We start from the raw sequence: 104,022 nt of genomic DNA on the forward strand, positions 1-104,022 counted from the left end.
AAAACCAGCAAAATCCTTTGCAACCTAAGTAATCATTTGCAAAACCAAAAGGAGAAAAGCATGACCTGACTCACTGAATAAAAAAAAAAGAGGCCTTCACATTGCTGCCTGAAGTTAACAGAGCACATCAAAGCATGCCCCAAAATAGAAAAGCTATCTCAACGTAATTCAGCTGAATTCCTCTCAGTGGTCTCTGAGATAAGGCGAAAAACGCAATCTTTACAGTTTTCACCATTATGACCATGTTTTGTTTAACATGCTACCTATATATTAAGCTTTTCATTTTCCCAGTATATTAAGGTATTAACGTCAGTGGAAAAGCATGAGGTTAATTAAAAACACAGGAATTCTGACAGATGATAAAGGGTAAATTCTTCTGGTTTATCTGTACGGGTTTTGTTAATTGGGTGATAGGACAATAACTTTTATGATATGCTAATTTGTTAGATCAGAATGTGCTTGGGCTCAGTAATAAAACTGTCTGATAGCTCTAAGACGACAATTTATGAGATCAGGCTCAGCATCTGATACATCCTTATGTAACCATACAAGCAACATGAGGATTTTGTGGTATCTTATAAATGTACATGAACTGACATTTAACCAATGGAATAAGATGCTCCAAATTCACTATGGGCAAGTGCTTATGTGTAGTTTGCCAACTAATATGTTACTTACCTGGCTTGCAGTAGAAGGGCATGCAGGGAAGGTACTCTGTTGCTCGAATTGGTGATGAGAGCTCTGCCAGCTGCCACTGAGCCACAGCTGCAAGCCTGAAAAGAACCATTTGTGCACTAGTTAGGGTGATTATTTTTGTCATGAAGAAAGTTTACCATTATGCAAATGCAAATATACAAAGCTGGGCAATAACTCTTCACATGGCTGTTTGGAGAGACAAACCTAGGAGAAGGAAAGAAGCTGCACCTTCTTGCTGTCAGCTCCATGTATGCAGCCATTTGGCAGGTCCTGTTCCTCTATCATGCTCAGCTCAAGGGCAGATGAGCTAGAAATCGGGGAGCATGGGGGAACGTTCTACTTCTTTGAATCCTTTACGTCCTTGCTAGTCCCATTGTTTTTAGTGGACACTGCCATTCTACCAATGAAGGCAAGTGAAGATCTACCGGATCTGCTTGCACATGCACAAAGCAGCACAGTTCTCAGTGCTGTGTCCTGCAAAGATCTCACCAATGCTAATGGGGAGTCAATTCCCTTTTCCAGCTGTCCTTCCAGGCCTACTAAGTCATAAGCATTGGGTACACATATGTGTAGTAGCAGAGGACACGAGACTGCAAAGTTACAGCTTCCTTTGAACTACAGACTTCCAACACACTCATAATATCACTGGAGAGTGAAGGCTGGTATGGTTCAGGAAGGCTATGGAAAGGCTGCCGTGCATGGAAGAAGAAGGAAGAGGTCCTGGTCTTCACTTGTATACAAAAAAAAAAAAAAAAAAAGAAAAAGAAAAAGAAAAAAAATCACTGTAACTACTGTGTAATAAAGAAACTGAGATCTTGGGATATGGACCTGAAGAAAAGCTGCAGATGTGTTTGCTCTGCTTTTGCTTCACTGCCTACCTCTCAGACCTGAGCATGACTTCCCTGCTTGCTGAGATGTGTGTGGAAGTGGTGCCAGGGCCTCAGCACTGCTGAGAAAGTGGAGACATAGGCACTGTCACCCCAAAGCCACCGCCACCTTTCAGCTGCCTAGCACGTCACTTCACGACACCCAGCTGCACACCAGATTTGTATTGCTCGCTGAAGCACTGGGGGGCTGGAAGTCAGCTTGCACCCACTGCTAATCATGGCACTGTACCTGCAGGGAGGAAAGCCAAAGCATGGCTTTGGACATCTGGAGCATGATGAGAGGACTGGGGGTACGGGGAGAAGAACTGTGACAATGCACAGAAATTACCAGATAATATCAAAGGAATATGCTGTCTGAAAGCAATTCAGATGAAGGAACAGAAGACCTACACATATGAGGAGAAAACCGCATATGAACTGTCTTATACAACAAACTTCTCTCAAGTTTCTGTTTTTCATGTCCTGGCTTTATTTTTTTTAATCCACACACTCAATTGCATATTTGAGTGTCACGGGGTCTTCTTCTCTACAAGCCCCAGTTCCAGTTATGCCATTGCAGTGAAAGGTGTGCAGACAATACATAAATTTATGTTAAAAGGCATTTGGGCAATAGGAGACACATACTGCCAGATCCTACCTAGGAGTACTACAATCTGAAATATCATCTTTGCATATATTATATACAAGCCATGAACTTGTAGATATGTGTGGCACATTTATCCCTTCAGCTAGAATCATTAAAAAACCCCCCAAAACTATGCTTTTACATACAGCCAATGTATTTAACGTAATATACTGCCTTTCATAAAGCTGCATAAAGCTGATTTTTTAAACTATCATAGTTCTCTATTGGTGAACAATATTTAGAAAAAGCTGGTTTGAGAGTACATAAAGACTCCTTTCATTCTGTCCTGAACTACAAATCTTTCAGACTTTCAACATCAAAAATAAACTAGGATATTGTTTCAGCAAGGTACTGACAGGCACTTCTAAGCACTGGATCATGCTTATGCCTCTCTGAACTATAGACGCTCCCAGACCTTACTGAAGTCAACGACTCTGCTAAGGACTGTCCTTCCAGTCTCAGTGAAGGGAGCAAGTACGCAACCGCTGTGTGCATTGATAATAAACATAACAGGAAGCCACAACCCCAGGCCACCTGCAAAACTGATTCGAACCCTGTGTATGTGTAAACACGTTTCCCAAGAGTAACAGCAAACACAAGGGTGATGTCCAGGGACTGCTTATGGTTTTTACACTGAAAGCAGAACTGCCAAACTGCAGAAACAGTACTGGGCTCAGGGCTTGGGGCTGAGCCATGGCATTCTCTTCCCAGGAAATGCTTGTTTCACTGGCCTGCAGCGTTGTGCTCTGCTGAATACCACGGCATAGCTTTCACGCAAGAGCAAGAAAACACCTTACTTTGCTAGCTGACTTGATGGTAGCACATCCTCTAAGGATATAGCAAATGTGATTTTGATCTCCATCACTTTTTAAACAGAAAGTCCCTGTGTGTGTTTTAATGATGCACAGAAGAAGGTACCCACAGATTTGCACAAGGGGATTCTGAAATTCAAACATCATGTAATTTCTTAATGATACCTGATTAGCTCTAGAGACACTAGATACAAAACAAGATTTCTAGGGAAAGCATTTTCCCTTGATTTATACACAGAGTTTTACTGGCTTGGGAAACATTGCACAATGAAAACATCACAAGGTGACTCAATTACTTAGGGCAAAATAGAAAAAGATTAATTTCTTCAACAGCAAGAGTTTTCCTAACATTCTGTTAGGAGTTGAATATCTGAAATAAATAACACAAGATCCTCACTTGTTCAGAAGATAATAATCTTAACTCCAAAGGATACTCAAGAAGCATACATGAAGTTCAAACTGAAATACACAGAGGCTGCACAGAAAGCAAGGCTCATGTGCTACATGTGGTAGGGAACTTTCTTCATGCCATAGTACATAGGACTGGAAATCATAAGCTTAATAAGCAGCAAGAAAGACAGGATGCTAGGAAAAACTGGAGTAGATTGCTTGGATAAGTAATGCAGCCTCCACTGATGGGCATCTTTAAGAATAAGGTGGATAAATTTGCCAGGATATAAGTAAACTTGAGCCAAACTTGGGTATTGGAAGAGACTAGAGAGTTTTTCAGGGATCCTTGCCTAGTAAGCATTGAGGACCAAGTAAAACCTGTTTTGCTTGTGGAAAGGGCACCTGGAAACACATCTGCCTGAGGTGGCAGGTATGTAACACCAGGTCCCCAGGCCGGTGACTCAGGGGGAGCTCTGTTTATCTTATTAGACTCCTCTAATCCATCTGTGGTCAGAGAGACATGAAATTGCTGGATTACTCATTATCTCTCTGAAAACATTTGCAGTCTTACCTTTCCTACAAACACAATGCAGTCCTCAACTCTACAATCCATGGCTGCCTGGAGCCGGGTACGCTCCAGGCCTCAGGAGAGGTATTCACACCCCGAAGCCCATGGCAGAATTGTGCTGGGACTGTGGAAATGACAGTACCCTGGCCCCGGTGACGTGGCGGCAGACAGACATGGCGGGCTGCAGGCACACAGTGTGAGACCACAACGGTGAAACACTGTCAGTCCATGCTGCCAGGCACCCCTCACCTGCGAAACCAGGGTCCTGCGTCTGACAGCAGTTGAGCTGTAGAAAAAATATTTTTTAAAAATACAACAGCAGTTGTGAGACTGAAGTGTTTTAGACACCGAAATCGGGAGACTCTCCTACCACTCTGCCTCCAAATTTTGAGACCGTCCCTGGCCCGACACCCTGCCCAGGCCCCCCCACCAGGCCGGGCTCCCCCGTCCCCCTTCCCAATGCAATCTCCCGCTTCTGGAGAAGACTACCAAGTCCTGGGGACTCTTTGAAGAAAAATAAATGTCCCAGAGACACCTCTCACCCTTCCTGGCAGCCCCATTCCCCCCAGCAGTGTCCCTCACTGTTCCAGCCCTCTGTAGAAAACATGGCGGCAGGTGAGGAGAGGGTGGCTGCCACCACCTGCCCAGCCAGGGCCCCCCAGCTGCCGCAGCTCCTCTGTGCCATGACAGGAGCAGCTTCAGCCCCGGCAGAGCTGAAATCTGGAGCAAGACTGGAGCAGCAGCGCTGCTGGGAACCTGCGTCTGCTCCCAAACTCCATGTGCCACGTCCTACCTGGCCAGGAGGGCTGAGGGATGGGGAAGACAGGCCTGGCCGGGCTGGTGGCCCTGCCTCAGACCTGTGGTTTCCTCATGTTTGGGAAGACATCAAAACTGGAGCAGGAGCACCTGCGATGCTTCAAATCCCAGGGCATGTTTTCCTTTCCAGGGCTCGCTTATTGTAAAACACGCCTTAGCCAGTCACCTGCTCAGGCCGTCACTGGCAGCCCCAGCTCCGGCGCGGGGTCCCAGGGGCGCGGCGCAGAGCAGAGCACCCCTCGGCAGCGGCGCAGAGCACCCCTCGGCAGCAGCGCGGCACCTCGCGCACCCGTGACTCGCATACCAAGAGGGCTGCTGGCTTTGTGGGCTTCTGAAAGCCTCTCTTTTAATTGCGCGGCACTTTGCTCGTAGCCATAGCGTGCGTGTGGTCAATAGCGCGTTGGGCAGCCGGCCAGCAACGCGATGCCCTTCCAGTCTTCCTGCAAGTGTTAAAAGCACTTTTTAGAAAATTAAAATATTAACTAGCCTCCGCGAAAACGGCATTGGATCAACTAGCGTAGACCAAGTTAAGGGTGAATAATGTTCCACGCTGCGATCTGAACAACTTCAGTGCAAACATAAATAAAATACAATGGTGCCAAAACATGGGTGTTTTCCAGAAACAAAACAACCGTTGTTAACTCTGGCTGCAAAGACCTGTAGCACTACAATCATAGTTAAAAGTGCAGAACGTCTGTTACAGTCACCTCTGTTTCATACACAGGTTTTAATTATACAGCAATGTAGTATTTTAGCATCTTCCAGTAAATGCAGACATTTGAAAGTATTTATGAATTTAAAGTAAAGGAAGCCTTTTACTTCCAAGGTTCATTAAAAACTGCCTGATGAAGTTTAACTTCATTCGTTTTGTCTACCTGCTGCTAAATCAGAAGAGACCTTAGGAAATCTAGTGATGGATGACGTGATGAAATTAGTAAAATGTGCATGAAATACAGACCGAACAACTGATGTATGGATTACCTAGGAGTGGATCAGCATTCCGCCACAAGCAGCAGTAATTTAGGCTTCTAGGCTCAGCCTCAAGGGCACTTCTATCCAAAGCATAAATTGCTGAAGACCAGGCACCAAACACACTAACTCAAATGTCATCTTGTGACCACAGAATGACTCCACGTGGGGATACAAAACTTTTATCAATAGTACGTTAAGATGCTAACGCAAACACAACTGTGTGTATTGGAGGTAAAAACCTTGCAACTTTGATTCAAAAGATGAGATGGTGACTCTCCTTTTCCTTCGTGTATTTCTATATGAAACTTTGTTTAAAGTGAGCATTTATGTTTCAGCAATGTGTATGTATGTGTAAAGTGCCATGTATTCAGCCACAACAGCCTATTCCCAGATGCTAACAACAGGAAAAACAAGTCTGTACGTAATTAGTGCAATGCATAAACCCCCTTATTTTTAGGTAGCTGTAAAATTTCCAGTTACTTAAGTAGTTCTCTAATACATTGCCAAACTTCCCTTTACTAGGGGTAACCATAATACATTCCAGATAAATAAAAATACAGTTAACACAATCCTACATCTTTTCCTTAGGCAAAACATTCTTTGATTTAACTTCCGATATTGACACATGCAGAATAAGAAAGAATGAAATCTACTGTGAGCCTACAGCCATGGCACATTCTCCTTGAACCCTGCACTCGCTCTCATGCTGCAGAGGGTGAAAAGGATGCAGTCCCAGTACTCTGGTCTAATATAAGGCAGAAAGAGTCACTATTTGAGTCTACTTTTATTCTACGAGCTAATTTTATTCCATGGTTAAAGAATTCTAGATGGACCCATTGAAATTCTTAAAGTTTCTGTGAGGTCTATTAAGTGAAATGATGTTTTGGTTACTTCATTATGACAGATGTTTTAAGTTTCATGGAATCTTCCCTTTTCACCTCCAATGTTACTTTTAATTAATTATTTTACTATTGGCCTTTTGTTTGTAATTAAAGAGAGTTTGCTTTAAATAGCTAAATGTAGCTCAGTGATACAGTTAGCTGATTTGCCCTTCCTTGAAATGCAAAAACACACAATGAAAACCTTGAAATTTCAACTGTCATTGTTTATTACTGTTTTGGCTACATTCTCTACAATTTCAGCAGCATCTTAAAGAGACAGTTAATGTTTCTTTATATACAATGAAAACAAAATGGCTTGCAACATCAGAAACAAGAGCAACAGTTTAACTGTACAATACTAAATGAAAACCTGTGGTAATACAGCCTCCTTTTTCTGCAACATGGACAAAATTACATATAGGTACTCAGCATCAAGAATGGGATAGTAAAAAGAATAGTGAATGGGAGCGAGAGATACACTGTTCTGAAAAATAAGTTTCTACCATACAAGGCAGTTAGAAAATGTTTCACATTTTAAAATATCTGTACAAGCCACAAGAAACATTTCCTTGTTGATAGGAACTTCCAGAAATAGAGAATAACCATGAGCAACTTCTACATCTAGTATCAATGCGCTCTGCAGGTTGAGAACGCAATAAACTGACTTAAAGAACTGTACTGTATATTGCCAACACAAATCTGTTTTACATGCCTTGATTGTTAATGAATTACCTACTCTTAATCTCTCTATAACGTACAGTTGACTTGCACCTTAAGGAGGTCATCATTTGATTCTTTTGCAAAAGTAAAAGCAACGTCATTTAGCAGCAATTAAAAGCGCCTTGAGGGAGACTTAAAAAAAATACAATATCCAATTAGAAAAAGCCATACTTTAAACATTTGTACAGGAATAAGTTGCTGAAATTTAACTGAAAATGTGACATCTGTACAACAATTTACAATAGAGCTAGAAGGGAATTTATCATTATTCCTGCATAGAACATTATACATGACCTGTTTGCATTTGGTTTCATACTGTTGCTTGCTTTTATCAGAAGCCTGGAAAGTTTCACAAGTTTCAATACGACAGCAAGTATAGTATTTTTAGAAAATTGAGCTGATTTCAAAATTAGCAATCTATTTGAGAAATAAGTACCAGGAATTCCATATCACCCTTCCAATCTAAATTCAGTGAAACACCACCACATTTTTGGAGGTACAAGCCTGAGTTGCCAAAAAAAAAATACTACAATTTTATCTGAGGAATCTGATACAGAACATATCTTTGACTGTCTCACACTCCTTACTTTGGTTTCAAAAGATCAATGTCTTGGAAAGATGGCAGTTTGTTTAGTTTATAACCAGGCACGGAATTTTTCCTGTGTTTTCAAATTTGCTCGCTACCCTTTTTTATTTAAATAATGAAAAACTACCCTTCATGTTAGAACTTTCCAGTATCAACCAAATGTACTTTAAGTATTAAAAAGATTATTTACAATGTTCCCCAGAAAAAACTAAAAACCTTTTCTTCAGTCTTAAACACAGTATACCTGTTAGTGTGTAACAGGCAGCGTCATCCTTCAATGTTTAAAGGTATTTCTCAGAAGGGTACATTTATTCACAGTCCATGATCCATTCCAATCATACAAATGACACTATGTAGAAGGACTTCAGTCTGAAAACACAGTTATCAAACTTGTCCTGTGTAAAAACACTCAAATGCTTTCAAGCTCAAGTCTGCATCTGGAAACTACACAAAGGTATCATGCCATTCCTCGGTCGGAGAAATTTCAGTACGAAATAATGCTTGAAGTAGGTGGTGTAGGGGATGCTGCTAGCCCAGTCATATGCAAGTTTCCTGAAGAATTTGATCTCCTCATATGAGGGAGAAGATAAGGATCATTAGCCAGCTGGTGGACATCAAATCTATCCTCTTTTCGGTATGCTAAACAGCGTCTGATAAAGGCCTAGAAAAGAAATGTTAAAAGTTACAATGCCATTCCAAATAATTACATCTGCTTACAAGCAAATATGCATGTGCTCCTGGATAAACTAGGTTCTAAACAAATTCTTGTTCTTAGGCAATTCAATTCAAATGACAGTTTAACATTTTACTACCGAGTCCAATGAAAAAATGTAACGTCACAGCAGAAAAAAAAAAATCAGCACATTAATTGGCTTCAAATAATCACACTTCAAATATGTATTTCCATGTTTAGGAACTATATTTACAAGTAAAACATTAGCATCTCACACAATTAGAATTCTGCATGTGTTACCCCTGAAGCTTAGCAAAAACCAGAAGCAAATGTCAGAGGACTGAAAAAGTAGAAAGGAGGTCCACGGAGCTTCTAAAACCATGCAGCTGTGCGGTAGATGAAGAGTAGATGGAAGATGCAGGGACAGAATTTCAACACTTTAGTTGACCTTTGAAAGCAAGCGTTACCACATGTGCCATGACGGAATAGAGCAAAACGTGAAATTTGACTATGGTGGTTGTCATGTTCAACAGGCATTAAATAATAGGCTATTGAAGAAACCGCTACCTAGCTGGAACTCCTTTCCCAGAAAAAACTCAATCCCATCTGCGTAAAAATATCTATCAATTGAAAAATTCTGTAGCTAGCTTCAGGACTGTTCTTGAGATACTATGTTTTCCTGCATTTAGGTCCATACAATGTATGCCAATCATTTTGTGCTGAAAGTTTCTGTCAAGTTTTATGTCCAGCATACACAGAACATTTGGTCTCCTGAGAGCTTGGACTTCAACATTTAATGATAGAAAATCCTTATTATTGCTACAGAACTGATTAGCACATCATTACTTAATTTAGAACTTAATTTAGAAGAATTACATATCTTTTCTTTGATAAGTCTGTTCAGCTGTTTGTTCTGTGCTACAATTAAAAACTGGAGAGTAAAGGAAAAAAAATCTGATACAAGTTCCAAAGAATCCTGCTAGAATTTACTTCTATCGTTTACATATCCAGCATGAACAAGGTACCAAACAAAAATCATGCACATCTGTTAACACATATTCACATGTTCTCAGACATTATGGATTTTAATCAAATTCTTCACAATAAATCCTTCATAACAAATGAATTGTTAAGAGTTTTTTTGCAAGATCCTCAGAGTAACAGTTTGTGTCTAAGATGTTTGTAAAATACTTCATGCTTCTGTGGCACTGCAGACACATTACTGCGATGCAAAGAAGAACACTGTACAAAATAGGAAACAGTGAGGAGGATCAAAGGACAGTTACAGTCTGAAAACTACCAAACAATGTCATTTCAGGTTCCATATTTGTTTCATCTCCATGTTTTCCAAATCAGAATTTCAGTTTACAAGCTGTTCTTTTCCAACTGCCAGGCCTATAAATCTGAAAGACAATTTGGATTCTACACAGTCATCATAAATGGTCTGAATTTACAAGTTAGTCTGAAATTGTTTTATAGCATTTCCACCAGAGAATAATTTCTCCCTCTCTCTTACAGCTATCGTGACAATGTTAATAAGAGTGGAGAACACTGAAAGTTTATTTTAGTCTTTCAAACAAACAAACAGAGCATGGAATACGCAGAGAATGAAAATAAGCTGCCAATTCTCCATACTGAACTGTCTACTCTTTCCCGACATCCTCTATATAAAAACTACTAACGACAAAGAAGCGCAAAGTTAAAAGACAGGGATATAAACTGTTAACATGTAATGTTATCAGTTATATGATGCATATTTGTCAACTGCATTCAAGGGACACAATTTTTCCAAATGGGGGTGAAAAAACCAAAAACAGCAACAAAACCCTCAACAAAACAAAAAAACCCAGGACAAAGTACAATTCTTCAACCGAATTTTCATAACCTTAACTGCAACTCACTAATACTACTTTTAGAAACTATAACCAATGGAAATACACCACAAATTGTAACAGCAGTACCCAGAAGACTTATTTTCTTGGGAAGTTACAGCCTCTAGAAATAGGTTTCCTTTCCTTTTAATCTTTAGAAGCTAAATCCTAACATTCCTAAATTTTTTGTAGCTTGTGTCCCAAATCTAAGTATGGTTAATTAGTTGCTGAAACTTGAATAGGTATTCTACTATCTTGGCATTTTTTAAAACGAGCACACCTCTACTGCATCTAGCCATGAATATATGTTTCAAAAATTGGGACAGTTTTACAAACAAGTAACACATACATCAAGTTTTCTTCCATATTCAGAATATGATTGTGTATCCAGAATTGGATTTCTGTTACGGATGCTGAGAGCAGCAATCATTTGGGAAACCACCTTAATCTGTTTCTGAATAGCTAGTCTGTGGAGATGAGTTTGATACTACAGATGTTTCAAAATAAGATTTTTAAATACAGGAAACACTGCCATCCACACCTTTGTGGCAGATCAACTATTCTGGCAGTCCGATTTCCTGAATCAGCATCAACATATCTTATAGATTCCTAACCTTAAGAATTTATGTTTCTAAACTCAGCTTTGAGTCAATACACGCCTACTATGACCTTTCAAGAAAGAAGTAGTATATAACACTTCAGGGAAGAGTGTTAGCAGGCATATCCTCCAGGTATTGGTAGTCAAATAGTTCTTCAAGCCAATAAGGCTGCAAAGAATAACATTCACTATTTTCAGAAAGACCTTGTTACTGTTACCAGAAGTATTTCACAAGAACTTCTAGTGAGACAGCCTGAGTGAGACACATAGGGTCCTCTGGGAAAAAGCAAAGCAGACAATTTTTGAGGCAGCCTACTTTAAAACCACTCACAAATTTCTGGAATATATATATATATATAGTCTCGCTTTGAAGTCCATGATTTTGAGAAGTCCCAGAATAAGTTTGCTTAAATAAAAACATCAAAATACTAGTCTTCCATTATGTTTCCCTACACATTTAGTTACTACATCCCACAGCATTCTTAAGTTATCAGCAATTTTACAGCTGAATCCTTCATGATGAACTTTTTAACTGTTACTCAGAGATATACGAAAAGTTACCTTGGCTTCATTGCTTACAACAGGTTTGACAGGGAATTGAACTTCTGTGGCTTTTAATATTGTATTTTCTTGTAAGATATCTTGCTGTGATTGATTGTGGCCAAATGGCTGAAAAATAAGTACATTAATTTCTTCATGAGAGTTGTCCAACTACTTTGATTTCATAAATACTTATGCTACAGTAAGTTGTTGCAGTGTTAACACAAAATGCCAACCATTCTGTAAATAAAAAAGTTTCAGTCAAAATTTTCTACGTTTCTTGCAATATCAATGCACACCACCAAAAAGTAACACAAGGAATTTTCCACGTAGATTCACGTCTTTATGACTATAATTCACAGTCTACTGGAAACAGGCATTTACACTAAAACTCTTAAGATTTTCAAGCAACATTTTCCTTACCTTTCTACCGTAAAGGCATTGGAAAAAGATTACTCCAACTGACCATACGTCAACCTTATTAGAAATCTTTGGTGGCTCTTTGCCAACTACAAAGCACTCTGGAGGCAAGTACCTGGAAAACAAAACATGCATCTCAGTGTCTGCAAGTAGATGTATGGCATCACTAGAAGTTGCTCTAATATCAAATTACACAAACACTTCACACACACGTCTGATCTTTTGACAACTGTACAGTTGCCTTACAATCTGTATTCCAACACCTTGCATGGCCGTCAAAACTGACATTACAGTTTTTTGTCTAGTCAGTCAGTCAAATAGAAGATCTATTTAATACAAGCACAAATATTAACATTCTTTACCTGAATCACTAATTACCGCTTTTTTTTAAATTGGGATCCTAGGTTAAATATGAACCTCCTCCATCTACCAGAGCAAGAAAAGATGAAAGCCATATAGGGCATTTTACAGCAAGGCCTGGTTAGGAATCAAGGATAATGTAGATATGGCTTGAAGACCCTTTACCTAAGTTTTTAGTAAGAATGATGACATTAACCAGAGGGGTATATGCTAGACAAAGGTGACTGCTATTTCCATTCCTATAAAATGCAGGAAGCCATACTTAAAGAGCTGAAAGTTCAGGAAGCTCCTGTGCCATTGCTAAATTACAAAACTGATGAAATGGAACCGCCTTTAAAAAACAAACAAAACCTCCCAAACATATCAATATGGGTGCAGTTAAGTATTATTGACTGCAATATCTAAAATTGAAAAGGCATAAAAACTGTTAGAGCAACTACAGACCAGACATTCTTTCATCAACAGCATATAAGGCTTTAAAAGAAATTCTGAAGAAGTATTTGTGGAAATGGAAATAAGCAGAAAAATGAGATAAGAATGCAACACAAATATGAATTTCACACAGTTTCAAAAAATCTCTTCTGGAATACTCGTGTACAATTCTGATTACAACAATCAAGAAAAATGAGCCTAAAGTGATGCAAGTGCAAAGAAAGCTACTAACATGATCTGAAGAGTGGAGAGCCTACAATTCAGGAGAAAAAAAAATTGAAGGCTATAAAAACACCAAGGAGCAAGTACTAGGAAGGGAAACAAGCTACTTCAGGGAGGACAGTGTTGGCACAGGAACAAACAAGTATAAACTGGCCACAAATAAACACAGTTGGTAAATTAGAAGATTAAGTTTCTAATGATCAGAGAACTGAGGTTACAGAACACACTTCAAATCAGATTACTGGGGACAAAACACTAACTAAATTTAATACAAACGTCTGTAAGTTTACAAAGAGATTATGTGACCTAACTGCCTGGAAAGGCAGGTAACCAGACCCAGTGACTGAGGAAATCCCTTCCAGGACTATGCTGCTGACAGTTTGTGCAATCTGCTCTAAATAAACTCACCCCCCACCTCAAGCTCACTCAAGGTATTTCCCTCCTTAATGAAGATTCTGGGCTCAGAGAAAGCGTGAATTAGAAATGCAGCGATTCATCATGAACCTATAATGGTCACAGACCTTTTTTGATCTCCCAGTTTACAGCACCACTAGTGCCTGTGACATTTTAGATGAAATCCAAAGGCTAAAATTTTTTTACATATGTTCCTACAATGAAATACTTAAATTGGTGTTTAAATAGGTAAAGCATTAAAAAGAGTAACAAAAACCTAACACTTCTAAAACACTTCAACTTGAATAATTGTCTTTTCACAGCATGTGTGCATTGGCATTTATGCAAGAATATGTGCGTTTGCTTTTCTAAAACATCTGAAGGAAAATGCAAAAACTTTATTATGTGCAACTTCCGAATATGGGGAAAGTTGCAGAGCAAATGGGAATGACACTGGCTTCTCTGTTTAGTTAGGCAGAATGAGAAGAGAAAGAGCAAATGAATTCGTAATAACCTGGCCAATATAGGCTTTCTATTCCACCCACTCTGACACAGCTACCATGCACCCAGGCTCAAAGAGCTACTGTGCCATGAAGAAGCTGCATCTTTAGAGAGCAAATTCTAGAAACAGCTTTTCTGTAAGCAATGAAATGCCTATTGTCATTCCTGTTCTGTAGGCAGCTCTAAAACTTCAGGTTTTTGGACAAGCATGCAAGTGCACACAGAAAACAAATCACAGCTGCCGAGCTGTCATTAACCTTCAGGATGGAAGAGTAAATACTCTTTTGTCCTAAGGACATTACCTGCTGGTAATCCCTGCTCTAAGATTTCCAAGGACTAAGCACCCACACTTAATCATCACAGCTCTGTCAAATGTCTTCAACCACCTACAGCCAAAGATTAAACACCTGCTTCTTCAGGGAAACCATGTTTCTAAATCATAGTGATCATCTCCACTTCTGTTTTTTATATATATATATAAATAAACAACACACACACACACTCTCTTATCTTACTTGTTATGTTACCATTGTAACATTTGGGAACATCAAAATTCACAGTACTGCACAAAAATCTTTGTCATCCATTTTAATATTTTTAATCCTAGCTCTCTCTCCAAATTGGCTTTATGAGAGAGCATTTATGAAATCTGAACGATGACCCAGAGTCTAAACAGCAAAATCAAACCAGGCATTACCAGTAAGTTCCTGCTCCCTGTGAAGTTAAATCCATTCCATCCACACCATAGCTATCATCATCCATTATTTTGGATAGGCCAAAATCGGTAATTTTTATTTCTCCACATGCTGTTCCATCTACAAGGAGGATATTACCTATCCGGGGGGGGAAAAAAAAAAAATCTCAGAAAAGCTAACAGAATGCGTTATTTTCAAAACCAGGTGCAATTTTCAGGAACATCTAACTTCATGAGGGGTGACAACCTTACATCATCTTTATATCCTTAAGTCTAGAGTAACTTCACTATGACACATTTCAGTGCAGTCTCAGGAACTCTCTAGGTTATCATCATCATCTGAAATAGCTCCCTCAGCTGGGAGCTGGCTGGACATCAAGGAAACACTGAAATGTGGTAAGGAAACACCAAAACATAGCAGTATACCAGTTACAACGAAGTTTCATATTTTTCTGCCCAGAACAAATCCTGCACTACAGGTTTCAGGGCTTGCATATGCCACAAAATTGTGCCAAGAAATTGCTGCAATACTGTCAATCCTACTCCATGTGTTAAAAGTTGTACAATAATTTCTTGATATAAAAGTTATCTGATGGAAGTTCCTCTGAGAACGAAAACTAATGAGACTAAGAATACATTCTGTACAATTCCATAATATGAGAGAAATCTAAATGAACAATTTATTACACAGCAGCAAGCCAACAGGCTGGCACTAAGAGTTACATTACAAACCCCACGCTTGGAAGCGTAGCAGATTAAAGTACACGAAGAATGCAAGCATCATTCATGCAAGGTGGTAAAATAAAGGCCATGAAATCAAGACAGAATACATAGTTTATGACAATGCTTATTATTCATTGTAGACAAAACTTTGGTAAAGTCCTGTTTTGAAGTGCTTATGCTGGGATGCTGAAAGTCATTGATTACCTATTTCAATCCTTTATAGGCTGAGAAATACATAAGGGAAAAAATTATTTGTACATCAGCATTCCACAATGATCAGACAGGATTGAGCCAGCTAGTGATCTTATCTGTTTATATTGTTAAATATCAATGTATGTATCTATGTGCTATATGATTTTTTCCTACAAATTCAAATCAAAATAATACAAAGTAGAAAAGTTATGACAAACATTTTTCCAAAGAAGAGACAGGTGATTTTGGCAATGAAACTTGAAAGAAAAGTACACACTTTTTTCAGTTGTTTACAATAAGCCTGACATACAGAAAATAAAGGATTTTAAAAAAAAAAAAAAAAGACATTTTCAATTGTAACATTCCTCATTTACCTGGTTTAAGATCATAGTGTATAATAGGGGGCTTGATCTCATTGAGATACCGTAGTGCATTTACTATTTGCATTACAATGGACCTAGCTTCCTTCTCTGACATCAATTTATGTTGTTTGAGATAGAAATCCAAGTCATTGCCTTCACAGTATTCTAACACCGTGCAAAACCTAGGGTAGAATTCAGAGACACAAAATTAAATAATGTATCAAACTGCACAATCAGAAACGGAGATATGACAACCTAGTTTGATACTGGCAAGTTTAAGAATGGCTGCCTGAATATTAAACTATATGAATGAAATTGTTAATAGAACACATGACATAACTATTAGCTTATAAAAACTGACATCTATCAGAACATTCATACTCGCCAAAAGAGAAAATGCATCCATACTGACAAGAGGTTAAAAACCCCCTTATTTATGTAGGCACGTTTCTCAATAGAAAAATACATTCACTATCCCTTAAGACGTGACAGCATTTCATGCAAAGAGGTGCAGCCCAGTGACCATGGGCTACACTTAGGCTAGCAACGCTCCCTGATGTCGTTTAGTCTTGGAAGCTTGTCTAAGCTACAGCAGCCTTTTGGAGCTGCCCTGCAGCAGCCCTTGCTCTGCCCCAAAACATTACAGCACTGCATGTCCCTTTCACCCTCAGGACATCCTGTAGGGCTTGCTAGTCAGGTGTTGCAAAACACTGTTTTCATCACTTTATAGAAGGCCTGCAATACTTATCCGAGATAAAATTCTGCAACTAGTGTGGCGTGGGTTTTTTTGGTTTTTTTGTTTGGTTGTGGTTTCTTTTTTTTTTTTTAAGTCCCCTTAAGGAAACCCTAAACACTTTGGCTGAAAGCAAGAACATATTATTTCTGTTCAAATACTCTTAATTTCTGTTTATCTAATATACAGCACTAAAATCCTTGCCAAGTTCTAGAAAATGTATCATTTTATGTACTTACGTATCTGTATCCAGGGAGAAGTAGTCATATAGTTTAACTATCCGGGGGTGATCCAGTTCTTTGTGTATTCTATACTCTCTGCAGGCATGTCTAAAAGAAGATAGATACATTAACCTTCTACAATCAATAAAATGCTATTCAATTTAACATATGAAGCGTAAGCCATTAATATTTACTTGTGGTAGTTTTCTTTCTTCTCATCTCTCCAGCTTTTGTTAAGCTGGTGAATCTTCACAGCAGCATATCTTTGTTCATAAAGATCAAAAGCCTAAAAAAGAAACCCACAAATATGGAAAAATTATAACCAAAGATGATAAAAATAACACCCAATAAAGGGAGGAAAAAATTGGCATGTAATTCACAAGTCTATTGACAAGTCTATTGTAATGCCACCTCCCTCCATGGGTTAATCGAAGTTTGCTCAACCAGTGTTTAAAAAGTATACAACACTACAATCCTTTTGCTTATTTAGAACCCCTCCCTTCCCCCGAAAATGAAACGTACAGGTGTACATGGCTCAAACCTTGGATTTAGCAGACCCAACACACTCTACCTTGTATACTTCACTGAAGCCACCTCGGCCAAGTAAATGGAGTAACAAATACCGTTCATTCAATGTGGGGTGATCTTTAAATCTCGAAAGAAAAAAAAATTCATTTTAATTCTATTTAAGGTATACAAACAGAGTCTAAAATGAAAACCTCTTAGTATTACTTCTCAAATGAAGTTTTCTTTCTACTAGCAATATATAACATGCTGAACAATATTACACCATGTGTAACCTTATGGCACAACTATGCAACGTGGCCAATTTCAGTACCTTTTGACTAGTGTACAAATGCTATCACAACACCATCATCAAACCAGTCAATTCTGGCAAACTTTTTGTTATTTTTCACTATTTTTGTGAGATTAAGAAAAGTACCCTTAAATTTAAACACGTGATACAAGGGTTCTCTCTTTGTTGTGCCAATTTTTAGAGCTTCATCTTTCTGGAACAGACGAGGAGGATATTATTCCAATTTCACATGAAACATGACCAGACCTGCTGTATATACATGCCTCGTTTTAACAAAATGGATTTTATATAACACTAAGAAGTTAACAAATAACAAACAGCAATATGGGGAAAACACACCGAAGGACTGAATATCTGCTCATACTCTAATCAAAAGCAAGAAGAAAACATTCCTTCCAAACACAAAATGATGCTGCAGGACAGAGAAAAGGACCATACCCTCTCCTGAAATGTGCAGAAGACAAAATACATCCTTCCATCCAACCAGGGCAAAGGGAGGTGAATACTCATCACATTTCTAGTGCAATGATGAGACAACTATATTCATGAATCTAGGGCCAGCTGCCAATTACACTCCATAGAAAACTTTAAGGAAGGGTTTAGGGCCAGTCTGCCAATAGGTCATCCCATCCTTCCATGTTCTCTACAGTTTTGGAGGTGTGGTCATAGGTAGTCAAGTATTTGAGGGAAGATGCATGTTCTTGGTTACTGTGCCCCTTTTAAACAGAAAACTTTCATTTTCTTCAGTATGAAAATACATGTTTCAATGCTAAAGACATTTTTTAAAAAAAATCATTAATAATAAGTAATGCACTCAGTGTAGAAGAAATAACGAATTTAGAAATAGCATCAGTAGGCGATTGATGTCACATGACCCATAGCCCAATGCTTGAAAACTACACTCAACAAATTTAGATTCGTATTTTCTTGGTCCTTCTATTACATGTATGCCTCTAGTAGAGCCAATCTTGTGAACTTTACCACCCTCCCTCTCCACTGCTGCTGTTGCTACTCTGTGTAGCTCTCTGTGGCTCAGAATCTGCACCTTGCAGGTAGCCCTAGCATCACGTGGGCTCTAAACCCAGACAGGAAAGCCCTAACCCGCACTCTCAACTTGTCCTGTTATCCCAGTGCAGTTGAACACATGCAGACATATAAGTTTACCCATCTTTAAACTAGGCAGTATTTCCTACTCTTCATTGTCAAGGCTGGAACCTTGAACAGGTGAGTTTGCCGCCTGCTTCATATTTCGGATGCTTGGGGAGGGCATACATGGTTAGAGGGACATAGAGGGGAACTTTGCTAGAATAAGAAAGTGGGCTCAGCTTTGCACCACAGCTGGAAGCTGAAAACCCAACAGGATGAGTCAGAACCCAATAGCTGCTTCACTTCAGAACCCTCTCCCTTATCAAATGGCCAAGCTGCCAAGACGTATTAGGAAAGACAGCAGGGGCTACAGACCTAAATTACTTCTCCATTGCTTCTGTCTTCTATATTATGCATGTAAGCTGCAGCTTGGCCACTTGGTAAATACTCAAGTCTAAAGTCCCACAAAAACATGAACACACAGCGTAAAGCTTTTTGTTCTGTACCATAAAAATGTGTTGACACTGACTGCAGAAAATGAGCAGTGAAGCTGCAGTGGTCTGCTTGGCCATGTCCTGTAACTGTTTTCAACTGGGACTGTACTTTAGACAGTCTTTGCCCCATATATGCAATATTTACACAGTCAAAGCCTGTCATTTTTCTGTGGCATTTATTCCTTCTTGTTGAAGGATCCTTTAAAAAAAAAAAAACCCAAAACACCACAAAAACCTCTTCTAATGCAAACACTGAAGATTAAAAAAGGTTATCATTTAAGCTGCAAAGCACTGCTTGTTTATTTGTTGTAGGACATTTATTTTTTAAAAGAAAATATTCTGCCATCGAATTGTAAGCATTAACACCCATTATTTTTCATCTCCAAAACACAATACCAGTTTAGCTATCACTTAGCCCTACAGTCACATGGTAACAAAAATTTTCTGTATTCCTGCAGGGTAGGTATGGGGAACCATTAAAACAGTTAAGCACAATTTCACATCTTGTTGCTTTAATGGTTAAGTGTCTTAGCGTATATATAATTCTATTGTGTCTAACAAGTAAAAGATAAAATCCTGAAATCTTAAGGCTACTGTTTCATAAACATTTACTAGTGCAGAAAGAAAGCCCAGTCCCATTATCTCCTTCCCCCTGGCTGCGCATTCCACCCTTGCACTGCCCTCTCTCCTCAAGGCAGCATAAGCATTTTTGCAACTGGGGCAAAGAACTAGACTAGGAAATTGGATCTGGGGTTAAAATTAATCCAGAAAAAGAAACCACAGGAGCTGGTCTTAACTTGGATCAATTTCCAGCATCTGTTCAGTAAAGAAATGCCATTGCAAGCATGTGAAAGGAAACATGGCAAGGGCATAATGAAGCAGTCAGGGATAGGCAGAACCACTTCCGTTCAAGCAACAGAGCCAGCCTTAAAGTGCTGGTGAAACTGTAGTGTTAGTGTTTGTATTTGCCATCATGGAAAACAGACTAATTTTTTTAGTTATGTAATTATTACTTTCAAATCTACATAATAATAGCTAATATTAAATAACAATTCAACATTATGATATATTGCCATGCAAGCTGAAGTAGAGAGTAACATTTAACATAATACAAAAGACTTTGCATTTGTCTTTTTCATACTAGGTACCTGTACCTAGTAGGAATGAAATTACAGTGCAATAAAACCAAAACTAATTTTAACTGCACCACAAAATTGCTGCTGATGCATCAAACCTCCCTGCCATTTTCTTGTATTATTGTCAGCTAAGTGAATGGCATTAAGTTCCCTTACAAGTATTGTTTTTAGCCTAGTAATATGGTCTAGCAAGTTTTAGCTCTCCTGCACTATAAGCTGTGTATGTATGTTATTTCTTGTATATTCAATAAAACCATTAGTAAGTTCACTAAATTATAAGTAATTCTATTTTTTTAAAGTTTAAATAAGTTGGTGTTTTTTTTATATATATATATATATATAAAAACCCAAAGAGAACCAAAGAAAAATTTATGAATGAGCCTCTCCTCTGTAGGTAAAATGTGATTTTAGAGTGTTATTTTAAAAATAAACATGCAAAATTAAGACAGTATGTCTCTTACTGTGAATTATCTTCATTATTTATTCTTTTCAGTTCTCTTATGTGAAGATTCCTAACTCTTTCCAAACGTTCAAGTTCTGCTTGTATTTCAGCTTCCTCCTGCAAATGAAAAGAATGAAATATAAAAGCTCATTTACTCCCCGTTTGAAAAGGATATTTTTACCCCTGCATCAATACTAGTGGTGATGGAGGAACATTACATTACAAAACCCTGCTGAAGTAGAAGAAAGCACTGCTTTTCTCTTAAAGCCAGAAAAATTCAGAAAGATAAGGCAAAAGCCTGTTTCAAGGAACCTTTCTGTCCATGAACCCACAGGTAATGGGATGTTCACAGTTTTGTTCTGCACTGTAGGGATGCTATTTGAAATGAGAGGCAGCTGGGTTTTGTACCTCAGCCAAGGAGAGAAATTATCTGGGAAGCGGTCTGAAATTGATGTACAAAGAAGAAAAAACTGAGATATGTGCAGTTATAGATTTTGTACAAACCGACAAATTAAGAAAAGACATTTAAAATATTTTGAGGCTGAAGTGCAAATCAGAAAAAGAATAAAAGAGTAAGTCATTACAGCAGAAACGTTCTTAAGGTGTTGATACAGGACACCAAAACCAAACTAATTTAAAAAGATTTTTCCATTTGTACCTTATTAAAATTACAAATGCAGAATGTGTATTGCCTAAGATTTTGAGCGCAATTTCAAAAGAAGCATGTCAGATATGAGCACGTTCCCTAACTAATTTCAGCACTTAAACTTATCTCATCTTTATGCTACATATTAGAGAACACTGCAATAGTTGTTTATTCAGATTCTCCAAAAAAGTAAAGAATTCAGATGCCTAGTTTACGGAAATCTATGTATCTATACTTGAACTGAAAAACATATACTCATTGAAAGACACTGTAGAAAGGGTTATATTGATTTCAGAGTTAGTATCTCTAGAACTTGAAAGTCTCAGTATAGGGGGAGACAAAATTAGTCCATACCAGAAAGCTCATAATTATGGAATTATTCTAGCTGAAAAGTAAAAAGAAGGCCTGGCATCTGGTAAGTATTTTTTTAGTAGCAGTGCCAGTGGAAGCGGTGCCCCACATCATCTCTTGTTATTTTGGCACAGCCCCTTGTACAGCCACATGGTGAACCAAACCAGAAAACTAATCAATTTCTTAAAAAAAAAAAAAAAAGCAAGCCTGACAAAAATATATGTACTTGGTTTTTGAAAGAAGCTAGATCCATTCTCCAATTCAATTTATACTGTGACTGCACGACCTGGTGGTGCTGGTAAAAGCAACAGGGCAGCAAGTCATGGCACAAGGAGATGGAGGCAGAAGTCAGCAGAGGGGAAAGAAAATGCCATAAAGCTGGTATTTCCAAACATTGTATATCATAAAAACACATCCTGAAACAGCAAGTGTATTTATATAATCTAAAACACATACTCAATGACCACATTTCCAACAAGTTGAGGAGTCTGGACTATATGATTTCAGTGGACATCCTGAATCCCACCCCATAAGCTAAGGGAAAAACCTCTCATCCCAAAACAAGACACTAGATGAACCTCCATTCAGAAAAGAAAAATCAAATTCCTAATAATTTAAAAGCTGGACTAAGTAACACTAATCTGCTAGCAGATCTGGGTGGACCATTTGTTTTTCCTAACATAATATCAAGTCTGGGTTTTTTTCCTGTTTATACAATGTTAAACTCTTTTTTAATATTTAGATTCATCCTTGCAGTTCTGTTAAATACCCTGAAATGATACGCAGTTCCTCATAACCCAATAGTCCTTTATAAAGAATTTTAGCCCTTCTCCCCCTGCAAAAGGCCACACACTTATACACACACAATTGTCCATGTTCTTCCCAAAGGCTGACAAAAAAAAAAAAAAAATAAAAAAAATCCATCAGTTATGCCTCTTTTGGGCTTTTTTGTTCATATATTATGCAATTCAGCGGTTCTCAAAATGTGGTTCATAGGGCAATGTTAGTCCAAAGAGAACTGGCTGGTTGCATTGTTTCCAGCTGTTATTTAGGACACTCAGGCTGTGAATACCTTTAAGCAAGAATGAACCAGCTTAGCTGCCTCAGGTCACTGCTATATAAAACGAAGTGAGAAAACAAGAGCCTCTCTCCAGGACCAAAGCTGCTAGCTGGAAAGAATTTCCTGGGGAGCAGAAGGAAAAGAAAACTGGTGGTGGCAGCATGTACAGGGCACCAAAAATAAGAGCACCAGGAAAGCATCTGGAGAGTGAAAAGGAAGAGGAGCAGACAGCAAAACAGCATATGCAGAAGGAAAGAAGAAAAAAAATATAACCAGCAAAGAAGCACTAGGGAAGACATAGAGCCATGTAAAAAGAAGATAACGAAACGTTTTTTCTTAGTTAACGACGAAATCTGTATCGCACATAAGAATTAAAATGCAAGGATGTATTTTTATTATTACTTTCAGATATATTAAAACATGATTTGCTAAGAAATAACATTTGTTTGCCCTCTGGCATTTAGTCAAGGAAGTTCTTTCTTACACAGAGTACCCCAGCATTGATGCTCAAGGTGAAAACAAAATTCGGGTGTTAAACAACTTTGTAGCAGCTTCCTTCATGTGTCATTTGAAATTTCCATTAGACTTCAAAAAAGTTAAAAGCATGGGAAAAATCCTACAGAATTTCACAACAGAATTTCAAGTGAAGCTGGTGCTATTTCTAAAGCATTAACAAAGAAGAACTATGTGGGCAGTCTACTTCACTAGTGTCAACAAGTTTATATGCAGATTCCTTACCACTGATTCAAGTACTTTCTTGTCATATTCTTTAAAAACAGCATCAGTGTTCTCAAGGGGCCCAGTTCAATTTATTATAGTAAGATTTATAACAGGTAACTTGTACATTTGAAGAGAACAGGCCTGAAACAGACTCTTGCAACATTTCAAGGGGAAAAACACTATGACCTGTTTTGACTGAACATCTCAAGAACTACTGCTCAGCAGATAAAGGTACTTCCTTTTACACTTATTGAGGTATTTCTGCCTGCTTGAACTGTGATTCCTTTCACATGTTATTCCTCGAAAGCTCTGCTTGAATAAGCAATAGTTTGTTAATATCATAATTATCTCATTACACAGATTTATTAGAATGATGGGCTTCAAGAAAAACGTACTGCTGTTTTTTTCAAAATTCAAAAACTAGAGTAAAGTATCTGACTGCAAAAATAATTTAAGATACAGAGAAAAGATTTTCCATAAAAGTAGGAAAATTATATTCTCTCTTGCTATAGGTAGTATGCTAACTGATAACAACTGAAGTGGATAGTGCAGATAATCAAAACATGATATTCATTCAGAAATGCAATGCTTTGTAAATCGGACCTTTTGAAGGTCAAAAACTAATGTAAAAAGCCTATATATCAAACTTGGCTGACTCTGCTTCCTCAGCTCTGAAACAAGAGTAGTACTGGTGGCATCATCACTGTTACAAGGATTCAAGGAATAAATAGTGTTACGCTGGATGGACTCACTACTACTCCCCTGTACTCCCAGTGTTTATGCTAAGTTGCACCAAAAAAAAAAAAAAAAAAAAAAAGCACACCTCTATTAGGCATAAAATTTGCAGCACTTTTAGTATTATGCTTTCTAATCAGATAGCTCTCAACAAGCCCTCTCCTTGTTTTGATAGCACTAGTTTTTATGGTTTTGGGCATGGTCAAAAAAAAAAAAAAAAATCTTAGAATAAGACCATATACATACCTTTTTCAGATGTCCTAATCGAAGTTTGAAAATTTCTTCCTGTTCATGATACTCTGCTAGAGTCAAACTGAAAAAACAAAACATGTAATTATAGCTTTGATATGATGGTAAACAAAACAATAGCATTCTTACTTAAATATTACAGTAAATACAGTATCTTATGTTAATTATTTAATACCACAATACTAGGACTACATTTTTGAATCATCTGAACATCTCGGTTTGTGTTCTCAGGGTCAAAACGTACTTACAGAATGCCTCTGTGTCTGGTATTCTGGAGTATTAACTGCCTCTCCCACTGGACCATTTCTGTTCTCTCAGCCTGTTAGGTTATCCGGGTGCATCCTGAATCATATCACCATCCCAGTATTTTAGCTGATGCTATTCCCCTGCTTGGTTCTCAACACCTAATGAGCCAAAGGCTGGAGATCCAGAAACCAACTAGACAAGACTGATAACACTAGATTTTTGAGCTGTGATTTAAAGAATGTAGTGCAAAACCATACATTCCAACTTCATTAACGCTACATTTTGCATGAGACCACAAATTCAGTTTTGAATTGGTATGTGATTCTTTTGCTTGTTCTCTTTTCATCTTCGAGAAAAGATGCCTGGCTACAATTAATTCAGTGGCCCCTCGCTGTCTGTGGACTTACTAGGACACAAAGTCAGTTATCATCCAGAGGATCTAGACTGTTCCTATGGATTAGTAACTAATAAACCCACGAACTGACTGCATGCAGTATCCATCTGACAAATGAACAAAAAAGACACAGAGGACAAACCACTGAAGAAAAGAAACGAAAGAGACTTCAAAGTTCCAGAGAAGAAACCGTATGCATATGATGAAGGGGAACAGGGGACGGGGAAGGAGAAAGAGGTATGGCCTCCTTGAAAGGATTCACACAAATCCCTATGAACAAATTAAAATTAAACATTTTATTGTTTTCCCTAGATCTACTATTTCTTGTATGATGCAAAGCTAAAACTAGTAGCATAATATGTTTTCACGAAGTCCATATTTTAGCAGGTTCAATTATCAACTGTCCTGGGAACGTAAGCTACACAAAGTGTTTAGAAGACTATACATGCTCTTCATTTTGCAAGTCTAAGGAACTAGAGTGTCTTGAGAATCACCAGTAGTTTCCCCAGAGGTAAGGGACACCAATTCAGATTTCTCTTACAGCAAATGCTAACTTCGAGAAAATTTGCAAAAATCTAATAAACTGTTAAGACTTCTTCCTCCCTTTTAAATTTGGGGAAGTTTGCCAGAGTTTTCAGGATTCTGTACCCTGTATTTATTGAGTCTCAAAAGTTGTTAATAAAGGAGTGCATCTTTCCAGGATAAAACCTGGTGATTCCCAATATTTCATAGAGCCCTTTCCTATTCCTGATTTCATAAATACTGAATTTTGATGCCCCTTTTCTGACTTGGCCACGACACAAGACTTAGTTGACCATATATTCTCCATGAATATTAGTGAAATTGCTAGATTCTTTTTTGACCACAGCACCTAGATTTCCAAGAACCTGGAAACAGCTTCAGAAGACTGTAGCTGTTTCACCAACCTTCTGGTCTATAATGTATAGAAAACACTCGGATCAGGTGACAAAAGCACCCATGACCACGTCCTGTCAGAATTTGAGAAGGAAGCAATCCTTTCTTTTAAGAAGCATCAAACAAAGCTACCCTGCATCTTTTTTTCCTACTGGAATGAAAAGGAGCCTTGTATTCCAGTCAACAGACATCCCCAAACACTCTGAAGGCAATAGAGTGAGGAAATTTGCCTCTCTGAGAAAGGCAAAAGGTCCCTTAGTACCAGATTTTGGGACCGAATGTTTATATTCTTTCCCTGGCAGAATCTCCTCTGGGTTTAGACAATTTACGCTACATCTTAAAAGAAGAGGCATTAAAGCAAATATGAAATGGGAAGTCCCAAGAGCTAGGAAAGCTGGCAAACAACAGCAAGAAACCTAAGAAAACAATGCTCTAATTCCTACTCTAATGCATCTGCTAGACCTATCAAAGACAGCATCAAGGCCACCCTAGACAACTCACAGCAGCGTCCCTGACATTTTTTCAATACTTCTACTCAAACAGCGAACTACTCTAACATGGATTAAGTTCTCAATTAAAAAAGGCAAAGGATCAATGCCAATATGTACGAGGTTGAATACTATTCTTTCCAGATTCTTGTCTGCAGTATAAATTACAGGTTTGTGCATTTCCAGAAACACAGATAGTAAAGTTTGTCTTTCTCAGAAAGAAGAGTATTCAGGTAGCTTAGCAAAGCTGAACCACAAGTAAAACACACTGAAAACACAAAGTTTATGACATGACCTTCCAGAATTTTCATTGAACGCACAGAGCCCTAAAACCATAGATCCCCTGAAAAACTAACAAAATGTAGGAAATCTGGTCCTTTTTATAAAACCTCAGCTATCTATGCAGAGTTACGACAAAGTGCCTAGACAGCTCTAGCAAGTATAGCCTTCCAAAAAGTTCTTCAATAGCCCTCTTGAGCACAGAGCACAAGTTAAGAGGTCATATTGAAAACATTATGATTCGAAGTCACTCTTTCCATATTTCTATGCTATATCCCAATAAATGACTGTTTTCCATTTTTCTATTTCCTTACAAATCTAACTCTTATTAGAGGCACAGCACGATTCACAGCAATTTGAAACTGTCATTACTGACCACCACATTTTGGAGGAAGGCATATAAAATGCTGAACTGTACGCAGACACAGGCACCGTGGATTTTGTTCGTTTACTTACGAAAAACAAAACTTTGTTCCCTCATATTCAGAAATGTTTACTTTTTTTTTTTTAAGGAGTTTATTACTTTTTATCTATAAATATACTGTACTTTATATTCATATTAAAATAGCATACAACAAATAGCAGTAAAACAATGACAGTGTGCATGCTGTCTGTTTTCTGGCTATAGGCCACCACCCTGCTGCACAGGCTGAAAACATCCAGCCTAGAGACTGCTTCCCATCAGCCCATTGCTTCCCACCTGCATCCACCCACCCACCACCTTTTGCAGGGCAGTGGCATGCTGGAGGCACCTTCTGAAAACCTAAGTCACCTACGAGACACCATCACTTCCCGCAGAAGGGGTTGTTCCTCCATCACCCGAGACACACAGGTCTCATCAGGTGTGGAGGAAGAAAGATTGAGGAGCACAGGGGAGGGACGTCGGGCCAGAAACAGGCTGCTGACATCCACTAAATGAACTTAAGTTGGATAGTCAGGCTTGAGGCTAATCTGAGGAGCGGGAGGGAAGAAGGGCAGCCGGCAGTAGGTTGCATGAATTAATCAGGTAACAGTCTGGTCCTGATCATGATCTTTTCCGCTCAAAATTACCGTGCAATAAATGCACAGTATTTTAACTGCCTACAGCCAAATGGACTATCATACACATGCAATGAATTCCTAAAATTCCCAAAAAAGCACTGGACATATTCTGTGCATGTAGTGTAATTTTCCTGTGATGTGTAGGGCCATGGTTTGCCACCTTTACTTGTCGCTGGAAGAAAGTGGACAGCTTACCTGGCCTGAAAGGCTTGATTATTGCTAATTTAAACACCTTTTTTAAATTAGCAAAAATAGGCCTTCCAGTCATTTAATAATGTTTTCATAGCCAAATTGCAAAGGCTTTGACACAGTATGAATGGGTAGACATAACCAATCTTCTCTGCAATTCTACCTCACAAGTTCAGACAAAACCTTCTTCTATGATCAAAACACTCTTACTAGTGGGTACAGACAAGATAAAAAACCAAAATGGCCACGTGCTCCTTGGTTGTCATGACGATCAAGCCTGGCACATTTACAACCATCTCTCCTCCTACCTTCTCCCAGTTGAAAAATCATCCTAGATACATAGGCACAGCAGAATGCGGCCATGCCCCCAAACAGCCATACACACATCCAATACAAGCTTTTGGCTACGATTTCTGAAGCGCTCCTTTTTTGGTGCAACCTTATTCTCACTCTAGTTCCTCGAATTTCTACAAGGACAGGCAGACACTGACCAAGTCAAAGCTTTGCATGAGGTCTTTTCACCAATTGTTTCCATGTTTGCCTTGGAAAGAGACTGCCTCAGGAAAGGAGCTGTCTTTACTTGTCCTGTAAAGCCCAGACACATTGTTGGCACTTGAGCCTGAAAAAGTTTCTGAAAATATTTTTATTTGTTCCATACAGAACAGAATGCTCCCTGTAAATGATGCATTTGTTCAGCTACAGTAACAAACTCTGCCAGCTCCCTCTGCTTTCGTATTCCAAATTGCATGCAGGGACAAGGACGCATGCAGACTCCCATGGAGGAACTGGGAAGCAGAGGAAGAGGTGACTGGGAAGTGAATACAACTGACACGGCTGAAGCTGCACAGGAAGGACCACACCACCTAAACTAAATAAAATATTGCTCCTAGAAATAATTGTCTAGTGAAACAAGAGGTGCTTCCAAGAAGTGGGGACTAGCATTATAATCTCTCAAGTCTCCAGAGAATATGGAATAGAGTTTTCGGACTCTACTTCAAATAAATGTTTTTTCTTTAAATAGATTTCAATTTATTCCTTTCATGTAAGACTAATAAAATTAATTTGCTCAGCAGAAAAGAGATCTCTCAAAATTGAAACTACTTTTTAGTTTTGGTTTGGGCCACAAAAAGGGAAAGAATGATGGAAAACCAGGACAGTGTTTAGACTCATCTGTTGCATGTTATTTAAACACCAAACCCACCATTCACCCACAGGACACTGGCAGATGGCCACTTTTATACTAGTAACGTCAGTGCAAAAATTTTGCTTTTAAATTCCTAACAGAGACCATAGTATATTCAACTAAACTAAAACAATGCCCTTATTAAGAATGTCTCAGGCAACACCTACAATCCGTTTCAAAACAGTTAACACCTGTTTTCAGAAAGGGCTTCAATTATACTGCTTGTTACAAAGCTATAGATCATTTTGTCCTGTCAATACCTGCAGCTGGAGACATTTTCTAAAGCAAACACCACAGTGGTAGAGACACTTGTTGCTAACAACTGCTAGCAAGTTGTTTGTTTGTTTAAAAAAAAAATCTGCCTAATCACTTGCATAGATGTTGTACTGATTTGCTACTGGTTCAGTTCATTAATCTCAAGCAGCTCTTCATTTCCCCATGCCTCTCATAAACAGAACTTCTTCCATTTGACTATACTAATTAAGATCATTACTTTCAAAGTAACAGAGGAACAGTGATAAGCACAATGTAATAGGAGGGCACCACATACAGCAGACGACAAATTTACTCTAAAATGGAAGCGCACAATTAATAACTGTTTTACCAAGATACACAAAACATATTTAATTCTGTACTGAGAAGCAGAGACAAGTCAACACACAACACTGCTATATAAAATTGTAACAAATCCGAAGTACAAACATTTAAAAAACCCTTTCAAGTAAAGGCCTAAGAGCGTGATGTGGCATAATGATCCTGTGATCTCAGGACATATTACAGACCTTCTCAAAGGTCTGAAACAAAATTTATAAGCTTATCATATAGGCAAACAATCTCATACCTAGACTATATGATGATCCAATTAGGATACTTAAAGGCAAAACAGTTTTGATTCAATAACAGCTTGTATTTATGCTAGCATTAGATATGAAAGGGCAATTCTGATTGACCTCTTGGCAATTCCATGACCAGCAAGCATTTTCACGTGCCATTTAACGTGTACCTGATTAAGCCAAATGAAATGAAAATTTGAAAAGTTTTCAGTCATTTGGAAATTATTTAAAACTGCATAACACCAGAAAACATTCAGAAGTCTATTATCAGGAATTCATCTTGTCCTACTTGATAATTAGAACATGTCTTCTGTATTTTTTCCCAAGTATATTTTATCACCTCCTAAAGCAGCAATAAGTCTATGGAAATTTAACATGAATGAAGACATGGCCAAAAGCTGGCAAACTAAAAGTTCTGTAATTTTTCAGGTCTTTTTCCCATACTTAAATGTTACTTATAATAACAAGAGGTATTGCATTCAAACAAAAAGGTTATTTTTAACATGATGGTAATCTTTACCGTACTATTCAGAAGTATTAATTATGTTCTGAGAAGAAGCAGTGTAGGCACTAAGTATTACTAAAGAATCAATTTGAGTGATGACTCTTCAGCTCTCTACCAAAATACATGAGTAACACTAATCAAGATTTGCTTACATCACCAGCCTTACTACTGTATTTTCATGATATTTTTGTCACAGCCAAACAATTTCACAACATGAACTTTAAGAATAATGCATTATGCAAAACATATGCAGACATCTTCAAAGTGATGGTCCAAACGTATGTATTTTGCAGATGTAACCAGAGTAACTTATTTACCCCTCACCCCCAGAGGTATAAATTACTATCTCCACAAGTGAGAGGTGACCATGTTCAACACATGTAGCCTACTTCTGCAAAGTAACACAGATTAATTTGTTAGTCTTTTTAACCCTGGTTATTTACTTTTTATTTGAGCTGACTAGGAACAGATACACTATCAGCTGCAGTCTCTTAGTATCAAGGGCAGTAACTAGTATCTCCAAGCAGCAACTTCTTAAAATACACAAATTAAATGTCAAGATCACACCTGTCTGTACCTTGAATTATACCATTTCCGTCTGCAGGAAAATACGTCACTTGAAAAATGGAGAATTCTTTGATAGTTCTCAATTCTTATGTTTAAATGACAAAAAATTTCAACATTGTCAATATGTGAAATGGGATCAGTAAGTTCTGACAGTTGCTCTCAGGATCTAGCATTCGGGGGGGGGGGGGGGGGGGGGGCAGGGAGGATTTTTTTCTGTTTGTTTTTAGACATGTCTTCAAATTACCAAAGGCTGGAAAAAGCTTTTCTTGTCAGCTAAAGACTGTTATATGAAAAATGAAATGATCTCTAACTAAAGGAGAGGCTCCTAAACCAATGTGAATCAAGAAAAGTTCAGTAGGTATCACTGACATTACACGAGTAGGAAACCTATATAAGGACTCCTCTAGATCAGGAAAACAGAAGGAGCATTGCATAAACACAGAACGGGCCTTTCTCTGGTGACTTTACCAAAAATAAATTGGGCAACTGTACGACATCTTCATAGGCAGTGGTACACATTTCCCTAACATCAGCAAGTCCTCAGTGAGAATATAGCTGCTGAATAAACTGAGTGTCTTTTTATGCTGTTATTTGAATAGAACTCACACAGACAATATCTGAGAATTTATGTAAAAGACTGATTGAAATGTTAAACTTACAGCTGTGGTAAATTGGGTCTAACAAAGGGATCGTTTTCTGCCCCATTCACAGCTTTATTTTTCCTCTGCTTGGGTTCAGAATTGGCAGATGGTGCCTGAGAATTATTTGTAGTTGGAGGCTTTCGCTTGGCCAGGAGCTTTCTTTGCCTTTCAATGTCTTCCCTTTGTTGATTCACCCATTCTTGCTGCCTGTAAACCCCAAAAAAAGCTTTATTAAAGTTTCATAATTTTGCATTTTTTAAAAAACTATCTTTTTAACTGATAAAGCATTAAGAAATTTTTAGAAAACTTACTGTACATGTGAAAATGTTTCCTAGGAAAAAGAACACCAATGTTCTTCATGAGGTGGAAAAATTTTGCTAAAGTTTTGGCACAATTTACTTTTGAAATAAGTGGTGGGGTGTTTTTTTTTGTTTTGGTGTTCTTTTGTTTTGTTTTTGAAAGTGTTAGACATGATTTCTGCACTAGAAAAAGAAAAAAAGAAAGGTATCTGAGCTGGTGGATACCTTATTTTATACCATCAAAAGAAATGTAACAGAGCAATAGAGAGTACTTAATTTTTTTATAGGCCAAATACTGAATTTGATCTGACCATTTGCAAATAAATCATCAGTTTGGTTGTATGGCAAAAAATTACAGCTTTTATGCAAAATACACATACAGATTGTTTTTAAGATTGTCTTAAAAAACCAATGCCCTAGGCAACCGCATAATGCTAAGACTACATATCACCCTTCAAAAACCAAAATCTTGGTGAATTACTTTTTTAAAAAATACATATATATATATATATTTATCCCCAAAGATTGATTCAGACTCATTACCAAAGAACACCTTTTAATGCATTGCATAATTATTTTACCACCATCTCTGATGGTCTCCCAGAGCCCTTTTCCTTGGCCCCATCTCTGCTGAAATACCTGCTGCAGCAGCCCTTTCCCAGGTGGCTGCTTTCCCCCATCCACTTGCACTAGATCCTACCTGAGGCTACCAGATTTGTCACTCCTCCTTCATGGCACTGAGGAGCTGGATGCCTGAAAAAGCTGCTACAGTGGTGGATGTGCAGGCAGCACGTATGCGACCAATAAGAAGTTCACAGACCTCATCTGCCGCAATGATCACCAGTGATACAAGGTTAGATGCTTGAAATATCACTGATTTAGTTTTATAGCTCTTTCTACCAGCTGAACTGAATAATTATGTGCTGCTCATTAAGTACATTCGTGCTTTTCTAAGGGTAGTTAAAATCAAGTGAAACCAAACTGTCTTTCAAAGACACCCAGCCTTAGTATTCTCTCAGCTGATTAAGGGAGTTCTGTACTGTATTCTCAGTCTTCAAAAGGCAAAGCAAAATACAACGTATGAAAAGCTGCTCCAATCCTAGAACCTTAGTAATAAAAAAATCCACTAGAGGGAACTAACAATTAGCGGGAATTTTAAGAACATAGCATTGACTAACTTCACAAGATTTTGAAATGCAAAGCCATCTGTCCACTGTTCAGTAAATGAAGCACCATGACGAACTGTTGTAAAATGCCCCAGGCGTAATCTGTCTTGCATGCTCTTCTCTCTGCTTGCCAGCTTTTCCTGTGTGCTCTACAAAAACAAAAAAATATTCATATTTAGTAATACTAAAGTGTTCAGAAAGTCAGTAAAACACTCAATTTTTTTTTCCTCCAACAACTTTCTAAGGGAGGGATAAAAGGAGAGTAGATTAAAATACCTTTTATTACTTTACTCCATTTATTCTAATTTCTGCAGAACTCAAACACTGCAGTTGTCAGAACTGGTAGTAATGACAATTTGTGCACAAAAAAAAATTTGAGTTTGATTCAGTTTTTCCTATAAAGTTCACTGTTCATAATCAACAAAACATTTTATTTATAAATACAGCAAAACCAATAGAGTATCAGCATCATACAAGCACATAATTCAGATTATGTCTGTACATGTCTTTTATACTAAATGAGCCTGCTTAGGTATCAGAAAGAGTGCACTTACTATACTTAGCCTGGAAATTCCCTTGCCAGAGCAACTACGTTACTACTTGTACCAAACCGACTGAGCTCAGGGATCTCTGCATGGGAATGCACTGCAGGTAGACTTAACTGCAATCAGATATTCACTTGCAGTAATAGAGGCAGATGCCCTACTCGGAGCCAGCCACTGCCACCACAAGCATCCTTAGGACGTGATAAATGACTGAGTTTGCCTAGTGTGCTTCAGCACAAGAAGAGCGAGCACTGTGAACACCACTGAGGGACAGAAACTTCTATAATTGTTACAAATGCTTGCTTGTTAAGAAATGCCTATGGCCCAAAATCACACACACACGCGCGCACAAAAGTGAGAAGTTGACAATATTGTGCGAACAGACTGGACCTGCTCTAGACTGAAGAGGAGGCCTGCAAGGTCCTTTCACAAAAAATGGCCTATGTGATACTGTCAAGTCTGAAAGTGCCCACCTAGCATCATGCTGAACAGATCTGATGCATCTTTTCCCTGCATTCCCCTCACGCTGGAACTTAGAAAGGACTGCAATTATTTCTTTATGGCATGCTAACACAGAAACTCTCTAATCCTCTAATGGATCAGCTTCTGCCCGTGTATCTAACAGCAGCATCTAGCAGCTAGTGTTAAGGAACAGACTTGGCTCTTTACCTTAATCTTCTTTGTATCTTAACTTGTAATAAGCTGATTTTCTATTCACTTTTTGTTAATTTTTTTTTTTTAAATAAGGCTATTTTAAAGAAGAGGAGGAGAAACAAGGTATCCTTGTCTTTTAAGAAATTGCTGCTAGTTTAAATATAACGGGCATTGAACTTGAAATAAATATTCCTTTCATAGTAGTATGAAAGTAAATAGTCACCTTCATTTCCTTGTTTCCATTAATTCTGAGCTAACACAGCATTTTCTCATTTTAATCAAAAATTATCTCAGCCACTGAAGTGTCTCACAAAGAGATTTTATCCGTCTCCTCTCCGCAACAGATTATGTTCAGGAATTTTTTCATCCACTGTAGTCTTATTCTTAGTTTGTCCAGAAAATCAGCCACATCCTAAATTCTTATCTCTTATGCCTCGCTATAGCCAAATTACTTATGATGGGAAAACTCCCCTCAAATTAAAAAAGGCACGTTTTCCACAATCTGAAAAAGGCTCAACATTTTGTTTTGCCTATTCAGGCTTACAAAAACACTTACTGCCAGATAGAGACCATGCATATGAAGTTTCAGTGTCAGAGACTAATGTGAAAAAGTGAAAATGAAGGAATCGTAATGGAGTTCTACAGCACCCTCACAGTTTTTATCATAAACATTTTAAAAGCAGTAAACTTACCTTTTCAATTAGAAGCTTCTTGCTCATTGAAATACACTTGTTTAACCTTTCTTTGTATTTTTCAAGTAGCTTTTGTTGTTCATCTATTTGTCTTCTGAGATCACAGTTAGCCTAACAAATATATACAAAATATGAAAAGATACATCGAAACACTATTTTTTTAATCAGCTGTCACAGAAAATAAAGCTATTTACCTTCACATGACTAAAGTAAGGAACATGCATAAACATATATATATAGGCAAAAATCTCATTTCACAGATCTATCCCGATCTGTAGAAGGATGTCTTGCTTGATTTTTTATTTCCTTTACACTGAGCTGCATTCTGTATTACAGAGCATTCAACATATAAATAATACATAAAAGCATTGTACTGATCACTTTTCCAGTCCTCCAGTGTTAAACTGAAAGTTTAATTTTAGCTCCGGAGCCTTTATATCTGTTTGCTGAAGTCATGTGAAATCCTAATGTTTTTAATTTAAAAGGAAACAAAAATTCATAATGATAAAAGTTTCAGTTATCTGAGCAGAAAGTTTAACAAGTTCCCTACGTTCCAATTATATTTAACTTATTACCTTAAAAAACCCACAACAATATTATTTTGTTTAAAACTCAATGATCTTTTTTTTTAAAAAAAGGTTAGGTTTGCCTATCCCATACTGGTGAACATGTGCTAGAACAGTCTACATGTACAATTTTATAATGCATGATTGCACAGGTTAATATGTATTTGTCCACATATAAACACTAATCAGACTATGACTTGTGAATACGGTTTTTTTTTGTTTCATATTTCGTATTTCTATATATCACCTCTCCAACACTTCATTCAAGAGCACAAGCATTAAGATTTTTTTTTCTGAAAACAGGTCTTAGATCACAGTATAGCACAGGTTTCTTATTAAAAGTAGTTACTTATTGCCCGTAATAATTTCTGTCACAATCACCACTGTTCTGAAACTGCCAACAGTTCTCCCACTGATAACTGCTATTCACAATTAGAACAACAAAAAAACACCTGTTATGCGAAATTATATTACGAACTTAAGGAATTAACCGCGTGCAAAACACCATCAGCTTTCTCTGTACCTTCAGAAAGCCTATAAACATATTTAATCATTAGCAAGTTGTGGCACAGAAGCAGAAAAAAAACCCTCATGCATTTCATTTTATAGACTTCTCGGATTTTCAGAAAAAAAAATTTACAAAAATTAAGCACTTGTTTCACCTTTTAATTTAGGTAACTCCAGGGTAATTTTTAAAAACAAGGATTATTCAAATATTGAAAGTATTTGCCTCAGATTCACTGCCTGTTGTTCTGAATAAGTATCTTTACTCCATGTCTAGCACTTACCCTGAGTAAGTCATCTATACGACCTTCTTTCTTTTCCAAGTCTTGATTTTTATTACTTTCTAGTGCAGCTAATTTCAGCATTGTGAGATCAGTCTAAAAAGAACATTTTGAAATATTTATCCTTTCCTTCAACAATTACAGCATTAATTTTCTCATGTTTGTTAGGCAGAGAAATAAAATACTTTAAAACATTCAACAAGACCAGCACATCTTATTTTCATGTGTTTTAAAAGTGACATGGAAGGTTCTTATTCAAAACTGCTTTCCCTCTTCATGAGGACAACTGTGAACAGTTGGGACAAACTACTAACAGTGTTAAAAAATTTCAGCACTAACTGAAAAGTTATTGTTCACAAAAAAGCATATAAAAACACGGCAAGAATGTAAATGTCAGCTAATTACTTTAAATTGTCTGTATTTGGTTAACAGGTGAAGTAACCTTGTTCTGACTAATGTGTGAAAGATATAACAGATCACGTCAGAAATGGCAGAGAGGATAAAACAGTTGCTTTTGGCTTTTGAAAGTCATGACAGAACTATATCTTGATCATTTTGATTACCATCTCATTTTTCTTCTTCAGTGTCACATTTTAAATGCAGTATGACAACAGCAGCTGTCACTTCAAATACTGCCTGAAAGAGCAGCCTCTACTTCTAAGATCACACAACAGCTAAAATCTTGAGCAAAAGCCTACCAACGACGTGGTCATTTAACTACTCATGAAATGCAATGCTGGAAGCAGAGCAAGTGCAGAAACTAATCAGAGAGATTTAAATTATGAGCTGCTCAACTTAAAAGAAAAACGCTTTGGCAGATTGTAAAAAGCCAAGCTTTTGAAAGCCCTTAAGAGTTTAGAAGAAGTTGAAAGACAATGAAATAAACATATCTTATCAGTTTTTTTTCCTACAGTCTGAAATTATATAGGATAACTCTACTGAAAAATAGTTACCTGAGTAATTTTGAAAGATAACTGCTTTGGTTGCGTGATAGGGTGGTCCCCGAAAGCTAATGAAGTAGGAGAAGGACTATTCTGTCGAACCTGGAATGCATGAACAAAGGATTTTAGATAGAACTGTAGTACTCAATTATGAACATAGCCTTGTTTACAACTCTTGGTAGGAAAATAATTTAGACTAGAGAAATAAAGTAGCTTTATTACAGAAGATACTACTTGGAGCACTGTATTGAGAGCTATCGCTATGCTGTTATATATCACTTGCAGTTTAGAAAGGATGCAATATATTCTCTGAGAAAACTAAGACTGTCACTTTTGGGAAACAGACTGAAAGATTAAGACAGTACAAGACTGACATAAGGTGATGTCAGTGTTACACAGAGTTATTTTTCTGATTCTAAAGGTTTCACAACTCAAAAATACAGTAATGTGAGTTATTTTTGGAGTGGTTATTGCCCATGGAAGAACCAGGAAGGGGAAGCTAGTGCAGATCAGAACACAAATCCCATCACTGAAACTTCCCAAAACCCACTGGATTGTGTGAATGAGATCATTTTCAAGCCAAATTCCACAATCTGTATTACACGGCATACTGTTAGCAAGAATAAAAGGATGCCTGAAGTTGGAAGTACATGGAATAAAAGCTGAGGTTGACCAGCAGAGAAAAGAAATCCTTTTCGTATCTGGCAGAATCTGTTCGTCCATTTAGAATCACATGTGGGTATGCTTAACACTGAAATTGTGCATATGAGGAGGAAAAAAATTAATTAGCATGACCAACAAAGAGAATTTTGAAAGGATAAAGGCAAATTAGGTGTCAATTATTTACAAAGTTATGATTTATCAAAACCTGAGCTTTTAAAGTCCCGACTTAGTGGTTCAGTTTCCTCATAAGTAAGAAAAATCCTCCACTTTTTTTCTGTGAGTCTTGTGAATAGATGTCATTAGAACATGTGAACATTTAGTCAACATTTTACATAATTACTCTGTATTTAAAAATTATATTTTAGAAAAAAAATCCCAGCGTTAACAGAAAATTTCAGTTTTAATATTTAACTTGATCCTTTTTTTTTTTCCTTGCTGTTGAAAGAATGAATTCCTTCACAGGATTCCCTCCTTTGAAAACTCTTCCCTTGAATACAGATTCTTTTCAACTATGCTACTTTTAGACTATGAAAGTATCTCCAGCAGTTATGAAGTTCACAAACTTACAGAAGAAGGAGCGGAATGTGAATTCTGAGGAGATCGGATTGCAGGAGGTACGCCTCGCACTGGACTAGAGCCGTTTCCACCTTGGTACTGAAGAGAAGATATGGCCCACCAATTAGTCATTCTTCTTATCAAAATACATTATACAACTACGGAATGATACAGCTCATCTGTACACAGAATTTGTAAATTAGGTTGTATTACTTGTATTAGTGCAGCCTAGACATTTAAAGAAAAGCATGAAAGAAAACATTTTTTGTAGTTTAGCTCAGGCTGCACCAAGAGACCACTGCATCTCTACTTCAAGGCTTAATACTCATAAACTTACATAAAGGAAAAAAAAAAGTATCCTCTCAAGAGGCCTGTCCATTACAAGCAAAAATTTTGTAACAACCAAAAAAGGTAAAAGTATATTTTAAAGCTAAATTAAATTTTACAAACACACAAAGACCTTACCTCAAAATAGTCACTAATCTTGTGACCACGCCCCCCAATATTCTTTCCTGAAACAAACACATTAATACATTAGAATTGATTAAATAAATTACTATGATGTATCTTACATTTTTACCTATACAGTAATTACAGCAAAATCTTACCACTTGTTAATTGGTTTTCCTTGATGTGCTAATATGTGATGTTCCTATGTAGATAATTAAGGGACTGGCCACAACAAAGAGATGTGCATATTCCATTCATTGACAAATCAGAAATTAAGTCATGCTTCAATTTCTAAACCAGATTAGCGCAGACTTAGCAGCAAGCCTAGACTTCTAGGTAACGGGAAACTCATCTCTCATCCTACAGATGAAACCTTTAGTGCCGAAGTCCTTCCCCTTTTCAAGCACTATCTCAAAGTTTACCCACTTCCAAAATATCAAATTAACCATGTCTGTTAACATTATATGCTCCAGGTGAGTTATTGTGTCCAAATGTTCAGCCCAAGAACCTCCTGAAGTGCCGATAACAGTGCGGGCATGGAGGATGACAAGCATTTCCATTCCTCCCATTTCCATTCCTCCCAATCTGATTATGAATCGACTAACTCACAGCGTTAACTACGAAGATAAATAGAATAGAATAGAATGAGAGAGTAGAATTTCTTTTATCTTAATCAGTGTTGAGACTTCAGGAGCACCAATGTGAATTAATCTTTCTTCAATGTGAGGACCTGACCCATATGTAGCATTCCAGAGATCGCACCAACGCCTTACCCAATAGCATAAATGCTTTATTCTGTTTGGCCCTAAAATGACTGGTAAATCTTAAGACTGTGTTTGTCTCTTGTGCAGGTCAGACATCTTGAAAATGGACCACTGTTAAAAGCTTTTCCTTTATAGAAAAAAATACTTGCAATAAATTAGGAGATCATTACCCATAGGTCCAAAAATGTAATTTTGGACTTTTTAGCAAAGACTTTCAAGCTTTTCTATTGCTTCAGCCCTGAAGAATTCTTTCTAGTCCAATATGCCTCTGTATTAGCAATGCTGCATAGCTTTGTGTCACTAAGAAATACCACGAAGAAACAGAAACATTTGGCAGCCCTTTTTGTGTCAAGACTTTTACCAGAAATATTTAGGTAAAATAATTCAAAGACCTAGAAGAGCACACAGCTAACTCCTCCAGTAGTTGCCCAGTTAGTGTACATATCACTGCTACTGTCCTCTAGCCAGTTCTTTACCTACTCTGTAATTCTGCTACCGAGTTCTGTCTTCATGCTTAATTCTCATATATCACTTTATCAAATTAAAATTTGCTTTCATCCAGATAAATGAGACAGACTTCATGCCTTTTCAGTATAGAAAAATCTATTCTATGTCATGTTACAGAACTCTACACTGAAGAAATACATCAAATTATTCTGACGCAGCCAATTATGAATAGATTTACACCGATTGTATCCCACTTTCCAATTACCTCCATGTTCTAAACAATACTTTCCTTCAATATTTATGGATTATTTTGCATATTACAAAGTCAAAATCCGAGGTATGCAATATACAAGAGACGGATCTCTTGTTCCTTTTTTCAATAGAATAGCAGTATTTGCTGTGCTTCAACTGTACTGTACCACTCCAATATGCTGCAGTTTCCTAGGCCAGTTCCTTGAGAATACTGCAGTGCAGACTATTCGGCTTCACTGCTCCTGACAGTAAAATAGTGATTATGAGACATTATAATCATGTTGTCTATGCCAAAAGGTTCCTAAAATTTCTATCACCTCTAATTTCAACTCTCATTGGTAGCAGGAAGGATAGGCTACTACAACAATGGAAACAGCAAATTTAATTTAAGTTCTTTGAAGAAAGCAGGTCTCTATGAAGCAACACTTACAAAGACATTAATTTTAGTCAAACTACATAATTCTTCTACTAATAGCATGTTGCACTTCCAGCTATGGAGCCCATTGATACGTATCTGAAGTGACATTTTCTAGCTCAGTTAGAAACAAAAAAAAAGCTCATACAGATGTTATCAAAAGTATTTCCTCTCCCCTTTTGATGATTTTTTTGTCTTGAGGTTAAACTCCCACCATTCCTCCCACAGAAGTCACATTAAAGAGAGGAACAACAAAAACTATGCTTTGTAAATAATAAATTGGAAATCGGTCTCCTCCTGATTTCCCTATCCCTCTAGACAACTACACTGTACAATAGAAAAGGAAGAATAAAATTCAGTTTTTAAATATACCTGAAAAACAAGCAATCAGATATTATAATCTGTAATCCCTTTTCCCCCTTACCTACTGGAAAGAAATACAAACCACAAGGGTATTTTACATGAGGAGAGCTGCTACAATTCTTAAAAAGTACACAGAGTTGTATCATAGCTGCAAGTTACACATGCAGCAGCACATGAATGGGCAATTACCAGCCCAGTACAGGTTTTACTTGCCTGTCCCTTCCAGTGACAAATGGGGGGGAAGGATACGTAATTTATCATCCAAACCCCAACACCTGTCTTATGCAAGCAAAAATACAGAATTTTTAAGGCTAACAATCAGAACTTTGTGCATTATAATTTGATTAAATACATGCAATAGCTATCTAATTTATTTACATTTTAGTTTACCTTGGCTACTTTCACTCTGAGTGTCTGCTTTTCTTTTTCTTCCTCTGGAAGGTTCTGACTGTTTCTTCTCTGGAGTCTACAAACAACAAAAAGAACATGATCCAACAGCATCTCTATTTATTTATATTATTGCTATATATTATTGTGAAATAAATTTAAATCCTTGTTCATAAAACATGATTTCACAATTCAGCAGGGATGTAATTTCAGTTCTTAGTTAAAGTAGGTAATATGATCCTTGGTCAATCAGATAAACATAAGCTAGAAAAGATATTTAAGAAAGTGAGAAATAATTCTTAAATTATTTCCCAAAAGGCTATTCTACATATTAATTGTCAAGCAATTATACATCTTCATCCATTCTGGGGTTTATGAACACCCAATTTGGTTTCACTTATGGCTATATTTTACCAAGATCTTCAGATGATAGTTGTGGGTGTTTTAAAGCTTAATACTTAATGAAATAAACTGATTCTTGATAGCATTTTCTACATGTTGCCACAGTATAAACACAAAGTTCTAGTGCTTCAACAGGAAGCCAATAATGTTACTCATTTTTGGAAGTGCAGAAGTCGCCTCCGAACTAATATAAACTGTGGATTTCTAGAATCTGCTTAGGATTTCAAAAAGAGAGCAATGAATATCTATCCACTTGGAAGGTGTCATCGTCCCCTCCCCATCATATCTGTATCTCAAGAAAGTCAAAGAAAAACATCAATGATAAGTGAAAAAATACAGATCTGTTGATCTGTTAAAATTTTATTCCAGAAATATTATATATAGTTGCCTAGAAACTACAATCAGCATGTACAACACAGATAACAAGAAAGGGCTGTGATCGGAAGTATCTCTAAATTATATTTGCTCTCCCTTGATCTGAGGATACAAACCAGTTAATCTCCCCAGTGTAAGTTAAATTCTACAAGCTGCTTTGGTTGAAGGAAAAGATACTGCAGCTGTGTGTGTATTCAGCCTCCAAGCAGCCTCATGCCAGTAACTGGAGAAAGCACAGAAGCCATTACATGAACTCTGTTTTGCAGTCAAGAAATCAATGGTCCCTAATATCTCAGACTAAATTTGAGATCAGTGATAAGATGCTTCATTTTTTTATGATAACATAATTTTGTGATTTCACTGTATTTGTCACTCTGTGCTCAAAGTATTCTTTCTTAATACAGTAAATGATATCAAAATTCAAATTTCGACCCATCACTAAAAGCATTTCAAGTATGTTTCAGTTCCAAAATCTTCATATGGATATTTTCAAATATAAGTTTACTACAAATATCCTAAAATACTTATTTTGGCAAAGAACTACTTTAAGTTACCTGTGATCTGTAGAAAATTATCAGTCTATAAAAGAACAGTCAGGACAGGAAAGGTCTCTCTTATCTATACCATATATATTTTTTTAGAAGTTTTAGCTCTGTTGATACCTTCATAAAAACACCTTTGGAAGTTTTACAGTTGTAACTGTTGTATTATAAGGCTACAAATTAAGTTCAAATTACATACATTTTATTTTAAATAAACTCTTCTAAAAAAAATCTGCATCTTTTACAGTGGTATTGTACATTCGCAAACTGTGCAATACAGACTCCTGGAAATGAAGTTATATTAAGACTATATGATTCTAAAAACAGAAAGCATAGCTTAGAAGTATTACTTGAATAATTTGCAGTTACTGCCAGGTAAATAGGCAACATTAAGCTATCTTTCACACAACTAGATTGAAACTATTTAACCAAACATCTTCATGTTATTCTTATTTTCCAGCTTTCAGTTTTGCAGTTATCATTCTAATGTAGTCAGTTTTACCTATTGTATCAAGCAAAAAAAAAAAAAAGCTGTTTAAAAGCTAATTGATGACTAACCGTTTAAGATTTTCCCCATCAAAATTAGTTTCCAACTGCAGTGACTGGTCTTGTATTTAAAAACCAGACATTTAAAGATGTTTATAGTTTTAAAACTGAAACTCAAATAATTAATAAATGTCTATTTCCTTAAGCTCTTCTGATTTCTTTCAGCATTTAATTTAACCTTCCAAACAAAAAAGTATTAGCACACTAATGAGGTTATTAATGAGGTTACCCAACAAGGTCATGTTCACCTTTTCTAAGTACAATATTCACATGGCAAGGTACAGCGTACATCAATCACTAAAAAATGTTCTCCAAAATCCTTTCTAATGAATGGAACCATACAAATTACAAGAAACCGAAGATTAATGGGCTGAGGAGTATCCCTCTGATAAACAAAGACTGAAGCTACTTTCACTCACTTCAGGCGGCTTTACATACAGCCAAGATTTAGATTAAAATCCCACTGTTTCATAAGCAAGACAAAATAGTTTTGAAGTTGTCCAAAGGTAGATTGTAAAGCTATGTTAAAGTTACCCACAGCCTGGCGTATTAGCAGAGCTTCATACATCATGGTCTTGATCCTAGTTTACCCCTCAGTTTTAATGTGCTGCCCCTGAGCCTTCTATTCACATTTATAGTTTTAAATCTTGGCTTTTCACATCCTCTTTCATAAAAGAAACATTTCTAAGTACCAAATCTAAACTAGTTAATCTCCTTTAAAAAAAAAAATACTCAGATAAGTATTTTTATATATTTTATGTATAGATAAATATTTTCTACCCTTATTGTAGAACTGGTAACAGCATAACTCAGGAAGTTATTTTTGTAGATGAAAAAAAATTAAAATAATGTGTAATAAAATCAAATATCTTATTTTTTTGTCTCTCAACACTTAAATCTCCTTTATGCTTAGTAGTTACTATTTTGTTTAGTTGTTAATATTTTTCATATGAACAATGAGTTGATAGTTTTCCACAATTATTTTCTTCTAAATCCTACCTTCCCCTCAAAGCTTTACAACTACAGCAAACAAATACAGCAATGCTGTTTTCTTCTGCAACACATTATGAATTCCAATTAGATCAAACCTTTAGTTACTTCTGAAATTACATTTATAATGAGGGTTCTGTATTATTGGGAACTGCAGCAACTAAACGGCTACAAGCAAGCAGAGCAAAACATTTAAATAACTAATCAAACTGGACAAATCAAGCCACAGACAAAACTGTCCTCCTTTAAATAATTCATATCTACAGAGAATAGAAAATACTAGCTATAAATAAAAGAATGCATCTGTAACCAAAACAAGGAGGAGTAATCTACTTTAATAAGGAATGGTGGGGAAGACCAAAATATTGGAAAACTACCAGAAGCACTTATTCACAACCTCAGGTAGCCAATTTAGGATTTATCTTGACTACAAGTAGCTAATAGAGACTCAAATTAAGACCTATGTAGCACAGCAACCAAGCATTTAATAAAATAAAAATAACGTATACATTTTAAAAGAAACTGGAATATGTGTCTGAATATTAAGATCAAACATCCGGCTAATGTTTATCGCTCACAATCCTGAACTGAATCCAGAATAAAGCCTGGTTTCAAGTTATTTGGCAGATCAAAGTTTACCTCTGTGAAGTAACTCAATTAAAACTATTATTCAGATAAGTTGCCCCTCTTCATACATCTATCAGACAGAAAAAAAAAGACTACAGTTCTAATAGTTATGTTTTCTGCAATCCCGTGTACAAAAGTAAAAAGGAAAAAATTCACACCAGAAAAAACGAAAGGGGGGGATGGGGGGGGTGAGAAGCCTGCTTTGTTTTGAAAACTATGTGTGAAAAACTTACTTTCTTTTAATGTGCCACTTAGTGATGAAAGCACAGAATGATGACATGAATGTACCATCACAATTTCATCAGAAACTGACATTCTTGCTAGAAATTAATTTCAGTGATTCTGAGATTTGCATGTCTACTTTTTTTCCTCCCAAAATCTATTGTAATACAACAGTTCTCTCTACATCAAATTATGGCACTGCTTCCCATATGAATAAGTCTTTGTATTTCTACACTAGCATGCACAAGAGAAATTCCCTATTATTATGAAACCTTCATTGTCACGCCATTAAAAAAAAAAAACCAAACCACCACATAAAAAAATCCCACAACCTGTATGCAATATTAAGAACTAAAGTGTACTGTTTCTAGGATTACAGGACATAAGTAACCAGATGTTATTTTAAGAACAAAACTCTAAAAGCTTATTAACATATTTGGTATCACAATTATAATTTAATTTAAGTGAACACAACTGACAACTTCTGAAAATGGGTCAAGAAATACTTCATTACTCAATGTCATTAAGACGTGTCTTTCAGAAAACACAGAAGAAACCTGGAGCACTGTGCACTGGAGATCTGTGCAGGGACTTTTCAGGAAAAAAAAAATCTATTTCTATTTTAGAATCCAAGTTTTAGAACATTTTTTAAAAAAATAATACATTATCCCTATGCAGAAGCATGGCTTGAGGTAAAAACACTGTGCAGAGACTGAAGATATACGTTGAACTTTCAAACTTACATGCCTTGGAAAAACCTCGCCTCCATATCTCACGTATCCAACTGTAAAAGAATATTTTTCTACACCAAAAAGTTATTACACGTATAGTCAGTGTTCTGAGATTACTCAGCTACTCAGAGACACATTTTTCTGTCAAAGAATTGCAATAATGCATCGTAACCTTCAGGCTACTGCAGCACATTTCCATTCCCACATCTACATCAGACCTGCATCACTGCAACACTGCCCAAAGTATTTCTAGGAAAAGCCATGAAGAAAAATCAACAGGCAGACAGACTCTTCTCATGAAGAAAATAGCCTAAATGCAATTGAAAGGAAAATCCAGCTGGGAAAGGCAAGGGGAAAAAAAACCATAGCAGAGCCTTTTTCAAAGAGGAAAACATTAAATCACACATACAGAACATTTATTTATAAGGTTATCAGTCTTGGGAACCAACTAAATTCACTTGCTGGTCAGGCCAGTATAAAAGCAAACATCAGACAGTATCTCGTAGTGACTGAGTGAATGAACAATTAGGCCCCAAAATAAAGCTTTAACATGTGAAAATAACATTGAAAGCACATTCCAAACAACTCTCCCTCTGGCATGACATACTGAAACACAGGTCCTAGCCTGGGCTAGAAATACGCTCTTGCTTACAATGGGTATAATCTTATCAATGCAATCTGTGACGTACATAGGCAAAACTGTCAGAGGGACTCACTGACCCCAAAATAGGTAAATTGCAAGAGCTGCATTAGTGCAACTATGTCAATGCTGGTTGTTAATAGGAAAATCTTCTACTCCAGGGAAGTCTGCACTCTGCACATTAAAACCTATTAAGAGTGTGAATCCTTTTTTGGATTATGAAGTGGTAGTAGGTAAGAAAATACACAGTGACAACTGCAGCTTTTACAAACGCAGATGATAGCTACTGTCTGGCCTTGGAGTAAATCTATATTTTTAAACAAAACAGCAAACTAGTTTCTAGAGTATTTTCAAAGATGTAGCCAAAGACTAGTCAAAGTTTATCTGTGCTGACAAAAACCTTATTAAACAAAAGACAGCAAACTATTTAAGCACTTTCAGCTCCAAAAGCTCTATGTATCCTCACAGCATGACTACATAGATAATAAAGAAGCAGAAGCAGCTAGTTTCATGACCAAAAATCTAAAGAAACTTTTATAAAGTCATGTCTCCTCCTCCCAGAGATGGTATCTTCTAGTATTGTATGCTTCTCCCTATCTAGCTGTGTATTTTGCATTTTACTTTAAAAGTTTCTACATAAAATAAGGCATCAAAGTGCAATATAAAATTATGAGTTGTTAGCATTAAAATTTTGAGGTAATAATGAATCTGCTCCATATACTTACCTCTGATTCTTTATCGCTTAAAGATCCCAAGCTTCCGAAACTGTGATTTGAACTTTCGTTATTTGTTGAGGCCTACCAAGACAAATAAAATACTAAACATTATATACAGATTTATAAAACAACTAATCCCGTATTATCACTCACAGTTATAACAAGTAACAATAATAAAATTTAATGCTTGCAAGGACAAATTGATTAACTATAGAGCACTTGTGACTTGCAAGGCGAATAAGAAGTTTGACAAGTGGATGTTTTGACAGGGCACAGTAAATTCTGCATTTTGATTGCTTTTAAGCCAAGTAAAACCCTAGAACATTCAAAAATGTTTCAGTCTTATTTGGGAATACCAAAACATCCAATGAAAAACCCAACCAAATGATTCCAGAGAATGGGCTTAAAAAGCCAATATTGCTGAAAATGCTGGAGACTACCAAAAATTTTAGTTTTTCAAAGAAAAAGAGGGTTTATTTTTCTCCAAGACAGATACTAGGCTACTGCAAAGATTTTTTTTTTTAATCCATTCAGTAACAGAAAACTGCAACCTATTGACATTATTCTACATTCTTAAAAGAAACTACTTCCCCCAAAGTAACAAATTTAGACCACGGGGTGGGGGGGTGGGGGGAAGGGGGGAAGGATAAAAACATTAAAACTGTGAAATAGTCTCAAGTTACAATATATATTTAGGAATTTTCTAAGGCTGATTTATTCAGAGATCTTTTGAACACAGAACGGCAACAAGGACATTTTATTGAAAGAGTCTGTTCCACGTTCTCATAACAAAAAATGCCAACGTCAGTTGAGCTTCTTTTTATTAAAAGAAAAGAAGAAATCTTATACTGCTGGATTATTCTCTTCCATATAGGAAAGCAGAACAAATACTTAACAACTAGTTCCAAGGCAAACCCTTAGCTTGCTTCAAAGCACTAAATTCCAGCACTGCATCAGTTTGCAGGACAATACTGATCTGTGACACCTTCTGAATAACTAGATCATCTCTGAATCATAATTTCTGGAGAAATGTTAACTAAATCCACAAAATGTCCACGTGTTCCCGCCCTCCCCCCCAGTAGCCTCTAGTACAGAAATGCCTGTATATAGTTCCTGCTTGCAATCTCCCAGTATTTGGTCATTGGAGTCAGCTAAGACAATAATCTCAGTAAGCTATATTCATATTTCCACCCTTGCTTACTGAAAAGGCTTGAAGATGATGGGCTTTCTTCCCCCCAGCAATTCCAAAACTCTTCAGCAAAACAGTAGATAAGGGTAGGCTTTCAAAATAGTAGCCCCAATAAAAAAGAGTCCATCTCAATTTAATTACTAGAAGAATAACCTAGAATGTTTCCAAATATAACCAGTAAGTGCAGCTGCAACCTCTGTATTGTCTGCTAGGTTAGGAAAATGAGAACTGTGGATGAGAAATGTGTGGATTTGGGTATGTACGTGGAGAGGAAGTTTTCTCTTTTTTGCCTTCAAAGTGAAAACAGACCAATGGAGATCATATTCATACGTCACATTTTCCCAGTTACCTCTGCACATCAGATCAAAAAGTTTAATCAGGTTATTTAATAAAAATCAGAAAAGCGCCTCTCAACATCCCCCACCAAGACTAAAGACTATATTTAAAAAAAAAAAAAAAAAAGCAAAACCAAACTCCAAACAACACATTCCAAACACAGCCCACATCAGCTACTATACTTCATGTTATCTGCTTGGATACACTGAATGGTCAGAAATAAAAGAAATATAAACAAAACTGATATAATTGTCATTTTACTGATGGTGGGATAAATCACAGGACTAGATATTGGTATTCCCCTCTACTGCCCTGCCTCCCAAAACCAAACAAAAAGTAAGCAGGAAGAAGAAGAGATATTGAACTGTATACTGAAGATAATTTGTGGAATATTTCTGGTCAAAGGAAAGAAGAACAGTGTCGTAGGTGAGGATCTGCATCAATCAGAAGACAGTGCTAGTAGTATCTTCTGCAGACAACTCTCAAAGCATTTGGTAGCATTTAAAAAAAAAACCCAAACCAAAAACAAAACAAAAAAACCCAAAAGCTTTATTCAGCTATCCATTTGGAAAACTAACTGGATGAGATACAATTATCTGTTCAAACAGATCTTGGAATGTGTCAGGGACAAGAAATTTATGTTTTACATGGTGAAGTGAAAAAGGAAATTAGCCGTTTTAAATGTCTTTTTTTTTTCCTGGCTAATTCGGGTGAACAAACTAAGACCCTGAAAGTGGAATGTAATTTGGGTAAAAGTGAAATCAGCTGAACAATAGACAACAAAAAGACTTGAACAGATTTATGGAAATGGTAAGCAGCGGTTCACAGGGGATCAAAGTTTAAAGAAAAGGAACCCCAAGAAACTTGATAATTACTTTTAAAGAAAATGTATTACACACACAGCAGTAGACAGATTCTGAGGAGGAAAGACTGGCAATAAGGCAAGGGACCAACAGAGCTGTATCAAAAACTAAGGGTTTATAAATACACTAAAAGTTAAATGAAGTTAAAAGAAGGTACAGATCTAGTCATGAAAAAGGACAAGCAGTCATCTGCATTATGAGCAATTACCTGAGCAATTATAATGAGCTAATAAATTAGAGGACTAAGTAGTACCAGAGAATCCAAGGAAGACAGAAACAAAGATGGGCCAGAATTACTGGGTTTGTCTCTATCTAATTTTAGTCATAAGATATTGCAAGTATACATTTTTGCAGTCATAATTAGAAGGTGACGAACTAAAAGGAGAAAACAACAGTGCATCAACCACACTGTGTCAATCCAACCTGATTCCTTCCCCTGACCATTTAACTCACTTCCTGGTTAAGATGGTAGTAACAGAAGTGATATGTCACCTTTTTTACAGCTTTATGACAGTTGCCTTCATGTCACTCTCAAAAACAAATTAAGAAGATATGATGCAAGATCACTATGCACTGATTTCAATTCTTTATAGTTTGTTAATAGTCATCAATACATCACAGGTCTCCAGAAATTTCATCAACATCTGCTATCGGGTAGTATTTTGTTCTGTAATCTAGAGTCGTAATTAAGATGTGGTACAGGAAGTGAAAAACACTAACCAAGTTTGTGTAAAATACTTAAAATATGAGGGCACTGCAAACACTTTGGAAACAGAATTCAGAAGTATTTTGATCATGGGGGAAACATGCCTAAAAAATCAGTATATCTTTTTAACATCAATTAGTTAAGTATTACTCTTGGTGAAGAACATTCAAATGCACAAATACAAAATGGAGTACTTCTGGCTCGGCAACAGTATTGCAGAAATCAGTCTTGGAAGTTGAAGCTAGTAACAGAATTTTTAATAAAGGCAAATTTATTTTGCAGATGTATCAACTGAAGGGTAACATATGACGTATGGAAGGTAATTAAGCCCTGCTATTCAATGTTCATACGTTTTTTTCCTCAAGTATTGCATCTTGGTTTACGTACTAACAGACAGGCTGCAGAAAGTCTACAATGGAAGTAGGTAAAATTGATATAAATGTCTGGAAAAGTTGAAAGAATTTGGCTTTGTTCTTCTAGATGTATTAGTCGTCAAACAAGTTTAATCTTAAAAACAGAGGTCACACCAGATTCCCTGTGTCTATTTCAAGCCAAACTGTAAGTAGTTGGCCATCTGCAGAAGGGGCAACACTTAAATACTGGGAAAAACTTCCATCTCTGATCACATGTGCTCTGATCACTAGAGCGAGCAAAACCACAAAAGAGCCTGTATAAGCCCATTCTTTGGTGGTTTTAAGAAAAATTCAATGTCCATATGTCATAGGTAGGATTGGGTATCCTGAACCTATGTCAAAGCAAATTAACAGACTAACAAGGATTTTCCTGAGAGCCTCTTCCAACCTAGTACTTCTGCAAGTAAATCACATGGGCAATATACAAGTGAGACAGTGTGAAATAAATTAGTATTTCAAAGATGGTAGATCTGGACGACTGCTCTTAGAACTTACTTTAGCTCCAACACTGCAACTTCCAGTACTCCCAGTGCTGCCACTTACTACTCCTGTAAATCTTGCCTCCAACAATTCTTGTCTTCTGGGGTCCAGGCTATGAAGCTCATCCATTGCTCCTAAAAAAGATAAATAAATTCATCATATTCCCTAATATTTGCAATGGAATATTTTACAAACAAGCCAAACATACCTCTGGCCTATGCAAAGAAAGGATTTATACCCTCGACTTGACAATGATTCACCATCTGTTACCTAATAACAAATGCACTCAATGAATTCCGGAAATTTTGGGGAAAGTTCCGTGTATCAGAAGAGCCTTGTTAATTTTGGTGAAAACTAGGACCTGTTAGAGGCGTGTAAGAGACATGGAGTCTGCAGCGTGTGATACGCCAACCAGGAAATTATTTATAGATTAAAAACTAGCTGACAGGAGCAAAATACTTGCCAGCATAAAACCTCTCAGTTCTGCAATCCCCTTGTTTTCTGTATTATTTAAATTGTTTAGGCTATCAACATATCGATGTCCAAGACAAACAAGTAAGAACCATAGGAAAAAAAGGAAAATCAGAAGGTAGGTCATAGTCTCCAACACGTGCAAGGGAATGCAGGGTTACATGGAGGTTTGAAGGGCAGAGAAGCAAGGAGCGGGATCAGCAATACGAAAGGAGCCAAGAGTAACAGAGACCCTTGCACAGGTGGTGCCTCCGACAGAGGCCTGCAAAATGGGGTAAAGCAGTGCTGCTGGCATCGACAGGGAAAGTAAGGTGGAAGGAAATGGAGGAACAAAAGGAGTTTCTGATGAGCTCAGCCTACATGAGTAGGCTGCAACATGATGTGCAGCTTTCTAATTTGTATTTAAATCACTCACGGCTGTTTAACGAGTCTAAGATCATCTAGACAAATAGTCTTCCATATTTACACAAACTGCATTCTTTGTTTTTATCTTTTCAACTACTTGAACATTCAGTTTATCTTCAGTTGGAAACATTTCAGTTGCTTTATTTTAAATAAGATATTTAATGCCAAAGTCTTTATGCACTATTTTAATAGCATATCCCTCAAGTACCATATAAAGTGATACAGTCTCACTTTTTTCAACTAAGACACAACTTACCAAGTTTGTGCTTTTCAGTCCCACAGGACAGCACACCAGTTCAGAAAGAACTGCAAGTAATTAGCTATGTATGTTCAAATGGTACTATGAAAAAAAGCTTTTGAAATTGCCTTTTCATGAAAACTACAGTTTGCAAAGTGTAAGTGTTCCTATTAACTTCTACCCATCAGCTAAGCATCCTGACCAGGGCGTCAGCATAGCTTTCCTCACCTAAGACACGAGACACTTTCTTACACAACTCTCAGGTATCTCACAAACGTTTAACATTCAAGAACTAGAGAGAACTTGCTGTGCCACACATTTTGGCTACTCCTGGCCATGCAGCTAACCTTTCTGGCAGGGAAAGGACAGGCTCTGCTATTTGGCTAAGTCAAATTGCCCTTTTTCCTGTGGGAAGGCAGATGACAGCGAGTATGGTGTCAGTGCTCCTTTACTGCAGAGCCCGGTACCCAGACCTTCTCTAATGGAAGAAAACCACACCAAGAGAAAAATGGTCGGGAAGGAGATATTCAGGAAGTGTGTTGTTGGCAGAGCCGCCTTCTGAAAAATCAAACCACAAGTCACAGGTTGAGGATACCGCGTTTTGTTTCTGGAGGTGGGGGAGCTTACCCAAACGCAGGCACATACGGAGCTGGAAGTCTCTTTTCCAGCAATGCTGGGGAATTACCCAGTTTAAAACTGCAGCTGGCTTATCACAGGCAGTTGTACTGCCACTTCTGAACTTACCTAGTAAAAATTCCTCCAATTTCTACGTATTTTAGACTGTAAGCTCTCTAAAGACTATTTTACTATGTGTATGCACAGTGCAGAACAATCAGGAATCCTCTTTAAACTCTTGCTTCCTAAAATGTGCTTGTGTACTGCTTCCAGGAGTTTCAAAAACAAACTGTACAATTCTTGTATGCACAAAAAAATATTTCTCACATTTACACATTGTGTAATAAGGCTTTTTTTTAAAAAAAAAAAAAAAAAAAAAAGCAGATGTGTACAGCATACCTTTCCTAGTATGCATGTGATCTATACCTTAATGGGAAAGTATTGCTCCGAAAGAGCATAAGAAACTAATCATACCAGATTTGTCAGGCGAATTTAAATGATTATTGTTTTGCTTCATAACAGTAAAAGTGTTTAAGTGTATGCCACTCTGAAATAACCAATTCAATTTACCAAAGTAACCCATCTAATGAAGCAGGACTAGCAATATTTTGATTTACTAGCCTACTTGATAGTCACTGCCAACAGAAGTTCAGAGCTTACTTAAAATTACTGACATAATTCTAGCAATTACAAACCATGCGTATATTACAGAAACAGATACTACCACACCCTACATTGTTTATTTTACGAAATATGGGAAAGCAATAATCATTGTGGATAGCTAAGGCTCAAAGTGCTGCAGAGTAAAATTGCTACTGGAGGTCTCATGTACTGTATCTACACACTAATGCACTAAATAGATCAGCACCCATGGGTTACCTTACCAGTCAGAATGGGAATTCAGCAGGTAGAGGGGTAGTCCACAGCACAGATGAAATACAATCCTTCATTTTTTTTCTGCTCAGATTTTAGAGACTACACACACTAATGAATGCACTGTATTGTCTTCATTATTTCTGCTGGAGTCATTTTTTGTTGTTGTGTTTGGGGTTTTTGTTTTGGTTTGTTTTTGTTGTTATTGTTAAATATCCAGAACCAAAAAGCAACACACAATTAACATGTACACTCCACCATCCTTGTGATCTAAAGGACAAGACAGAAAAGCTGGATTCAAACCTTCTTTCAACACAGAGCAAGTCCTAGGAAGATCTATTAAACTGTCTTCCTCATTCATGCTGTAATTTAAAATACACCATTCACTCCCAGACACACAGCTGTTTTTTCAAGAACACACAGTTCTGTACAATTCTTCAGTTCTCAGCACAAGTTACCTACTTTTAAAGGTACCATAAGCATTAAGACACTTCGCGTAAGGGACAAAAAAAATTTTTTTTTTTTTTTTTTTTAAACACCAGACTTTATAAATTCTCCTGCTCACAGAACACCTTGCTGCACACAAGATTGACATAACTTAAGAGTTCTGAAAACATACCCAGACTTCTTACTTGAACTAACTTCATTCCTACCCGAGAGCCAACTCACCAACTCATAGACAGGCAATCATGTTACCCAAGTACTTACAGCATATTTACAATGATGCCAAATGGAAGACTGGCATTGCTACCACCCACTGCCATTCAAACTTCTACTATCTTCCAAAGAGAACACCTGGAAGATTACCCAAAACACACAGATGAGCCCTAAACAACTACTTTTCTTTATTTCTTGTAACCACTACAGATTTTGGAATGCTTCTTCTAGTAATTTTTTTAGAAAGTAACCAACCTACCCAGCTGTTATATTTTTTGGGAGTGGTGGTATCTTCCATATTAATTTATCCTTCAGAACCATATACAGCCTCTCCTCTAAAAACAAATATTAAATATACAGATTTCATGTCCTGAAAATGACACTTTTTGCAAGAACTCTTTCGAAAAGAACTCCAAACTCCTCTGAGAATTTGTTAAGCAATGGGTTATGTCAACAGTCAAAGTTATAAATTCAGAGAAGCAATTTATAAGCTTTTTCATGGCATTCCATATAATCAATTATACCATATTCTACCTTAGCAAAACAGAGATGTAAGGAATCAGAGGATTCTCCATGGTAGTTTGAATTTTTCAAAACTGGTGACCAGAAAATAATAAGAGTGCAACTACAATTACCCCAAGGCCCCACAACTCCAAATATACAAATACTTGCAAAAGATCTGGTTATTTAACCAAATACTTGCTCATACCTCAGTAAAATTCACATTTTAGGAGAAAAAGTTTAGCAGAATTGTAACTGCAAGTCTTCACCTCCTAAAACTGGATCTTTTGGGATATGCACATACTACGATCTCTATCTCAAACATTGCTAGACTACAGAGCAGTGTTGCAGACCCAAACACAAAGGCTTGACAGATCAGACATGTTTTTCTTTTCCACTAAATATGGAATCAAGCTCTAAGACTCAATCTTTATCTTCGACTCTCTTATTACCCTGAATGGACTCTTGTTATTTGGCAATCAATTACAGCTTCGAGATGAAGAAAGATCAACAGCTTCACACATTGTCAGCTTTCTACAATGGAGATAAAGTTCATTATGCAGAAGCCAGATTCTTCTTAGAACAACCCTCCAGATTAGATTGAGGCCCCCTTCTCCTGAATTCAGGGCCAGCACAAACCACCTTTCACTTAAGTGAAAGGCATACTGATTTGGTCTGGTTTCTTTAACAGACTTATATGCATATAGCTTTTAAAGCCAAAGCAAAATACTTCAACACAGAGACCTATCTATTCAAGACGGTCCAAATGTGAATCGAATTTCCTAATGTGCTCCTAATAGGCACTCAGATTTTATGGTAACACATGGTATGAGAATCATGTCCAACATATTTTTAGGAATACTTCACATTAACACTGATAATATTACCACCACATAGTCTCTTCACTGACAGTAGCATCCTTTAGATCAGTAAAGCTAAGTAACATCCAGCTAAAAGGGTGAGGGGTGGGAAAAGTAAGGAGGGGAAGAAAAAGGTACACATTTCAAATGGCAAGAAAAGCAGCCTGGAAAGCAGCCCCCTCCCCCCTTTAAAAAAAAAAAAAAAAAAAAACCAAACCCAAACAGAATTCCTTTAAAGATACCAAACAATCTTTGAAGTTATGAACACCAGACTTTAAGCATGGCAACCTTTCCGAGTATAGAACCTACTGTTTAACAGCATTGCAATGCAATCCCTAAAGTCTTTAAGTAACTGTTTATTTCAATTTGGAATATCCTAAATATGCATTTATCCCATTCTGTTGATGCTCTAATAATTAAACGTCATAACAATTGGGTATGACAGTAGTATGAGCTCTTGTCATTCTAGAATGCATGTATACCAGCAGATAAAAGGAAAGCTTTAAAATATTAAATGCAAAACAGTACAGAAAATTAGTAAAATTACAGATTCTTAAATCCTTAAGCAGTCTCCTATTAAAAAAAAAAACCACCAACCCCCCACACAACTACTTTTCTTCTTTCATCAACATGATGATGTCTCTGCATCTACATGCATTGCCTTTTAAGCAAGCTACTCTCTTGTCTCATTTGGGAAAAAAAACAAAACAAAACCAAATTAACCAAACTTAGCTTCATTCTTCTCTCTTACCTTTCTTAAACTGTGGACCTTCCTTATTGCAGAACCAACAAGAAAGGACTTTTTCATTCTCCAGGAAAATAAGATAATGAAGCTAACGTTTCTGCCTCCAAGAAAACAAACTATTTGGTAGCAAACTATTTTCTGGTTAGATAAACACTAGCAAGCCATCATCAGGTCGATCAAAGTCTATTCCTATTAATAGTAAAACTTTCTATTTATTGCAGCTTATATTTTATGTATACTTCAGTACCTTATAAAGTCAATGGGGAATAAAGCAACCCAGAACAATGTATCAGTGAAGGAACACACAGAGCTCTAAAATACAAGTCTAATAAAGTGAAAAAGCAAGGCAAACCAAAATACAGTAGGACATTGAACTGTAAGGAGTGAATGCAAATTTCTTGATTTTTAAATTGGAAAAAATGACACCTGTTTCATTTAAAATAGAATATTTGGGCTGTGAGATTGAGAAATGAATCCACAAAAACCACAAACTTGACCTGTGTTGCTAAACCATGTCTTGAACAGCCTTTCTTCCACAGCATGTTTTGGGGAATCACAGAAAACAGAATTTGAAACAGCCTTGAAAACTACTAATGTGCTAAGAAAACAAGTTGAGATGCTAGTATGATGGCATAAAGCCAAGCAGCAGTAATTTGAGAAGAATTCAATTCTAAGATAACAGCAAAAACACGGCGCACCCTTAGCGGGCAGCTTTGAAGTGCATCACCATCCAACATGAATCACAATCCTGAGGCCACAGTCATTCAGTACCGTGGCCTCAGAAGTCAGGAAGGTCTCAACTCAACCTAAATCAGTAGTCAGTAGGGCAGACAGCAAGACACAATCTCTGAGATTTAAAAGAAAACAAACAAAATCCCAAACTGTATTTACCTCCTAACAATATCTACATAACCAAAACCTACAGGACACCATTTACTAAGACCCCAGGGTTCCAGCTCTTCCAAAATACTTAACAGAGTAACAACAAACAGCTACAGACTACCCACGACAAAGTCTAACCTGGAAATTTAGAAATGGTTATTATCACTGGCTTTCCAATGAAGAGGACTAACTTATTTTACAGAGGACGATGTAGCTACTATAACCTCCAAACAACAGATGACATGAAAAAGTACAGGGTACTGCATTAGAGTTTAAAACCTTCACTGTAGCTGAAGTCAAACAGCAGAAGTAGATGCAATAGAAAAAGGGAAAAAAACATCCTGGTGTTCAAGTGAAACTAGCTTAAGTGATAAGAAATTCCTAATGAGAGAGACATATATCTAAGCCCAGGGTCAGGAAAGAACAGAATCCATTTAATTAATCAAGAGTCTTTTTAAATGCACAGTGAAAATGCAGTATTTCTCAGTCTCTGAGCCGGTAACACTGAAGCACACAACACAGAAAAAGAAGTATAAAAATAGTATTTCTCACTGAAGTTATCTTCTCTATTCAGGCACTTCTGTCTCCTAACAAACACACCCACTATCACTGCTAAGGTGTCTAGGTGAACTTAAAATGCTTTTCTTAATAATCTAAAGAGAACTTCTATTCCACAAACGGGTCCTTTTAAAATGAGAAGAGACTGCATCCAAAAGAATGGGCAAAGGATGCAGGCACGTGAAAGGTGACTACTGCTTATGGGAGGCTGAGGGGTGAAAGAAAGGAGGGAAAAAGCTGGATAATTAGCAGGCAGACAGATCAGGCTTTAGTCTATATAAAACCTGTGGGTGGGAAATAATATAACTGGCAAATTTTGGCCTAAAAAAGCACAACTATGGTAAATTTAACAAATTATAAGAAAAAAATCTTCCCTATAAACATCAGAAGACAGCAGTTTTTGACAAGTATGATTTGAAAATCCACTTCCAAACTGTTTTTATAAAATTTGTGTCTGCTGATTACAGTTGTATGATTGTTGGATGCAAACTTGTTAAAATAAAATAATAATAAAAAAAAAGTTGAGAAAATAAGGTTTTTCTGAGGGGGAGGAAAAAAAACCCAAACACAACAACTTCTGACTGATTTCTCATGAACTAAAGAGCTGATGAGGAAGAACATTTTGGTTAGGTTGTTGGGTTACCTGGACTCTGCCATTTGACATTAATTCTTCTGATGCTGAAAGAACAGGCAAATGTTCTCTGTGCGCCTCCTCTCCCCAAGATGCAGCCTATTTCTTTTTGGAAGTCTTTTTCGAAGGTTTTTTCAAATTACTGTAGCTCACTTTTTAAAAATGCTGTTTGAAGGTTGTTTATTTCACTTTTTCCAACAGTTCAATAGTCCAGAAATTTGATCTAAAACAAAGAAAACTTTGGCTGCTGCATAGGTAAGTAATTTTCTGCAAATCATTCTACAACAGAAATCAATTCTTTAATGCTAAAAAAATTGTAATGATCTTTAGACTTCATGTCTATGCTGCCAGTTTTTGGATTTCAATTGTCTGGCCAACAACCTGGAAAGGAAAAGTGAATTACAGAGAAATATGTTCCTGAGGGAACCTCTGCTAACGCCTTGAAGAAAGACTTATGAATAAACCACTTGGGCCAACTCCAGATCAGCTAGGAGACATTTGTGGGTAACAATTTAAGAATGTTTAATTCTCCCTGCCTTTCAGCTAGGCGCCCTATTCTAAGGATCCCTTGACCATTATGTGTCTCATCAGATGGCTGTAGGCAGCAGAGGCAGAAATGAATTTACAAGTTGCTTACCAATGCCTTTATTTGGCCACAAACCAACAATATATACTCATGCGTGTGGGTATATGCCACAAGGATGGGAACTCAGAATGGCTCATTCGGAGCTCAGGGAGTGATTCATACAACAGAGAGAACAATAGCTCCCCAAGGGTCTATTCTATTGTAAGTCGGGCTGAACCAGGCATGCAACTATGTCCAAGGCAAGCCAATGATGTTTCTGACGAGTCCCTCTACCAATCCTACCCCTTGGAAGTACAACTGAATTGCCTGAAAGCTACACACAGCTCAAGAGCAATGCACTGGTCTCCTGATGCAACCAACAGCTCTTATTTCTGAGTGACAGCATTTTTCCTACATATTGCATAAAAGTAATTGCACTTTTCTTCAACGTCACAGACAACAAACCTATTGTGCAGGTGTAAGCACAACTTGTTTGAGGCGCAGCACAGTACCTATGAAAGATAAACACTGATGTAGGTAAGAGACAGACCTGAAAAGAAAGAAGAAACCCAAGTGATTGAGCACCTTTAAAAATTACATCCCAAACCTGCAAAGTGATAACATGCATGTCTATGGCAGCTTTCAAGACTGAAGTCTAACAATTAACGGTGCTGATGGGTCTGAAAGCTACTGAAGCTTTTTTGCAATATTCACTGAAATAACACGTTTCATTCCATGACATGCTGTGTCTCATTCCAATCTTGTTCACTATTCAGAAAACAAGAGTCAACACTTAGTTTTATTTGGCTTGTGAATCCTTGAAACAGGTGGGGTTTTAACTAGACTTTTTATGCCAGCTTCTCCTGAAGGAATTCCTCACAAATCAGATTTTTCTCATCTTGCCCCTGAAATTACTATGCCATTATTTTTGCAGTGGTTTTTCCCATATTAATGATAGGAGTTGGCAAGTATAGAATAATTAATAAAAAGAAGATATAGCATAGACCATTCAACATTGCATCTACCTATCATCCGTTTCCCGAACTTCTAATACAACTCCACGTGCACCACGTACAGGAAGCGTTAGCATAGCAAATACTGCTATGAGCAACAGAACCACTACAGGGTCCTTCCTGACTCTGTTCAATAATGTTTAGTGTGATGAATGAAGGGAAAAAGTACAACTGAAAGAACATACATTATATTACTAGTATCGTGAAAGGTTTTTATCTTGGAATTGCCACCCCTCAACAGCAGTAAGGAAGCTGCATTATGAACACTGGTATCACTGTACTTTGTCCTCTGCTCCCGCACACCTTAACTAGACAAAAAATGAATTTAACAGATCAGTTCATGGGCATAGTAACAGAAACACCTGCTGTGCCCAAAGAGCAAAACAGTCTCCTTGGAGGAAGAACTGCCCACATGCAAAATCCCTCTCCATGTCCAGTAATCCCTTCTACGCTCTTAAAAACAATATTGACCTAGGTAAGATCAGAGTGTACTTCCTACATCAAAATCCCAAACTGCAAGATCTTTCCCCATCATGAGAGCCCTCCTATATCAATCAAACAGAAAAGCCACTGCAAAAAATACTCCACAGAAGGTAGCATCAGTGAATAATATCCCTTCTGGAAATGTCCTACTTAAAAAGACTTATTCTGAACTCATACAACTAAGAGCTTAAATAGTAAAAAGTTTGCTAAAAACAGATTTCCTGAGTTGTTGGGTAAAATACCATATGCAGAACGAGCCTGACAAAGTCATCAACACTCTGAACATACACAAACTAGATGGGTGATATCCTGAATATGTTCATTACAAGGAATGGTATTCATTCCTTTAGAACGTGTCGCTATATAATCCCAAGTGTCACATTGTCATGCTTTTTTAAAAACCTGAATTACTCACTTGCAATTGTTGTCTAGATTACTCTGAACTGCCAAGAGCAATCGAAGAGCAGGTTCTGATTTGGCAGAAGGATTTTGGTGGCTTTTCAACACCACCAGCTTCTACCATTTAATAGCAAACCAGCAGAGCTGAAGCGTTTCAAAGAAATAGTTTGTTAACATAGTCTTCGCTGACCATTTCACACTCTTCCCAGCTGAAGCCAGTGATACCCAAGAGCAGGTTTATTGACTAGTTGACTCTCGCTGTCTAAAGCACGGCTCTAAGCATTTAGCCCATTTAGAACAAATGTATAGATACTGAAAAACAAATGCACCTTCAGTAAAACTCTCTTTTAATGACAGCATCCTGATTTCAACATCCACTACGGTGACGGAATAATCAGAGATACAAAGCATTCATTTAAAGCGCTTTTAATAAAGTTTTGTTCAAGACAACTGTCAGTTTTGGCAGCAACTGGGTAGCCAACTAATACATCCTCCTGACGTTTCTTGCCATCTCTGACCACTATAGTCTATGCCTGCAAAAATGTGATACTAACCTCTCTAAAGTCTCCCATAAAGCCTTAAACAATCACATCTAGGTTCCATGCAGCTTTCTCCTGGAAAGGGGAGATTCCTTACACAGGTCAAAAGCAGTAACTTTTCTTTCTTTGGAGTCAAGAACAATGTTCTGGTTAAGGAAAAACTATACGAAATGCATTTTTTTATGTTTGTATTCTACCAAGTTAGAAGAAAGATGAGAAGGAAGTATGACGGCACCCCTTTGGGTTGCTTTACTCTACTGGAGATCCTCGGTCAACCAAAAGTAAAAAAAGTCCTTGTTAGTGTCCCATAGGGCAGTATCACGTATTGCTGCATTACACTGTACTACTACTATGATTGATAAACAAATATACAATACACAGACAAGAAGTTTATGCTTACAATCCCCCTATAAGGTAATAACAGCCTATTTATATTTTACAGGAAGCACCTAACATCTTGGCCAAAGTTATGTGAGACATCTGTGGCAGGAACACTAAAAGACTGTCTTCCTAGGTAGCAAACATCTGCCTTGAACACAACATTATGTCAAGAGAGATAAAAACTAATACAGCCTGGGCCACACACATGCAGGTGACATGCTGCCTGCCTGTCTCTACCAGCTCCCTTTTCATCTCTATGTAGATGAATCTGCAGCAATTACTGTTGCTTCCAGGCAGCTCTGTAAACGGTATCCAAACAGAAAGAGAGAAGCAGATTTTGCCCATTCCAGCTTCATTTGCTGCAAAACCAGATGCTCCCTGTCCCCTTGGGGAAGAGGCAGTGAGCAGGGAGAAGCACGCTGCAAGTTCATGGGTCACTTGTTGGCAATGCAGACTAACAGGTCACAAGATAACACCAGTTTTGTGATACTCTCAAAAAGTGCATCACACTCTGAACAAAAGCTTACTACTTTCCACCCCTCCATCTATTTCTATGCTGAAAAGGACTAAAAGCCTAGAGCAGTCCTTAAGAAGAAACATCTACCTAGAGAAATACCAGAAAGTACAGCAAATTTCATTTGCTGCATTCTGTTATAAGGAAACAAACCGGGAGCTCTAAATGCTCGAGCCCACGAAATGGCTGTTCTGCAAGAATTTAAAATGGCACAGGCCTTTTGCACACATCAAAAATAAACAGCAGTTTCTGCTATCTAAGGAAAGAGTGAAAAGGAAGTTAAAAGCAGAGGTCACCTACCAAGCAGGAAGAGAGCGAGCAATACCCCTTCCCACACAGGGTTTTTGGTTCTCACCCTCACTCCTCGGAAAAAGTAAACCATGAAGGAACAAATATAAATTGTGCACCTTTTCCCCAAATAAATTGGTCTGGAAGTTACCTATAGGGTAGAAAGGCAGTCCCAAAACCCGCAACAATTTCACAGAACAAATTTATCTTATTTTTCTGAGTTATAATACCAGTCATTTGGTATTTGAAAGCTGTTATTTGTATCAACAGGAGTGTGTTTCAATTGTTAATTCCCTGAACTTCCTAATCTCCTTACTCCTGTAGCTCCTACTGCCTTTTCTGCCCCCATGATCTTCAAAATCTCCCCAGCGCAGACAGCCCACTGACCCTCCAGGCTGAGGCAAGTGCTCTGCTCCCTGGAGCACAGAGGACATAACAAACTGCCGATCACAGTACATAACTCTTGAACTATATTGTTCTCACCATTACATGGCGAGGAACATGCTACAAATAAGACATTAAACAAAAAAATCCTAAGTCTTTCCAAGTGTATTAATCTATTTCACTCAGAACATTGTGATCAACTAGAACTTCAACCCCCATATACTTATATAAGAAGCCACAGTTTAACACCAAACACGCAAAAAAGCTTCTTACGCCTCTAAGATTAAACCGGGACAGTAAATTCACCCCTAACTGTAACCACAAGACTCATGAACTATTTTGGCTTTTGAACTACACCATTTGAAGAAAAAAGGTATTAACCTCAAATAACACTGTCAATTTCCTCCTTTCAAAATACCTGTATAGCACACACAACGTAGAAAATACTAAAAATTGAAATAAAAACATTTCTATTAAGAGATTTAGACTGCAGAATCACAAGCTTTGTGAGAAACCACCACACCACCAGGCAGCTCATGCAATGGGGACCCTGCCCCCGTGCTGCGTAGGGCCATGCTACCTGCAAGATGGCTCACTATTTTTCTCTTGTAGGCACCCTGTCTAGAGGCTAGGTGGTGCTCAAAGAATCAGGCAACTAGATACTGTTAAGTTTTTTGTGGGTTTTCTTTTTTTTTCTTTTTTTTCTTTTTTTTTTTTTTTTTAATTTACAACTCCACCAGCAGCCTCTGAACTGACAAGACAATCCAAGCTTCGCTGAATAGGGGAAGAAACTCATTTCCTCAAAATCCGTCATAGGGAGGAGCCTCTCAGCATACAGCTCTAAACAGATAAACTACACACACACAAAGCTGACATGTTAACGACTACACCTATATTTTCCTAGGACCTTGCAGTATTGCTCCCATTCTACAGGTAATGAAAAAATGAGACTTGTAAGAAATCACACACAAACCAGTGAAAAATCAGGTTTAAGGCTAAGGGGAAAAAATATTTTAAACTTTGCACTCATCCTTCTTACAGCACAGCTACAAAGCCTGTTGATACAAAGAGTATACATTAAATTTAGTTGCAACTTTGTGTACTGAACATTTTTAAAAATTCAGCACTCACCCAGTTCACAAAGAAACATCTTATGTAATCATCTGTCAAAAATTCGTTTTCAGTGTTGCTCAGCATTATCATTAAAGAAATCTGCATTACAGCCGTTTCTCCTATCCAGCACTCATTGCCTAATTTTAAACCAGCTTTCTTTTCTGCTATACTATCACTTTCATTCACGTTTTAGAAGAAAGAAAGAAGGGATTCTCATGCCTTTCAACACAATCCCTTCCTGAGAACTGCTCATCTTGCAGGCTGAGTGAAGAACAGACTTCATGGAACAAAGTCTGTGATCACATGAATAAGATTTCGTAACATAAATGCAGTTAAAGCCCTGAGGGCAACCAGAAATTAGGAAAGGGCAGAGTTGTAAGTCTTTGATATTGCAAATTGAAAAAAAAAAAAAAAAAAAAAAAATTTCCGGTATATATTCAAAACATATTTCAAGATACCAGTAAAAATACTTATGTGCAATGAACATCATCCACCATGTAGAAGCACGTGAACACTCAGCTGCATAGTACTTGTTGCCCTACAGAACTCACGACATTTCTTCTTAGTTAAAGGATAAGGACGCTCCACTGGCTTCTGTGGACCACTGTAGCCATAATTTAAGTAAAAACCAGTGTGATCCAAGTTCTCTTCCCCAACTGAGAGAAGATAAAGCAGGACTTCTCCTTAAAACAGCCCACACCAGCGGCAGGGGAGGATCATGCAATTCCTTGGTTGGCTGAAATGGGCTTCCCGGAGCCCACTTCCTACAGACGATTTGACAGACAGAACAGCCAGTGCTACCAGGAGGTAGCAGCACACCTCACCAGCGGTTGACAAATTGGGATGCGTTTCACCCGGCATATGTCTAACATGACTGCTTCCACACTCCTGACTTTGGGGGTAACTGTAAACACCAAGCTAACCACACGGGAGATTTTTTAAAACGGAATAAATCTATCAACAAATCTATGATGGACTTACAGAGGATCCAGAACCGAGCCAGGCTTAGCTCCATCAGTTAGAAAAGGCAGACAGTCCAAACGAGAGCAGTGCCTGTACAGTCAGACAAGGCTAAAGCCCTGACGAGCCTCCAGGTGTGCAGGGGTACCTGCCACACACGCCACACTCCCTCCCTGCCCCAGCCCGCCGCTTTAGCGGGCTACCCCGGTGACAAAACGACAACTGAAACTTAAGAACTAGTAAAAGCAACTGCCTAAAAACACACCAGGAAGGAGGAAGTTTCACCACCAGCAGTTCCCAGGGAGGGAAAGATGGAGTTGGAGGCCGCCCTCCAAGGCCGGCAGCAGGCCGATGCACGCTGCGTGCCCCGGAGGTGGCAGCCGTGGCTGTTGCAGATGCTGCGCTGCCATGGTTCATATGCGCACGTGATAAAGTCTACACGCAGGAAAACTTCTAAATAGAAGGTAGCAAATGCACACACAAATGACTGAGTGCACCATGCAGGTTTTGGTATAACTGTTAGAAAAAAAAGTAAGTTTAGTCGCTAACGAAACCTTCCTATGTCCCTAACAGCTAGTCACACTACCTATTTCGGTAGTTACCTGAATCACTAATTCACTATTTTCATTTACTGCTTTCATATACAAAATATTGTTCTGCGAGTACTACATGCTAACGTGATTACTTCCCAAATGAGAGAACTCATACTAAAAATGTCTTGTTTTGTCAGAAATAAACTCTTCTACTCAGTATCTTTGGATCATTCATACAACAAACCCAACAGATTCAATGACTCAACGGATGCAACAAAAAGCAATTGTAATGACCTGTCTTGACTTAACCTAAAAAACATGAGGAATTTCCATTATTAAAGACTGAAAAAAATACTAACAAAACCTGTTATTTCCCAAAAATCCCTTTCGACCTTTATCCACAACAATCTTAAAACTGGATTTTGCCTTTTCTCAAGTGGTAACTGGTGGTCAAGCAGAATTTTGATACCCAAGATAAATCAACATTCCTCTCCAGTCTTTCTAGACACAGGCACCTGCGGCTGCAAACTCCTAACTGCGCAAAGCACTCGCCGTTGCTGTCAGCTCTACAGCGGGAGATCTCGGGACACGAGAGGAGAAACTCCCAGCTACATCCTTGCAAAACCATGTCACCGCGTGCACCTCCAGCTGAGCGTGGCAGTCAATGCCTGAACATCCAGAAGGCTCCCGCTTCTACCATGCTGACCCGCTCCCTTTATCAAAGACTACCCTCCCTCCAGCAAAATCAACAGCATGCACAAACGAAAGCTGAGCAGGGGGACCGCGATTTGAAGAGGAAAATGACAGTTTAGAGAAGAACGGAGGAAGCAGAGGAGCAGGATGAGACGGGAGGTCACCCTTGCAGCCTGGCACCGGTCAGGAGGGGAAACCGGCAGTGGGAGGAAGGAGGCCGAGGGACCTGGTTTAGGAGAGAGCACACACCCCACCCGGAGAGCCATAGGGATGGTGGAGCACCACCAAATTCTGCAACTTCTGACAGTCACTGGTACTGCTGCCTCATTGCTCGCTTTCCTTAGAAAGAAGGGATTTCAAAGAAGCAAGAACAAGGAAAAGAAGTGAAAACAGCAAGTTCTCTCTCTTTTTTGTGTTTGAACAAACTTGAAGAAAAAGAGAGATTTAAGGAAAACAGCAGGAAGGTGGTGTCAGACGCTGGCAGAAACTGGTGCCTCTTGTTTGCACTTCTCTAGAAGAGAAAAACAAGTGCACGGCTCGCAGAGAACAGCACATTGCGATTTAGCCAGGAGAACAAATCAGGTCAACTTTCAATCACACAACACGGGGAGGGGGGGAGGAATCACTATTAAGGTCATTTACTGGAAATTATTTTGTTGTCATAGCTTCAATATTTCATTCCCAAATTATGATATATGGGAGAAAAATAGAAGAAATGTAATATTAATATATAATCTAATACACAACCAGACTTTGCTTTTCTGTGAACTCTACATGTTTCTATTCTCCTGTTTAAAAGCAAACAGCAATATAAGAAGCTAAAACTCAAGATATGACAAAACTAGCACGATTAATCTAGCAGACAAATTTTCTATCATCTGCAATACTCATCAGCAGGTTTAACAAAATTACATATTTGAAAAAATGAAACAAGTTTTTAAGAAGTATGTAATAAGAGACAACAGGAATTTAGAACATTTTTACTAAAAAGCAGCTGAAGTTTTTGTGTAAGCTTAGCTAGTTTATGAGACTGCTATGGGGGATGGGGGGTCCTAACAACAACATTAGTATTCCTAATGACTAAACAGACAGCTCATCAAGACTTCACACACGCATTTTGTGTATATATAAAAGTGTATACATGCATGATATATAAAATTGCTTCTTCCTTAACACTAACCATTTGGATGTTCTGGATGTGACAGTATGTATCAAGCAAGGGATGTAAAAAAAAAAAAAAAATCCATGGATGCAGAATACAAAATACCATCTAACAAGGAAGCAAAGACCATGATATTTGCCTTTCATAGTTTGAATACTGGTGTTGCCCCTCTCAGGCATTATTAGTATCACAATCGTTTAATAATACAATTTAATTAGAAAGAGGTAATATGCAATCTGATTATATAAGTAGAGGTAAATTAAATAGGCAATGAACTTCACAAAAAGCAATCACATACTGAGGCAATAACATGCATAGCAAAAAGTGCTTTTTGTACCTCATTTAAAAATTCTAAACCTGCATTTTCAGGAATTACTTCTATTTGTATCCTATAGTAACTTTAAAATATGAAAATCCCACTCCTCATAATGGCCCTTCATAATACTAAATACAAAGGTACTATAACAAGAATTACTGCACTTTAGTCGAAGTTAAAGCTTGTAGAAAACTTGCAAGATAGCCTTTTACCATAGTTCAGTACTGTGAACAAAACTACTGAAACTAAAATGCAACACTAATAATCAAAAAGTTTCTAAAACATGTATCAAAGATGCGGCAACCACTCCCAAACAACAGCCAGCTCAAGGAATAACCAACTTACAAAAGAAACAAAAACCAAACAAAAAACCTAGTGACTAATACCAAAAAACCTACTCTTAATAATCTATAATCACCACTACCACAACTAAAACAACAACAAAAAAATTACTTTATGAAGATAATCACACCACCTAGACCACCACCACTCTTCTCACCACAGTGTAAGTTCTCACCTGGCTGGCAAAGGGAACACACTGGGGAAAAAAGAGCTGGGAAAGGGAAGCAGGACACTGTCCTGGATATACCTTAGCAATAACAAAGGACTTTTACTTTGAAAAGTTTCTGAACTTCTGTTAAAAGTTGCATTAAAAGATGTAACAGAACTGTGAAAAACAGATCATTACCCATCAAGACTAAAAGAATTTGCCAGTAAATTAAGACCTCCAGCATAATACCTGCAAAATGTTTTCCTACATAAACTAACATAATTTCCTACATAAACTAACATAATACTAGAGACTATGTTAATTCAGAGATTAAAAAACCACAAAGCTATTTCAAAGTTACTCTATTTTTCACCATACAAACAACATATTTAAGAGAAATGGTTTAATTACAATCTTATATGTGCAAACACACACATATCGTCTTTACAACAATATCACCTAGAAAAATATCAAGCTTGCTGGAAGTCACCAGTGTCAACAAAAAAAATTTGTCCTGTTTAAACAAATAAGCATATTTTAAATTATAATTCTGTATATATTAATTTAAAAATACATGTTTCTACTGATGTTAAAGAGTATTATTAATAATGTGTGGATTTTATTTTCAATTGCTTTATAATGAAAATATCAACTTATTAAAGGACACTACTTCTCTCATCATTTTTACTAGGTGTAAGCTAAGAAATAGCAAAGACCACAACTTCCCTGAGGACCAAAATAACTAGAAAGAGGGTATCAGGGCACAAAAAAAAAAAAAAAAAAGCATTGCCTGAAGTACAGATGCGAAATTTAGGACAAAACTATGGAACATATGAGAACGCAGCATTAACTAGAAAAAACAATACTTAACAAATACAGCTATGCAGTGTACAGGCCTGATCAGCTTAAGCCACAGGAGTGAAAGAAAGAAGTATTAGAAATCCTACTTGTAGCATCATCTGGTTTTGTCTCCATAGAACCAAGAGGTCCAGGAGTTCAGCGGAGAAGAGAAATGGGAAACACCTCTGCTGTTAAAGCTGCGTGATCCCAAGGGCATCAGAGACCCACCGAGTGAAGACCAGAATCTAAATTATATTCTCTCAGACTTACAGGAGTTATGAAAAGCAACTTAAATATTTGTGTATTTAACATTACTTTCCAATTTGCTGCCCTTACACATATAGTTCAGAGGTTCTATTACTTACCAAAAAAAAAGTAAATTTGTAATCAAATTTATGTGTCCTACAGCTGCAGGACACAGTGCCTGAAGCATCTATATGCTTTGAGCTCAAGGTACAGTCATAAAAGTAAGTATCTAAAAGGTTGGGTGTATGTGACATCATACAATGGCTTCTTCTAAAAGCATCAAGATTTCCTCTTATTCCTCAAAAACAGTATTTTTCTTCCTTTTCTCTTACAGGTATAGCTGTATTAGAAGTCCAAAGAAAGGGAATCCAGTACTTGACAATCTCGAAGTAATTATAGTCGAGCTTCATTTCCTGTAAAAGGCACTCTAGAGTTTCTTACCACCATCCTCATCTCAAAATCTGAAGTGCAGAGTGCTTTGTTCTTAAGGACACTATAAAGCAAGCACCGCGGCCTTTAAGCTTCCACCCACTTAAAACTGTGCAGATATGATGAGGCAAGATACATTGCTTAATGCTCCTGCTGCCACCTCTGAGCACGCGGAGGTGGTCCCAGGGAATATGGACCTTCTCCATGACATTCAGTTTTGCCTAAAAGCTCCAGTAAATTAAGTTCCCTATTCCAAAGCAACCAGATTCCCACCACACCGGTGTAACTGTCCAGCAAACCCTAGATTTCCCTCTAAATCCTTGGAGGACACTTGTTGGCCTCAGAGACTCTCCAGTTAAAGCTAAAAAGGCCTTTTGAGCACAGGGTGGATAATTTTTCTTATTTGCCTGTTCTAAAAATACGCTCCAGCGTTAAACATTTAAGCTAAACTTGGAGCGATAACAATCTATAGTGAGGTTTAAAGTTTATGATCTATTAAATTCATACAAGGAAAAAATACATTCAAACAATATAAACTTTAATGCTCTGCTGGCAGCCAAACCATCACATTGCTGGAAGCCACCGTCAAGCTGCCCGAATCGGAGCCCTGAAGCACTCGACCGGCTTTCACCAGCAACCACTTCTGTCATTTTCATTTCTTCAACCACTTCAACAGTTGGTTCACTCAGAACTGCTGAAGAGCAATGGACAACTCTGAAAGCAGGAAAGCCTGGCTTTCTTTTCCAAATGCTGAACAAGAAGGAACGGCGACTGGATTTGATCTGTTAACTCCGAATCTCGCAAGGCACAGTGACCAGAAATAACTGACTCATTTCACAGACTACGGACAATTCTACTTAATCTGGTTTAAATGCAAAACACATTTGGATATATTTGTTTCTTCTTATGTATCTAGCACAATTAGGATTCATTTTACTTAGCTAATAAAGTTAGCTAAAAGCTGTCTAAAGCATAGGGAATTATGTTTCTTAAACATTAAGAATCTAAGCTGCATAACTACTTAAATAAATGCATATAGATACGTACCCTCCTGCCTAGCAAGACGTAAGATCAAATTAGACCAATTAGAATCAACTTTTCTTTAGGAAAAATAATTAAGCACAAATGCAAAATAAAATTAAAAACAATTATTTAATCAGGATTTCCTGCTCGCTGATTTAAGTCATGATTAAAATTAGTAATATAATCTCTGTGATTTCAGTCAATCCCTCCAGCACGGACCCACCCCCGAGGGCTCGCACAGCCCCAGCCTTCCCCCGTCATCTTCAGCAAGTCCAACCTCACTTAAGCCCTTCTGCTCCCCTCTTCTGGGACTAAGTTTGACCAAGGACGATTAAAGCTTACAAGAATGCATGTTCCCGCCACCTACCGCATCCTCCCCAGGGAAAGGCCGGTTGCCAGGATTTTTCTGCTGTCATACCCCGGCGCTCTGCTCAGGAACGAAAGCAAGGAGTAAGACCTCCAGAGAGAAGGTGCCTGGGAAGGAAGCAGACCCTTAGTTTCTATCCCAAACAGAGCATCTCAATAAGGATGGAGTCAGGATGAAGGGAAACGTAGGATTCAAAATACCTTCTGATGCTCACTAACCCTTCTCTACCGCTACCAAACTTGATCCTTAAGTACTGAACATAAAGTGCAGTACTCGTCCCTTGTTATCTTCAGCAACCATTAGAATTTTTACATGTGCAAGCCCACCTGAGAAACTGGGTTATATTATGGTGGCCAGCTTCTGTTTAACTGCTCTCCAGCGATCACAGCTGGAACACCGGCATTCTCAACAGAACCCCTGACTACTCTTCTTCCTCCACCCACCTTCACCTCCACTCAGAGCAATTTCGCAAACCAAATTTCCCTTTGCCTCTTTCGCAGCTGAAACACACCAAGCCAAACAGAAAGAAGTTCATAAAGACAAAACTTTTCTTCCCCGCCTTGTGTGCTTTTATGTTTTAGTTTTCGGGGAGCTACAGTTCAGGAAATACTCTACTGCATAAACACGATATACTAACTTCAACACTTTCTTGTGTAAAAAAAACTTGCATGGGGGCATGGGGGCAAGAAATTTAGCATGGGAGTAATCTGGACTGGGAGCAAGTAGCACTTCAAAACACAGCCTTCTATCAAGAACACAGAAAGCATAAAGGATTATTTAAGCCTGTCGTATTTCCATAATTTCCATTCTTCAGGTAGCAAAATTCTATAGACCTTTGACCGTGATGCACATATATACAGTAGCTTTTCTCAGGAGTCCCAACAGTATTTTGCAATCATTTAGGATTACCAGGTTCTAAGAAAATCCAAAGAAATGTCAAGACTAATTGCAAACCAGAGTTATTACTAATAAGCAAGTTCACTTCAGCCTGCTGAAGGAAAAAAATTTACTTGCTGAAAGAAAAAGCAACCAAGAAAAAAAAACGTATAGGGAAAAAACCCGAGAGAAATAACAAGCTTTTTATTTGAATGGAGATAATAATAAATAAATACAGCCTGTCCTTAAAGATATTGATTCTCTCTCCATTTAAAATGGAATAGGTTAATGGGAAATTCCATTCTAGGCAAGTTAAAACAGAATTAAAACAAAACAATCACCCAAGTACTAATTTGCTCTATTCTCTGCAGCACTTGCCTGTTAGAAAACCAGATCCAAGCAAGGTCCCATATTAAAAAAAAAGGTCGTCTTCTCCCATTTCTCATTTGGGCATGCTATAAAATCTCGTAAGAATTTGGCATAAGCCAGTCTGACTATGAGAACCACATCTGCAACAAAACCAGCAATAATATCGCAAGCTAGAATCTGTACGTATCAGTAGAACAACATAAAGTCTTACACAACACATGCTCATGCTACAGCCAGCCTAAATAATCTTTTATGATTGCTATGCTCATCCTAAGTAAAAATATACCATCATCTTTAAACACGAACTGTTCCCATTCTGCTCAGCTCCCACATAAACCAGCCCAATCCATAACATTGTCAATCTACAGCTGAATGATAAAAACCAACAAACTTACTGAGAACTTACTGGTTAAGCAAATAAAGCAGCTGAATTTTTACACTACAAGCAAACAACAGAAAAAAAAACCCAACCCTGGAAGTTTTAGTAAGATCAGGTAGCTTTCCTATTCATGGACTAATATACTGTTTGTAGCATATGTAACACAACTGTGCATCTAGAAACATTTTCTAGACTGGAAACGTAAGGAGGAAATGAACTGTACCTTTATGCTTAGACAGACAACTACAATCACATTTTAGGTAACAACAAATACAAATAATATACATTTATCAAATAATTAAAAGTCACTAACAAAATTTGCTACACCTACAACATTAGTTCTTCAAAGAGTGTCAAATACATGTCATGAGTTAGTTTACCATTTTGTCATCATATGTTAATTTGGGCTCAAATTTGAAAACTGAAATTCACATTCCTGTCATGGTAATTCAAAGTTGTATTTGGCATTCCGGTTTGCTTTTAGTAAAGTGTTCAAAGCCAATAGCACACACAAAAAATAACTTGCAAAGCGTCACGCTTGACTACCATACACTGTGGCACTGCCCCCAACCTCAAGAGAAGCTATTCCAAGACACTCATATGTATAACCCAAAATCTCTTCTGTCTCTCTACCTTGTCAGTAATGGTGTGAACATCCCCCATTTATAAAACAGCATTTCCCAGCCCTGCGCTTTGGTCTTTGTAGTTACACACAAAAAGCAGTCAAAAGACAAGAAACTTCAAACATGAAGTTGTGTGATTGCAATTATGTGAGCTGTGGCACAAGATTCAGCCACACAATCACATACTGTATGTAAAATAATACTGCCTAACAGTCCTCCTAAACTCCTGACACCATCTACTGCAGGGCTCTTGAGTAAGTGACCACATATCCCACATGTAAGTTATTGGCATATAACACAACTGCCAGAACTACAGACATTTACAAGCTATACTGAAATGCAAACAAGAGACAGTTCTGGTACAATAAAAGTGTACAGATGCAGTTGTATTCAAGTCCACCCTAGCCCTTTCATTTTAAAACCTTAAAACATAAGATTCAAATCTATACAGCTAAGCCACGATACCCCTATAAGTCAAGGTACAGTAGACAACATCCAGTGAAAAATGTTGCTGCAATGTTGTAGGGCATTTCAAAGAGTAATTATTTTCTTTAATTTCACCTGTATTTCCCAAGTAGCCCCTTTTTGATACTGACAAGGCATTGCATTTTTTTAAAAAATAACTTTGTGCGATAGTTATACATGCCAGAGCTTTTCTTTTTGCTTTTTCCATATTAGAGCTTCAGAAAGTATTTTTAGGACTTACTAAATCAGGGTGCCAGGGGTTTCTGTTCTTAATAAATCAGAACCTTTAAAAGCCCATATGAGAGATGTGGGTTCATGCCAAACTTTCACAGTGAATCACAGGTAAGGTCGGATAAACCACAGCACACGTGGTGCACTCAGTGAAGGCCTGCACATCCGAAGGCAAGGTGGGCTTAACTGTCACAGTAGCCAGCCAAAGGGATTTGAATCCACGAACGAGACGGCCCGCCCAGGTCACAAGCTCAACTCAAGCACCGAATGCACCTTAACAGGAAATATTACCCGCTCAAAACCAGCACAGGCATTAGCAGCGATGCAGCTCTCATCCAGTATGGACTGGCAGCCTCATGCACTGCTCCAAAGCTCATAAACTCTGTTAACATCACAAGGTGTCACAAGTTCAGAATCAATGAGAGCAAACACTCCTATAAATACACTGTACTGCAAATATTGCACGATTAGTTTGAGCTGACATCATTCTTTCAAATATATAAGCCAATGTCTATGAACATACTGACATGTCTATATTTCAGGGCCTATTGCTTTCAGGCAAGATACTTCACTGGAAAATGTACATACATGAAGTAAGGTGCGCTGAAAACATCCCACAAGCGTGAAGGCAAAATATAAACCCAAGCATGGCTGGCAGCTTATGCTGATTTCCAAACAAACCTACCTAGTGAGGATGCACAATTATCACGACCCAGGAACACTGTGCAAATACAGTGCATCATAGTACCAAGCAAACACCAGGGTTTTGATTACTCTGTAACCCCTGAATCTGTATTAGAGGATGTAAATTACAGTACCTAGAAAAATCCAACAGCATGAGTCGTAAGGAAGAAAAAACTAAAAAGCATCGTCATCATCGCATTAAAAATTCATTTCACAAAAATGTTTTGCCTTGTATAAATAAGAGATTCTCAAGGAGCACCAATTTTCTTTAAAATAAATAGATACATAAGTTGTGCTGCAATAATCGTATCAGGCTTGTATGCCGGGTATCTGAAATACATCCAAAAATCCCTCATGTATACACTCTACATGAATATTATATGCACGCATATTCATAACAAGTGTTGCAACACTGAAGAAGCCTACTCTTGATAAACTTAGACTACATATTTGGCCGGTGGTTGTTGTTTTTCTAAGAGCTTCAGTTTCCCAGAGAAGACGAGCACAAAATGCCTGCCACTTTACTCAGCATCTTTAACATATACTGTAATTCCTTTCCAGGTATTTTCTAGAGCATTTCATGTCAATCTACCTGCAGGAGCGTGTGCAAAAGTGACACAGAGTGATGCGAGTCTGACAGCTACCGGCGTGGAAAATGGAGAAACATGGACTGCGTTATACATTTTCAGGATGTCAAATCCCTGTTACCAAGTCCTTTACATCGCTTATCAACCAGAGGGAAAAAAAAAAAAAAAAAAAAAAAAAAAAAGGCAAGCCAGCAAGCAAGCAGACACAGGAAGACCTGAAAAACAAAGACTCCCCATTTTCACCATTATTTCTATTTTAAGTTAGCAAGTTTCCTGCTTGGGCGATGACCTTTCGCAGACGCTACAAGAAACGCTACATGGTATTCATTAAACTGGGGCAAATCAAGTAAAATTATACAACTGCTCGGTTTGCAAGTAGCCGTGTGTAAAAGTTCTCCTCCGCCGCTAACCGGCGTTCAGCAAGTAGTTATTTTAGCTAAAAGCACCGAGCAGCTCACTAGCTGTATAACTGCTACATCTTGTGGCAATACATTTCAACGCAAGGAGGAAAACCAGACAATACCCGAAAGGGAATAGCGAAGGGACTTGTTTGCTCATAACCTTCATACAGATATTCCCTGCAAACACCCACAACACCCTGCTGTCGCTGTCGGTGTAACACAAGAGGGGAGGAGCAGGGGAGGGAGGAGAAAAATATTATCATCTAAGGCGTGATGGAGGACAGGAGAAAGTTGCAGTCATTCCGTGGTGGCCGTAAAGCGCCCTGTCACTTCTGGCCGTAAAACCGGCCGCCCCCGAGGGCGCCTTCCCCGCGGGGACGAGCCCTCCGGCGTCGGCCCCTCTCTCCTCCCCACCTCCATGATGCCAAAAGTGCCCGACTCCCTCCATCCAGCAACAACGGCCGCATCCTCCGGCGCAGCACTTTTACTTTGCCGCCGGCGGAGGGGAACCGATTTCGGGGAGGAGGCGGCGAGCGGCCGCCCGAGGAGAGCCGCCGCGGGAGGAGAGGCGAGCTGCGGCGGGCGGCCGGCCCGGCAGCGGCGGGAGCGCGGCCGATCCCCCTCCGCGGCCCGGCGGCAGGGGGGGAACAACGAGGCGCCGCCGCGCCGAGGAGCGGCGGCGAGGGGCGCGGGCGGGGGCGGCGGGGCCCCGCTCGCCCGGCGCCCCAGGCTCCCCCCCGCCGCCCGCGGGCCCAGCGCTGACCCCGCACCGCCGCCACCGCCGGGGGCAGCGGCCTCTCCCGCCGCCGCTCCCCGCCAGCCCGGGACCGGCCTCCGGCGGCGGCTGCCGGCGGCCCCTCCCCGAGGGCCGGGCCCCCCGCGCAGCCCCGCGGCGCGCTGGTTACCTTCCTTGGGCGGCTTGCCGGGCGGCGCGCCGTGGAGCTGGGAGGCCGCCGCCGCCGCCGCGGAGCAGCCCTGCAGGCTCGGTGGGGACGTGGAGAGCCGGGACCAAGATGGCGGCCCCTCCAAACTTCCACTGCTACTTTGGACACTCATCAAGCTACTTTCCTGGAGCCCGGCAGCCGCCGGGGGCGGCGGGGGAGGCGGCGCGGCGGGGGGACACCCAGCGCCGCGCTCATGGCCGGGGGGCCGGCCCGACACCGGCGCGGGGAGGCCGCCGGCGGGGAGCGGGCTCCGGTGGCAGGCGGGGCGCGGGAGAGACGGGGCGCGGGGCCAGCGCAACCTGCCCGCACCTCTGCACTGCGTCGCCGCGGCCGCCGCCGCCGCCGATCAGCCGCCTGTGTCTGAGGCTAACCTTCCCCGCCGCCGCCGCCGCCGCCGCTGCCGCCGGGGAGGGGAGGGGAGGGCGCAGGCGGGGAGGGGTCATGCGCAAACACGATTGCGAGCCGAGCGAGCGCCGCGCTCCGCCGGCGCCCAGCCGAGCCGTAGCCGCCCAGGGGCGGCGGGCGGGGAGCGGCGCCCCCCGCGCAGGCACCTGCCCCGCAGCCGCCCCCCCCCCGCCGTGGCTCCCCTGAGGCCGCGGCGCTTCCCTCGGTTCAGATCTCCCGGGCAGCCCCCGCCGGAGCCCCCCGCGGCGGCCGCCGCGCCTTCCCCCGCGCCCCGCCACCATGGTGGCGGGGCGCGGGGGAAGACGCGGCGGCGGGAGCGGAGCCCCGGGGCCAGCCCAGCCCGCTGCCGCGGTAAGTACGGCGCTGAGAGGGGGGTCTGCCTCATTTCAAGTGTTTTTTTTTTTTTTTTCTCCCGAACAGGACGGTGCGGCGGTGGGGACCCGGGAGAAGGTGTTGTCCTGAGGGAGGAGGTGTTGCTCGCCAGCCGTAACCTGCCTCGCTGCAAAGCTGCCGCTCCCACCCAGAGGAGCTGAAACGCGGGCAGGAGCCGTGTGCCGGGCCCCGCCACCTCTCACCCGCCTCACCCAACAGGCTGAGGCGCCCAGCCGGGCACCAACCCTGACCTGTGCATCTTCCAAAACGCACCTCTCTGCCTCGAGTTAGGCTAAAGCGCGGACATAGCAGAATTTAAACCCGATTTTCCGTTTTTCCTTCCTTAAAACTAACATAGTCTTCACTGAGAACGTGAGATACATGGCAAAGTCAGTTCTGGAACAAAGCCTTTTTACTTTATGAGTGCAACTTAGGTATGCCAATGACTTTGATTACTTAAAAATCATGGTTTAGCAGATATATTGCATTCTGCATATATAAAGAAGTATATTCATCACCCAGGCATGGTGCTCATTTTGTGGTTGCTGTGTGGAGACATCCAGGCCATCTCCTAACCTACTTTGCCCTCTATTTGAGAATGGCAGGAATAGATTCCTGATGTGGGGTTGCAGATCTGTGTGCAAAACAGATATTACCAATTCTGTCTCCTCCTTTAAAGTGACATCTGTCAAATTATCTAAGATCTTCACCTCCCACAAGTATACAGCATAGCTGCAAGTTTCTTAGCAATCCGGTATTAACTTGAAGTAAAAATTAGTATGTTTACTTGCTATATAAGTCTGTTCCAGGACATATATTTAGTAACAGCTATACATTTTTTTTTTTTTTTTTTTGGCAGAGAGAAGTGAATGATACTTCAACCAAGACTTACTTGTTTTTAAGGACTTGATCCTAGAGAAGACTTCTCAGGCTTTACCTAAACAAATTACACCAGGAAATTGCTAGTACTTAGGCATGAAGTAAAACAGTGCTAGTTCACTCTGACTGCAGTATTAATATTTAGCAGCTGGCATAGAAACTTCTTGGAAGGTTAAAACAAAACAGAATCCCACAATCCATACGATAGCATAAGTGAACGTGCACCTCATTTCCTGATGAGTATATCCTGCTTGCAGCATGCCCGTTTTAAAATTGGCCGGGTAAGAAGCAATAAGTTAAAGAAATTCCGTCTCCTTCATACTCATCTGCATCCACTTAATACGAATTCCTGCTATCCTTACAAAAACATACATAAACAAGCATTCTTTCTGCCACTTTGATTACAAACTGTTGCCTACAAGTCATTCCACTGATATGGCTGGGACTCCTTGTTTAAATAAAGCATCAGTCACTTTGACCAGGGGAACAGGATATGAAGAGGAAGATCCCATTCATTACTTCTATCAGACATGCAGTTTAAATATTATAAAAACGCCAAGATGTCTTTTAAACTTATAAATTAACACTATGAAAAATAATCAGATCTTTGCAGTATCTCATCATGTGTTAGAAGACACCTCACTGAGGGACCAGGAGTGAGTGGGCATGTACTGCAGGATTCCCCACCAGAGCACTCATTAAACACAGCGCCTGCTGCTTGGCAGAAATGGGTACCTGCTACAAAAGACAGATTGGGGTCTACTTTTTTGTAATACAGCAGAGCTATTATCTCTTGTTTTGCGAGCTGTTGATGCAGACTGAAAGCGGAGTGTGAATTACATAGTTCATCTCCAGATGAGACAATTTAAATTTATATAACTTTAAAAATACATGGAGCTGGTATATTTTCCTTCTGTAGTTCACAGAAAACCTACTTTCTTAATGTGTTAGAGCTGACACTGATTTTAAGGTATCCCTTTATTTGTAAAGCCACATTGCTTCAGTGTTACCAGTTTAATAGTATCACGGCAGGAGAGAACATCTTCATTAATACCTTTTAGAAATTTCCAAACATATTCTAAAAGACTTCCCTTATTACATAGCATCATAAATGTACATAATGCTTTTCCTTGAATACCCTGCCTTCATTTTGCAATAAAACTTTATGGCCCGGTGGCCAGATGGATAACCTCTCTCTCACAGTTGTGAGCAGTCAGCTTAGTGTCACCCAGCCAAAATGTTAAAAATTAAATCCAACTCAAATAGTACTGAATAAGTATTACTTGTTCTTCTTAAAAAAGTATAATAAATACTAGATCTTTTTCTTTGCATTCTAGCTTTCAGGAGCAGAATAGTCTGCTATCAAGGTTTCCTATGTAAACATGTATCATCAACATCAGGCATAACTTGAGGTAGTAGATATGTGGAAATCCCCTTTTAGTGGGATTGCACTGGATAATAATGAAGAAGGTGCCACATACCTACATACAAGGGAAAGCTTGACTCCAGGCAAAGCCCAAGAAAGCTCATTTAGTTTTGCTAACTGATAAGGAAGAGGACCTCAAAACTCAGATCTGAATGGAGAGGAGTGAAATGCCTATGTGCTATTTTTCTCATGAGAATCTGTCAAATGGAAGTTAGCAATGTTTATCACTGTAGTAACCCTCGAATCAAGGACACTTGAAGAACAGAAAAGCATCATGAAATTTCATTATCCCAAAGATAAAAAAGCCAAGCAACAGAAATCCTGAAAAACATTAAAATTGTGAGAACTTTCAACTTTGCCACTGGAATTATTTGTGCAAGAAACTTTTATCACAGTAAGTTCAAATCTACCCCTAAATCTTTAGAAAAGTAAGAGAAGATAGCTGGCAGATAGCAAAGGAAACAGGTTAAAGAAAAGAACCCATGGACTGCATAGTGAAAATAAGGAAGATTACAGCAGGAGCGAGTTTCTGGAGACACCTGCATAGCATCTATAAAAATAACCATGCACTCAGGTCAAATGTCAGTTTCAAAACTTTTACATACATCCTCTACAGAACAAAGAGACATAATTTCAAACGTTACATGTAGTAAAATCCAGAGTTTATCCCAGATGTTCTTGAGGAAGAATATGCTATGATTGTAGGACCAATTACAGAGAGCTTACAGTTTCTTCCCTATTCTGAGACGTTCACCTTCACTGCTCACAGGCACCAAATACATTTTGGTGTCCTCATGAAAAATATGTACTCTATTAACATCAAGTAATACATCTTCTTGATAACTGGTTATGTCTTATCTCTCCTTTTCCCACCAAAATAACTTCGATATTTGCTGACTTAGGTTTCATGCAAGCAGCAGATACTGCAATACCTGGGAGTAGTGACCGATCAGATCAGGTAACCGATTATATGAATAACGTATGTTTACATATAGGTTCCAAATAAGACCATTTTTTAGTTATGTCAATAATTAGCAGGAAGGCCTCAAATTCACAGGACAATGGGAAGAAGTAGAGGTAGAAGAGGAACTTGATTTAGCAGGCTTGTACTTCTGGGAATGAAAGTCAAGAGTTTCCAGAGTTATGATAAATTATAACATCCCTGGAAAAGTATTAAACTATATGCTTCCAAACTTAAATCAGTCTCTATCAGCTTGAGATCAGGAAAACGTCAGGAGTCAGAGATCATTGGTGTCTTTACTTCAGATGCTTTTAGTATCTATTTCCTTCACTTGCTTCTTTTGATTAAGAGTTCTAAAATAGGCCCAGCAAGGCTATTACATCTCTTCTTTTTACCTTTTCATATATTTAATCAGAAATATTTGATATGTAGTCTTCTTCCATCTTCTTGGACTTGGAGCAAGTTACCTTCTTCAACAGACAATAGAGCAACCCAGCCTTGTTTCTATCCTTTTCTCAAACAAGAAATTCTCTTCTGTAAGCAATATTCAAGTCCTTTTATTTAGCCCATCAATTATATGCAATGCCAGTGAAACTGAGGTTTTGTTTGTTAAGAAGGCTTCAAAGTCTTTGTTAGTTCCCTGTCATCCTAGCAGTTTAGATAATAGACCTGTAGTGGTTATTTTCTTAAAGCATAAGCCATTACAGTATGCCACACTGTGTATTTGCCAGTATATTTGCCAATATATATGTATCTTGTACACAGATATATGTATACACACATCTACACACACACTAACCTACTCCATATATAGAAGGACATACACACACCCTGTAACTATGCCAACACCAGCAGCCAATCTGATTTAACTATCATAGTAGAAAAATATTCTTGTAACTAAATAGACATACTGGTACAGCAGCTTGAGTAGAAAACGCCTAAATTTATTTCATCATCAAAATTATGTATTTATGACATTTCTAGGTTACATGGAATGTAGCATACTGGGAAACCATAACTTGGGAGAAGAAAATACTGTTTTCTGTCTTGGTGAATGCTGGAAGTTTGTAGCTCAATCACTCTGTCCTTCCCTCTCCTGACGCAGCTGAGCACATGTATGGGCCCTCCCCGTACCAAACCAATGTGCTCCTGGCCAGTCTGGGCTGGAATGATGACTAGAATCTTCCAGTCTGTGTCCTGTAGCTCAGAAGATTCAGTTTTGGCACGAGTACAAGGTAAAATGCCAAGTGACTGTGACAGCAAGTGCATTGCTGTGATAGAACACCATCTCAGATTGTAACAGCTCCTGCACCTGATTCTCACATAGCATTTCTATTTATGAGCAAATAGGAATGTTGCAATTGTACTAACATTAATTTTCAAGTTTAGTTAAAGTTTTCTAAAACTGATTTAGAGCAATAATATTTTTATAGGAAAACGTTATTTAGATCTTGATTAAATCAATTTTGAGGCTCACCGAATTAGAGCTGTCTCCCTGAGCCATATCCTGCACTACATGCTTTATAATTTTTTTAATATAGCACTTGCTAGCAAGTCTGAGTTGCAAGGTAACAAAAGCATACATAAATAATATACTAGCAAAAATATCTTCCCTAAATATACCAGCATATCAAGATGCAGAGAAGCCAAAATGAAAAAAATTGTATCACATTAAACCTACATTCGAGAAATAGACACAAACACCATGTAAGCACAGATCTATTTTTATCATCCATGTAATTGTCATAAACTGCATTTATCATACCTTTGATATCATCACCATCAGTCAGATCCAGTGATCCACCTCTGCTATGATTATTTGTACTCCAAATCTCTAGGAAGCCTGCAAACAGCTTCCCTTCAAACCAAACACAAAAATTAAACAGTGGGGTTTTTTACTATAGAAATGTTCCTCTCAACTCCAGTCTCCCTGCTCTAGCTACTAAGTTTATTAGCTACATTCCAGTCAGAATCAAGGACAGTTTTACAATCCCTTCTTGTGTATGTCACTTTAATTAAAAAATAATTTGGTTTTAAATGTTCCCTGGTGAAGAAATGAAAAAAAACCCCATCCTGATGGATGCTACAGTCACTTTCTTTTTCCCCACCTGTTTTCATTTTATTCTATTGCTTTTCTTCCTGTGTCCCTTGCAATCTACTTGTCTGCTATTCCCTATAATTTTTTCCTACACTCAGACTATTCCTTTCTATAACGCTGCTCTCAGGTAAACAGGCCCCTCTTATCTGTCAGGCTCTCTCTCCATCTTTTTTTAAGCTCATGCTTTTCCACACATCTTTCATACTTCTGTCTCACTCTTTACACCTTATATCTTCTTTCCTGAATTATCTGTCTTGCCTGGAGCTTATTTTGTTGCCTTTGATTTTAAGCCATTAGAGACAGACAGTGTTTGCAGAGAGCCATGTCTGTATGTGGTTTCTAACAGCAATGGGGCACATCTTGATGCTTTTTTCAGGCAAAACTCATACCAGTTTAGGGTTGTTGGTTTTTTTGTAATTGTTGATTAAGGCCTTCAAATTTTGGCCAAATAATATCAACAAGAAGCCTGAGAGATGACAAAATATTAGATATTCAAATGACAGTATTATAATTTACAGATTCCCCGCCTCTGTTCTCTTCCAGCTCCAGGTGAGCTGGTCCGCTGCCTCACTCCGCAATGCTCTCTGTGCCAGGAATAGGGGAGCTGCTTTGCTCCATCTGATCTGACACCCACCTAGTCCAGTGTCCTATTCCTGGTTCTGTCCAGACATGTCGTATTCCTCCAAGAAAAAGATAACAGCCCCACAGTCAGCAGATTTGGGACAACCTTCCCCCCGCCCCCCTTTCTCACACTCCTGGAAAATAGCTGTACAGGAGACAAGCTGCCCAGCACATTCCTGAAGGGTACTGAGAACAACTGCTTGTGATTTCAGACAGTCGAGGAGACAGGAGAGGGAAGGCTGTTTTGCATATTATTTAGCTTATCAGTTAATACTTCCTGATGAAAACAAAGGTGGAAGGTATGCATACAAAACTCATCACAAAACAATAAAATTAATGATGCCAAAGAAAGCATGGAGTGGCAGAAAGAGAATGGGCTTCCAAAAGCAGATTTTAGTTGGCTTAGGGAATGAATGGGTGGGTAGATCTTTTGGAATAAATTCAGAAGGAAATGGGAGCATAGGAGAGCCAACAGTTACCGAAAGAAGTGTATTAAAGGCACAACAGCAGACTACCCTAATGCAAAGAAAGCACTGAAAGAGAGCAGCAAGGCTTCATCAGAAGCTATTTAGTTAACTAAAAACCAAGAAGGAATCGCAGAAAAGTGGAAACAAGGACAGATGACTAAAAATGAGTTTAAAAGAACAGGACGCTCACACAGAGAACAAATTGGGAAGGCTAAGAGGCAAAATGAGTTAAACTAGGAAAGGACCTAGTTACACAATGCAATAAAAGGCTACACACACACACACACACACACACGAAGTAAGGGAGACAAGGGAAGGTTCAAATCCAGTAGCTAACAAGAAAGATAGCAAACAACGTGACATGGAGAAGACTAAAATATTCAATGCTATGTTTTGTCTAGTGTCTACAAAAATCTTAGCATCTGATATGCAAAGCAATTCATTTTAACAAAGTCCAAGCAGCACAGACCAGAAAAGGGAGGGAATGGGTTAAGTGATACTAAGACATGCCAGTTTCTGATCCTGCTGACTTAAAAGTGTAGTTCAGAAAGCAGTGGATAAAGCCTGCCTCCCTGTAGCCTTATGTCTCCTGTTTGGATTAGCCCAGAGCGAAAGCTCTGACTGAAATTTATGGCTGGAATATTCATAACATTCTTCTGTCAGTTTTCCAATGCCTGATATCATGGCTTCATTTACACTGAATTCCTTGTTGCCATGGAGGACTGTCTATTTACCTGCTCATTTTTACAAAAACTGTAGAAATGTGGTGTCTTTGAGACCACCACTACTCAGTCCAGTTCGGCTGGAAAGTGAGCAACAAGTTCAAAAGGCATGGTGTGGTCTGACTGGTCATATGTGGTGATCATACAAACAGTGTTTCCATAGGAAAATGTGCTAAAAATTACCCTGTAGCACTTAAAAAGATAAAATAATCTCTGCATGACGATTATGGGGGTTTTTTTGTGGTTTGGGGGCGGGAGGGGAGGGTTGTTGAGAATTTGTGGGGTGCAAAGGAGGTCCTAGAAGACTAGAAAGGATGAAAATACTGCCTGTCTTAGGAATTAGAGCCAATTGATCTAACTTTTATAAATACTTCATCCATCTCTGAGGGATACTATCATAGGTTATTAGGCCCTTAGTGTATAGACATGAAGATAACATGATAGAAAACAATTAAGCAGTAAGATATTAAAATGTAATCTTAGGATCATTATTGTGTCAAACCGCTCTAATTTCCTTCTTAGAAAAGGCAACAAGCCTATTGAATAAGAAGGAACCAGTAAATGTGATATCCAGTCTTTAACAAAGCTTTTAGTTGGGTCCTCTCTAATTTTGCCTGCAACACAAAAAATGGTGTAGATGAAATCAAGTAACTTGACACACAAGTGGTTAAATATTTCTCCCAAACGGTATTTATCAACAGTTTCCTGACAAAGCAGGATGGCACTGCAGTAACATCCTTCAGGGATTTCTCATCCGTCCTATTCTATTCAATTTTTCGTTGAACAGCTTGGATAATAGAACAGGGAGTAAACTTGTAAAATTTGCAAAAAATCTGGAAGGGGGTTGCAAAAACGCAGGAAAACAGATCAGAATTCAAAATATCTCAATAATGTGAGAAACAGTATAACTGCAACAAGCTCATATTATATAGAGAGAAACTAAGTGCTACCCATGACAAAACGAAAACAACATATCAATATAATATGATGACGCTTTAACAAGGCAACAGGATTGCAGAAAAGCATAGGGAGGTTTGAGTGGATTTCAAACTAAATATGAGTCAACAACATGATGATGCTGCAGAAAGGCATTTTGTGTTGCAGGATGTATTAGGAAGTGTGCAGTATGTGAGATGCAGGACCTAATTATTTTGCAATCCTCAGTGCCACTGAGGCCTCAGCTGGTGCATTGTGTGCAATTTTGGGCAATGCACTCCAAGAACAATTTAAACAATTTGGATGGAGTTGAAATGAAATAAAAAAGAATGGTAAGTTATTTTGAAAATATGACTTAGAAGGGAAGGTTGAAGGAATGGGGCTTGGCTTTCTCAGAAAAAGAAGACTGGGGGGAAAATGCATATTTTGAAAGGCAGCACACGGAAAGCCATGATCAACTGTTCTTTGTACCCACCTAAATTATAACAAGTAATTGCTTAATTTGCAGCAGAGTAGACTAGATGAAGAAAAAAAAGAAACAACAGAATAAAAATCCTTTCAACTTTAAGTCTAGATTAGATGGAAGAGGTTTATGGAGGTTGTAGAATCTCCTTCATTTGTGGTTTTTAACAGCAGCCTACACAAACATCTGTCAGGGATGACCTAGTTACCCATTTCCTGCCTCAGAACAGGGATGGACTGGATGACCTTTTAAGGTCTTTTTCTGCCCCTCTCCTTTTTTTTTTTTCCCCCCCTGTAATGATTTCAGTACTAGAGAACCTGTTTCCTTTAATTTGGCTGCTATAGGTTAGGCAGTACAACTGTTGTAGGCAGCCAAGGCCTTAGTAAAACAAAACAAACCTCCATGTAAAATAAGGAAGAATTCAGAAAATGAAAAAATAAAGAACGCTAACTTTAGCAATTCTAAAACATACACATGTAAAATAAAAAAAAAAAAGAAATGGATAAATAAACCCCAGATTTTTATAATGGCAAATGCTATTACCATTTTTTAGCCAGCTTGCATGTATATATATCTTTGCAAAAGCTTCATTCAATACTCACTATATTCTGTTAATAATGATAGAGCTGACAGTCATATTGAGCAATATGATCAACCACATGGCAAAAATCATAGTGCTGTATTAAATTTAAACTAAAAAAAATTATTATTAATTATATTATTTCTGAAAATACAGTCTGATTGTCCAAAGCATCCATTTTATAACCATTAAGATGTCCAACTGAGATTCTGAATTCTTTTAAAATAACCAGGGTAGTAAAAGGTATTTTGATTTTAATTCTTAATTTTAATCTGGGTCTATTTAAAGAGAAAAAATATCTATGATTTTCAACAAGAAACAAAAATGACACATGAAATACAGAAAAACAACTCACAGAAAAACTGTGAATGAAGCTCTGTCAGCACCTCAGGGTTACGATGGTATCGTAAACCACACAAGAGCTTTTCTCCTGTGCTTAAGATGCTGTCATCAGAAACCTTCTGTGTTTATCCACGGTAGCCTTAGGTATCACTGTTACCGGTACTTAGATAATATCAAGCTATGCACATGCACAGAGGCACAAATTGTCAAGCTATAGTTACAGTTGATTTGATGACACTTTCATCCTGAGAGCTAACACAATCCCTTTTAAAGAAACAAAAACATCATTCGTATTGAAGTCTTTGTGACTACTATTAAACTTTTAGTTGATTTCTAAGAGTTAATTTTAAAAAATTGTCATGGTTTAATCTCAGTCAGCAACTAAGCACCACACAGCCACTCACTCACTCTCCCCCCGCCGGTGGGATGGGGGAGAGAATCGGGAATTAAAAAAAGTAAAACCTGTGGGTTGAGATAAAGGCAGTTTAATAGGACAGCAGAGGAAGATAAAATAATAACAACAACGATAAAAAATACACAAAACAAGTGATGCACAATGCAATTGCTCACCACCCACCGACTGACACCCAGCCAGTTCCCAAGCAGCAATCGCTGCCCCCCAGCCAACTCCCCCCAGTTTATATACTGAGCATGACATCATATGGTATGGAATAGCCCTTTGGCCAGTTTGGGTCAGCTGTCCTGGCTGTGCCCCCGCCCAGCTTCTTGTGCACCTGGCAGAGCATGGGAGGCTGAAAAGTCCTTGACTAGTGCAAGCACTACTTAGCAACAACTAAAACATCAGTGTGTTATCAGCATTATTCTCATAGTAAATCCAAATCACAGTGCTATGCCAGCTACTAGGAAGAAAATTAACTCCATCCCAGCTGAAACCAGGACAAAAATACTATTTCTTTTTCCATTTCTCATAACTACTAAGAAGGCCTCTTCCAATTATCTAAGCATGAAAAAAATTCTGTTCCAGAATAACATTTTAAAAAATTTATTTAAAATTACTTTCCTAGAACTCTAAAATGGCTATGTTTTCAGACCAAGCTTGTAGTTTACAAAACATACATAGCATACAAGGGTTTTCATGTGTTCCAGCCAACCAATTGAGAAAAGAATCCAATTCCTACTACTGGCCTGCAGTGGGGTAAAAGGGAAACAAGTTGGTAAACCACAGACATCTGGTTCAAAATATGGGATGTGTGGCCAAAGGCCATAATATGTTCTATATTACCAAGATCCCCACCAAAATATCTGATCAACCTTTCCAAAACAGTACGAATTATCAGAACTACCCTAAATGGTAATTTATCCAAGATCAATGTAATTCTTATGCGTGGCACTACTGTTTTGTAGACAGGCATGTTTAATTCTGTGTGTGTTTCCCAGTTGCTGCTAGGTGAAAAGGACCTGAGAAGGAATTTCCTGAAGCAGCAAGACAAGAAAGCAAAATGCCCATTGCTTCAATTGGTGTATGACATCCGTAAGGCAACTGAGGAGATTAGCTTTAATTTCCAGTCTTAACACACAATTGCATGCCAGATTTTTACAATGCAGAAATGCAGGAGGACATTGCGGAAACACTGACACATACCAATGAGTCCCTTTCATTTTCTGGACTGGATTTTTGATTGTCCTGCATGGCAAAATGTAGGCCTTTCTCCCCCTTCCCAACCTTGTTTAAAGCACACAGAAGAGATCTGAACTATATAATGTAAGAATTAGTGTAACTGGGAAATATTGAGAAGAAAGCACAATGGTTGTGCCTGTAAAATAAGTTCTTATGCATGCAAAAACACAAATGTATACAACCAACTGTGCAGTTTCTACCTACAAAGTGAAAGTTTGTGCCTATAAATACATGTTTTTGTGGGTGCAATGTATGTAGAATTGCTGCTTTTTAAACCAGCTCAAATTGAAATTGAATTTTAGGCCTTCCCATCTTTCCAACCCTCTGGTATAATACTGCATATAGAATGAATGGCATCATAAGGGAATTTGTATCTCATCTCTTTTTTTCACCAAATTGTATTCCCAGGCTGTTCCCAGCAGCTGTTCATCTAATTCATCAGCAAGAACCATAGAATACGTTCAGCAAGATTATACTGCTTTCATTTGGCCCCTTCAGAGAAGCAGAGGAAAAATAGAGAAGTAGGAGAGGTAGGAATGCAATATGTGAGTGTATAGGAAAACACAAAATTCCCATAGTTCTGCGACTCAGTTAAACCTTAGTTATAGGCAAAACCCCACAAACTGCCCTTTGATGTGTTAATTGAAATCTAGCTTTCCACATGGTCCCATTTTCTTCTCAACACAAGGGACACTAGCTGCTCTTGAGAAAGAAAAAAATTAAATGCCTGTCATATAGTTTTTCCTTGCTTACTTCAAGAACAAAGGGTTAAGACAGGCATTGAAAAAGCATCCAAGAGATTAGATAAATAAAAATGCTTATGTATGTGTATATGTGCATTTGATAAGACAATTCCTAGACATCTTTCCCTCTCCCCTTGCTGCAACACAGACAAAAGATGGTGTCAAGCCTGTTAGGCCTCCTCCCTTTCTCTTCTGCTGCAGCTTTCGGTAGGCAGAATGCTTATTAGTACCACAACAAACAGGGATTTTGTAGTTCAACCGAATCACATCTTCTGGGGTGTAATCAATGGCTAAATCAAAAAAACCAAAAAGGTCATAAGTTAAGGACTCAAACTGCAGACCAACCCAGAAAGTAACAGCAGAGATTAAAACATGCCACAGTATGCAGAGATGACATTGGCTCTTACCTGGACCTAATCAAATAGGCTCGAAGATCAAACCAGACACATTCATCTCTTGCTTGTAATTTGCTCTATGGCAGTCCAGCAGTGTTTCATAAAAGTATTAACAATCACAAAAACTGCAGATGGAAAAGAATTCTGCACATCCTTCAGTCAATGCAGGATTTTTCATTTTGTATTTTTTCACTCCTTGATTCAGGACCAAGCACTGGTGGTTTTTAGTGGTGGATCTGCAGCCCAGTAGCTCTGAGTACACTGGAGTATTCTTCATTATGGTCTGGCAATGTTAGCTTTGCTGATTTTTCTAGGAGGCAGAAGAGAGTTTTTTGCTGCACTCCCTCATTATCTTCCTAATTCTCCAATAAATATTAAGAGGATTGGATTCATCATTCTTGCCAATTTTAGTAGGAACCAGTTACTCTCCACTAATAATAAATATTTATATTTGCAGAGATGTTTTCTCTGTTATGTTACATCTTGACCCATAGCTGTTCTTTTCACAAACAATCCATATTTGTTGCATATTTGTAAAAGTCAGTATCAGTATGCAGATACTGTAGCATATTTTGAGGGTGTCCTGTTGCTGTCTGGATAGACGTGCAATTTAAGTCCTCCATAATGACCTTATTTTGAGATATCCTCTATTTCCCATCTACGTTATATTTCAATCCCCCCTTTTTAGATTGTGTCCAATTTGTTGGCCCCATTCTGGTAATGAAGTGTCTCTAACTGAATGCTTTCAGTCTGGTCTGACAGATGTATGCCAGGATGAATCTAGTATCATAGTTCATATATTAGAGAAAAAGATCAAAACTGCATCCTCTGCAACATTGATTAAGGGACAGCTTGAATCCGTAAGGCATTTCAGGGCATACTGCTAAAGATATTGCTTGTAAGAATAGGAAAATTGAATCTATTGCACGTAGTATAAAAATCCAAATACTGGAGATACTCAGCATGTAGCCCGAAACACACGAGCATGAAATGAGGCAATGAAGTCGTCTCACTGTGCCAAGCTGAATATCTCAGGATGGTGACATCTAATACCACAATGCAGAACTTTACCCAGTCTTAAGTAAAACTCCCAGTACTTTCAGACTCTAAAAGGACTCTGTCACGTCACACTACTGTTCTACTTCTTTCTGGTTCAATATACATAATTTTTTTTTCACTTCATTTTTGGAAATTATTCAATAAAATCCTTTTCTTCCCTTCTTAAGTTCTCTCTACCATGTGTACACACTCCTTCAAGAGTTTTCCTATTTGCATTCAAGAAAGCTCAAGTTTCTCAGGGAGGATCACTGCAAAGAAATTCCGGTGCCAGCTTTAGTATGAGTCTTGTTTTGCCATTTACAGTGACAGAAGAATTCCCTAACATAGACAACAGCCGCCGCTGAGCTTAAAGCTGCAAGGCACCACTTGATCTGAGAGTCAGCTGATTTTAAGTGTGCAATCAAATACAGGCAGGGAAAAAATGACTGATGTGTCAGAGCCTCCTTAATTTGGAAGAAGATATTACACAGTGCACTGAAGCACCTATTATGGCTGCTATTGCTGCATATATGTATAAGCTCAGCAGAAGGTGATCTCCATTGCTCTGGCAGGAGGCACCCAGACACTATTCAGAGGAAGAACAAGTGCTTCCATGTCATTAATCGAGCTGAGAGAAGCAATCAGAAGTAGAAAGCAGAGATCCAATTTCATAGGGAGAGGCTGAATTAAGTTTCAGACAACTAACAAGTAACTGGGGAGCTGCAGGAAACTATTACGCAATATAATTTTATCTACAGGATTCATTCTCATGCAAACACATAAAGGAGTTATTTTCTTAGCTGACATCTAAACAGCCCTATCAAAAAGAGTATGTAGTCTTACCTGGAAGACATGGAGCAACAGTCTTTAATCCATGACTAACAGGCAACATACTGGCCAAAGACCCTCTGTAGTGTTGCTGATGTCCGCAGCACACTACCTACTGAGCAGTGGGTCAGTGAAGACTGGGATTCCAATCAAAAGTCTTTTTCCTTCTTCCATGAGGTGCAAGATACCTCCCAGAAACATATGCATGACAGTATCTGCTTTACAAAATGTAAAACCTGAGAGATAGAACCAAAAAAAGAGAGCTGAAAAATTAAACAGTGCCTTGAAGGCCTTTAAAAACTTACTTAGATATAAATGGTGTGCTTTATTAATAAAAATCAAAGAAGCTTTACCACATCTGACATCTTTTGATGAATTTCAAAAAAATTACAAAAAACAAACACTAACCACAGTTCCACAAAGAACCCCAGCTCATCCTGAGTCTATTTCATTCAGGTACGAAGAAAATAATCATATACAAACCCAGAAAGATGGTGACTAACATTAATACACTGCTCGACAGGATGCTCACAGCAGCTGTTATTGGCTATGGATGTCATTCAGTGTTACCCTTTTCTATGCTGTAGCATTGATGATGTGCTGGCAGAGGCTGTATTTTATACATTAGCTTTGCTAGGAAAGCACAACTGCACCTTAGGGGTAAAACTGTGAACCTACTGAAGTCAGTGGCAATGCTCTCATTGTTATAAATAGGGCTAGAATTTCACATTAGGAGTTATTGTATGGAGAGATGTACTAATCCTTTATTCCTCATCTGTCTCTCTAGGGAAAACTTATTCTCACTTTTGCAAAATCTTATATAAGACTCAATGCCAACACATAAAAGAGCATATCTATCAGACCTGACCACTAAAAGACAATGCATCTCATTTTCTGCCTTCCAAAGATAGATTTACCATTCACATTCAACTGTCATAGAAACAACAGTGAAAGCAATGCCTGTCTCAGATGATTGGATTCAGTCAAGGTTTAAGGATCCTAGGGAAGCAAAGGGCACACAGTTTGCCACCAGATATATCAAATGTATTTGTTATTCATGTACTTAACAAAGCCCACAGACCTCAGGAACAGCCAAAATATTTGTTTCATTGCCAACAAAACTTAACCTTAAAGCACTAAAATCAGTCATAAGACTCATACAGACAACTTTGTATACAATTTGCATTTTTTTCACAGAAAAGTCCTACTCAATTTTCCTATCAGACAATACCACTTCAGGTAGTAAGGCTAAGTGCCTAATAATACACAGGGCTCCTTTAGCTGCTTGCATGCTAACAACTAATATAATTGTGCCTAGCTTTTTATTTTAAATGGAGACTACCTGCTTCCTATAATAATGGTCCTTCGTTAGAGGACATATTCCGTCATGATTTGTGTGATACCTACCCAAGTTCCCAATGGGAGTTGTACTTTGGATAATAAATGTAACTTCTTTGTTCCATACAGATTTTGTGCCAGTTCTATCTCCTTTTCACTTATTCTAGTCACTATTTTGATCTTCTTTTTGATGATAGTACCACAGTACACTCATAAATTCATATGCCAAGTTATTAAAAAGTAAAAAAAAGAAATTCAAAGAAGTTATAAAAATAACCTGTAAAACTTGTTCCAAATCAAGTTTTTAGATCCTCAGGGGTAAAGGATAATCCATGGTCAATCGCACATACTCATTTATTTATAACATTATTTAGAGGCAAACAAAATAGGAACAAGACATTTCTGCACATTAGTTTCTACTTTTTTATGTAGTTCTGTATTGTTTCCCAACCACATCTCAGGCATGCGTAAAGCAACACAATTGTTATCTATGCAGTTCTAAGATTTTGTCTGTATGGAGCTCGGAAGGAGGAAGTCAGTTTGCTTTGTTTTGGAATTTTTATTTTGTTTTACACACATGCACACAAATACAGGTACTTATGTTGGAGCACACAACATTAAAGAAATGTTCCTTTTCTGTAGCTTCTGCGACAGAGCTGAACCATTTCCAAAGAAAGCTCTGTTCTCACACAGTCAAGCTTTGCTATTATTGCGGAAAGCTCCGTTGTTCTAGATGACCCATGTTTTATTTCTGAGCTTTAGTAGATCCCTTAAATAGTCCAGACCTCATTCTTAGAGTGCCTAGAAAAAATAGAGCAGGATACTGATGCTGATTTATTATTCTTTGAACAGGCAGAGCAAGGAACAGAAGACAAATGGGCAGTATCCTCCATCTCTGAGAATACGCAGCATTGTTCTACGCTAGCTGCGAGTCGTAAGTACCAAAGTTACTGCTATGCGTGTTATCATATCACCCTTGCTCTAACCCAACCATGAGCTAACAGTGAGCTTACAATGAGTGACATGAGATGATTATTCACCAGATGGGACAATTTCTTACACAGCTTCATAACCAGTTAGAGTTAAGCAGCTGTACTGAACTCCAGGATTGCAGCCATGCCCTTTTCGCTGATGTGACAGGTACAAAATATCCAGGCTGTTTGAGAATCCTTTGTTTATATATAGCTTTAGCAGCCCCTTATGATGGTGGTTATCTTTCCCATGGCTCTTGTTATTTGGTCCTGATGCTCGGCAATGGCAACCTGTTTACTGGATAGCCTCTTGGCGTGGGATTCAACAATTTGAAAGCAAAGTCTACATAGTTTTTTGGGGGAAAAAAGTTATGATTTCTCTTTTGTAGAAGCTTTCACTTTTCAGTACTGTCGTTCCAAACTCTAGCCCTCCTATCTTCACGTGGTAAAGGGTAAGAGCAACCCTTTTGGCAAGGAATGCTGCAGGGCAGTGGAAGAAAAAAAATCCATCTGGGGACTAGGATGCCAATAACTGAGGCTAGCACACATTCAGAGTAACTCAGGAGATCCCAGACTCTGGCTCAAAAGAGCAATTGCACTGTTATTGCAAAGTTCCCATAAAGACAGTGTGAGTGCAGAGTTCACAAAGACATTAGCTTTTTCCTGCTTTTCAGGATCAGAACCAAACTATCACCCTGCCTTAATACAAGCAAGTAGTTATTGCTATGAATAAACTCAGAAATGCTACTTACAGTCTGATGTGTCTAATGCTGGGTATATTAAGTAGAATATTAAATCCCTACTCCCTGTTAGTGATTATGGGTATTTTTCCACAAAGCACTTCCCAAATGTAATTCACAAACTAGATTCATGGCCAATTTCAATATGATTTTGCTTTTGCATAAAAATCACAAAGAAATACCAAAACATTACAGGTCTCAAAGACGTTGTTAAATACTACCTTGTCCATAAAGACTTCATACAAGATACCTGAGAAATCTACACAAAAATGCTGAAATGGAAAGGGACTGAAATAGGTGTATTATATAGATACCCCACATACACAGTGAGATTTCTCTTACAATTCTGATACAGTTTTTTTGTCTGACCCCCAGGGCAAAACTTCTCATGACCACTATCTGCTGGAATAATTTACTGTCAACATATACTGTACACTAGAGGAAAAAAATGAGCTCAGACCACATTCACACCAACACCACAGCTCCTTAAGACACTCATTTTCAAAATATTTTTGTTCAGTAACATGAGCTTTGTTTCAAGTTTCTTTATGGCAGGTCAGCAGAATCAAAATGAAGGCAGGCTTGCTAACCACTCAAAGCACTTGCCTTCTTTTTAATTTCTCCTGGGAATGAAAAGTATATTCAGCTTTTCTTTCTTTGGCACCACGCTCTGCCCTCGTAGAAGACTACTGAAACATGAATATGTGAAGGCAGTTTCAAGCAGAAGCATGTTCCTATGTATACGAATGATGTTAATTCCTGTCACTCTGAACATCCAGGCGAGATTGCTGTTAAAGCTGCTTCCAAAGGACTACGGGAATTTGTGCCATTCAGTTCAATTACTTTCATCACCTCTATTAGACTAAACGTAAATGTAATATAGCCAAGCCAGATTCCAAAGGTTAGTCTTTCATTTAGGCAAAGTACTGGAGATGCAAAAGCTGTGCAGCATTTACAGGAATCTAACACGGATTCAATAAACCAATTGAACACGAAAGGAACATCCTTTCTAAATGCAAATTATTCAGGTGCGATTTGAGTTCCTTAAAGGTTACTCTTCAGTTCCCTCTCTCTGCCTAATAAATGAGAACACAGAACAGCTTAGTTTCCTTTTTCAAAATTCTTTGTATTAAGTCATCCTGCTGCTTCTATTACAGGCCTTTTCTGTAAGGAGCAGATACAGACTCTGGACTGCTTCTGTCCTGTGACTGCTGAACACCAACATTAATCTTTTACTTCTGAGAAGAACTGAAAAACTAATTTTAAAAAGCGAGTCCAACAACACAGCAATGCACAGACATACCCAAGCTGCAAGATTTTCTCTTTCCTTTTGCCACAAGATTCTACATTTTCCTATCTGGAAGAGTAAAACCACAAATATCAAGAAGGTCCCAGAAAATGTAGCCCAACAACACTTGATATTAAACTGATCAAAGTGTCAACAGATCTACCTGAACTGGTACGCACAACAGCTGCAGATCTGACTATGAAATTTCTTTATGATGAGATCTTGTCTTGAGTGAAGTTGGTGGCAAAACTTTTACTTGGTTCCTGTTGGTCAGAACAATATTTGATATATCAATTTTGAGCTAGGATCTTAGGAATCATGGGAAAGAAAACTCTTGTATGTGTCATATTAGAGATGCTGTCTACAAGAGGGACTGTATTTGTGCATTAATTAAACGCTGCCTAATAGTAGCCACTGACTAGGAAGCTGTAGTGGGCCTTTCATGGCATTGGCACATTCATTAGACAAATCCACAAGTATATTTTATAAACAAAATTTGTATTTTCTATGGAAATTTAGTTTCACCACAACTCATATAGCAGCATCTTCAGAATTAACAGGGATGACTGAAACTTCAGGGCCTTCAGACAAAGAAAAAGACTGAATGAAAATGGCACTGAATTCCACAAGAAAACAAAACCCAAATGATACTACTGGGAATTACTGCTACCTAACTGGGTATATCTCACTGTTAAAGACACAGGGGAGTCGCTTCCACTGGAGAAAAGAAGCACTAGTGGATTTGTGGATACAGGAAATATTTTGCATTTTCCATGCTCCTTTTCATACAAGGTTCAAATGAAACATAGCAACTGGTCACAAAATGTTAGAGTTTAAGCTGGAATTGTGGCTGTATTTTAGACAATCACTAAGTCAGATTTCATAGCTCTATCTCATCTCAGCTATGTTCTGTAACTTTTTAATCATACCAAGGTTTCATCCATTATATATTAATGGCAGCACACATGAAATAACTAGCATTTTGAATGTTGTAGTTATAGAATAGACAAATAGCAGTAACAAGTCCAATTAAGGAAAACCAGACAAATTCTGGTTTTGATCCAGTGCAAAGACAGCACCCAAAATAAAGAGAATTATAATAAAGACTGGTAATATAGTCCCAAATCAATACCTTCAGCATACCATGTGTAATTGAAAGCCGGATTCAGTCCTCTCCAAAGAACATGTTAGAAAGGCCCAATAAAAAGGGCTGGATAATATAACATTCACTGATTTTTCTCCTAGTGGCATAAAACAGGACTTTCTTCCTTTCTTTGTATCTATCACAGGCAACAGAAATACACTTGTAGGTCACGTATTAGGCATTTGTCTTCTGTAGCCCAGAGATCTTGACTCCCTCTACAAGCTGCTGAGAAACTCCACGAGTTTAGCAGGTGTTACAGAGCAACAGACAAGAAGTCTACAGCGAGGGGCAGGCTACTAACGGTACCTTTTAAGACAAGTGTCAGTGCAGTCCTCTGCCCTAGTTTAATCAGAAACAGATTCTTCTCATCATCCTGCTGTAATATTGTCAAGAAATCCCCTTTTTTTGTAACACCGTCTGTCTTAGTCTTACACCAGTTGGAAGGAAACTGATAAAATTGGTTTTGAGCTAGAAGCAAATAAAAACCACTCATTTCAAATTTTAACATAAGTTGCTAACTCGTTGTGGTTTTGTAACTCACACATGGCTGACTAACTTTTAAAACCTCAGACTTTGCATGTTTTAAGTTCTCATAGAAAACGAGGGCACAGTCTCATTTTGAAGCTCACGTCTTATAGTAAGGTAATGACTTTTTTTTTTTGACTAACCAATCAGCTGCACGTGAACTGCCACCGTACAAAAGCACTGCATGTTGGATGCAATGGCTACTACTTTGTCGCTTAACATAGCTGCAGGTTTTTTGCACCCTGTTAAGAAGTTCTGTTCCCAGCTGTTTCACCTACAAAAAACAGCTCTCGAAACACGCTGTGGGTACTCAGGATGAAAGTTTGCTACAAAGTTTATAGAAAAAACTATTTTCCCCTCGAAACTGTCTTTCCTCTGCTGCTATCCACTTGCTAGATATCCTTCCCTTAATTCAAAAATCAGCAAGAGTTTTGCCTACCTGGGCTGTAATCAATGTAAACGATGAAGCATTTGCTTCACTTAAAGCAGAGCCACGTACTGGCGTGCCCCTGGGCCATAGCTGGCCTGCCAGAAGAATACCCATCAGACTTCACAGCTCGTTCAAGGACTCACTTTCCTGGAAGACCTGGGTAGCCGGGTGGGGAGACGGCACCTATGCTGCACGTGCTCTGCAGCAGCAGATCTGCGCAGAGGGAACCAGGAGCGAGTCACGGCACCTCGGTGGTACCCAGCAGGTGCAATGGCTGAGGCTGCCCTGGCAGAGAGGCGCGTCACCACTGGCAGCAATGTACGCGCTTAGCCAAACTGACATAATTGTTGACCAGACAGGATTTCACCCTCCCCGACGCACATTTTCAGGTGGCGAAGCACTCAGCAAGCATTTCTTCAGCTAGGATCTATGCAGAAGGCACAGAATGCTGTCAAAATAAAACAGTGAACCACCAATGTAAAACCTCGCTTTTTTAAGAAGGAGCTTCTACTATATAATGCTGGATTATACAAATTTATCTACAGTGAAAGTGAAACGCCTTTTTGTAATTCTGATTCTGTCTCACAGCATTTTGCATGTCAGAGGTCCTGTTTTAGCAAAGTTCTCAAACAAACAAACCAAAGTGTGCAGAAGCTCATCAGAAATAAAAAAACCCCACCAACCCATGTACTGAATGTTGGTATAATATACTAACTGCAAAGTTAGTACAGATCTCTGATAATATTTATTCAAAGAACTGACAATTTCCAGGCAGACTCCCACAAACTCACACTCCTTACCCCCTGAACACAATAGCTAAAACCCAATTGAAGAGTCAAAATTCACCCCTTCTAAGGCTTAACCTAAGCTTCCTTCCTTAAGTTAGGTTGCTCTTCCGTTCCATCCCCCAAAATCTACCTGTTCCACCTTCTCTGCATACAGTGAGAGCACACAAGCTATCCTGAGAGAGTTTTGATGCTTAGCAGAGACTGAAACTTGCCACTCTTCCGTATTTCTTTTAACAATTTTTAAATTTTGATTAATTGTTTTTTGTTTGTCATAGGAGCTACGATTTTCAGGAGTACGTGTAATATAGGCACAGCTTTGGTTCTCGTACAAGCACTGTTAAGAATGAAATCATTCAGATCACCAAAGCTGCATACGAGTGTCCACTGTTCCCAGATTAGGGCTTTAAGTGTCCACCTCTATATTTAGAAACCTGAAACCAAATGGCCAACTTTCCTGATGACTCAGCACCCATACTGACTGCAGAAGAATGTGGATCCCCAGCAGGCCCCTTGTATAAAAGTGCTTAGAAAGTCCAAACATGAAAGTTATGGCTTATACACTTTTCCAGACCAAAAACTGAAAGTCCATTAATAACTTTTCTTTTACTTCTCATCCTATACTACCATTGGGTTTAGGAGGAACTTCTAAGGATACAACCTTTCTCTTTTACCTTATTAAATGCCTCTTTAAAGAATTTCTTTTTTCTCATGCCTGGACTTTTCGTTAATTGGATGCCGGCCAATTTCCATTTCTCTACCTCCCAGCCTGATGATGTTCTCTAAACTCTCATTTTAGTTTTATACACACACATACATGTATGTACGTACGTATATAATGTAAGCCCTTTAGGCTTCTCTTTGGCAATAACTGTTTTGTTGTGTTTTTAAAAAAAAAAAAATCAGGGAGCACTGAAATACTTGGCAGCACTCTCAGAGAGATAAAAAAGGTCGCTCTAGACGCCCCTGGGGAAAGTTTGCATGTTCATTGCTGATCTCGCCTAGTAAGCTGGGGATGAAAACCAAGAGGCCTGAAGCTGTCACTGTTCATGTAGTTACATGTGGAGATTTATGTTAAACTTTGTATTTATTCACTTTACGAATGCAAATAGTAATACTTAGATAATGTAAGTAATACCTAAGCAATACTTACATTCCACTTGGGAATCTCCAAAAGCTTTATTAACGTAAACCAGAAAGTAGGGTAGCTGGAAGCAAGAACGTGAAAATGAAGTATCACATGCACACAGTATATCTCTACTAAAAAAAATGCTTGTAACATAGCAGATAAAACTGTCCCATTCTTGATCTCACAGATGGCAGGAAAATCCACTGGAAACACCTGCAAACATTTGCCTACATTATGATCAACAATTTGTGGCTTTCAAAGAATGTTACTAAGTTTGTGTTCTTTTTTTAATCTGATGGACTGATTTAGGAAAAGGAGAATAAACAATTGTGAAAAAAATGGAAGCCCAAAGCATGTAAGTTTAAATTATACTGCTTTACTGGTATTTCCTTAGAAACACACAACAACATACAAAGTCTTTTGGTAATGGAATAACACAATTTCTATGAAATGTAAAATGATAGGAAAACATAAATACGCATTTTCAGTTCCTGACAATGCACTAAAAAAAGCCCTTTTTCCCCTTATTGTTTTTTTCAATCTTATCTTCACAAATTTTATTATTTTGGACTTCAAAGGACTGTTAAGTTTAAGAATAGGCATACTTTCTGACAGGTACTTTCTCAAGTATTTGAGAGAGAAACATAACAAAAATGAACATGTCTTAGGCATTTTATTGTAAATCACTTATCTTAATCAACCATGCTTATCTGGTTGGTTGTCAAGTTTCATAACACTACCCATTAGAGAATGTTGTAGGATAAAAAATTCTGAATATCCTACACTAAAATATAAACACAGATGTGTGAGCATCTTAAACCAAATTTCACCCCTCAAACAGTAGTGAAAAAAGCTGTTGGCTCTGTGCAATTGATTTTAAATTCAATTTTTTAAATTATTAATGTAGATGCTCTTACTGACAGAATATTTTTGTACTTCTATGTTTGCATTTTTATTTTTACAAGGAATATTAGGCACCAGTTAATCTGGATTCTAATTGCAAGCAGCTAGTCTATATCTTGAAGTGACTCCGTAGACTTTAAGAGTCTTCTGGACTTACATTGACATAAATGACATTGGGAATCTGGGTCAAAGATTCAAAGATTTTTTTCTTTCAGATTTAACCCTGAGGTCTTTTATTAACATTAATTGTTTCAAAGTTAAATAAATATTTACTGTTTCTGATACTCTGCCTTAAGCCAATTGATACAAGAAGAAAAGAGTGTGGTTTAGGAGTCTGTTAAATATATTAAGTGATGTAATAATACTTACATGCTTTGCAGACTGTGTGCCATGCAGTTTCCTTTTTCATCTGCTTTCATATGTTATTAAAGTAAGTACATGCAAAATAAAAAGAAACTAAAAACAAGGTTCTTGTTGATTATATTGATTCCTTGTAAACTTGAGTAAAATAAAACATACACTTATTGCCAGCGTGATTGTGTTCTTCTTTCTTTGTGTAAGCTAGCTCAGATTGTTTCCAATTTAAAAAATAGACCTTATTTCACAGTTTGGTAACTATCACCAAGTATTTATTCAACTCACTAATATTTGCTCTTGAATAACAGGATGAAATGTTTATCTAAAATAAGATTATGTGTGTGTGTGTCATAATTTTTATCTCAAAGCAAGTCATGCTCAGTGACAATCACAGCTTTGTCACACCATCTTTTATTAACACAAACATCTTTGGTTGTTAGGTCACAAAAATTTAAAAATTATTAAATGATTGATTTTGAACAGCATTGTGTATCATCTTTGGGTTTAGCTCAGCCCCCGTGTAAACACGCTTAGCACTGTAATTGAGAATTACACCCATTTATGCCAGGGTGTCTCTCTGTGAAATCTCAGCGCCATTCTAAAGACGCAGCTTCTTGCTACTGCTATTTTAATTTTAAGTAAACGCACATTTAACTACAGGCTGCACTGGTAGTTTGTGGGGATGGAGATTAAACCTGAAGTGAGTGCAGAAGATTCAACTCTGCTCCACTTCAGAGTAAAAACTGTTTCTCAGAGGGATTGTCACCCACATTCTGTGCAAGTGCTGGAGTGCAAACCTCCTCCTTGAAATGCCTCACACTGCCTTTTCACTTCTCCACCCACCACTCTTTCTCATCCTCTCACTGTTGAGTGTAACCAATGCCATTGGAAACTAAGCTGCCCGATTCCTCAGTATGACATCTGACTACTGTGCTTAATAGGGTATGTAGCAAACAGAGCCATTAAAAATGGCAAAGCTTTTCCTAGTGTAGAATAAAAGCCTGCTGGTAGGTCTGGATTCTCTAAGCCCATCTGCTAAATCCTACGCTGCGCAACAACCTTTATTCAAGTTCGAAGATGCAGCTCCTCCATTTAAAGAGCACTTGTTATTTGGGAGGAAATGCAGGCTAGAGTGTGCCTGACACTAAAGAAAGAAAAAATGAATGTTGGCTCTGCAGTGAAACCCTCCGATACAGCCAGTCTGACCCAAGCATAATTAATCAATTGTATGCTCTTTTAGCAAACCAATTGCTTTCATTCTTTGGCTTTTGGCTTGTCCAAACACCAATTTACAGTGATGTTGTCATAAGTGACAGGAAAGTGTGGCAAGACTGATGTCTCTCTCCCTCTCTCTCAGGCACTGCACTGAATTTGTCATGCTATATAAAATACTAACTGTTGTATGATTGCTACAGGACTACATGTTGTGATGCCAATTAGTATGTTCTCTTTTTTCCTACTTTTTTGCCCTCTGTCATTTCTTAATTCAGTAAACTGTGCCTACCAGATCCATTTTTTTATTCAGGTTTATTCTCCATCTCTACTGCTGAGCAGTATCAGGATCTCACAAAAGGTAATGAGAAAGGTTGTAGGATTCTTGGGGTTTTTTTATTGGAGGCATTTTAAAATCTTAAACAGCAAATATACGTATTTTCCCTTTCACACATATAAAAATAAAAATGGAAAAATCTAATATAACCCATTTTTGGTAACTCACCAATCTTTTAGCCTTGTGAACACTGTGATCCCTTGTATTTTTATAGGCATGCTGTATATACTTATCAATGTAGGTTTGTTGTCTGCCAACTTGACTAATTTACCTTGCTTTTTGTATCGTGTAAGGGGATAAACTAGACCTTCTAAATACTAAAACATAATGTTATATGCCACCCTCACATTGTCTATCATTCATTTCCCTAACCTGCCTTCATATGAAGTTTTTTCATGTCTCTAGGAATTTTCACCATCTATTTCTACTGCATCTTTTTTTCTAGCTGAACAGGACACACTACACAGAAGACTATACACTGGATTTATGCAGTAGCTCTAGGAGCATTCTATTTTTACATCACATTTATAACTACATAGCATTCTATTTTTACATAATATTTATAAATTTTAACATTTTAGTTGTTTT

The 104,022-nt window shown here is 38.3% G+C and overlaps 1 protein-coding gene across 1 annotated transcript; it reads right to left on the bottom strand.

Annotated features, from left to right (window-relative positions):
- Positions 1–7,329: 7,329 nt before the first annotated feature.
- Positions 7,330–77,472, bottom strand: TLK1 (tousled like kinase 1). Its single transcript, XM_075710088.1, has 21 exons — positions 77,322–77,472; positions 51,643–51,761; positions 47,650–47,721; positions 41,853–41,928; positions 39,237–39,283; positions 38,784–38,870; positions 37,566–37,655; positions 36,616–36,708; positions 35,262–35,372; positions 33,383–33,519; positions 31,924–32,112; positions 24,622–24,688; positions 20,883–20,980; positions 17,460–17,541; positions 17,083–17,174; positions 16,907–16,996; positions 15,947–16,116; positions 14,661–14,796; positions 12,059–12,170; positions 11,657–11,764; positions 7,330–8,614 (listed from the first exon to the last, which is right to left on the bottom strand). The coding sequence occupies exons 1-21, from the start codon at positions 77,470–77,472 to the stop codon at positions 8,438–8,440; spliced, it is 2,304 nt and encodes a 767-aa protein (XP_075566203.1). The 3' UTR covers positions 7,330–8,437.
- Positions 77,473–104,022: the final 26,550 nt, after the last annotated feature.

This window comes from Pelecanus crispus, chromosome 5 (genome assembly GCF_030463565.1).
Source record: "Pelecanus crispus isolate bPelCri1 chromosome 5, bPelCri1.pri, whole genome shotgun sequence".
Taxonomy (NCBI): Eukaryota; Metazoa; Chordata; class Aves; order Pelecaniformes; family Pelecanidae; genus Pelecanus; species Pelecanus crispus.

Coding starts and splice junctions, on each gene's coding strand:
- TLK1 (XM_075710088.1), bottom strand. CDS start 77,472: ATGAGTGTCCAAAGTAGCAGTGGAAGTTTGGAGGGGCCGCCATCTTGG. Junction 20,981..24,621: donor GATTAGGACATCTGAAAAAG/GTATGTATATGG, acceptor TTTCATTTGCAG/GAGGAAGCTGAAATACAAGC. Junction 8,615..11,656: donor TTGTAAGCAATGAAGCCAAG/GTAACTTTTCGT, acceptor TTTCTTTTCTAG/GCCTTTATCAGACGCTGTTT.